The sequence below is a fragment of the Seriola dumerili genome, unplaced genomic scaffold (genome assembly GCF_002260705.1).
Source record: "Seriola dumerili isolate Sdu_G_001 unplaced genomic scaffold, Sdu_1.0 BDQW01000035.1, whole genome shotgun sequence".
Taxonomy (NCBI): Eukaryota; Metazoa; Chordata; class Actinopteri; order Carangiformes; family Carangidae; genus Seriola; species Seriola dumerili.
In genome coordinates this window covers 3,797,793-3,923,146 of record NW_019174290.1, presented here as the reverse complement: position 1 = coordinate 3,923,146, position 125,354 = coordinate 3,797,793, and the positions used below count along the sequence as shown (strand labels likewise).

Genomic DNA, 125,354 nt, shown 5'->3' with positions numbered 1-125,354 from the left:
ATAAAAAAGTCATAGTATAGTAAGGCATAAAAAGTCATAAAAAAGTCATAGTATAGTAAGGCATAAAAAGTCATAGTATAGTAAGGCATAAAAAGTCATAAAAACAACATAGAATAGTATGGCATAAAAAGTCATAAAAAAGTCATAGTATAGTAAGGCATAAAAAGTCATAAAAAAGTCATAGTATAGTAAGGCATAAAATGTCATAAAAACGTCATAGTATAGTATGGCATAAAAAGTCAGAAAAAATACATAGTATTGCAAGGCATAAAAAGTCATAGTATAGTAAGGCATGGAAAGTCATGAAAACGTCATAGTATAGTTAGACATAAAAAGTCATGAAAAAGTCATAGTATAGCAAGGCATAAAAAGTCATAGTATAGTAAGGCATAAAAAGTCATACAAAAGTCATAACATCGAAAGTCATAAAAAGTCATAAAAACGTCATAGTATTGTAAGGCATAAAAAGTCATAAAAAAGTCATAATATCGTAAGTCATAAAAAGTCATAAAAAAGTGATAGTATAGTAAGGCATAAAAAGTCATTAAAACGTCATAGTATAGTAAAGCATAAAAAGTCATAGTAAAGTAAGGCATAAAAAGTCATAAAAATACATAGTATAGTAAGGCATAAAAAGTCATAAAAAAGTCATAGTATAGTAATGTATAAAAAGTCATAGTATAGTAAGGCATAAAAAGTCATAGTATAGTAAGGCATAAAAAGTCATGAAAACGTCATATTATAGTAAGACATAATGAGTCATGAAAAAGTCATAGTATAGTACTAGGCATAAAAAGTCAAAAAAACGACATAGTATAGTAAGTCATAAAACGTCATAGTATAGTAAGGCATAAAAAGTCATGAAAACGTCATATTATAGTAAGACATAATGAGTCATGAAAAAGTCATAGTATAGTACTAGGCATAAAAAGTCAAAACAACGACATAGTATAGTAAGTCATAAAACGTCATAGTATAGTAAGGCATAAAAAGTCAGAAAAAAGTCATAGCATAGTAAGGCATAAAAAGGTATGGCATAGTAAGGCATAAAAAGTCACAAAAAAGTCATACTATAGTAAGGCATAAAAAGTCATGAAAACGTCATATTATAGTAAGACATAATGAGTCATGAAAAAGTCATAGTATAGTACTAGGCATAAAAAGTCAAAACAACGACATAGTATAGTAAGTCATAAAACGTCATAGTATAGTAAGGCATAAAAAGTCAGAAAAAAGTCATAGCATAGTAAGGCATAAAAAGGTATGGCATAGTAAGGCATAAAAAGTCACAAAAAAGTCATACTATAGTAAGGCATAAAAAGTCATGAAAACGTCATATTATAGTAAGACATAATGAGTCATGAAAAAGTCATAGTATAGTACTAGGCATAAAAAGTCAAAACAACGACATAGTATAGTAAGTCATAAAACGTCATAGTATAGTAAGGCATAAAAAGGCATAAAAAAGTCATAGCATAGTAAGGCATAAAAAGTTATGGCATAGTAAGGCATAAAAAGTCACAAAAAAGTCATAGTATAGTAAGGCATAAAAAGTCATGAAAAAGTCATAGTATAGCAAAACATAAAAAATCATAGTATAGTAAGGCAGAAATAGTCATAAAAACGACATAGTATAGTATGGCATAAAAAGTCATAAAAAGTCATAGTATAGTAAGGCATAAAAAGTCATGAAAACGTCATAGTATAGTAAGACACAAAAAGTCATGAAAAAGTCATAGTATAGCAAAACATAAAAAGTCATAGTATAGTAAGGCAGAAATAGTCATAAAAAAGTCCTAGTATAGTAAGGCATAAAAAGTCATAGTATAGTAAGGCATAAAAAGTCATAAAAAATTCATAGTATAGTAAGGCATAAAAAGTCATAAAAACAACATAGTATAGTATGGCATAAAAAGTCATAAAAACTCATAGTATAGTAAGGCATAAAAAGTCATAAAAACGACATAGTATAGTTAGGCATTAAAAGTCATAAATACAACATATTATAGTAAGGTATAAAAAAGTCATGGTATAGTAAGACATAAAAAGTCATAGTATAGCAAGGCATAACAAGTCATTGAATAGCAAGGTATAAAAAAGTCACGTTATAGTAAGATGTGAAAAAGTCATTGTATAGGAAGGTATAAAAAGTCATAGTATAGTAAGGAATAAAAAAGTCATTTTATAAGAAGGTATTAAAAAATTCATGTTATAGTAAGATATAGAATGTCATACTATAGTAAGGCATAAAAAAAGTAATTGTATAGCAAGGTATAAAAAAGTCATGGTATAGTAAGATGTGAAAAAGTCATCGTATAGTAAGGTATTAAAAGGTCATAGCATAGTAAAGCATAAAAATTCATAGTATTATCAGGCATATTAAAAGGCATAAAAAAGTCATACTATAGTAAGGCATAAAACTTACTTTTCTCGTTCATTTGGAGAAAAAACAGCACATAGAAGACTACGTGCTTCTACTTTGAAAGGCAGAAATGGCGTCGTCAGCAGGTGATCACCTGTTTTCCGTAAATGGCCAAGTGATACAAGTAGATTTTCGTTCAGACTGGCAGAAAGAGTGTTTCAAAACTCAGTGTGAAAAAATGAAATTTACAAGCATTGAATTTAGATCCACAAATGTTGACAGTTAACCAAATTACAAAAAACATCTCAACTCAGTTTGCCTCTAATCGTATCTATCACAGAACATAATTTTGTTTCTATTTGCTGAGGTCAACACTACTGAGACTTCTACCATCAACCCAAAACTTGTGTTGGAGCTGGAGCGATGTGGAATTTAAAATACAAATCTTTTAATTTAAACCCCTTTGAACCTTGATGTAGATCTGTAAAGTTGAAAACTATTGTTTATCTACGTGAAATATGTCTGCAATAAAAGCTTTCACAATGTTGCTGCTCTAGTGCATGAAGTATGCTACTTTGTTGTATCCCCTCGACAGCACTAGTATTTGTTTATTGGGTCTCACAGTTACCAACTGATCCCAGCAGTATTTCTTTTATTCAGTGTTTTGTCTATAAAATGTCAGAGAATCCTGAAAATGTATATCACCGTTTCCCTAAGCCCAAATTGACTTTCAAGTCTTGCTCTGTCCAACCAACACAAAGAAATGCAGTTTACTATAATATAAAACAAAGAAAAGCAGGAAATCGTCACATTTGAGAACCTAGACCCAGGAAATTTCTGGCACTTTTGGTTGAAAGATGAATTTTCTGTTGATTGACTTATCGCTTTAGCTCTAACTATTATTACTTTCTAGAGACAATATACTGGTTATTATGTATAATGCACAGATGCCAGTATCAATACTTAATTGGGAGCTATTTTCTCAATGATAGTAGGAAATGAAATTAAGTTGAACTGACCATTTAAACTTTTTAAACTCACATCCATATCTGTATACTGCTGTTGCAGCAACTGTTGTCGAACAGACTACTCATTCTGCCTACAATTCCCACAGTCCACCAGGGCTGCAACTATCAATTATAAGCCCGTGTTGATTCCATAAAATTCCCTAAATAGACAGAAAATCTTCACTGAGAAGCTGAAACAAATGTTTTTGCCATTTTTGCTTTTATAAATCGCCTAACTAATCACTTAATTGACTCTGGACAATCTGAGTTTAATTAGGAACCATTACCTACTGAAAATAGAAAATGAAATCGAAATGAATCGACTCACATCTGAAGTTTTCCAACATCCTTGACTGCGTAGTCAGCTGCATCCATAGAAACTGGTTACACAGTCTACTCATTCAGCCTACAGTTCCCACAATGCACCATGTCTACACTTTTTGAAGTATATAGCAGTGAAAACCAGAAATAAAAGAAGCAGGAAGCTCAGAATTACAGACTCAAACCCAAAATCTTTACATTGACCACACGCTTGAGACCTCACGAACCTGTTAATAACTTGAAATGAATTACTCTTTATAAACAAGTATTTGTGATGATACTGAAAAGTTCATTCTTAACGGTAGCTGACAAAACAATCTCACAACATCTACAATACCATGACAACTGAGCAAACTATCTGCTGAGGAAGATCACATGATACGATCAAAAGCTCCAGAACAGGGCCTTTTGGTGAGATTTTTTTTGTGGAGTACCTGTGATGTTCTGTCATGTACATGTGAGATGTGAGGTGCAGCTCATTTTGTCCAAACATCATTTTGGTCACATAGCATCTTTAATACCACCATTATAATAATTAGGATATCAAAAGTATCGAGTATACATACATCATTTGCATTGCGGTACACAAATCTGAGCTGATTTATGTTTTTATATCTTTCATTCGTTGTTCTCAGGATCAACTTTTATTGTCTCGACATTGTGCTGATACATTGAATCGTCCTGAAGAACTTGACGCTATTTCAGGAAGGAGAACATTTAATTGGACATGTATTGTTAAGTAATATAAAAAGTTTTTTGATATTTCCAAATGTAACTTGAATCCTATAGTCTACTACTTTCCAATACCAATAATCAAGAATCTTGATATAAGCCAAACTAGAGTCCATGTCACCAAAATCAAAGTACTTCAGGTAGGTTTCTTCACCTCCTGTGGTCTTGATATTCTGTAGTTTTTCTTCTCTTTTTTTGCAGTAAAGTTCTTGAAGCTGTGGGAACAGTCTCTTGAAGCCATGCCTGTTTTTGTAACAGTCCCAGTAAATGGATTCTCAGGAGTCTGAAGATGTGTGTGTGTGAGTGCGTGTTTTTTTCATGTGTATGTATGTGTGTGTTGGCTGAGGAAAACGAGGGTCAAAATGGTGAAACACCTCTCTTCCTCTCTCCTCCACCACGTTCACGGTCTCAGTCTGTGCTGCCTGTCAGACGCTGGTGATGGAGGCCAGGCAGTTCGATGACTTCTGGAGTTTCTCAGGCTGTGTGGTGGGGGGCTCTGGGATAGCGCGAAAGCTGAATGGCAGTCCCATACTACTGGTGCCAATGTGGCCTGGGCTCAGCGCTGGATTCTGCCGTCTATTGCTTTCCACAATGCTGGATGTGTTGGATGCAAGGCTTTCACGTGTCCTGCACAACAGAAAGTTGAAAAGAAAGTCAAATGTCTACCATGAATTAAAATAACCAATTAATTTTATATTGTGTACAACACAAGTGGTGCTTGGTAAGAAAGAGGAATACCACAGAAACTATTTTAAAGCATATTTTGACTGAGAAAAGAAGCAAATTTAGTAAATGAAATTAATAAACAGAGCAAATTCCTTCCAGGAAAGAGAGAGGCAGTTCAAACATTTTTCATTTATCTTGAAAATATATACAAATACATAGAAAATAGATAATACAAATAGATTAAAGCAAGTGTCTGAATCTAAGCATAAGCTTTAAACCTGGAATAACAAAATTCTTTGCCACTTGGGGGCAGTGGAAACAGTAGAGTAACATTATCATTAATTTGGAGTCATGTTTCTGACCATTAGGTGAATTTAAGTCCAATATATAATCACCCTCTTTTAGTTCTATTTTTGGCCTCTACCAACTCCTGAGGGAAATATCTGTCAGATATTGTGGGGGCTGATGACAGATGTGACTGAGTTGCATTTTGAATAAACTCAGGATAGGTCAGCCTCTGCTGCTATTAAATCCTACAATGTTATGGAAATGTAATAGTAAATAGATTGAATAGTCTTTTAACTGTCAAGTAACTATTGCCGAGGTGCTTTACAAACTGCTGCACTGTGCACATGTTTCACTAAAGTAGCAGAAATAGCTTGCTAGTTCATTTGTTTGTCCAATAAGCAGTTGTTTGCAGCTGTTAATGTGAAGTTGAAACAATTCATCATGTTCATATGAAGTTTACTGTTTTATGCTTCTTATTATCACTGTATTGTTTAAAGTTGTGACAATAGTCTTTTATTGTTATATAGTTATTATTACACTTAATTTCAAAAGTCATTTTTCCATCGGGATAAAAAATGTCACTAGTGTACTTTACTAAACTACTTCACAGGTCATTCAAGTTAGACCAACCAACAGAATCAATGTAATTAATCATTTGTAAATATGCAGATTTAATGTTTTGCATCATGAATCTGGTGGTTATGAATTTTTTTTATAAGACTTTCATCTTTGTAATGAAAGTCGTCAGAATCTGTGTTTCACATTGTGAGGGTGGCCACACATTAATTTCCATATTAACAGTCGTAGGTGTGTGCTTTACCCAAAACCACAACCCAGGATGGAAACTGGTACAATGGTATGTGAGCGTAAAACTGCTGGACACCTCTGATTGAAAACAACATACTGTATGCCTAGACTTGTGATGGATTTTGCTGTGAGAACTATTATTGGACTGCTGTTAAAGCAGGAAGCTGGGGCTGCTTTAGCAAAAGAAGAGTGGACAGGAAACATGGGAAGAGGTGAGGGGTGACATGTAAAAAAGATCCCTGGGTAGAGTTGAACCATGGACATTGTTATTGCATGAAATGCTTCCTTACCACTTGGCTGCCGGGATGCCTTGACTGACCAATTATGTCATAAAACAGCACAATTGGAACAAGCCATATAAAGATGCTCTTAAGATGAGAACCGTAATGACGTCCAGATGTACAATTCTGCCTATTCAGTGTCCACGTCCGGACTGTGTACCCTAAGACCTCAACATACACATAAAGTTAAGACCTGAATTGTACTGTAACTACATAATCCAGCCTCCTATCCTCTGTTCTGATAGATGGGTCAATCATTTCACTTTGGATACATCACCAGCTACAGTGAATACATTTATACATTTATAAGAATGAGAATAAGAATAAGAGCCTCCAGAGTTACCACCATGACACCTTTCCTTTAGCTCTGGGGTGCAAAAAGAGTTTAAAAATTTTGGAATATATTTGGTCCTACTGTGTTCTACTTATGTATCCAAAACAGTTTTATGTAACACACAGTTCATTTTTGCACGTACCTGGGGGAGTTGAATCCACTGTCCACTGTGACACTGCTGCTGTCCATGCTGTCCAAACGGGCAGAGTGGGCCGACTTCTGACTGCTGCTGTTCTCCGTCTCCTTGGGGCTGAGTAAGGTCAGATTGGTCTCCAGTTTCCGCTGCAGATCATGGTCCTTCTCTCGCTCTAGGAGCCACTGCATGGTTCCCTCCCCACCACCACCGCCGCCTCCACCGTTACCACCCACTTCCCCGTGGTCTTTGTTGTCCTCTGTTGTCGCCAACTCTTTGTGCGAGTCCTCCTCTGCCTCTTCTTCTTCCTCATCATCTGATACATTATAATAGTCAAAGGAGGCGGAGGGGACTGTTGGCTCTAAGCAGCCCTGTAAAACTGCAGGTGACGCTGAGGAAGTGGCTGAATTGGAAGGCTGCTGGGGCTCAGGATTGTCTAGGGCCTCTGTTGATTTGGCATGTGAGGCTTTCCGCAATGTGCCGGACTTGGTGTAGCTGCTGTCCACGTAGCCTGTGGACAAGGCATTGTGTGGAGGTTTGAACAAAGTGTCCTTGCTGAAGATCTCTTTCCTCTTGATCACCATACCGCCTCCTCCCCCTCCGGGATCTACATTGTGTTGGTGTGGCGTCAAACGGGCATTTTGCACCGGCTCTGGCGTCTGGCTTGGTGTCAGTCGCACCGAGCCGTTTTGTCCCTTTGCTGCCGACAAGTCCTCTTTGTACTCCATCGTATGTGGAGAGGTGAGGTGAGGCGTTTGGCGGTCAGCCGGAGAGCCCTTTCGGAGTCCCCCTGATGAGGTTAATGTGTCATATTCTGATTTTGCCTGAGGCGAAGGGGCAGTTAGGATTGTTTCATTTGACGTATTGCACTGGAAGTACTCATCTGTTGAGGGCTTAGGAGAAAGTCCCATTAGCTCATTGTACGTTGGCAAGCTGTCTCTGCTTTTGTTCCTCTCCATCGTACTCCGGATCCTTGACTCGTCCAAACTCCCTTTCCCCAAATCAGGCACATTAAAATCAGAGTGGAACTTAGCAGCAGAGAACATAATCCTTGAGTAGTGGGAGGACTTCTGCGTGGCCCGCAGGGTGCCGTCATCAGTGTAGTAATGACTACGCTCCTCCAGACTGGGTTCAAAGTCTTCTGGCGCACCCAGTGACAGGCCCTTGAGAGAGTTGTCCATGGACCGAGATCGTTCTTTAGCTTGATCGGACCTCTCATGACGCGACTTCCTGTCCTGATTGTGACTGTGACTTCTTTGCACTCTGGACTGGCACGTTCCACGTGACGGCTCTGGGAAGGGCATCTCTGTCCGTCTCTTGGCTAGCTCCCCAGACACGTCCCACTCGGGGGTAACAGGGCAGTACGATTCAGTAATGTTGGGGTTGCTGTGGACCAGGTATGTTGCACCTCCACTTCGCCTGCGCTCCAAGGTGTACATGGCCTCCCGAGGCGAGCGAACTAACGAGTGGCTAAAGAAGCGGTAATCTCTTTCCATGAACACGAGGTCCCAGTTTGAACCCTCAGATGGGTCTCCCCTAGAGGTCCGGGGTTTGCTATGAGAGCGGGACTTACCATGTGGAGCCCTCCGGTGGCCCCTCCCCCTCCTGCTGCGTGCACTGTGCTGGGCTGAAGACCCCGCCTTGTTCTTCTGCGTACGCTCTTCCTCCAGCCTCTTCATCACAGCCGTGTGCCTTGCCACATTCTCCACTGTTAGGTCGGGGTTGATTCGGCGGATGATCTCCATCTCCACCTCGCGGGGAATGGGTGTGGTTGGCACATCCTCGTCACGAAGAGGCCACTCCTCTGGGGGGAACTGGGCTGAGAAGGTGGCCAGCTGCCGCATTTTGTCCTTCTTGAAACTCAGTCTGAAGAGCCTGAGTCCAAACCTTTTGGATTGCTTCTCGCCAGTTCCGTTGCCACCACTTCCTTCTTTCTTTTTGGTCAGAGTGTCAGTTTTATAAGGGAAAGAAGTGATGCTTTTGCTCTTATCGGCTGGATCTTGAGGCGGCGGTTGCTGCTGGACAGGAGGGGAGGTGGGAAGTGGGGGGTAGGGGTATGAAGGTGGTTCTCCTCGGTGCTCCTTGGCTGACGTGCTCGGTGGAGGTTCCCCGCCGTTGTGATCCTTGGGTGGCTTACTTTGATAGGAATCTCCCCTGTGCTCCTTTGGTGACTTACTTTGGAGCGCAGAGGCGTGAAGTCTGGAGGGGTCTTCGCGATAGGAATTGTATGAGTCATTGTGATTCTTGCGAGGAGGCCTCTCTCTCAGGCAGCCAGGTGTAGATGGTGTGACATTGCCAGACTGAGGCGAAGTGCATTGCTGAGGTTGCTGCTGCTGCTGCGGCTGTTGTTGTTGTTGTTGTTGTTGTTGTTGTTGTTGCTGCTGTTGTTGTTGCGGTTGGCGCTCTGGCAGCCGATCATCAAGGTGATACCACTTGTTGTTGGATCTGATGAGGGAGGGAGTGATAAAGTAGGTTTGGGGAGTGACAATGAAGTAGCCCTCTGGAGTTGGGTAGATCTTCCTCTCTCGCACCAGCATGTTCAGAGTATGTCGCAGAACCTCTGAGCTGGGTGTAGGCACGCCTGCAGGGAACAGATTACACTGAGTTGATTCACAGTTTTATGTACTCATTTTTAAGTGATGTGATTTATATTACAATAGTTTAAATACAGGACATTGTGAACATTTTGTTGCCACCTTGGAACAATTTGGTAATGAAAACGAACAGGTCATATTTTAAGAAATGTCTCTGTGTGAGAACTGCTATCAGATAATCATGGTGAGGTCTCCAGAAAAAACACCTCAGTTTAATTGGACCTGATTAATGGTCACATCATGAATGCAAAATTGCCTGCTAATAATCTTCTGATGATCTAATCCATAGTATTTTTCAACCTCAGAAACAATTTCCCATTAATGTACCCATCACATTTCTCACATCACAAACAAACACAAAATCTCCCAAGTGTATGACAGTATCACATACTGTATACATGGTAAATATATCTTCTATTCCAACATGTTAATTGAAGCCAAATTGCCAAACCAGTGGATTATATATGCACCATTCCAACATGGAAATATTCTAGATGTCTCATGCTAAGTTTTATACCTATTTCCCCTAAACCGATTCAGTCATACATATTTAGTACTTAGCATCTTTTTGGAATTTTTGGGATCTCACAAATCAACTTCACAGATAAAACACACTGGTGGTTACATCAGAGTTTATTAACGGCTGTTTATTGGAATCTTCCCTTTTATTTTTTTATCATTAATAATTATAAAATGTCCTTTTAATTTTTTCATAATCCTCTAAAAATGAGGAGAATGATCAAAGGTCTATTTTGTACTTATTTTACAACATCAAAAGGAAAATTATGTTTTATATATAGCATGAGTCACCTGATAGACTTAATATACTGTAAATGACCAAATCAACATTAACTAAACCCCATTCATAACCATTGTCTTGCAAGACCATGTGTTGCCTGACATTACATCACCCCTGTGTAATTTTTTTACACAGAAATGATGCAACTTATAAGTTCAACTCCTTTCCACTCTGGTACTGTATAGAAGAAAAGATACATTTGAAGAATATGCAACCCATTAAAAACTGACAACCTGGCTATGCAGTGGTTAAACCTGTGCTCTTACACCTTGTGTTAGGGAGCTGAAAATGTTCACTGTGCTTTTGTGCATTTTAGGCTATTTCACCAATATTGTTTGAGAATAATACTGAAAATAAATGTTTTACACACTTTGGTAAAGGTAATAGTTACTATTAAAATATTGCATATGTTATGTTAAACTGTTAAAAACAGGACACTGTGAACATTTTGTTGGAGTAGAGGGATGATTTGGAGACAGTAAAAAACAGACCATACTCAAAAGAAAATTACAAAATGATCAGAAAGTTCTGATTTAGGGCTGCAATCAATTAAAAGCCCTCAGCTTCTCAAGAAGAGATAATATAATAAGAAGAAAATAATAACAACATAGATAATTCTACTTGCATAGTGTCATTTATTTAAGTTCAACAATTAATGCTTATCTGGGTATTTTTGTTCAGTTAAAAAGGTTCAGATCATCCACAATACAGAATCATTAATACTTTTTTCAATGTCACATTAATCAACATGTAGATATGTCACCTCAGAAAAATGAGGATGGAACAGGGAGCCAAAGATGTTTACTGTGGTTTAGTACATTTTAAGCTTGTTTCACCAACACTGCTTAAGAGAGGTTGTGGATTTATTATCTGTGTAAGATTGTAATCAATAAATCATTTCCTCTTTAAAATAGTGAAAAATGTCTATCATAATTTCCCAGAACCCAAACTGACGTCTTCAAATCACCTGTTTTATTCAACCAACTGTCTAAGATACAAAGATATTTCATTTACAATATTTCATGAGAAAGAAATGTGTCAGACGCTCATATTTGAGAAGTGGGAGCCAGAACTTTCGCCTGAAAAATGACAAAATGATTTGTCGATCATCAAAATAGTTGCCAGTTCATTTTCTGTCAATCAATTAATTGCTCAATCGACTTATCATTTCATTCCAGTCGAAACATTATGATGCTGTTTGCAAGATTTTAAGCACTGAAATATCTCAATTCTTCATTAATCTCTGAAATGTGTCAGGAACCCAATAAGTGAGATCAATAGATGTTTAAATGCTACATAGAGCTTTACTTTGCTCTCTGAACCTGGCCTCTACAGTACATGTGTTTGGGATATAAAACTTAAAGTGGTTAAATCTTTGGCTTAGTGAATTTAGTAAAAGGGTGATGAACAAACTAAGGTACGACACACAAAAATCAATATTTCTACCTTAGTATTTATGGACGCTGCTGCTTTTCCAACAACATAAGTCCCATAATGTATTCGTGTTCTGCATACTTTAATGCTGTCCCACTTCAGGAACAAGGTGAGAGGATCATACCTGGGAAGCTGGCAGTGAGGTGCTCCACCAGAGCCTCCTGGTTGACAGGCTTTTTGGCAGAGTTCATAGCAGAGATGGCCAGGCACAAGATCTCCCCCAGTGGGATGAACTGTGACTGGCTGATGGGTGACATACTGATCGGAGACACGTCACCTGCAGGAGGAGGAGGAGGAGGAGGAGGAGGAGGAGGAGGCACAAGCACAACTGTTAGATCATGAATGAACAGCAGGCGCAGCGTGTGAAGCTATGATGTAATGGTCAAACAGCAGCAGTTTGCATGCTGCCTGGAACGGCTCCACCCCTCCTCTCTGTGCCTCCTTAGCCTCTCATTCCTCCTGTTTCTCATAGGTTAGCAAAACGAGGCAGCTGCTGCTGCAGCAGCAGCCGTAGCCGTAGCGTGAGATCACCTGAATCTTTGCCACCTCTTTATCCGATTCACATCATCTGACAAACAGAAAAGGAAGCTTGCACAATCCCACAGCAAGTCAAAATGTTTGAAATGTAACAATGTGACAGACTTTAGCGCCACATTCAGAGCTTACATACAGAAATTCTCTGTTGCCTTTGTTGAATTAAGCTGGCTTTGCTGTCAGCAGTAGTGAGTAGTGAGATCATCCTACAACCAGCCGGCCCGGCTTCAAGCCCCTCTGAGAGCAAACATCTGCCCTACTGAAAGGTTGTAAAGCGACACACTGGATCCGCCGCTGCAGCATCTGTGCTGTAGTGACCCTCTCCTCTGACCTAAATCTGGTGATCAATAGAATCACACCACACGATGTAGAAGCTGTAACATCAAACCTGCCATTTTTGATTTCTAATCTGTCAATAACAATAATTTATAATAATCTAATAATGTTTTCTAAAATTCACAGGTAGTCTACAGAATTAATTTTGTGTGATTGATGACAGTTTTAAAGTTTCGTTGTCCGTTACTGCTCACAGCTCTTACCTGTGCTGTCTGTGCAGGGCCCTGCCTCCTCACCGCACTCTGCTGAATGGTCAGTTAAGCAACACGATGACGTTATCTCTGCTTAGTATCACAGCCCCTCAAGCTTTATGTGGCTTTACAAAGCTTTACTCGGTTTCTAGTAAACATGAGAAAAGCTGGATCTGCCAGTGAATCAGTACAAGAGAAAATCACCATCTTCTGCTGTTATAGTATGTTTTGGGTTTTTTTTTTTTTTGGGGGGGGGGGGGGGGGTTATAAAAAAATCCCCAAGGAGTGGGGGAATGAGTTTGCAGTGTTTATGTTTCACATCTTACAATGAACAAGAAAGATAGACAGCAGAAAAATATGCAAGTATTTATAATAAAAGGGACTGAAAGGATGTGATTTTCATATCACGAAGTACTGCTGATACGATATGAAGCCCTTTTGCAATCTCAACAAACACAAAACATGAACCTGTCACAAAATTTGACACTAGGGTGAAGCAATCCCACAACTACTGAACTTTTGGCAATTCAGGAAAATATTATTTATGATTAAAAAAACGTTTAAATGGTAAAAAACTGGCAAATGTACATTTTTTCATTGTTTTTTACCATTGCTTTTATCTGTTTTAACATATGGGTCAGTGCATATGAAAGAAATAGGAAAATGTGTCTGAAAGTAAGAAAGTTACAGAGATTCGGACCCACTGAGATACAGTTAAATGAATTTTGAAACGAGCCAAATGTGCAATAGGCCCTATAATGAGATTAAATACAGTGGGAAAGTAAAGAAAAGGGAAAGTTATCAAGATTTCCTACTTGAATACTCTTTCAACTCTGCCCTTTGCCCCCAAATCAAACGGTGTCTTTGCAAACTCTGCGTAGAGAGGGTGGAGCTTGTCCTGGTGGGAGTGTCTGACTCACCTGGCGCACGATAACTTGGTGGGGACGGAGAGAAATGAGGAGGAGGAGGGGGAGGAAGATGCTGCTTCTGCACACGGATGTCTTTCTCACTACGAGAGAGGTTGTGCTCCAGCGGGCGTTCAGTAAGCTCCGAGCTGGGCCAGGCCCGCCGCAGATTGTTGCTGCGGTTCTTCTTCATCGTGACCCCTTTACCAGGTGGCCTTCACCCCCCGGGGGCTTCTGGGGTAAGGTGGAGTGGAGGCAGGGAGAATGGGGAGGACGGGGAAGGAAGGAGGGAGGTGGGGAAGGGAGGGGGGGAGGGATGTGCAGGGGGAGGTTGACCAACCTCAGGCTCAGTGCCTCCCCCGCATCAGTAAGAACGTCCCGCTAGAGCGATCACACACCAGACATGGCAAGAACCAGTGTGCACCTTCACACACATACACACGTCTCATTTACATCCACAAGCAAGCTACAAACGACTGTGTTCACACTGTGGGTGGTTGTCATCGGCTGCTGGGCTCTCCCAGGCTGATCTGGAGCGGTGGCAGCAGTGGCAGAGGTGCAGGTGATTGCGCGAGGCATCACCCTTTCATCGGCATCAGTCCCAGCCACCATTTGTAGCATCCCCATTTGCATGCGTAGGGAGGCACATTACGTAGCCGCTCTGATGTGGGAGGAGGGAGCAGGAGAGAGGTGGGGGGGGCACGGGTAGAGATGAGGGAAATGGGGCATTGGAAGCAAGGAGGACGGTGAGGAGAGATTTCAGTGGACGTTTTGGGATCCGCTTGTTCCTTTTGAGTAGAAGGTAACAGGGGAAAGAAGGGAGGGGATGGATGGATGGTCAAAGATTCAAAGCTTTAAGAGGCCCAGTCTTCGACAATAGCTCAATTCACCACAGGAGTGCTCGGCCGATCCCCGGAAAACAAAAGAGCCCACTTGAAAAAAAAAAAAAAACAGAAATAAAAGCTCCATTCACCCTAATGGGCAGTGAAACCTCAATAGTATGCCAAGCACCGGAGACGCCACGTTCACCTCCATCTTTATCCGATCAAGCACAAGACCCCATCGTCCTTTCGACAACAGCACACCAGGAGAGGGTGGGGAGAAAAAAATGGAGAGCATAGAAATAAATAAATAAATTCAAGAATAGATATCCACCGTTTCCCGCAATCCAACGGAAGAAGCTCCTGAGCCGATCGCCGTAGCATCCATTCATTAACAGGGGGGATGCAAACTCCAGTGAACGGCAAATCTCTTTCAACGCTAATGCTGCAGCTGCTCCCAGCACCTCCAGGAAGGGTGTGTGAGTATGTGTGTGTGTGTGTGTGTGTGTGTGTGTGTGTGTGTGTGTGTGCGTGTATGTGTGTGTGTGTGTGTGTGTGTGTGTGTGTGTGTGTGTATGTGTGTGTGTGTGTGTGAGTGTGAGAGAGAGGGAGAGAGAGAGAGAGTGTGTATGCGCGCATCCGCCTGCTGCGCGCGATTCTGCGTGAGCATGCATGCGTCTGTGTCTGGGTGATTGAGGCTGAGGGGAGGGGGAGGAGGAGGAGGAGGAGGAGGGGGGTGTGCGTGAGAGAGAGGGAGAGAGAGAGAGAGAGAGAGAGAGAGATAGAGAGAGAGAGAGAGAGAGAGAGATATCGAGGACATACATAAGGCAGAGAGGAGAGCAAATATCAACAGAGCGAAACACACACACACACACACACACACACACACAGACAAATAAAAATGTTTTAAATTTTCCGGCCCTGAGGTGATGTCCAGGGAATGGGAAGAGCTCTGAATCTTTGGCTAAATTTCCATCCTCACCCTCTCTGTATTAGTAGCTCTGCTCTTGAAGGATGAGGGGCCCCTTTAACCACCATCCATCCTCTTTCTGTGTCTCCCCTGACTCTAAGACCAAATCTGAAGACTTGACAGAGCCACTACCGGAAGGAAATCATTTTAAAGGTGTTGATTTGTGCCCGTCTCATCAGTGCTTTCCACCGGTTGATTCACTAACTAAACTGTTGGGACAACAGCTGAACTCCCCGTAGAAAAAAACCCCAAAGCATCACCTTAATCATGTCCAGAGTGGCAGCTCCTGCTTGCTGCAGACTCCTGCTGACTCACATGTGTGGAGTGTGAATGGACGGTTGGAGGGACAGAATAAGGAGCAAAGTGAGAGGGCAGGACGGGGCACGGGTGGAGGGGGGACAGTGTCACAACCAATCTGCTCCAGTTCACTGATACCAAAGAGAAAGAGGAGAGGAAGGGAAAGGAAGGAGGGGTGAGGAGGAGGAGGAGGAGGAGGGGGAGGAGGGAGAGCGACACCACGCCAGCCATTTTATTTCTCAGTAGTGCTGCAACAGCCTTTGTTGCCATGACGACGCAAGCCGATGATCTCATAGCTGTTACCTTTGAGTGCTGGTCCCTTAAAGAGCCAGTTACTCAAGATAGAAAGCAGACAGACACCACATAGACGAGGACTGACTGTCTGTTACATGGACAGAAAATACTCCTGCATCGCTGCTGGAAATATGACATCCATCAACACACAAAACAGCATCATATCCTGAGGGTTTTTTTTAAATACATGTATCTATGTGTAGTGACTACAATGATTTCAATTTTTGTTAGAAAATCCTGGTTACACCAAATGTGAAAATGTGCAATTAGAGCTGGAATGATTAGTGGATTAATTGACAAATCAATCGACAGAAACTTACTCAGCAACTATTTTAATAACTGATTGATCATTTATGTCATTTATGGCAGTGATTTAAATGCCTTTGGGTTTAGGACTCTTGGCCAGATACAAGCAGAAATCTGAAGACATGGCTTTGAGCTATGGGACCTATAATAAGATTTTTTTCACTATCTTCTGACATCTTATAGACAAAAACATTAACCAATTAATTGAAGAAAAATACAGCAATTTAATTTGATAATGAAAATAATTTGTTCATTGCAGCCCTAGAGGAGATTAATATGATCTATTATTGATGCGCACCATCATAGATTTACCAAGCGTCATGGTCTTAGAGTCCATGACCTAGTTAAAAATGAGACTAAGAGTGTTCAGCCGCACAGCTCCGTGAAGCTCTACTTAGCCACAGCTGTGCTCTGAGCTAAACGCTAACATCACCATGCTAACATGCTCACAGTGACAATGCTGATGTTTAGCAGGTATAATGTTTACCATATTACCTGTCTTATTTTAGTGTGTTAGCACGCTAACATTAGAATGTCAGTAGTTTTAGTCCTGGATAAAACTAAAAATGTGACCTGAGGATGGTGCTAGATGGAAAGTCAGAGGATTTCTAGTTAGCAGATTTACTAGGATTCATCTTCTGGGGAGCATGAATAATACTATCCTGCTGTTTATATTAGCAGTTAGCCAGTATGAACGGTCCAACACTGAAGGATTTGTGCCACTTTACAACCTCAACCAACTTCCATTTTTTGCCGGTGGTCTGCCCTCCAGTGGACCATTTTAAAAACGCGCTTCTCTTAGAAATCCACTCTTAAGGCCAAACACTGAACAAAGAGACCAAAGCGTTTTTTTGCCACAGCAGCCGACATAACACATCCTGATCTGACATAAAGATATACGGCAACAAATCTCTGCTGCGTCAAACATTTCCCCCAATTCTCTGTTGGGACCCTCCCTTTCCTTCCAATGGAGGAGTGGGCTATAGCAGGGAATGCAGTGCAATAGTGTTTTTCCTGAACAAATGCTCCACTTTTCCTTCCTTAGGAGCACACACTCCTCCCAGCCCATTGTTTATAGTCTGCTAACGGATACAAAGTCCCTCAGTTAATCAGATTGACTTGTCAGTATTAAAAAACACTTTGTTTCCACACAGTTGAAAAAACACAACTTTTGTATAAATGTATTAATCCAGCTCCTTTTTGGCTCTCAGCCCTAATCAAACATTCTCAGGCAGTTTGGTGGATAATCTGGAGTATGTGAAAATGTAGTTATGTGTGTAGCAGCCTGACATTAAAATGCACTTCAAAACAATATTATTGTCCCTGCTAAGACTTTACAAAACTACGGTAAGGGTTTTATTTTTAAGTGACAACGCTTTTTAATCAATCCCTGTTTCACCGCAGACTCAATAATACCTGAGAGTCTGTGAGTTTTTTTGTACACGGCATGTCCATAAAAAGCCTTTTACAGATGCATTTATTTGTCCAGAACCTTGTTTATAAAATACAATAATCTCCTGTTATTTTGCAAGTGCACAATATTCCAAATACTGAGCACAAACATAGTTAATAAATAGTATTTGTCTGAACTTTGTTTGAACTTGTCTCACAAACTAACATCTTGACTCCACAGCTTAGAAAATGAGTCACACAACAACTTGCAGCTCACACTAGAAAATCAATACTGCACTGGTTTTCATCTGTATAATGTTATTGTTACTGTAGGACATTTTCCATAAAAAGAAAAACTGCAACAGGAATTGAAAAATATGAGGACTTTTTGATCCACCAAAGTGATCTGAGTTACAGGAATGTTTTGCATGTGGGAGTTGTTTCACGTGATCTCAAAGAGGCAAAATGGTTTAAAATGTAACTACTAGTTGAATTCACATGAGCTTACTATTAAACTTAAGACAGATTATGCTGTCCAATAAATGTGTCCAGCACACAGGTGAGTATGAAAAACTGACTGTTACATGCGTTTCAACACAACAAACATTTTCCAGGTTAATATCTATCCTAGATTACGAGCCTAGTTGTGAAAAACTTATCTGATACAAAAAATTCATCAGTCTGTCATTTCCATCTGCACCAGCAGCATATAAGCTCTGTTGGTTTAGGCATTATAGAGCATTATAGAGTCTGGTGAGTTATTAGCTATAAGACAAACATTCCAGTGCTTATCAGTGTTTGCTTCTGTAGTGTCAGTGAAGCTACGTCACCTCTTCTAATGGGCAGACACAGAAAGAAATCAGCTTCAAATAATCAACTATCTTAAGATATACTTTGGACTATAATAGACCTTAAGGTACAGCAGGTATTGAACTTTTCAGCTCAATACAATCAGCGACTAGCAGCTGTAATGTAGAATACTGATAACATACACAGAGCCACGGAAGAGTTTCAATACACCTTCAAATTTACAGTTCAGTGAAAATGATGTTGTACATTTGCAGAAGCTGCACAGGTTGAGTTGACACAAATATAAAGTGGCTAATCTCAAAATTAGCTGAAAGACGCTAAAACGCTCTTTAGAGTTGAGGGAAGCTGCAGAATCTCTGTGCTCTTTGTCACTACAAGCAACACCTTTCACATTACACAAAGTCATCTGACCTGTTGTTAATTTAAAAACACAGATGAGCGCAGCTTTAAATATACTGCATTTACTGCATGACGTAACACTGCTGCTCTTCTCTCTGGAAAGCTCGTGTTGCTTTTCATGAACAGCGTATTAGTTTTTTCCTTCCCTATAAAAACACTTCGGAAAACCCTGGTAAGTTTATTTTTATCCCTTTGATTCCAGGACTAATGCATTAAGTAAACTTTAGCGATATTGGCCATGCTTTCATTTAGATGCAGTGTGTCAGTCAGCTTTACACAATGACTGATTAAGCGAACAAACAAGTACTGAAAATGTAAGACTTCTACATGTCTTCATCATCCCTCCATTCTACTCCCTAACCTTTTGTGTTTTCTCTGCTGCAGTTTGATGCAGCTCGCTGATGGAACAGATGATCCAAACCAAAGCTCTGCTGTGAAACAAACAGAAATAAGATGATCTGTTACATGCTGCACGCCTCTATCTCGTTTGCACGCACACATAGTCGCAGAGAAAGTTGTGAGGGTAGTATGATGGGTGCAATGGTTAGACTTGCTGACAATTTCAAGTCGTCCTAACCTGTACCAGCGCATACAATGAATTACGATCTTGATGAGTATGAGTGTAGGAATGTTGAACTGCAGTAGAGCCGGGCTTCAGTCCTGGCTCTTCTATCTGAATGCATAAGCTCACATGACATGAAGTAGCTGCGGTTATGAAGCGAGATGCTGCCTAAACTCCTTCTTTACTCTAGACTAGATACAACTGGCTTCATGCAACCTGCCAGCAGAACTCACATACTCATGGTATCATATGAAAACCTCAGGGGAAAATGTTTAGCTCACAATTACAGAGAGGAGGGTCATATGAGGTTCAATGCTAATCCTCAGCATTTACCAGCAATTAAAGAGGTGTGGAAATCTGCATGAAACAACCAGCTGAACTCTTAAGAGTCACAAACAGAAAATAAATCTGGATGTATATGAAAACTATTCCAGTGAGCTCTGTGTAGTGAGGTAAACAGATTTAAACTATTATTAGATTAACTAGTATTGATATTCTGAGTTAAGGTATTGGTAGAGGCAAGGTTGGATCTGTGCATTGCTTAGTGACAGAGACTGTTTTTAAATCCCTTGGCTCATGTCCAAGACAAGTCTCTAGTCTTCATAAGCAAACTGCAAAACACTTGCAAGTATCTCAGGTCTTTGAGTGCTAACCATTACAAAACCACAGCTCTCTAACACTTTCTTTACAAAGCTGCGTTGCTAAGGTTTTTTTATGTACCAGAAAACAAGTCCTTAACCAAGCATTTTCCATGCAGGGCCATTATAAATAGACAGGCAGCTATGTAAAGCCTCCCTCATGCCGTTTTATTTATTTTTCATTGTTCCTTTATTGGACTTTACAGTGTTGGGATTAAGACTTTCAATTTTTATTTCAAGTCAGTTGCAAGTCTCAGACAAATCTCAGACAAGTCTGTCAGCAAATCCAAGACCAAAAGTCAAGCCTACAGCTTTAGACATTATACATGGAGAATGCTGGAAAACAAAATGCATATGATGGTGGGTTCAAATTTGACTTTAATTATGTAGTCTACTCCCTGCATATATCATGTTTAGGTGACCTGATCAAGTCCTTTTGACAGACTGAGTGAATAGAAGCCAAGATTTACCCATTTTCATTCAATTTTATACTTATATATAAAGTCTGCTTTACTGATGGGTCAGTCTGTTGTGATGTGTATTTTTTGTTATCCTGCAAGTCAAATTTCCAAACTGAACAGAAAAAAGATCAAAAAAGCTTTGCCTCCAAACATACGAATAATTCTTAAAGGCTCAGTGTCCTGCCTCAACCCAACCACCTGATCTCTACACACAGCCACGTGGAATAAAGATTAAGTGGAATCACGCACTTTTCTGTTTATGGCTCTGTAATGTTTCCAGTTTAGGTTAATAGTGTTGCTGTAAATGTAGCGTCACTGTTTTCAATTTGTACTTAAATGACAAGAGGGACAAACATACTCACCTATGCACTTGATGTCAAAGCCCTGTGGTGGTTTTAGTGTCCGCCTGGTCCATCCGTTCCTGAGGACTTGGAGGTGAACTTCTTTGCCCTGGATCAGCAGCACATGCTCATCTATCCAGCCCAGGAAGAAGACTTCGGAGAGCGCGTGTGTCAGCGCCTTGTTCCAGAAATGCTGCATGTTTACGGCTTTGAAATTGGCGAAGACCTCGTAGCCGCTGTGATGCTGTAACTTCACTGAGAGCACGGCCGGTGATGATGGTGAATGCTCCTCATCTTCTCTGCAAACCTGCGACAGCACCAGAGCCAGAGAGTGAGGAGCTATATGAAGGAACTTCTCCATGCCTACTTCAGCCAAAGTTTATCCACACGTAGGTGAAAGGAAAACCGCTGCTTTTTAAGTGTACGACATTGTTTATACCACGCAGATGTTTGTTTTTTTCAGGTCTATCTAAGACTCGCTAATAACCTCAGGCTAGTTTAAACATGTTTAAGAAAAAGACTTCAAGATGAAAGAAACACTCTGCGTCGGTCCAGAGTCTGCAGCACGACGTTAGAAGTGTTGAACACAGGTGCGACCTGTAAACCCAGGGAAATCAGCAACCTGACACGCCGTCCACGGCAGCCAACTATCTCCAACTGTCAAAGAGTATTAGGCCTATTCCCAGCGAAGAAAGAGGCGAGGACTTGTGCTGCGTTCAGGTGTGACTCGTAAACTCCTACTTTCGACTTAGGAAATCCGCCAAAGTCAGCCTTTTGTTGTCAGAAATTCTGTTCAACAATGTCTTACCAGTAACTCAAGAGAGACATAAGAAGTTAAATAAGTTTGGCAAACAGTTGGCTCAACACTAATACGACAAAAAATAATAGAAACACCTGTATGGTGCAATGCAATATCAATAGATATTCTCTCATATAGAGATGAATATAAAACATGATAAAATACAACAAACGTATTAATATTGTATATATATATATATAGTATAATATACAATTAGAAGTTATATTTTGTGTAAATATATAAAATATAATATATACATATATATATACTCATGCTAGAATCTCCCACACAAGTGCATATAAAATAATGTACATCAGTGCACAAGATAAAACCTCTGGTGCACATCCAGTCATCATCATCTCATCCAATCATCAACGGTTCAAATAAGGACAGGCAAATTCTTTTTATATATAGCACATTTCTTGCACAGTGGCAGTTCAAAGTGCTTTACACGTTGCATAACAGAAATAAAAACAGGGGCACCATCATCACCCTCCAGTATTATATGGAAGGCTGATCATCAGCTGCCTCATCTTGAGCATTTAACAGTTTGATGGCATGAGTGACTAAAGAATTCTGTGCATCTGGTCGTCCAGGCGGGGATCCAGATATACAGATATACTAGAGACTGTCATGAGGGTGCTGGTGGTGCAGCTGTACTGAACTTCTTGTATTAGAGGGTGTTTGTAAGATGTTGCCCACCTCATCCTACATCCAACATGTAGTAAATGGCTTGTTTGTGGAAGCAGGTTTAGGTAAAGTGCTTCAGTGCTGTCAGTGAAGGAATCTGAGGCCCAGTTTTATTTGGCCCTGGGCCTCAGGATCTGGTGGCCCAGTTCTTCTCACCTCCAGGCATGCCAAATCTGGAGTAATCCTGCCTGTTTACACTCAAGACAGTGTACACAAATAGACCCTTTGCAGCATTTGTAGAGGATAAGTCTTTCACAAGATACAGTGTGAACAAAACTAGCAAGACTTTATGTAAATGTTAGCACTTTAACACTAGTAATATATCTGTTGGCATCTGTTGGTAATCTTTACTACTGTTACAGCACAAGAGCCAAAATCAAAATCAGTAACAAAGCTCGGTGAAAAACTGGTTTTTATTCTTCAGGAAAAAACATCACACCAACCACAGTGCAGCTGCTTACAAAACAGTGATATTATAAAAAACCAGACCAGTGTCAAATTGTGCTTTTTTATAAATCACTCCTGGCTGATGGTTACATGTAAAAGTCACTCAGTTTCACACTAGTCGGAAACTGGAAATTATTTTTAAAAAGTGAGAGGCTGTAACTAAAGCAAAGTAAAAAGGCATCCCATTTGCTGTTACATATTTTAAAAACCATAAAAAATACATGTACCACAGCTAAATATGAAATATAAAGCTGAGTTCAAGTATGAATAACTCATCAAAATGTGCCTGAAATAACAGCATCGTGCAGGCTGGCTGGCCTTACTCATGCATGCTATGAAGAAGCCTGTGTCGCCACTTATTTAAGGATATTCACAGGCAACAGTTCATTCAAAGAAATCCATGTTTAGACAGCAGAAATTTAAAATCAGCAAGAATTTAACTCTTAGCCTTCAGCCTTCAATATAACAAAACACGTGATAGCTTACTGGATCATCCTGAATATGCTACACAACATTATCATTTAATTTACCGACTGAGTGCAAGTGATGCATTCGTTTAGGCTCCACACAGCTCACTGGGTACAAGTTCACTCAAAAGTGCAAAAAAAAAAAAAAAAAAGGAAATTAAAAAGTAGAGTAACACACATGATCCCTTAATGACAAACCAAATAGATCTCTCTTAGATTCAAGTTAAACTGCTTATAGACATGTTGGTGCTGGAGGGCAGTAAGCCCATCTATGGTTTCATGATTAAACAGATCAGGTCAAACTTCCTATCAAACTGGCTCCAAGTATTGTTTTCCCTGAAATATATTGTAAACGGTAGAGAGGCATCTACTGGTAAAAAACTGAGTTTGGAATTACAAGGTCAGTTACATTTTTTTATCTGCAGATTTTCATGATTGACAGAATTTAAATGCTATTATTTTATGTTGATGATATAAAATAACTTTTCTAGATTAAATGTCTAAAAAAAGACATGCTGCTGGGATAAAATTTTTAATGCTGTATATCTCAGAACAGTACCCCACACAGAAAGAACCTTATAATCCCAAGCTTGTGAAATGTTTTTGCATCTGCTCTCCCAGAAATACGCTAAGCGGAGGTTTCAAGAGATATTCATTCAGAATGTGTAAACTAAAATAATTTGCAAACAAGACGCTCCCATACACATCCTTAAGCCTTTCTTCTGCAGATGAAGGTCTGCCAGGCTGAAGTCTTCTGATGTGCAGACAACATCAAGGAGAAAAATACATCTCTTTGGTCAGCATAGACATAATGCATGGGATTTGTTTCTTTGCATGAAAATCTGGTGAGTTGGAGATAGACTCAAACTCTACTGCCACCTTGTGGTTCACTCGTGTCATGATATGCTGAAGCTCCAATTTTTCTCCGTATTTGCTGATCATATCGCAGAGTGACTGGATGAACCAGGACCCGGTCATAGTATTCCTCCATGAGTAGTAGCCTGTAGATAGATGAATGAATAAAAAGGTATATCAATGCAAGAAGGAAACAATACATACGCAAAAAGACCTGTGTTAAGAGTGCTAACCTGGGGCTGTGGAGAAGGCATAAAGGAAGTCAGCTTCCACGGGGATCTTGGTGGTGCCATTATCGCCACTGTCTGTTTCAATGCCTGCATCCAGATCAGTGCCTCTGCAAGCCTACGCAATGTGCACACAAACAGAACAAGAATTGGTTACAAATAACATACATTAACAAAGACCAAGGAAAGTTAGTGCAAAGGGGAAACAAACTCTTAAAATACCTGGATGAAGAAGAGTTTGGGCTTTCCCACCAATGACTTGCAGCGATTGCCTCGAAAAAGTGATGTGAGGTCCTTAAGCTGTATTGACCCATCGGTACCAAAGAACACGCCCTCATCTCCATGACTCAGCAGAACACAGATGAATGAGGCCGAGCAGCTGTGATCTTCCTTTGACACTGAAAGAAACAAAAGTATAGCATTCAATATGTTTTTTGATACAAGCTGATATAAAAGACGGTAGATGGAAAAGTCACGGTATTAATGTGTATCTGTAATTTGTATTCATTTGGCATTATACTTACCAGCAGTTAAAACCTGTTTCATCTGCTCGACTGTCTGATCATTGTAAACCTTCGCTTTATAACCCAACTTGGTAAACACTTTCATTGCGTTGGCTGCATCTACGTCCGTACCATTTCGCTGATTCATGCCTGAAAAAAAAAAACAACAACATAAAAACAAAACAAAAAAACCCCCAAAACAATTAGATCGTTCCGTTTACTTGACAAACAGGATGAAAACACATTTACAAAAATATGAAGGAAGCAAAATCTCTTGCTTCCTCTTATCTACTGTAGATTTTAAAAGGTCGTGCACGCCCATAGTACAAGCCTAAACAGGCAGTTGACATCATTTTGGCTAACTAGACCTCTTTATGTGACAGGGTGGGAGTGTATGGACTGTGCTTGACTGACATCGGCCTTATTCTGCTTCGCTTTGTTGCACCTGTAAGAGTGGGACAGACTACACCGTTATCATTGACTGCGCTCCATTCTTGTTAGTACATAACGTCTCGGGACCTCACACATATCCCGTATAAGTGAAAACACCTACACAGGTGTAAATAATAAAATTATTGATGGCTGATTGCTGGCTCACTGTCAGTGACTTTTAGCTATGCTATATGTACATTGTCAAACCTTTCAACACAGAGCTATTTTACCCAGAAGTTTGCTCCTTCCAAGACTCAGTCCATCTCTAATTTTCTTGAAAACGGGGGTAGGGGAATTCTAAGTATGCACGAATCTGCTATTACAAGAATGTTTTCTTGGTTGGAAAGAATTAAATTAAACTTGACAGGCTTAATTGCCTCTTTTTACCCCACTCATATGTTGTACAGTACTTGCGCTTCGAACATCAAGCAGTCATGTGTACTCAGTTAGTCCTGCTAGACAGGTTTGTGAAACACAAGTCTCTCAGAAATACAAGACCATCACAGACTCTGATGCTCTATACACTAAGGGCAGACTAAAGCTGTCACATCTCCTCAAGTTTAGATTGCACAATGTCCCTGTTTCAAATAAAGGGTAGACAAGGACTAGGGTCAACTCAAGGTTTCATTAAGTATCTCCAACTATCACAGATGTCAAGGTTTTCATTTACTCAGAAAATCAAGCTCTGGACAAATACTCCCCTATAGAGAGAGAGAGAGAGAGAGAGACACACACACACATATATGTATAGGGTCAAGACCACCAGAATATCCATGTGATTGGGCTGTTAAATACACGTACAGAATGAACTTTCTTGTACATATATTTCTCCATAGACCACAGAAAATTTTGAAGAGGAACTAGTCAAAACGTGGACATCCATGTGATGACTGCAAGCCCTGCGGGTTCCTGCACTTCCTGATCACCAACAGTACGATGCAGTAGCAGTTATTTAATTGTATTGTTATCAAACGCAAGGATGCATACACAAGAATTTGGTAACAACCGCCTGCTTGTTCTCATTCTCTACAGCCAACTTAGGGAATGCCACTGAGCTATCGTTCATATCTAATTCACTGGCATGCGATGCAGTTAAATGGTATCCACAACAAGTGTAAATTGGGTCCCCTTGCACACCTTTCACCTCATGAAGGTGTGGATGTTTGATTTGATGATACATCTGCTCTGTTGTACACTGAGATGGCGAGTGCAAGAAGCAAAAGAAGCAAAGCATTGCTTTAGTAACAGCTAACTTGTAACAGTTAATCAAAGTTGCCCATTAACCATAAGGCTAACTGGTGACTAACTGCCTTTCTAATTCTATCAAAATCAAGAGAAAGTGAAAAAAATCCAAGTAGAAATCCAAGTAATTATTTTCATTACCCTGTAGTCTCTACAAATTTCGAGTATAAAATATAAAAATTACCTATAATGAGAGCCTAACACTGTCTCTGTCTCTCACAATTGCTAATTTTTTGATTACGTTAAAAAGCCCAAGGGTATTTACTATTTAAATTACAATGACACATAATGAAGAAAAGCAAGTAAATATTCTCCTTTAAGTAGATGTTACCATCAGATGCTTGTTGTTTTCTCTGAACTAATCATTTTTTTATCAGTAATAACAAATTTCAGCAGTAAGTAAAAATAGGTTAAATGTGACCTTGAAATGTCAACAAGCGTTTCACTGAAATGAAACTTTGTGAGGGGGGCTTGAATTTAAAATGATTGGTGACACGTTGTCAATGGTTCGCCTATGTGGTCTTCAAAGCAGTTTAATTTTGACAGTAGTCCTGCCCAAATAAGCACAAAGAAACAAAATAGACACCTGTTCTTTTGTCGAAGTTCTTATTGTTGATGATGATGCACTGGCCGATGCTGGGGAAATTGAGGCTGTATCTGAAGCTGTGGGACTGGGGTTTGGCATCCACGTCCATGGGCGCAAGTGCAGGCCCCTCTGACCTGCAGGACAACAAACCGGCACACGGTCTATAACTCCAATGTGAGATATCAACAAGCAGTAAATAATGCGATACAGAAAAATATCTAAATCAGTTTGAAGTATTTCAGATAACAGCTAGTAATTATTAAATAGCGGGTGAAATAATATGCCGGCGACAGGGCGGTTCCTCATCACTGATCGTGGACAATAGTTAAAGAGCAAAAAGCTAACTAGCTGAATTAACATTCACTCACCTTTGCCCATCCTCTCGCTTCGCGTCTGTGGAGTCTTCTCCATTAACCGACATGTTTTTTTGAGTCAGCTAACCAGACGGTAAAGTAAGTGTGATAGACAACCGCCTTTAGATACCACTTGTGCAGACGTGTTCAGGCAGGGGAGCACAGCTAGCTGTGTAAAGCCAGTAAACAAAGATGCTGATGTCACGCGGAGATGCGCTCGTTTTAAAGACCCACGCCTACCGTGGGAGAGGTTACTGCACAGCACAAACTCCTCTGATAAGGCCTATTAATAGGTTTTTACAAATACTGAGGTCTGATTCTATATTCTATGTATTAAATTAACTGAAAACAAATGTTTCTCTAATCACCCCACCACATTAAAGGTATTAACCGTGCCTGTTTTCTGCCCCCAGATCGTGGTCGGGGGGGCGCAAGGGAGACTTAAATGCTGATCCAGGGCGGAAGTCGTCTGCAACCAGTGGGACTATAACACAACTGCGTTTAGGCAGCATCGGCTAATGAAGAACGAGCTCACAAACGTCTACATCCATTGCATTTAGCACAAGTGGGACAATGAAATTAGGAAATACCCCCTAAACTGGCATTTTTCATTATACAACGTGAAATACTGCAGAAGAGTTATTCATGCACCGACCCTTAACATAGAAACATTCAAATAACGACAAACTGTTAGTAGTGGGATTCACCTGTAAAATACCCACTGGGTTTCAGTATCATTCTTACAGTTTCCCTAAAATCCTAAAATTACCAGAAAAAACGGTCAGCAGCCCCTGCTGTTACTGCATATTCTGTCAAGAGATTTTGAGCCACATAATCTGTTTTACCCCTTTTATCTAATATTTAAAACACTTTTTTCTCTCCTAAATAAACTTTGGATATAATAATAATTTGGTATTTTAGCTCTTTACTTTGTAATATGCCTAGTTTTGCTTAAATTAAAAAAAATAATAAAAAATTAAATTCTATGGAGCCCCTGAAAAACATGGCTCATATTTGTGATTGAACATTGTCAAGTGAGCAGGCAAAATTATTGTTTGAGACACTGATTACCCCAAGGAAATTTTGAATTGATGCAGGAGAAGAAATGCTGAGCACTATGCCATAACTACACAGGTGAAAATCCACATTTCTAATTCGAGATCAGACATACAGTATATTCTTTTTATTTAACATTGTTTTTGTGTCAGTATTATCAAAGACTATGTGTCAGTTTGATAGTAAGGTAAGTTGTATTCAATGTGGTAAAACCTACCCATACACTTATTAGAGCAGGTTTAAATAAAAAGTAAAAGTTTGCTTTATAAATCTTAACTAGCATTAACTGTTTTGTGATACATTGTTGAAAAATTAATGCAACCAAAGATATGCACTTCATCTCCATACACTTTAATATTGTCAACCTCTAACACAATCCTGCTAAAAATCTGAATTAATGGACAGAAAAGGTGAAACGTGTGCTCAGACTGCAAGTCAATACAAATGTATATTTTCACTTATGTACATTTGTTTGCAATTACTGAACATGGTTTCGGAAATGTTTTCAAAACAAACTCACAAAGTGACAAAGTCTTCAGTAGCAGACATTAAAGTTGAGTCTTTATCAGTCAAATCAAGTAGAGAAAATGAAATCACTGATGTACTGTACTAAAGTGCAATAACACCTTCAGTCTTTTTGTGCAGGGAAAACAAAATCGGAGCAAGAAACAATGGAATAGAATGATAAAAGGTAGAAACTTAAGAAAAAAAGTTAAAAATGGATGTAACGATCAGGCTACATAATAAGGACCAATGGTTAAAAATCAATATTATATTGTATTAAAAAAGACAGAACAGAAAGAAATTTTTAGACTGATTCTGTAATTAAAGAGATGTACTGTAGTATCAAGATATCTATTTAAATGATGTATAAAGCAAAAGTTGAAAGTAGGAAGAAATAGTTTAGGTCAAAAACAAATTAATATAATTTAAAATATAAAGCTATCTTAGGTGGAAAACGGTGACATATGGTAACTTGGTACTCTGAGCTCAGACAGTGAAAATGTATCCAGATCTGAGTAAATAAAAATGACAAAGAAAAAATATTAAAAGTGCATCACTGCCTTTTGATTCTCTATCAACATAACCAGTTAATATCACAATTACTATTTAATATATTTACACAGAAATATTTGCAACATTATGTTTTGTGATCTTCATTTTAAGTGTCCTCCTTTAAGTACACTTGAATATAAAATGAAATTTAGATTAGATCAACCATACAGTCCTTCCACTCAAGCGACAAACAATACAGACGAATACAAAGACAGAATTGAGTTTTTTGCAGTTTTAGCATTCTTGCTTCACACTGTCCTCATATTTCATTCAGTGCCACGTGTATATGCACTGAGGCACTCTTATTGCTGTCTGTTAAAAATCTACAGTCAAAACACACAAAGACTAAAATATCCTAGTTCAAGATTAAAGCTATGGTGAATAAGTTTGAAGGAAATCAGGAAGACAAAAACACTTCACTAATCACCAAGCCAGTAGCAATCCAGCTTGGAGCACGGCCCTGCTGCTCTGTATTTAAATCACAACTGTTATAATTGTGAGCCTCAACATCTTCATCTACTTTGGGAGCAGAATTGAAATGGTTGATCCCAGTAATAGCAAGAGCACAAACTTTAGGTATGAAAATACAAGACTGAAATTCATGTAGTGCACATGTCCTAACAGACTTTATCTTAAACATATAGATACGAGTCAATCTAATACACTTTTTCAGACAATATGACCACGCTCTTGCTTTCAATGAGATGGTCAACAACTGATTTGTTAAAAGAAACACAAAATGACAGGGTTTTCATATTTGTCATATTTCATATTTTCATGGGACCAATACAGATTTGTTTGGTACCACTACTTCAGTTTATGTGGAATTCAATATGCTAACGTGAAATAATAAAACCAATGTGCTACATACAGAAAAGCCATTATTCTTCCTCAAAAAGAAAAAAGAAAAAAGAACAGAAAATGGTAATGTTGTTCTTCAAGAGTGAAAAAAAGTAAAAAAAAGACTCCTATATGGGATGAAGTATGCAGACATTTAAGACTCACAATTAGGGATTCTTAAGATAACCAAACCAGACTTTATCAGGCCAAATCACAATAAGAGGAGTGGCATAATCATAAGGAGCTGCTTTCACCTCTCTTCATCACTGCCATGTATGAGTTATCAGGGGGAAAAGAACCTACACACATTTTGAGTCTAGTTGAGTGCAAAAATGAAAAAAAGGCTAATATGTTGATATAGTATACCTCTAGACTTATGTTTCACTCTCAGTGAATAAAGTAGCACCACAATTCACCATAAATTCAAAGGCTAACTCTGTATCTGTAATTATTTAGAGTAATTGTTGAAATAATAAATATAATTGTTTTACATAGCTCACTTTTGTTTCCATCTATGCATTTGAGGTGGTCTCAAACTGGTGTAGTAAATATTTACTGTGTGAACTATTGAAAACTTTGGGTAAGATTCAATTTGTGGTGCTGTTGGGAAAGCTGCAATAAATGCAGTGCAAAATAATAAGCAATGCACAACTAACACATAAATTTCTTGTCAGGTAGTGGCTTGCTCTGTCTAAGCAAACCTTATATATAGTAAGACGTCATGTGGATGAATTAGTGCTTCCACAAAACGACCAGAATCACCTGTTGCTAAATGCAACTCAAAGGCTGTACCACAGGCCCCCGGACTGAAAACAAGCAGCAGACCAAGTGTTCTCTGGAAGTGTTTGAGAGGCAGTGATAGGGGTTTCTGAACACTAACCAGATGCAATGTTACTACAATGCATAATGTCACTGTATCTACATTGAGCGTGGAATCCACATGCCCTCGATCCTGAGCAAATCTCTGCTGGAATAGGGGAGCTGAAGGGGGGTGGGGGGTGGGGTTATGTGATCAGTTGAAGCTACGGATATTGAAGATAGGTTGATATCAGGCTTGATTTCCCCACTTCAGCTGATGGAAGGTAGTTCACCTCTTACCATCTTCTCATTTGTACACCATGGAGGGAAACAAGCTGATTCAGCTGTGATCAGAAGATGTCGGGGCACATGTCCCAGCTGCCTTGATCCTTCGCCTCCCAGTAACCCCCCTTGTAGACATGCAAGGTCTCTCCAGATGCAGGGTCATCTATCTTCTCAAACCACAGTGCTTGGTAGTTGTCTGGATGGGTGCCTGGAGGAAAAGAAAGAAAATCCTTCACTGAGAAGAAGCTTTAGAGAGACCTATGGTGAGGGTTAGGTGAGCCGTGACAATATATCATGCTAAAATTAAGCTGATATGCTCTCAGACGGTTGACTAAGAAATAGAGAAAAATGTATTACATTGTACAGATTGCTTGGTCTTCAGATGCACCTTATACAAACCAAACGCGGGAGGAGAAATATTGATTTTCACTTGATGAAAACACCAATTACTTTCTCTATCATGTGGAGAGAACAAGGCTCACAGCTAATGCACCAATGCCCAGGACCAAAGTATACTGATCAATGACTCACAAAATACTACTCACCAAAATATACTACAGTAAATACTAGAGTATTTCACTGCTAGGTTTATCCTGCAAATTCTACGATTAGCTAAGCTATTCTCCAATAAGCACCAAAGGACCAATAATACACTAATTGACAAAACGATAATAAAAAAGGAGACATGGAGGGATAGAGGGCATGACTGATGTTACTTGCTTTTGACTGGAGCTCCATAAGGACCTTCCTTGCCTTCCACTAAGACAGAGCAAGTTGCAAAGGATGTAAAGAGGAAATGATGGATGAACAAGTTTTTTTTTTTTTTTTTTTTTTTTTTTAAATCTGAATTCTATTAAATTACTAGAAAATTTGAAATAATTGCACTGTATATATTATATCATGACCAGAATACTTGCTTAAATAAGGGAAGAGTGATGGTCCATAAGGGGCTGAAAAAGAAGAACCAAGGATGAATGTCTGGGAGTTAAGAAATAAAAGAATGGGTATCATCTGAAAATGACTGATACAAAGAAGAACAGTGAGTGAAAATGTAAAGGTGCTACTTGCATGCAACAGGTGTATGAGGGGTAGAGTCCTCTGTGTCAGCTGAGCAACAGCAGCACAAAAAAAAATAAATGTAAATCCACAACTCAGCGACCAAAATCCAAACCAATTTCTTGTTTGTGTACATTTTAAAAGTGCTGTTTGTGGCACCTTAAGCACTATAGACTTGTCAAAATAACTGGGGCGGTTCAGTTCACTCATCATTAACAAAACAGACCATAGTTGAGACAATTTCTGACCTTCAACACATGCAAGTGTGACATTAGTAATAATGTTTCTCTCATTTCCCCATGAATGCCTTTGCTTTGCGCTACTAAAGAGAATCTTTTTTTCAACTTCTGTTTACACTGACTAGGCCTCCTCCCATTTGGCAAACAATGTATTTTGCCATATAAGTAATAGGCAGTTCCCTATTTATTTATTTGACTAGGAAAATGCAATACAGAAGCTTATGTAAGCGCAAAACGTACTCAGTGCTGGTCTCATTTGTTTCAGGGTATTATACTAATGTTTCAAAGTACACACAGTACACAAATTTGGTGTTGTAAAATGGGCATTACATCACCTATGACCTCTGTCAACTTATCATATATAGCTCCGACAGTTGAAAATGCTTAGTGAGGAAATTAGTCTTTTGCCAAACAGCATGTGGCAAAAAGCAGGTTGTTTCTCCACAAATATCTAGCACTAGTTTCAGTAACTGTAAAGTCATTAGAATAGAGAAACAAGCCCACCAGCCTCCTGTGGATATGCTAAGGTCATTTCTTACTCACTGCTTTTGTTAAACTGCCACTCAAAGCACCTTTAAAAAGTACACGTTGTTTAACTGTGAAGTGATACTTGCTTTCATCAGAAACCTCACTTGCTTCTGTGCCAGTCTCCTGTGCATCAGCTAAATGGAACAGAAATGGATGAAGGGACAGTAAAATGTGAATGAGCTGTTATCAAGATGATGTAGAAGACATTTAGCACCTTCTTACTACACACAGAAACATGTATGTGTGTTTTGGATTCTAGCATCAATATAAAGTGTAGATCTAAGGTGGGGGAAAAGACTAAGAGAAGAGTACTTGCTTTTCAAGGGTGAGTCATTGATTGAATCCTCAGTGACAGCTTAGGGTTGAGACAGAGACAAGCAGGCAAAGTATACCAAGACAGACAAAGTGGACAAAAGATGAATGGACAGGAAAACATTGGACAGAAACAGAGGACAAATAGAGAAACTCCAAAAACCAAGCCACCTTATTTCTTTCCCTACCTTCCTCAGGTGAGCTGACTGCTTTAACAGCTTCCCTCTCCCTTTCTCGACGGGCCGTGCGCTGTTTTTCTTCCAGCCTCTGTTTCTCCGCGTTAGCCTCGTCCCAACGGCCATCCTCCATTAGCCGCTGGTCGGGGCGTCTTCGGCTGTCTGTCGGTGCCACTCCCTCTTCAGCTTCATTGAGAGTCAAGGCCAGTGAGGAGAAGAAGTACATGTTCTCTGCTCCCTCTCTGGAAAGTCATTACCATAAAAAGATCAGAGGCACACAGCTTTACAGCCCTACCTCCCCAGCTCCATTTGTCTAAAAGCATGTTCAGTTTTCTCAACTCTTACCAATTGCAGGGATGGGCATGGTCGCACGCAGCTGCAGTAGATGAGAGCAGTAACCAGGTGAGGTGATTGATCAACCACCTCACCTGGCATCGCTCTCATCAGCCCATCCCCTCACCGATCTTCTATGAACTGACAACTTACGGTAAAGGGTTTTTTCTCCAGATTTCTTTGGCTTTGAGGGTCTGATAGACAGTCCTCTGTTTGCCTTCAGTGCCATTCTCGCCTTTACTGCTCTGCATGACCCGGGAAAACTCCATCTTCTCATCCCATGTTCCTGACAGCACGTAATGGGCCTTTCCATCCTTATCTGTTACTACTCCTGTTACCTGTGGGAAAAACACAGCTTTCAGTGAAGAATATAATCAAATAAACCTGACAGAAGGTTGTACAGGAGTTCATAGAATTAACAGCTGTATGGTATCGGAGAGCCCAATCCACTCATGAACACCCCCCCCCCCCAAAAAAAACGTATAATTTGCTGGTACACCTAAAACTGGATCTGTATGCATATCTATCTCCCTATAAAGTCTGGTTTTACATACAGTAAGTGCTTTACCATAAAACAACACAAAGAAGAAAAAAAAACACATGTGAACAGCCCAACCTTTCTTGGTACATCTCTAGAGAAGTAACTGTAGGGAGCAAACTTGAGATGGCAGCGATCTCCTGTCCTGTGGTTCACCACATCTATCTCCCCTGACTGGAAGGAGAGAATGGAAAATATTTTGATATTGAAGACTTAAAAGGACAAACCATGTAAAACGATAAGCAAAACAGTCTTTGAGAACATCCGTGTCATTTATTTCTCCTTAAATAATTAGTGGTCATGTCATATGTTTAAGGATGTTAACATAAGTTTAATCAATACTTCATCAGCTTTAGAATTACCTGATCGATCCATAATTTCCCCACAATAATGTTGTGTACTGTTGTAGTAACTTTTTTCCAAGAGTAGTGATTGTTGCTCTTATCAAATATACATTGGATAGAACCTGGTGACAGAGAGGGAACGATGTTACACTCTTAATTTGTCTCCCACATACAGAAGTTATGAGCTTATACATGACAGACTCCATAGAAATTAGACACAGTGTGCACTGACCAACAAAGAGTTCAACACACACACCACTACACCACACACGCACACGCACACGCACACGCACACGCACACGCACACGCACACGCACACGCAGACTCACCCAGGGGCATGATAGAGAGGTATTTTCCTCTAAACTTGCTGGCCAGTGTAATTTCCTGTCTGAGGCTCCAACCCTTTTCAGAGAGAGCATGGTGAGCTGCAGCAGGTGGATGGTGACTCACCTGAGAGAAAGTGAGTAGAGTGACGGGAGAGAACAGGTAGCAAAATAAAGAAATAATCACCGTAATTATGTGATTGTTGGAACCTATTCAAGAAAATAAACATACTTTGTATAAACACACTTCAGGCATGTTTATTTTTCAGAACTGGAATCTGGTCAAACCTGAATACGATCCTGTACATGGAACTAAGCAAAGCATCGAAACAACTATATGCTGCAAAAAGCTGTGTTTTTACAATATACCTGTTCACACAGGGAGCGGTAGCCGCACTCTCTGAGTCGATCAAGCTCAAAAGTTTCTCCCAGCAGAGGATTGAAGGGTTTTCCTGTGCGGTGGACAGTAGTGGAGTAGGAAGAGACTGTGAAAGCAGCAACGTAACACATCTGCTCTAGAGAACTCTGACATTTAGCAGCCTTATCCAGCAGCTCGTAGTACTCCAGGTCTTCTGATAGACGTTGCAGCATCGAGAGGGGCTCATTGAAATTCACCTAGCAGGTGCAAAGCCACACAGAGAAGAAGCTGGATTACTTCTGATTATTCTCAAATAAAAAAAACACTCAGAGGCCAACAAGTGTACAGGTTTCTTACAGGCATTGGTATCTTTGAGAGCTCCTTTCCAATACAATTCTTCATGATGCTCCACAGATTGAGGTAATAGTTGGGTTTGTCAGGGATACGAGTTCGTCTTTGTCTAACTGGCTCAAGCTCCAATGGCTGGGGAGACTCTGGATTGGATGCCAAGGACAGTTCATCAAACTGAAGGAAGGAGACGAAAAACACCCTTAAGGATAAGCTAACTTTGGCATCGTTCACAATACAATACAAATCAGAACTTGCTTGTAAAAAAAAAAAAAAAAACAACAACAAAAAAAACCCAAACTTAACACACATTTACCGACTGATCGTCAATTCCAGTCTCACTGCTGAACCCACTAACATTACTGCCAGATCTCCTGCAGAACAGAGAAACAACACAGCAGAAACTTTAATACAACACAGAACATAATGTGAGAAAATAACAAAAAAAGAGTTGAGATTCTAAAAAAAAAAAAAAAAAAAAAAAAAAAAAAAAAAAAAAAATCACTGACATTTGAAAAAGAAAGACAGTTAATAACCTGTGATACTTGGGGTCAGCGGGGACAGTAATAAACTCTGCTGGGTCTTCCATAGCATCAAAGAACTCATTGTCATCATCTTCGTCACTGGCGTCACATTTTCCCGAAACACCACCTAAAGTGAAGAAAGACAGTGAAAGGATGAATGACTGAAAGGCTCAACTGGCCTCACATATGTGGCATGGTGGAGTGAGTAAGGGTCTGACGACAAAAGTTCAGTTGGGGTTGAGACCCTTACCTTTGTTGCCTAAGGCGGGATTGCTGAATGAAGGGGGGAGAACTGTAGCTCCTCTGAAAGCTCTTTCCAAGTGGTTGTGCTGTTTAGCCAGCTGCTCTAGAGTCTCCTCCAGCCGTATCCTCTGGTCTCTTTCAGTCTGTAAGGCCTTCTGCCAGCGCTTACTGTGGTTCTGGGCCAGGGAGAGGAAGTCTCTACAAGCCTTGGGGAGCATGCAAACACAAAAGCAACATGTCAGTGAGAGAGTCAACAGCTGTATAGCATGTTCCTTCGTGATTTACACTATGGTAACTTACATTTATCATGGCATTAGAGGTGATTCTGAACAGTGTGGCCCTCTCTGTAACTTGTCTGATCTTTTCTCCCATGTCCCCTCCAACACGAATCCCCTCCAGTTCTGACAAAGACCTGTGTGTGTAAAATAAAGGAATAAATTAAAGAACAAATAAACAGACAAACAAAATAAATGACATTCACTCTTCTTTTCCTTGAATAATATTGTTTTTCTCTAAAGGCGTCAAACTGCTCAGATAACTGATACCTCTGGAGGGCAGACCCATGCTTGACAATGAGATCATTACAGGTGGTGAGGTCCTCCACCTTGCTGCTCAGTGTTCGTAGTGTGGACTGGACTTCTGAGTTACGGCAGCTTCCACCCTGTCCTGCAGTGGGGGGCACTGCGGGGCAATCGTCACCTGAGTCATCTAATGGAGTGGACAGGGAAGATAATATGACTAAAACAACGAAATGTCATGAAAAACTGCTTTGCAAATATTTGCGCCTGGCAAAACTGCTTCTTTAAAACCTGTAACAGGGTATTTCCTCCCTCTCACCAGATTCGGCCTGCATATGGACGGCCTTTGCCTTAGCAAGCTCCAGCGCAGTGATCCACCGCTGGCGCTCTACTTCTGAGCTGGCCTTCAGGTGGTAGGTCTGCGCGCCACCATTCGAAATGACAAAATTGCACGAGTCCTCTACAGCGATATTGGCTGTGGCCAAGTTGATGGTGCCTCGGCATGTGTGACCCATCTCTGCCTGGGTCCTGAGGACAAACAGAATAGCTGGTTTGTAAACTAACACATATTGTCAAACAACTTCATTTTCATGAGGCTGCTTAGTTTAGGGGAAAGGAGCGCTTCTTAAATACACAGTGTATTGTTAGCTTAAATGGCATTGAAAAAGCAAAATTAAAAAAACTCTGGTATCAATATTATAGATTGTGTTACTGCTTGAGAAAATTTTGACATATTCATTGTATATCACCCAGCCCTACATCAAACTTTAAATACACATAATCATGGTCATTGACAATCTTATGCTAATGCCCCCCACCACCAGGTACCACCATGGCCCCATGCTGAGTCCAGGAAAATCCAGAATATTCATATAAAGTAAATTAAACTTACCTGTAATATGACAATAGTCCATTGCTAAGAACAAACCAGCGTCTTTGGTAACCTTTTATGTAGTTGGTCCATTTGAAAAGCCAACCCTTGTATGTGTCTCCAGGGGTTGGAGTAGGGGGCTTAGGCTCTGACATCACAACAGCCTGTAGTTTCACTGGGTGAGGTTAGAGCCTGAGGAAGAAGAAAAACCCAAGTCAAGATTGACATTTGTATTTCATATTGGACACACTGCTACTCAGTGTATATTTCATACATGGGATGAGTGAACAACAACTGGTCTGATGGTTGCTACAGACACTTGCATTCAATATGATTAAATGCTTGATGGCTCAGACTTGACAAATGTTTACTAATGATACAGCTATGCATGCAGTCAAATATGAATCTGGAATTAGCAATGAGATGTTTCTATAATGTCACTATAATAGTTTTCAGCTTGGTTTCGATCTTAACGTGGAATCTGCAAACAACAACATAAATGGTGGAGGTGACATGACTCTTAATGCTCTGTTTAGCTAACATTCACTGCGTCTTAACTACAACTCTCAAATTGAGAAAACTCTCTACCGATAACGGTCATCTCAACCTGCCGGTTATACACCACAGTCAAGTAAACACAGCCCGGATATAATGAGATACATCGAGGAACAAGATGTCATTCCAAACATCAAAGCTACTTAAAACAGCGTCCGTCATTAAGCTTGCTGCTAGCTAAACAACAGGAAGCTGTCAAACAAGCTGACACGTCGTAGACGATGCGAACGATCATTTTCAACAGTGAAACACTCTCAGCTTTACTTTGTTTTAACTGACATTATGCATTGAGATGTGATCATATTTTCCTAACACCCACCTTTTCTGTTCAAGTCTTCAGCCATCAACTGAGCATTTCGTGTTGGAAGCACAGTCTATGGTTGGATGAAGCGACGATAGCTCGCTAGTGTTAGCTTTGCTAACTACTTTGCTACAGGTTGTGCAACAAAATAGCGGCCGATCAGCCTCTTAACCGTCGACTTTAGTTCCGCTGACAGGCGGCATACGTAAACTAATAAAACTAATAAACAATAATATAAAAAAAATAAAATAATAGAATAATAATATCTCAATAACAATATCAACCAATATCATTATAAATACACTATCACACTATGAGCCTTACTAGATATTTGACAACATGAACGACGGTGAGAATGTCTTTGGTAGTATTACAACAATCTAATGCAGTTAAAACGTTTTAATAGTTACCTGGGCAATATCTACTCTAATTCTAATTTAAAGAAAATTCGTATATTTTAATAAAATTCAATATTAAATGAATTTGAGGAAAGACAAGAAAGACGCCCTGCAAATAATTACCCACCAGTATCGTGTGCCTTCTGACAAACCATTACAAGGCTGCCCTCTATTGGATAAAAATTGCACCCTATTTTTGGACTGTATCTATATAGTGGAATATCTATAATATAGGGCTGTATTCGATCATCTACTGTTCAAATTTTACAATTATTGTATTGATGTATAACTTTAAGTTAGGATGAAACCATGGAAGAGGAAATTTAAATCTTTTAGATTATCAAAAATGTATTACACCATGTGCAATTCAACAAAACATTTTCAGTGTTTACATTTTTGCATTATTTTATTTACTATCATTAAATTCTGTCTACTTTTACTGCTCATCATAACTCAAATGCATTTTACACTTTTTTTTTGCTCCCCCCGTTCTTTACTTCAACTATTTCTTAGCCCATTCCACAAATGGACAACAGTTGTCAAGAAACTTAACAGATGCATTCAAATTGACCCTGCTCATATAACATGAACAGATCAAAATATTCTTATGACAATAGTTACCTTTTAAATTTACTCTTCACCTTGAAAATTTCAAACACAGAAAAGGAAAAAAAACAAACATTTCTCTTATTTGTATTCATTTTATTCAACAATTCTTACTACAGCAGTGACACTTGTATGTACTGGGGCATGACATTATAGCAGTTACTTTACTTAAAACATCCTGTGTATGAATGTGTACGTTTGTATTAAAGATAATCCACTCTTCTCCATTCACTCATTTAGTGATGGTGTTTGCATTCATACTTTTCCCACTCCCACTAAGCACAATATATGGTGTTTTCTGAGACTTCTGCTTCTCTTGAAGCAAGGCAACAGTCCCCAGAGGAGTATCACTGCTGCTCATCTTCTTCAGCAGTGCCTCTTCCTCCAGCTTTTTCATCCTTCTCTCTGTCTTCATCTTTCCAGATCCTTTCCCATGGAATCGATGAGAAAGCTGCCTGAAAGCTTCTTTTGGAGTGAGTTTCCGCCCAGACTCATCCACATATTCAATCTTAACGTCAGGCTTGTACCCATCCTTCTCCTTGAAGTCTTGAGTGAAGCCTCTGTATTCTTCTCTGCGGCTGTACTTGTCATCAAAGCCCATCTTGTCCTCAATGCAGTAGTTGTCGTTGGGCAGGGCGCCCTTTGGTGCTTTGACACGGGCTACCTTCTGCATTTGAGTGTCCAACAGACCTTTGTTTTTGCACAACAGCAAGGCAGCAGCAAGGCCGGAGTTGACGATGGGCTCTTCATCTAAAATGGTGGCTGAGGCTGTGGAAAAGTCAGGTTGTTTTTGCTCTTCATCCAAGTTGACTGTGCTCCATCCAACGTTCTCATCCATTTCAGAGTCTGAATCTCCAGCATCATCTTTCTCTTCCTCCTGTTCAAAGTCCATAATGTCTTCTTGGTCCTCTCTGTTGCCTGACAGTCCATAAGTTGGAATATCACCCAGAGTTCTGCAAAACTCTGAGGTGGCGTTGAAAACAATGTTGTTCCTCCTATCAGGATCGTTGTCATTCTCACCATTACCAAGCACTTTAATCTGTTCTGCCACTTTCTCCCCAGAATCTTTTAGAAGCTGCTTTTGTTTCAGCTTCCTCTGTTTCTCCAGTTGTTTCTGCAGCTCCTGCTCTGCCTCATCCTCCTCAATTACAGCTGACTCAGGAAGTGTGAAGTCTTCTTCATCACTTATGTCCATTTCAGCCGTCCTGATGTCATCAGACATCTGCGGGGTATCATGTGGCAGACTGCTCTCCTCCTCCTTAACTTCTTCCTCATTGTCATCCAACTGTTTGCGGCCACGACCACGTGTCCTGGAGCCAAAATCTGAGCTGCGAGTGTCATCGAGGAGAAGTTCATCAGCAGCTGTCTGCTTCTCCTTCTTCCTGATCTTCTTCACACGCCGTTTTGTCTTTTTGAAGCCCACCATTTCCTGAGGTGTGTAATACTCTGAGGCGATGGTGAGAGCAGGCATTTCCAAGGACTGGGCCTGATTTCGTAGAGTCTCTCTCATGGCCTGGAGCTCCCGCTCTCGTTCCCCGTCAGCAAAGCCCCCTGTACTCAACCGGAAGCTCTTTTTCTTTTCACCCTCAATTTCCTCATCGTACTTTGAAAGTACAGAGCGGGGCTTAAAGGTAACCATGTCATCCACACTCTCCTCCTCTTCATAGGGCTTGTAATCTGGCTTTTTCTTTTTCAACTCCACATTCTTATCTGCTTTTTCCTTGTCCACCAGCCCCACATTTACCAGCACGTCTTCTTCCTCCTCGAGTACACCTTTATCCTGTAGGGTCAGGATGACAGTCTGACCCTCGGTGAAGGAGTCCACCTTGTGCTGCACTTTGAGTCCCTTTAGATCTTGAGATGAGTAGGCATCACTTCTGCTTTGTGCAAACTCCTCCTCTACCAGACTGCTCACACCAAATTCCTCATCCATCTCCTCCAGAAGTTTGGCTCTTTTCTCTGCCATTTCTTTTTCTTTTGCCATCTTTCTGCTTTTCTCCACCCAAGCAGCTGTATCATCTAACCAGTCTTCCTCAGCTAGGGTCTTTACTTTTCCTAATTTCTGATTCAGGATGCGTTTTTCTTTCATGGCTGCAAGCTTCTCTCTCATATCTTTCTGCTTTTGGATGAGAACAGGATTTATGGTCGCAGCCACCATTGGCTCCTCTTTGGTCCCGAGCTCCTTCTTGTTCTCATTTAACTCGAGAGGCTTCAGACCCAGCTTCGCTCTGAGTTTGTTTGTTTCCTCAATGCTGAGAGACGCATCTCCGCTTGCAGACTGTGGTTCCACTTCTGTATTGCTCTCCTCATATCCAAGATCAATTTTCTCCTTTTTCACTCGTGGCTCGCCGCTGCTCTTTTCACCTTTGCCGCGGCTCTCCCTTCCACTTCTTTCTCTGGACCTTGAGCGCTTTCGTTTCTCTTTATCCCGAGTCCCATCCCGATCCGAAGCATCTCTATCCTTGTGGCGATGTTTCTTATGTTCACGACGGCGCTCTTCTGTGTCCTTGTCGCGACTCTTTTCCTTGTGTTTCTTTGACGACCCCATTATATCCTCTGCTGGTTACAACAGTACAGTCTAAAAAAACTCAGCAACGTTCCAATATAACAGCGTTTGCAGTCTCTGTTTGATGAGATTAATGGGAGTAAAATGTAGTTAGCATACCTTCGCTAACTAGCTCTCGTTAGCTTTGGAGGCTAAATTGCTAACCGACGACACAAGTCACTCAGTGAGGAGCAAAAAATGAAAACTTGCATTCGAACCCCGATATTGATCGAGGAAGAGCGAAACTTTGGAAAAAAGGCTTAGCTATTAGTTTTCTTCAGTTAAGTTTAACCAGTCACTCCACACTAACGCACAGCGGTTCGAAGCTTCCACGAACGAACGGCGATCGTACTTAATACCGATTCCTTCCTGTGGGTGGAACATTAGCTACTAGCTAATGTATACTGCCACCTGCTGTACGGGAGTGTTTATATCAGGCCAAGACCGTATACCTGAGTTGCTGCATAGTGGGATCGATTAGACGTTATCATTTATCAAATGGCTTTTAACCAGACTCGGAGAACATTTGCGAAAGCTTTATTACACTATATGAAGTGCTAGGCAACGGTGTTTCATCCACTTTTCACTCTGAATGGTAACATCAACGTTCTCTGTCTTAAAATGTAAGCGAACTGAGCTAGCGCATAGTTTAATGTGACTAAAAGCCAGTATTTTGTCTACCTGCTGCGTTTGACGATAGCTAACTAATGTTAATGTTGGTTAGACCTGATAATATGCATACCCTAGCTTACTAAAATACCTAATCTAATGCTCAACTTGATGTTTAGCTGAGAGGCTTGTTTGCTTCAACTTTTACCGAGACATTTAAAGTTAGCTCCGTGTTGAGCAGCAATTAGCAAGCTAGATAGCACTAGCCAGCTACCCCGCCAAGCTTGGCAACTTTGGCGACTCGGTAGCATGGGGTTTTGCAATTTCTTTATTTTTCGATCGACACAAATAAAGCCTGATGCTGTGGCGGTCTATCGATAGAGAAAATGGGTAATGGTATACAGGGGGTTAGCTGATGCAGATCGGGTTTATCGCGTGTTGCCATGGCGATTGTGGGACGGAACTAGGTCACAGTTGATGAGCTAGTAAAGTTCACCAAGCAAGAACGTATTAGACGGTTGTTTGAGCCATCTACGCGTTTTCTACCAGTTGTCGCTGCACATTATGCCCGTTAAGCTAACGATAACCAGTGTCTTCCCTCGGGGAGCAGTGACAGAAAGCTCGTGCTAACCCGCTGCGTGGTGGAGGGAATGTCTCATTGTTTTCCCCCGGGAATCTGAGCGGGCCACACATACACAAAACCCAACGGCAGCTAACGTTAACGGACAGGTCGAAAAAATTACTTGGTAACGTTACACGATCGACGTAAATGACTGATTTCTCTCCGGACTGGATGATAATTAGAGAGTTAACGTTAGCTAAACTTAACTGCTGCTGGTAAGAAATGACGCATTTGATGCTTTCATGCAACTGTTAGCTCTAACAGTTAACCCACACTGGGTTCATAAAACATATCTGCGTTGATTACATTAGCCTTAACGTTTGTATTTAGCGTTATATCGTTTTGTAGCGTATGGTAAGCTGGCGTCGTTACTAATAGCTTACTACTGTTAGCCAAATAACCAATTTCGTGTAGTTAGCCTCACTTCGCTGTTGTTAGGTACTAACAATTAGGTTAACATTACAGTGACAGTTATGAACGTTACTTGAAAATGTTGCATATTACTCTGAAATTCTTAACTGGTGTCCATTCTCCTATTTGTTTTACTGACTTGTTGTTCTGTGGTCCTGTATGGTGAGCAGTATGAAACTTATGACCAGTATCATCTTCCAGCAAAATGTAAACAAGCAGTTTCCTGAACTGCAAAATGTAATTTTTGTTGAATATGTCAAATGTAGACTTGTTTGTTGTTCTATGGTTTCAGTGAGGTGACCATTATGCATTTTGTTGTGAATTCCAGCAAGCTGTAAGTGGGTGACATGGCAACTGGTGGCACTCCTTTTGATGACAGTTCAGAAGAGCTGCATAACTGGACTGTAACCAATGGCAGTCTGGAAGATAGACTCAACAACATGGTAAGGGCTGGTCAGGACCTGATAGAAACTATAGACATATGAGGGACAGTTACATTTTCACATAATATTACAATTGAGGGACTCCTCAAAACTTTCTGCTTTTATTATAGTCAATTTTACCAGAATTTTGTAATTCAAACAGTAAAGTACATGTTGCTCCATGAAATGTATCTCACTGTTTTATGATTTATTATGGATTACTGGTGCCATGATATGTCTGTTAACTTGTAAGGACAGATACATAATGTGTATACAGTTGACATTAAACATAGTAATAGACAGTAAAAATATTTTTTTTCTGTTGATCAGGACTGGGGTGTACAGCAGAAGAAAGCCAACAGATCCTCAGAGAAGAACAAGAAGAAGCTGTCAGCTGCGGTTGTGGAGAGCCGCCTGACTAATGATATTTCACCAGAGTCCACCCCTGGGGCGGGTCGCAGGAGAGCACGTACTCCTCATTCCTTTCCTCACATCAAATATACCACCCAGATGTCTGTCCCAGATCAAGCTGAACTAGACAAGTTGCGTCAGAGGATCAATTTCACAGACCTAGATGAGGTAAAAAGCTACCGTATACCATTAGAATTTTTTTGGTTATTGTGGTCAGTATTCTGTTCATTTGAGTCTCAGGAATACAAAGATCGATTTTTTTTTTTAAACATACAGTGACTTGAGTGACTTACTGATAGTAATATGTCAACTTTGTCGTGACCTGTGTGTTGTGTTTTGACAAATAAACAGCAGTGGATAGAGCCACCATTTGCAGCTAATGTGAAAATGATTTTAACCAGCATTTGTACAAGGACGCACATGCATGCCACAAGCAACAGAGTACAGTAATGCTCATTTCTGCCCATTACAGATTCCTATTGCTGTCAAGTATCAAGTTTTACTAGTTTTTTTTTTTTGAGAATCTTAAGAATCTTAAGGACATGAAATAAAAAAATCTTATCACACTGTCAAAAGAAAAAAAAAGCTGTGCTCCTATTTCAGTATTTAAATGCTAACGCACTGCTGTGCTCCTTAACAGCCAATTGAGGAAGTGATAGCAGAATATTTTTTAGTATGGAGTTGTTTGGCTGACCTTGTTCTGTCGCAGCACAGAGGGTGGCATTTTGGACTCAACAAAATGCGGAGGTCTGTTACGAAAAAAGGACACTAACAAAAATCTGAACACATCTTGAGTTTTTAGAAGAAAATCGTCACAATCTTGAGTGGTGATTTGTCTAACTTGTATCTTCTTTTACTTACTTACTCAGAGGAGCATCGGCAGTGACTCCCAGGGGCGTGTCACAGCTGCCAACAACCAGCGCCAGTTAGCAGGAGAGAACAAGAAGCCCTACAACTTTCTACCTCTGCATGTAAACACTAACAAAAGCAAGGAACTGCTCCCTCCCTCCTCCTCTGCCCCAGCCACTCCAGCTATCACCAAGGAAACCAAGAAGCAGAGCCCGGGATTCAGGGACACGTTAACCCCTGTGGTTCCTACCAAGGATACTCTAAGGCTCAGCCATAGTGGCACAGAGAGAGGGCCCTCGGTGCACAGAGAATATGGAAGAGGAGAGCCGAGAATAGACAGCAGCCAGGTAATATTTGGTGTTGTTGAGTTCAATCTTGATGCCTTGAGGTCTTGAGGATTAAGTGGAACAATGTTTTTACAATTCTGTATAGAAGTTGGTGCCAATACATTGAGCAGATATACATGTAGATGCAGTTGTTTTACTGAATAAGTAAAAACTTTGACCTGCTGATGGTGTTAGAGGAAAACTCAGAAGATGGCCAAAGTAATTTCAATTTACCCTCAAGGAGATTTGAATACATTCAAATCATTAGATAGTTGTTAAGAAATTTCAATCTGAGTTACAAATGTCAACCTGATGGCACAAAATTTCATTACAGTCCATCCAGCTGCTGTTGAGATTTTTCAGTTTGAACTAAAGCGGTGGGCTGAAAACCATCACACAGACCAACATTGCCATCCATATACCCTTGTTGCTAACATCGCTAAAAGAAATAATGTTATTCACCTTTTAATAGGTCTATGACCTAATAAATGCAAACTGCTGGAAATTTCCAAATCCATCTACTATTGGAGCATGATTAAGCAGATATTAGCATAAAACTCATAACTTTATATATAGCTAAATCTATCTCTTCTGGGCTCACACCAGTTTCTGAGAAACTAAACCTAGTGCCTATAGAAAACCTTTGAAAATGATGGCTAGTGCAGGGGAACTGGAGATGTGTAGCATTCAGAAAATATACACATTGAGCTGGATTGACTGTTTGAGAGGGATGAGGTGTAGAAAGTAATTTTCTTTGATGAGCAACATTGATGAATTCTTTTTAACATTATGGTTAATTTGCACAAAGACCCAGTAAAATATTAGTGATTATAACTTGTAATGGTTTTATTTATCTATAATGCTTAGAAAGACATTCATTTCACATTTAATTGAAATGAGTCACTTTTCTCATGTACATATGGCATTGTCTATGTATCACTGCACTCAGACTACTATTGTCAAACCAGAACTAGGATGAAAGTGAGGGAGAGCTTGTGCAGCTGAAACTAGGCTGTATTTAGGGCAATTTATAAATATGCCACCCTTGGTGCCCAGTGAGTTTTGTGCCCAACCCCCTTTCTGCCCTCGTTCAGCCGAGGCTGAGCTGTTGCTACAGATGCTCGCTCACCTTTCCTTACGTCTTGCTCTGTCTTCTCTTCATTTACTCTACTGAAACCCACACCCATACACCACCCCCTCTCTTTGTATGGTCTCAGGTGGTGAGCAAACTGATACAGATCCGGGAGTACATCAGTAAGGCCAGCTCCATGCGGGATGACCTGGTGGAGAAGAATGATGTGCCGGCCAATGTGGAGCGTCTTTCTCATCTCATCGACCACCTCAGGGAGCAGGAGAAGTCTTATTTACGGTTCCTGCAGAAAATGCTGGTAAGTGTATCCACTATTTCTCTAGCTTCATGGCTGATATCTTTTATAGGATCTACTTTTCTGCTTTTCCCATGCTATCAGGCAAAGCTATGTACTTTTGGGTAAATGTGCTATGTCATGTGCAGAAGATGTTTCTCAGCTTATTCATAGCTGAAGTGGAACCTGTTTTTTGTTGGTATCCTGGCAGCCTGCCACACATATATTTTTAATGACCTTTTTTCTCTGTGGCCTGAAACACTTCAACAGTGGCGTCATGTTTCCTGTGATGGTAAAATTGGGACCTTGGATGGCACCTTTCTTAACTCTGGGATAGTTTTTTCTGATCATTGTGCATTGAGTTAAGAATTTTTCTGAAATATATAGTAGTTTTGACAAGAAACATACATTTTAATTCATCAGACTTAAACTCACTGGAGGTTTTTAGTCTCTTTATTCCCACAAATTTCAGCAACTGATGAATGTAGGCATTTTTCATCTATGTTTTTTCACTCTTTTTCAATTACTAACTTGTTACTTGTAGTAATGGCAGACAGTTCGTGGTCAAAACATTTTTTGTCATACTTTACTATTTGGCTATCTTAGAGTCAGTGGCTGTTCTCTCTACTATTTCCATAGGCACGGGAAAATGAAGAGGATGATGTGGGGACCCTGGACTCTGCAGTGGGCTCAGGTTCACTGGCAGAGAGTACTTCTCTCAACATTGAGGTTCGCTCTTCAGATGCCTCAAATGCAATGGTGTGTACATTTGTTGTGGACCGTTTACCGCTTTCTATTGATGTGTGTTGCCAGTGTTATTGGTATCGAGTGACTCTGTTGTCTTTAAATTCTTAAATGAGGAAATAAAGCCCAGGCAGTAAATTCCTCCCTTGCCTTTTTCATTGTATATTTTTATTTGCTATGTCATAGCTTGACAATCCGCTTCTACCATTTCTGCTGAGTAGCAATACAGTATTGCTGTTGTTGGTTTTTGTAGACTCTGTTTTTGTAATGGTATGTGGGTGTGAATTTTGTAGGGCTCTAGGCCAGAAGTTGTACATGCTGACCAGAAGGAAGAGTTGGAGAATCTGCGTAAGCAGCATGAGCTGCTGAAGAAGATGCTGGAGCAGCAGGAGCAGCTCAGGGCCCTGCAGGGCCAGCAGGAAGCTCTAATGGCCATGCAGCACAGCGCAGAACAGGCACTTGCTGTGATTGAAGATACTGGTGAGAGACACACAGTCATAGATGTGGTCACAGATTACTTTTCTTGCAGACAGAGATGCATCAGTGAAAGCTCAGCTGGAATATTTTTAATGAACATTTAATTAGCAGAACTGATTATATTGGATTTTTCATTTATGTATCAATATTTTCTGGTAAATATTTACAATGACTAACATAAGTAAATATTTTCCTATGTTTAATTCCGTTGACATTTTTGTTGTCATTAGTTGTCACAGAAACCACAGGCAGTGTTTCAGGCCTGAGCATCACATCGGAACTGAATGATGAGTTAAATGATTTGATCCAGCGGTTCCACAACCAACTGCATGACTCTCAGGTATAGTAGACACTCACTGGGCTCCCATGTTCTCCATAAATGATACCATATATAATAGTTTTATGTCATCTAGAATTATTTCATACACTGAATGGTCTACTGATTTATGTACTGCAGTTTCTAAAATAATTATTAATGACTATTTCAGCATTATAACATTTCAGTGTCAGTTTGTGAAGATATTGACTTTGTACAATTTGATAAAGAGATAATATAATGTAAAAGTAACGCTGGCACAAACAGCCACCATCTGCCTTTTCTTTGACAAGCTGTGTCAACTTTTTAAAAAATCTGTATTTAACCTAACTGTTTAATTTAATAAAGAGGTTACAGTTCAAGTCTTACATTATCCATGTCCTGTAGACCAAAGCAGTGCCAGACAACCGTCGTCAGGCAGAGAGTCTTTCCCTCTCCAGAGAGGTGTGCTGGTCTAGGACTCCCCAGGCTGTTGGCCCACCTCAACACAGGCCGCTCCTCCACTCTGCCTCTGGCCCACACACTGGGCTAGACACTGGAGCAACAGCTGCCAGTGCCAAACTCACCAAGCTCCAAGAACTTCAAGACAAAAAACAAACCATGGACAAGATCCTAAGGGAGCTGCACTCACTCAGAGACCAGACTCTCAATAATAACTCATGTAAGAGTATTTCCAAAACATGGTTAGATAATTCTGTTGCATTTTTACTTACCTGCATGTTGTTCCCTTCAGGTCGTGGCTTGTCAACACAGTGCAGTCTGAGTATGGGAGGATCTTCAGAATGTCCATCTGCTCTCTGCTCTAATGGGGCCTCAGCTTCCACTTCCTTCCATCATTCACTCACACAACACCAGGACAGCTCCAACAAGCTCAGGTACGTACAAAAACACACAACAAGCAGCTGAATAGGAAGGTCAGATATCAGCAGCAGGGTGTTGTAGATTGTGGATGGTGTAATATAGGGTAGTTTAATATAGCCTTGCAGCCACACAGTAGACCTGCCCCCTTTTATAGGGGTGCTTTTCTGTGGGTGACTTTGTACTTTGACCTGTAGTAGTGGGGAGAATTGTGAAAACATTGTTATGGTGTGTCACACAATCCTTTTAATTATTTCCCCAAGTATACATTCATTTAATTCACATATTTGTTGTTCTTTTCTGCTCCCTACAGGAAGCTAAAGGAGGTCCACAAGCGTTTGAATGAGCTGCGGGAATTGGTTCAGTACTATGAGCAGACTTCTGATATGATGGTGGATGCTGTCAATGAGAATGTGAAAGAGGATGATGATGATGAGGAAGAGGAGGATGACGAAGATGAGACGGAGGACGGCTCTATGTTTGAGGCCATGTTTGACTCTGAGCAGGAGAACCGCCAGCCTGTAACTAACATCAGGTGGGTGTCTAAAGAAATTAAATAGTAGTTAAATGAAAATGAAAATGACTTTTTTTTTCAGATTGGACTTCTATCAAAAGGCTAATCATTATAAACAGATTCAACAGCTTGTCTTATATGGCTAAATTACACAGAAACACTCTCAGTAAAAGGGAAGGGAAGAAAAAGGAAAGTTTTGTTGACATTGACAATAATCAGTAGTGTATCCATAACACTACTATTAATACATGACAATACACATTATCTGTTTAGAAACCCGCAGCGCAGTGGCAATTGGACAGACTTGAACAGCCTGACCAACGGGCGCAGTGTCAGGAGTAGCGGCACTAACAACCGGGATGGCAGGCTCAACACAGAGTGTGAGATCAACAACCGGTCAGCAGCCAACCTCCGCAGCCTCAACATCCCCTCAGCCATAGGTACTCTCTTGCAGACACTGACACACACTATGACTGACACAGATATGTTGTCTCATACTTTAAAATGATACATTGGCTTATGACCATTGTTTGTGAAAATGCTTTTCAAACTTAGCAAGATTGAATCTTAATTTGTCATTAACATGAACAGCCACGTCCATGCATCTTGACTCCTGAAATAAAATTCAAATGACAAATGACAAAAATGACTATTAGCTTGGTACTGTCTGTTTCTATCAAGAGTGCTGTGATTTCAGGAGCACACAGTTGGGAGGTCAATGTTAATGCAAAGTTTAAAGGTGGAAAGCAACACATTTTTAAATGATGTAACTTAACAGACAAACAGAATGAATAATGGAGAATAAATAATATTTCTATAAAATTGCTCCTATTTAGAGTGCCAATACAACAGGGACACGCCCTTTAACCAGGTGAAGGATGAGGATGAAGAAGAGGACTGTCTTGATAATGATGCAGGGGCACAGGCTGTGGCTCCAGACAGTGAGGCATCGGGGTCTAGTCGGAGGAGCAGCCTGGCTAATGATGGAGGTTTTTCCCAGAAGGTTCATCGACAGACAGCCAAGCAGAAACTGCGGCAGCTGCAGGAACTGGTGGCCATGGTTCAGGTGTGACAGAAGACTGAATAATATCTAATACACTATACTGTGATTGTAGGTGTTCTTGATTGGCAGGATGAAAGGTTGATAAAGCCCCTATGTGTTGGTCTGAAAATTTACGACTCCTGTTGGTGCTATCAAACATACAATGCATTCAATATTTACTCATTAAAATTGACATGTTGCATCTTGTGCAACATAAAGAATAACACACTTTTTCTGGTATGGAATTACTGAGACAATTCTTTGCTAAACAGCATTTAAGATGTGTGTTTTTGTCTGTATCTAGAGTGACGACACAGATGGTACAACAGCCAATGAGGATGAAGCTTTACACCAACAGCCAAATAATACCAGAGCTACTGCAGTTAGGACACCTGGGGCTGGATCTAAACAGAATCCCAGAGACCTCACTCTCTCCAGCAAGGCCAGGTACAGCATATGAACGATCTCAAAAGCCTCTCTGACAGTAAAACATTATTTTGATTTTATTCTGTTTATTTCTTGTCTTTGTGTTATGACCTTGGTTAATTGCATTGAAACTACTCCTGACACAGGGAGAAGTTGTATGAGGAGAAACTGCTTCAGCAGAAACAGGAGTTGAAGCAGCTCCATGAAGAGCGCCAGAGACTCATTGAAATCCAAGGCAAGATCCAGGACCTCCAGTGGGCTTGCCCTGACCTCCAGGTATTTTACACACACAGTTTTTTTCATGTCTTACACCAATAATATGCCAAGAATCTAAACTAGAATTTCAGATGAAATGGAATCAGTAAGTTAAAGACCACTTTGGAAAACGGTCTCAGACTTTTTAACCCCACTGTAAGAATATGCCCTTATATACTCTGCCTATCTACTTTCTAGTCATCTGTGTCCAGCACGGTGAGTCAGCAGGGTTTGCTGAAAAAGGTCCCAGTTGCAGTTTCCACTCCAGCCACTATCCAAACTTCTTCATCATCTGGACCCAAAACCAACTCAGTTGTACTCAAACCCACTCCTCCAGAAGCAGCTACTTCTTCAGTCACTGACAATGAAGTAAGACCCTCCGCCACCATTAGTCAAATGTCACAATGTGAACTGCATGTTCAGAATAATACAGATTTGTTAACTCACGCCCTCTGTCCTTGTGTTGCCAGCAGCTTTGGACAGAGATGCGTCGCCACCAGATTCTGCGGGAAGAACTGCGCCAACGCAGAAAGCACTTAGAGTCCTTGATGGCTGAACACCAGAGGCGTAGTGGTCTCAGTGACTCTCCCCGCCGGACTGACGACCAAGGTGGCCTTGCTACACCTTCACAACCTATCAGTAGGGATGAAAGGTAGGAGACATATTGCTCCAGGGGCCTGTCTCATGAATGTTAGACGTTGGCTGGATTTTTCATTATTAACAAATTTTAGCAGAAAACTTCATCACTTTATTTAACTGATATAGGAATTTATTCCACAAATGGCTAGATTCTGTTTTTCTGGTGTGTCATTAGGACAATGGCTACCTGGGGATCCACTCCCTGCCACCTTGATGACGATGATGATGATGATGAGGAGGATGAGGATGAATATCACTCGGAGATGGGTGCAGAAGAGGAAGAGGAGCAGGAAGAATGTGCAGAGAGCAGCACTGATGATGACATCTACTCTTCGAGCAGGAACCAGTGCTCTTATAGGAATAATCAAGGAAGGTCAGACAAAGTGGACACAGGAGGAATAGTGTTATTATTCAGTACTGATATTTCTAATGTGCCTTTTTAAATCATGTGCTCACTGTTCTGTGTCTCCAGTAACCTGAAGCCTCCACCAGCCTTCTCAGGTGAGGGTATTGGCCATCTTCATAACAAGACTAAGGTGAAGCAGCAGCAACAGCAGGGGTCTAGAAGTTTGAACCAGTCTGCTAACCAGCACGCAGGTTCTCGACGGCAAGAAAACCTGCGCTGGGCCTCAGAGCTTTCCTTTGCTGAGGGCTCAGGTCACTGGCAGGAACAGGTCAGCCAGCTGCAGAGACAGCTGGACTTCAGCACCAGCATGTGTCAGACACTCCTGCAGGACCAGCAGGTTGGTACACTGAACAAATGCACACGCAGAGACACTGAATGATATTGGTAACTGACACCAGCCTACATTTCTAGACTTAAGTCAGAGTGGATTTTGGATATGTTTCCTTTTATTCTCTCCCTTAAAACAAGAGGAACAATAACTATCATTTCTGTTGTCTCTCACCTCTTTCCACAGACACTGTCATACATGTTGCAAACCATGCTGACAGGTCAGTACGGTGTGTTGCCCAACAACCTGTCATCGCCACAGGTCCACCTGGTCATGCACCAACTCAACCAGTGTTACACCCTGCTGGCTTGGCAGCAAAACAATGTGCAAAGGTGAAAGCAACAGCATACATAATTACGCTACTTAATTTGCAGCAAGTGGTACATCTTTTTTACATTTTCTACATTCTGTCATGCCATTCCTCCAGACTAAAGCAGGTCCTGACCGACCTCCTACAGCAGCAGCAGCAACAACAACAACAACAACAGCAGCAGCAGCAGCAGCAACCGCTATCCTCTTCAACAGCATGTTGGCAGACACAGAAGCAGGGCTCCTCCCAGGAATCCAGCTCTGGTCCCTCAGCCTCTCCTGGTGTCTTCCTCCCCTTCTCTTCTACCCTGCATCCTTCAACCAACAACATGTCAACGGCTGCCATATCCCCATTCCCTCCCAGTATGACATGCATATTTATCAGCTCTTGGGCTTAATTGTGACACAAATCTCTTTTCCATTGCAGCTAAAGATGGTTTTTGGGTCATCTCATTTGTGAAAATCATAGCAATTCCTCTTTGCAGTACACAAATATCAGAATGTTCAACAAATTAAACATAAAGAAATATGGAAAATATTATTTTCTTCCAGTACTTCTTGTACAATGGCTTAACAGTCTCATTGCTATTACTGATATGAGTACTGATTTTCAATTAGGTGAATTTGAAGTAATTAATATATTTTAAAGTGACTCAGTTGTGCCGAAGTGAAAGGCCGGAAGTCTTACTGTCATGATTTAATTGCTTTTTTTTGGCTGTTAACCCAGTAGCTTAAGCTAATTAAGTCTTTTTTCATTCACTCTGCAGGCTTTAACTTGTATCCACTGTTCCCTCCTGCCATGGGTGAGTTCCCTCAGAGTGTGGCAGGTCATGCTGCTCCTGACCACCAGAAGCAGCAATTAGACCCAAACACCTCTATCAAAACAGAGTACATGAGTTTCCCTCCTCCACTGCAGCGCTCTCCCCTTAACACGACAACAGAAAGAGGGTATGTGCATCACTTTTGCCAGAAAAGGCATTTGTGGTTATTTGTGCAACATTGTTGTTTATATATTTATTTTCCACATAACCCTTTTCAGAGCAACCGGCTGGCTTAACACCTCCTATGCAAACAACACCGTCCAGCATCACTTGTCTAAAACACAGCCACAAGAGTCGCCCTCCTCCTCTCCCACGTTTGTTAATCGCCACTCCAGACCTCAAGATTTTGACCAGGCGTCACAGGAAAGCTTCAGCAGCATGCCCGATCCCGTTGACCCCACCACCATAACAAAGACTTTCAAGGCCGGGCGTAAGGCCTCTGCACAAGCCAACCTGGCCTCCCGAAGCAAGACTCCCAATTCTAAGAGTCGTCGCAGGAGGAGCAAAGGGCACAACAAGAACAGTGAAGGTATGAAAATGGAGTTGAATTTCTTCTCATACTTGCTGTAACCTAATTAGCAAAGCCAGGAAAATCCCACTTATGGTTCTCTTTTAATTTTTGTGTGTTCCGCAGGCCATGAGAGTGACAGCGTTAGCAGCAGTGCGGACTTTGTCCAGGAGAGGGCAGCCCCATCTCGTCACAAGGATCAGAACCAGAGTCTGCTGGACAAGCTGACTCAAGAGAAACTAGACAGCAAGATGAAGCTTGGGAATAAAAGAAATGACCTCTCCTCTGGTATGGTTAACACTACCTGTAGTGAAAGTTCCACCCACCCTCACTCCACTTTTGTCTGTGTGTTTAATTTTTCTTTGTTTACATTTAATATCCACATTAGGCTTAATTTACATCAGAATGTTTGTTTTTTTTTCTATAATTTAAACATCTTGTCATTTGATATAATTTTAATTTACTTTTCTTTGCACATTTGTCATGACCACAATTTTAATTATGGGTTAAATTGCTTTGTTGTCACTTTAATTTATCTTACTCACAGCCTATGCTTGGAGAACACCCTTCCTATCTAACAGAATTGCATGCACAGAAGCACCAGGTAAACTCACAATGCAAATCCAAGCATCATTTGGTTCTTATGTCACCTAAACATCGCATGCATGGGCTAATTATGTCTTAACCTAAACCAAAGCTTCTAAGTTTGAGGGCAGACTGTTGTTCTCGCTCATGGATGAGATTATGCAAATGCCTGTTCATTCATCTTGAACCTGTAGATGCAAGCAGTGACTTCTCTCTGTTCGAGGCACTGAGGGAGACCATTTACTCTGAGGTGGCTACCTTGATATCTCAGAATGAGTCCCGACCTCACTTTCTCATCGAGCTCTTCCATGAGCTGCAGCTGCTCAACACAGATTACTTGCGGCAGAGGGCACTTTATTCTCTCCAGGTAAGTGTAGACACATGTAACTACTTACTGCTAGTGTGTAAAAACTGTTGTTTGAATCTAGTATGGATATATACTTTATGCTGGGCTCAGATAACAAGATATTCCATCTGATTTACCCCTTGATCTGCACCTAAAATAGCCAAGTTATTGATGGGGTTCCAGGTCAAAGGAGTTGTTTGGCGCAGAATATCTGGAAGTGTGACAGGTTACAGATAAGATTTTCATCTCCTGTACTATTTCCATAATTACGGGCTGCGTTGACCATATTAAACATTTGGTCACACTTGAGAGACTCTGGACCGAATGTCTGCTTTCTGTGCAGATCAGACCTGCAAGAGACAATGAGAGACAATTAGCAGGAGGAAGAGGGGGATCTTTGAAATGGACACAATTGGTGTTAAGGACAACTGTAGATTAAAGGCTGGTGGCCTCTGTTTTGATATGAGAATCACATCTATGATCTGACACTGGCCTTAGATATGAATGCAGTGTTTCCTTGACAACTTCAGTCAATGGGTACAGTAGGCTCTCCCTGTGTTTCTCTCAGGATATAGTGACCAGGCACCTTGCAGAGAAAAGTGCAGCTGAGGACCAGCTGCCCCGTCTTGGTCCTGTGGTGTGGGCTGCAGGCTCTCAGTCTGAACTGACACCCAGCGAGAGTCTGGCTACCAGTGATGCAGTAAGAGACACATTATTTCTTCCCAGTGTGGTATTTTCCCATCTGTGTGTTCTTTCTCTTATTTTCTGTTGAAGCTTTTGCCTGTTCTGAAGTATCTCTCTCAAACCTCTTTTCCCTTCTCTTTTTTTGCTTTCCTCTTTTACATTTTAATACATTTTGGATTAGTTTCTCAGCCTTGTCTTCTTTCATCCTTTCCTGCCTTGTCTCTTGTCATCCTTCCATGTCTCTCTTTATTCTGTGGTTATAATTTTCCCTCACCCCATCTTCATTGTCTTTGAATTTAACCTGAGAGCAAGGCTTCAGAAGCCCTCTGTGGGGAAAAAAAAAAATGACCCTCATCGCTCCATGTCTCTTTTTCCAGATCAGACATGTGCTCTTTGTTCTGGGCCAAGGTCCCAAGAGTTCTGCTAATTGGAAGCCAGGTCTTTTGTCTGTCTAAATAATGCCTTTGTTCAAGAATGATGGATGAAATGCCTAATTTGCCATGTTAGGAGAATGGAAAGAGAAGCTACCATTGCTGTTGTTTATAATATATGCTAAAATCTCTCTTGCCTCTGTGAATTCTTCAGGCGGGGTGTTAGGCTGCTAATAAGGTGGATCTGTGTTGAATCATCCATTCTCTTACATTTAAGAGAATCAGGGTTGGATTTAAGATGGATGCTGTGTGTGAGACTCAAAACAGAATGCTCATCTTTTTCAGGAGGTGGTGGAGAAGAACTTGAGGCTCACACAGGACACAATGAAGAAGAGAGATGATGCAGAATCTGTGGACAATGACAGCACCATGTCAACCTCATCCAACCTGGAACCATTTGCTAATGATGATCTAGGTATATTTTTGCATGTCTTAAGCATTTGACTTTGGGAAGCAAGGGTTTAAAGCTTGGAAAACTGTACACCTAGCTTGTTCCATATCCCAGTATTCAACTGAATTGCTTTGCTTATTGCCTTTAACTATAGCAAACTGAGGTTACCCCTTCCCAGTTTCTCCTGCAGGGCTTCTCAGGGCTTGTCTTGGTAAACCAACCAGTTTACACCTCAGGATCATCAATACATCATCAGTACTACATGTCCAAATTAAAGAATATTACTTATCAGAAGAAGACTATATTTCCCAGCGGAAACGCAGACCCTCAGATTTGGGGAACTTTAGTATCATAGAGCAGTGAGGCCTGGCATACTATGTTTGATCCTCTAGTGTAAACCTGGTTGCAGATGCATTAATCTCCATTACTGTCTTCTCTTTTCTCCTGCTGCATTGATTTTTGAAATTTTCATATCCAATTTCTGTTTCTCCCTGCTCTCCTTTCTTTGCTGCTCTGATAGGCAACACGGTGATTCATTTAGACAAAGCTCTGGCCAGGATTAGGGAGTATGAGCGCATGAAGCTTAAAGCTGAATTTAACCCCTGCAACGCCAGCACTGCAGGTGCAGGTGGCTCTGAAGTCTCACATGCTGAACACCCTTCTGCTAACCCTGCTGAACCAGTGGAAGGTACCCAGTCACATAACCTCGCCTGATTGCAACATGTGCAAAGAACTGTAGTGACAGAACCATTGCGTTTCACTGTGCTGTTTAGTGTTGCTGAATTTCTGAAGAAAAAAATGTTATTTGTGTGTGAGCAGGAGGTGCAGCCGATGATGTGCGATGTCCTCAGATTGACACGCAGCAGCTGGATCGTCAGATCAAAGCCATCATGACAGAAGTCATTCCCTTCCTTAAGGTAGGCTCACCATCACAAGGAGCTGCAGGAGATTGTAGCTTCATGCCAGCAGAGAATCAACTGCAGATGAAAAAATATGAGTTTGTAGTCAAAGTGCTCGTCAGTAATTCATTGCTAAATGTGTTAAGGCTCAAATTAAATTGAATGTGAAAATTATTGAATTTAGATCATTTTCTGCCTTTTTAAATTTCATATTCAAATTTGTCGTTGAAGATTTAATCTCTATGGATTTCTCATCAATACTGGATGCAATACATAATGTGAACAGTTATTAAAGAGTTTAATGTTTTCTTTAATTAGGAGAACATGGATGAGGTGTGTTCCGTCCAGCTGTTGACATCTGTGCGGCGCATGGTCCTTACACTCACCCAACAAAATGATGAAAGCAAGGAGTTTGTCCGCTTTTTCCACAGACAGCTGGGAGGCATTCTGCAGGTACGACCAGCGCCAGATTCCTCAAACAGTGGCCATATGTGTTTAAGCAGATCAAATAAAGAACAGTCTTTCTGTCTTTTTCCCACTTTGTTTCTTGCACCAGGACTCTCTTAGTAAATTTGTTGGCCGCACTCTGAAGGACTGTGGGGAGGACCTCCTGGTGGAGATCTCAGAAATCCTCTTCAATGAACTGGCCTTCTTTAGGCTCATGCAGGATTTGGACAACAGCAGCAGCATCGCTTTGGCAGCCAAACACAAAAATAAGAAGAGGACTGAGCAACCCAGTAAAGCAAAGCCCAGTGTCAAGGTTTGTTGTTTTTTTCTGCTCCAATTATATTTGTATTTTTGGCAAGATGATAAAATAGTGCTTAATGAATTAACACTGAATTATCAGATTTTTAAATTCTTTTTTTATAATGAATCTAATTTGACTCCTGGTTTCAATTTATTCTTCCAATTAGGAAAATACAGTACCTGGTGGTGATAAATCAGTTTCTCCAGCCTACTCGGATGAAGTCAAGGTCAGTCATTTTAATACTGATAATGAAATTGTCAATACTTACTATATTGCGTTACAATAATCTCACTTTTTTTTCTTCCAGGACCAAGATGAGGCTGAGCAGGAAGGCGATTCTACACTCCAGGATCTTTACCTGCAGACAGAGATGAAGAATAACAGAAGCAGTGAAGCTTCAGAGGTTGAGGAGGAAGATGAGGATGAAGGGGTTGGACAGGGAATGCCTATGTCAATCAGTAAGTGAAGGTTATTTTTAAAGAGCCTCAGTGTCTCACTGAATTCCATATTTTTCTCTTTAAAATAAAACTTTGAGTTTCAGCTCATACCTTTAAGTTGTATCAGGTCCTGGCTTCTTTAGGTCACAGGCCAATTACATCTTCAAATGGACAACCTGTTCATCACTGAAAGTACTGTACTTTGTCACATTGAAAAATTATATGAAAACAGTTACTTTTACTTGAATAGAAAATGTATAATGATGCACAAAGCTTGTGAAAATAATCCACAGGACAACAGAACAGTGTGGCAGGAAAGGAGCAAAAATGTCAGTCCTGCTGAAAGTTTAAAAGGAAAATATGAGTTTATCCACATGTAATGCCTTTTTTGCCTGGGTGTGTTTGTATATGCTGTACATTCATCACTCACATTTTTTGCGCAGGTCTGTCCAAAGCAGAGACTCAGGCCCTGACGAACTACGGCAGTGGGGAGGATGAGAATGAGGAGGAGGAAATGGAGGAGTTCGAAGCTGGACCTGTTGACGTCCAAACCTCCTTGCAGGCCTCTGCTGATGGACAGGTGGAGCAGGAGGTCAGAGTCACAGTTAGTCAAAGAGTTTTCCCACAAATATTGATTTTCCTGCCTTTATTCCCTTTCTCTTTTTATATTTGGAAAGACTCTTTGAGCTGCATCCTGTGTATGAAAAGTGCTATGCAAATAAAGTTTATAAAGTTTTATTTTTATTTATTTTAATCATCATCATTATCTTACAAAAATAGCTGTTGTCTTAGTCTCACTTGTGTAATTTTCTCATCTTCAAGGGGACAACAGCCAGTGAAACCCAGGAGACAAAAACTGAACAGAGTTCAGAGAATGATGAGGGTGAGGCCTTCTTGATATTTTCAGTTGTAAAAGTAGTTAAATTTGAGAGTGGGTCTTATGTGATAGAAATCTTGTATTTTCAGACCCATTATTAGTCTGTTATCTTTTATCTAAAATCTCTGTCTTGCAGAAACCAACAAGCCAGTTGGGACTATGAATTCCAAGGCAGATGAACACAACATAGCGGCATGCCAGAGTCCTGAGGAGGAGAGTAAAGTTGAGGCAGCTGCTGCTTCAGAAGAAAACACTGCAGTCTCTCATGATCAGGATGTGCCCAAGGAGCCAACCACGACTAGCAGCCCTGACACTGACTCACCCGTTATGATCAATGTAGATGTAAGTCCAAGTGTGAAGATGCTAGGTTAATTGAACATTGTCAAGATATTGGTTTTCATCCTATCATTACATTTCACCACAATTGTTTTACTGCAATGTGAAATGAATGTCTAACCTTGTATTGTTGCTGTTCTATATTGATCTGATTGATGCAGGAGATGGGGTCAGGTAACACTAGTCAGAAGTCTGATGAGGAAGACTTTGTCAAGGTGGATGACTTGCCATTGCAGCTTACAGTCATGTGTGAGGTGTGTAATGACTAAACAATGAAAAATTAATGTGTACCAGTAAAAACTTAAGAAAAAGTAATTAAAGGAAAAATACCTGTGAAAGACATTTCTTTAATATAATGGATTTACTATGTGTGTTGTAATGTTAGGAGGAGCTTCAGAAGAGAATAGTGGAGGAGCAGCAGAATAACAACCTGTCAGTAGAGATCCTCAATGGGAACACTGAATCGCTGACTGGGCTGGTGGGAAATGCACAGGCACTGAAGGAACCAGGTATGGATTACAGTCCGTGTCAGTTAGGATTACAGGTTTGTTTGTGTTGTTGCCAAACACCCTACAAAAGCCAAGCCACTGTCTCTTGTTACCATGTGTACATCTATACAAGTCAGAGCAGCTGTTGTGCACATCCATAAACTAATACTCTCTTCCTTTTTGGAATAAATGATGTTTTCTTTTGTCTTTTTCAGACACTGCTGGTGCCCAGAATGTGTAAAGAGTTGTACCAATGTCTCATAATCTACTGTTTTTAGCAACACTATGCTTTCAACCTCAATCTGTTCTGGATGTATGATTGTTGATTCTTAATCTGCTAGTTTAAACGGAGCAACAGCTCATAATATTGGTCACAAATTAGCACACACACACACACACACACACACACACACTACACACACACACACACACACACACACACACACACACACACACACACACACACACACACACGATAAAACTAAACCTATACACTTAACCAACACTGCAATTCATTTTACTCGTGAAAGTTTAATGTGATTTATTGGTAATCTGGGGTGGGGTTATCTCTATGCTGCTGATTTCTGACAGTTAAGCCTCTGTTTGAATCTTTAGTACTGAAACTCGTGTTCAGATCTGCCTTAGTCTCTTCCTTGGTTCTGGGATCAGTTTGACATGAGTTGTGATTTTTTTTTTTTTTTTTTTTTTAAACGTCTTATTTGTCTTGGCTCTGCCTTACTGTTGTACAGCTCATCTTTTCTGCACTTGATTCCTAATTATAAAGAGATTACAGTAGGATAAAAGTTCAGCTGTAGCTTGGCTGACTTCAGCTAATTGTTTCTCCATCTTGAACACTTTTTCCTTTGTATCAGAGCTCAAAGCTCAGACTTAACTTTTATCCCTTCAGATGCATCTTTATATGCTGTTTTGTTCTGTTAATGGTTAGTCTCCATTGATTTTCATGTAATTAAAATGTTGACTACAGTAATAAGTTTTAATTAATAAAATGCTGGAACTTTCAAAAATGAAGGTGTGGGCTTCTTCAGATGTCTTGTAGCTACTTTCCAGTGTGTAGTACGTAAATATTGATGTCAGTGTTGCTATCGGTAACTGTAAGGCTGGATTAAACAACAAGGCAAATTAGGCACCTGCCCTAGGGGCACCAAAAGCCCCAGGTTTACTGTGTGTACAATGTTAAGTTTTCCAGTCTTTTAGAGGGACTGTTTGTCTAAATCTAGTTTGAAAACCATAATTATTTTAAGTAATAATGTGCTTACATGGTGCATATATCCATAAATAAAGTAATGTTTAATCATATAACCATAAACTATTTGATACTCAGAAGACCTTGGGCCAGGTGGTCACATTTCAACTCAGGAGGCCTGGATGGTTTGTCAGTCTGTTGGATCGAGACAGGTTCCATTAAGCCATGATTAACACAACTGCACAATAACTGAGAAATCTCCTACCAATTAATTTAAATTATAAACTGATTCATGTAATTCACATCGATGAAATTACAAATAGAACTGCTGTATTTGTGAATCCTTTTTAATAAAAAACAAAAAAAAAAAACGATAGTGGTCAGCATTGAGGTACATTTATCAGTAATGTGTTAAATGGTCAGTGGTCATGGTGAGACAGAACCTGTAACTGAACTGTTTGAAAGCCTGATTTGGGTAGAAAATAAACTTGAAGCATGGTAGTCTAACATGGTGACTATTGGCTGCATTTGAGAACTTTAAGAAACAATGTAGTAAGATTTTGCATCAATTTAATTATACACCAGTGCATTCATCTCAGGGGTCCCTAGGCCCATATTGAGATCCATGTATAATTACAGGAAAAATAAAAAGGGAAAAACATTTACAAGGTAGATTCACTTTTGTACAAATTTCCCTCATAACAGAAAAGGTAGGATTTAGTATTTTCATCAACGCTTCAAAGTTTTCCTGAACTGTGTGAAAAAGAGAAGACAAATGTCAAATTGACATCAGGAAGACAAACTTTGGTTCAGGGGATTAGTGGCTGTGCAAACACAGGAACAATTTAATGTTTTGTCCCAAGATCAGCTGAGGTTATCTTACTGCTTCTGTATGCAGCTAAGCACTTACAAAACTGATCAGAGTTCAGTGCTTAGAGAATCACCAGGGCATGCAGGGGTTAGGACAGTCACGGATGTATGACTCCAGTTTGCCTTCTGACACTTGCATCAGTGTTGTGTATGTGGTCAACTGAAAAAGGCACAGGAAGAAAAGAGACAAATGTTATTTACACTGAAATAATCAAAGTAGTTTTGAAAATAGAAGTACTCATGAAAAGGCTCACCTTGTTTAACACTGGTTTGGTTGAGAGCACATCGTACATGGTCTTTAGAGAGATGTTCTAAACAAAGAGACAGAGCAAAGGTGTCTTTGATAGAACAGGAATGTAACTTGTCAGACTTGTACTTCAGACCTAAACCCATGACTGGAATAACTTAACTACATCTGCAAATATTTATGGCCTCTAATCAGAGACAGAAAATTGTTGAGTTCCGTACAGGAAGTGGGTGTCATCAGGACTCACGTTCTGTGTGGTCTGGTTCATACACTTCATGCCAGGAGTTCTGCGATCGTCCAGGAACAAAGGCTCCTCCCAGTGGTCGTAGTTCGTCTCCAGGACGTACCACCGGCCCAGCTTCAGGTCAATCCTGAAATACAATAATTAAATAAATAAAAACTTCAATATGTGACATGCAGCTACACCACACGACTGATTTGTGAAGTAGAGTCATATCAGGTGACCTGAAACCACAACGGTCATCAGTTCCTAGTTGAGCAAACAGTGTTTCACAAGACAAACACAAGGCAAGCTGCATCACTGACTTTTGAGCCACTATTTCCACTGTTACATTTTATTGTAGTTAAGCAGATTATATTGTAGGCCTGTAGCTGGACTGATTACACAGAAGTCAGTCTTGATAGTGATTTAGCACAGCGAATTTAACACAAAGCAAGAATATTCTCTAAAGTCCAGTATAAACTCCAGTACTTACTCCAACATATCGATACTGAGCAGCCTAGACCGGGTGATGATGCAGCCCTGGCCTGTCTGGTTTCCCCCCAGGATGAAGTAGGCTGGAGCGAGCAACTTCGTCTGAGCCAGGCGGGTTTTGGCCTCCTCGTAGCTGATGGTAATGAGAGAAGACGACACATTTCTTGGACTGCGACATTGTCATGTGACGTTGAGAGACAGCATTCAGGTGTTATGCACCACTCGTCTGGAACAACAACCAGGAAACCTGAAGTCTGCTCCAGCTCTTATTTCTTTTAAATCATAGCTTAAAGCTTTGCTGTTGCCTTTTATTAGATTTGTGACTATTTATTCACATCTTGTTCTGCACTGTAGTTTTATTCTCATGTGATATTTTACCTTATTTTTCATTTGATCTTCCACTTTATTTAACCCTTTTTTTTTTAATCCCATTTATTTGTCTTTTCATATTGCATTGTGATTATTTTCTGTCTCATCTTATTACCCCTTTAAGCATTTGAAATGCCTTGTGTTTGAAATGAACTTAACATTTTAAATCACATTACTGCCACCAAACATCAATATGTGTCACTGTCCTCAACAAAAATGTGCATCACATCATCACTGTGCTTGTGTTATGCTGATAACACACGGACCTGCTCGTAGAAACATTGCTCTACAGTGCCACTAGTGGTCAAAACTCCAGTGGCACATCTAAATATTGAAGCGAAAAAATACCTGTGAGCATTTTCTAGCACAGAGCGAGTGAGAAAGCTCATCCACATCCCATCTCTCTTCCCCAGGATCCACTCCAGGATTCCTGCATGTGGACAGATTGAGAAGATCACGAATTATTCATGAAACTCACTGTAGACCTCCTCTCTAATGTCTGTAAACAGAGCTGAGAAAAACAGCTTCACTCACCAATGTATCCTCCATCGAGGCTGAAGCGCTCATTCATGGTCAGAGTGAAAATGTGCTAAAAAGGAAAACAAGAAGTTTAATATTCCTTACATTTAGAACTCTGGAAGAAGTATACACGACCCATCAACTGTCATGTGATGTTGACTAATGTTTTGTGCTGATTGAATCTTCTGTAATGATACTAAATGACTTACAGGCTTAATGCCAGTCAGCATGCCAACATATCCAGCAAAGTTTGTAGACTTGAAGACAGTCTGGTTATTTCTCTTGAAGTCCAGGTTGACCACCAGAGGTTTGAGCTTCTCACTAATGATCCATGACTTGTTTTTCACATCCCAGCTGTGAAGAGGGACAGCTTAATCTCATGAGATGTTATTTTTACCACACATCTGAGTCAAGATGACCAAGCTTGAAAATGTGTGATATTCTTACCCCAAAAATAATCCAAAATCCAGGTTTCTGCCATGAAAGAGGTTACCTGGAAAAGTGTAAAGCCAAAAAGTGTTTCAGTACATATGTAACATCATTTTAAGTTAATTAATCAACATGATTCTGGATGATGACTCACCTTTATTGTCTTCTGCAACAATGGATGTGCACACAGTGAACACCTCATAGAAGATGTTGAACAAGACAACTTCACCTAAATTACACAAGTGAAAAAAAAACTATTAAATTATAAATATATAGATACAGTTGCTAAATGAAGAGTTGATAACATTTGTGTTTTCTTACCCAGAGGAATCCCTGAAACAGTGGCAATTCCTTTGATTTCCTCACTGAAAGGATTTGGAAGTGTGTCCACCATCAAAGGCTGCAGAAAATTAGAAACCATAGTGCAATCATAAAAGCTTTCATGGGGATAAAAAAAATATAATACAAATTCAAAGAAAAGGTCAGAGGAAAAATGACACTCACCAGTGTAATGTCAACCAGCTCTATCAGCCTTCCACTGGGCACAAAAGCATAAGCCAAGTCTTTGATGGCCTGAATCATGTTGACCAGCTTGAACGAAAAACATCATGAATAAAAAACAGGTGAGATTTTTGTGAGACTTGGAACGTTTTATTTAATTTTGAATTACTTCACTTACATCTGTTTTTTTGTCAGTGATCAGAGCTGTCCATCTCTTGCTGGGCGGTAAGTCCAGGTCCACTGTGTACCAACTGACAGCTCCTCTGAACCTGAATAGAAATGAAAAGCTGTACAACTACTGCAGCATATTGATGCAGATGAACAACGTCCTATTCACAACATGACTGATTAGACTTGATTTTCATTTATCTGTTTTGAATAAACTTGAAATTTCATGCATCTGGAGTTAAAAATGCAGCAGCTGAGGCCAAGCAGGCTAATTCTACCCGATTAGTAAACCACTGATCTGGTGCAGAAACAATTAGGTGACTAATTTGCTAGTTAAATTAACTGCCAACAATTTTGATACTTGAAGTCTTTGATTATGCAAAAGTCCCACAAAGTTTCTAGCTCCAGTGTCACAGACGTGAGGATCTCATAACTTTTTTCTGGTTTATATCAATGTAAGGTTTTGGACTAATGGCCAAACTAAACATACACTCTGAAGATGTCACCATTTATACATTTCAGTGTAAATAATTAACTAACTTAGATGTTTGTCTTTGTTTTTGGAATGATTCTGTGACGTTTTGGTCAGTAAACTGCTTTATAATCTAGAATTGAGAAGGTAACACCTGTAAGGTAAACAAGTACCAATACCGGTGTGCCCGACCACATTCAAAGGGTATGGTGCTTTTAAGTGTTGATTGAGATATCAGCATAAGTTAAATACAGTGAAAAACCAGTGTAAAAAAAAAAAAAAAGTATCTTTTTATAAAGAAAATAAATGCATATAAAAAAAGCAAAACAGGATATTTACACATTACAGAGAGGCACTCTGAGAATATTTTCATTGACAACATGTGTCTCTCACAGAGTGCAAGTCATGCCTGAAGTATGGCATACCTCTGTTTTGTTTTTTTTGTTTTTTGTTTTTAATATCCTTGCTCATTTCAGATGACAAAATGAAAACAAAAACCACATGTGCCCACCCACTCTGATTATATGAAAAGCCCAGAAAGTAATGCAGCATAAAATCCATGCAGCAGAGGCTGAGATATCCTGATTTTCATTTTGTAGTATGGGTCAAGTGGCTTTTATTTCCTTTAAGATTCTGCCTGCTTAGTAATTACCTGATACTTTGACTCCAGTAACATTTAGAATACAGAGTACACTGAGGTACTGTTACTTAAAAGGTCTGAGTCAGAGCAATGCTTCCTCCTCTGCTTACCAAACACAGCAGGTACAAACTGTACCTGGAGCATTTCGGTGACGAACGAGGGGCAATTGAAGGCAGCAGAGCTCAGCAGTGAAGCACGGCGGTTACAAAACATATTAGTAATTGAACACAACAGGGAGTTCTGCAACAGACTAATGTTACTTACGTAGGACCGTTTGGTGGATACATTTCTGTCCGACAGTCTTCTGTATACTGTAGATAAATGGAAAATAAAAGCAGGAAATTACAGTGTTTAAGGTTAATGTGTGACTTCAGAGTGAAAACATCAACAGTGTGTAGTAGCAGCTGGACAACACACTCATCTTAATGTGTGAAACAGCACAATGACAGAGCACAAACGTCGCTTACCGGTGGTATGAACTGTGTCGATGTGACAGAGAATAAAGCCGCTAAAACGAGAAAAACACAGTGACCCATTTTCCTGGAAGGTTTCACCCAAACTGCTGTCTGTCCAGCGTCGTTTTGTTACATGAAGTTTACCCCCGTGACAGGGAGCTAACTTCTGTACGAAGGTGAAGGGAAACCGGAAGTTGTCAAAAGGAAACAGAACATCTTCTGACCAATATAAAAGAAACAAATCACATGCATTTACGATGAAATGTACAAATGAACAATCTAGTTTCTTTTGTTTGTCATTAAAGCGACAGTCGCGGTCAAAATAGTTAATAAAGTCATTCAAAACACCCCTCGAAAATGGTCGTTTCCATACGGAAATGAAAACAAATAACGTGACCACTCACATGGTTGATTGCATTTATTTCCTCATGTGACATCTGCCGTACCCATTTTAACAATATTTTTGTTTTGCTTCACTGAGTCTCTTTACATCTTGTTTAATAATATCGTATCACGCAATGGTGGGAAGTTTAATTCATTAATTTCATTAATTCTGTCGCTGAACGGGGGCAAATCCCAACAGTCAGGTCTCGTGGGAAGTCTTCCCAGGCGGGAGTCGTTAGAGCAGCATATTGATACCTATGGTTTTGAAATGAGATATTGAACAATCACATATGAGTGTAGTGTTCAATTGTCCACATACCTTTAACTTAGCAGTGCAGTGAGGGATGATGAGAAGTGTAAAATACACTTTCAGTTTTCCCACATTCTGATTCATGTAAATTATGTATCTTTATTTATTTTTAAAAGTGACATTTTTCTTCATTAACCCATGCTAAACACATTGCACATATACTGTCAAACTGATTAGACACAGTATAAATAATAATACATTCTGACCTTTCATAAAGATTAGTCAAAGGTCAGTACTGGTAGTTGTATATCTTACAAGAATAACCTACTCAGTTCTAGATTATAGAGCAATCTATTGACCAACACATGATAGAATCATTCCAAAAACAAGAAGGGCCAAAATTCTTACAAACACTAGATCCAAAGCAAAGTGAAATGATGAAAAGGCCAATGGGTTACCTGAAGTGAATAAATGTCACCAACTGGCTGCAGAAAACAAACCAGCAAAACTGATTTAACCATGAAACATTTATTAAAAATATAAAAAGAAACAAAAAGGTACATTTAATCTTAGAACAAAAGGTCAAATCATGACAGCAATGTACAAAGTGGATCTTCATTTGCAGTACCTGTCTGCTTTCATTTTGCTTCTCCTGTAAAAAAAAAAAAAAAAAAAAAAAGACATCTTATATCCCCAGTATGCAATCAATCTATTACTTTATTATCAACTCAATGTCTATGCCCAAAATCAAATAACTCTGAATAAAAAAAATAAAAAAAAATTGTGACATAATTCTTTTTAGACAAATACATTTCACTGTATCAGTACAAAGTAAATCACTGATAATTTTTGGTTTTAAGAATTTGAACAGTCAGTGAAAATCCAGCTTTCTTTAGTGCTTCTGTTGACACACTCAACCAACATGAACTACATGCCTATGAACTTTCACAAGTTCAAATAATGTTTCTAATGATGCCGCAACATCAACACATTTCAGACAATAGATACAAAGATACTAGATCATACAAATCACTCTAGTATATCAGCAGAAGCAAATAAAAAAAAAAAGTCAAATATTACAATAGCAGAAACATCATTTACAATTTATAATTTATATACTCCACGCATTGGACTCTTTTTCAAAAGTAACTCTTCACAAGTATTTAAGTATTTAGATAAACTCTCTATTGTGTGGTTCTTTCCCCTATGAACACACAGAGAGAATCCAGTGAACTGGAGGACAAAACACATCCACATCCAGAGGAGGTGAAAAGTGCAACTGTTTACTTTCACATTTTATGTGGGGTTTACAATTTGGATTTTGAACATGCATTAATTACTCTTAAATCTTTTAATCTTTTCTGTTTTTGTATTATATTCTGTGTGAATATACCTATCTTTGCTTTAATTTAAATTTAACACAAATTGAAGTGTCTTTTTAAAGTGAAAACATTCAACTGGCAGTTTGAGAGAAAAGAACATTTCAGGGAGAGCGATTATGTAACAAAACTACATCAAGTGTTTGACAGTAAAAATATAATATATAAATTATTTTCATACCTGTCAAGCAAAGCTTCATGAAACTTCCCATCCGTTCTAGCTCTCTTTAACGAGTTGGGGTCGTCCTCATTAACCCTGAGCCGCCGATCCTGAAAACTCTGAAACTTCTTCCTGTAATTCACACGGTAACGTTAATAAGACAAATACAAAAGATTGAGCAAAGGTAAACGACTCACCACCACAACCACACACACAAAATTACGGATATTTTCACAGCATGTCTTTTTTTTTTTTTTTTTTTGAGAACTGACACCTGGTTTCTAAGCAGCTAAATGTTAGAAGAAAAAAATCCAGATAATGAGCTCAAGTATTAACTAAAGCAGAGTGTTCGAATGTTGACAGTGGCAGCCAAAGAGCAATAGGCTGGGTGGCTAAGCCTACTAGCTGCCACAAATCAACATGTGCACTACTATCATTTAAATATTAGCTAAGACAGGAGGTTTTTCTGGGGATAACAGTGGAATCAGCAAATGAAGGTGATGTGAGGACAATCACCCCCCTCCATTAATATTTCCCCTTATTAATGAACAGCTTTAAAATGATCTGTTATTTCAATGTAAACTATCTTAAAACTTAAATACCTTGCACAACAGTGCCATAAACCACCGAGGCGTCTTGTCTGAAACCTCTTTGATATTTAGTTTTTCTTTGCTCTCTGTGTTTTATGATTCGCAAGCTGCATCCATCCTGAAAGACATTTCAGATGCTAAACACTACATCAAGACACGCGCTCAAGGGCAGCCATTATCAACATGTCAACATGACGAGTCCATTTCCGCAGCATTCATCTAAAACAAATAATAGAGTGGAAACACCAAGCCAAAGCATGCCAAGCAAAAAACTGCTGCAGACATATTGCCTGGAACTTAATAGGCCTTAGATGGGCCGTATATAAAACACTCAGCAGCATCGGAAGCTAAAATGTGGTGTCTGCTTTCTCATCCCGCTCTAACATCAGACCATAAAATGTGTCTTTAAGGCGTGGGATTGATGAGGTAGTACCTTAAAGGCGTGATCTCACATCCAGGGATGTTATTATGGTAGGGTAAGGGTGCAGACTGACACAATGTGAGGACAATAGGAAGGAAATCACAGAGTCAGAGGGAAGTTCTTTAGGCTTTGGTTCTGAGGATTCTGCAAGGTATACTGCTTAGACTGTAAAATGTCAAACTGTTGTGAAACACAAATACGATTACTGGCACCGTGACTTTGTTCTAATCAGCAACGACAGCTTAATGAAAATTTGCACTTAAAAAGTTGCTTCCAAAGTCTGAAGTGACACAGAAGCCGAGCAAAATTATTTCCAGTTCATATGAGAACAGTATTATGCAGGAACACACACTATTTTGCTTCTTAGCTCAGAAAAATCTATTGCAAATCTAAATTAAAAACACAAACAACATGAGAAAACAAAATCCAAATAGTTAGATGGATTTTTAGGAGGAAATAATGTCAACCTTTTCATCAGAGTAAACAATTTACAGAAAACAAGATATACAGAGTTGTGATCAGCAGTTGATGAAAAAGTATTCAGATCATTTACTTAGGGGGAAAGCAGAAATTTTACAAAATACAAATACTCAAAACATTGAAAGCATACTTGTGTAAAAGTGCATACGTATCCGCAAAATGTGTCTTAAGTATCAAACGTAATTGTAATTATTAAGAAGCAGAATGGGGTGTGAGAAAGATATTTTTTTCCTCGTTTTATTTAAATAATTTGCAGTGAAATTATTCAAGGTGAGTGGAAAGTGGAGATAGGTCTGAAAAATTTACCTAATGTTATGTAGGAAAAATATTCTGGGTTTTTTTTCGGCTTTCCTGTCCTTTTTAAAATCTTACCTCATATTCATCTTGTGACAGCTTGTGGGAGCCCTGACCCACAGGTTGGAAACCACAGCCGTTTCTAATATTTCATCCACCTCAATATGGAGGTTTAGCAAAGATAATACTTATTACAGAACTGGTGCACTCCGGTCAATCTGTGCATTTAACCAATACATTAGTGCCCTAATTTGCAAGTACTTGGATGAAATAAATTCACCTTGACCCGACTCTGGATAAGTGGCAGAAAATGGATGGATGGACTTCTAATCTTAACTTGCTCATTAAATGCAAAAAGCTCAACTGAACCTAGCAGGGAATAAAGAAAATTATATGCTGAGATATTCCAACATGGGTTTCCCTCATTAGTCTTTGATTGGGCTGTTGTGCTTTGTAAAAATGCTAAAGTGATGCACAGTGGAGGTTACGTACACATAATTGATCTCACAGGACTTCACGTTGCCCCTGTCTTCATCCGCAATGTCATCTTTATGCTTGACCTCTTGTTCCGCACTCGATCTGATCTGTTCATCATTCAGGAGAGAGAAAAAAAAACAAAACAAGAGAGAGAAGTTGTGGATTAAATATCATTACCTTGAACCCCCCATGAAGTGAGGTCACAAACATTTTCCCCTTCCATCTCAAGAGTCCAGGTCCTCACAGAGATCGCATGCTTAAAATGAAAGGATTAAAATGCAACCTTGTGGAAGAACACAATTTACACATCACCTTCACCATCTCGCCATCCCCTGCTGTCTTGCTCTTGGCCACGATGTCCCCACTGTCACTGTAGGAGATGAAACAGCTATTTGCTGCCATGAGAGCCATTTTGCCCTGAGGCAGAACAGAGAGAAAACAGAGGAGAAGGCAGTAGATTAGATAGAATTGCAGTGGGATTGGTTGTTGTGACAGGCATGAAAGGCTGCCTGGTATTTGATGTAAAAGAGTCTCAAGGTTGTGCTGGGCAGGTTGTTTATAGGTTCAACAAAGCATCAAAGTGAGCTATGTGCTCCAGTGACAAGGTAGATGCATTCTGCATAATGAATTAATTGTTCATCACAACAGCTAAGTGTTAGCTCTCATGGGCTGAACTCCAATCAGCCATTAGGCGAGACGTGAAAGGCAGGGGACAGTGGTAAAAGTGTATTTATTTCACTAATTACTGTTCATACGGAATAAAACATATACTTGAATAAGCATCGCACTTATGTACATTAATAGACAATATACTGATTATTGAGAAAATAACTGGCAGATTAATGCTAATCAAAATATTTGTTAGTTGCGGCCCTAGGTACTGGTGCACTTTCCTAAAACCCAAATTAACTTTCAGAGATGTGTTTTATCAAACCGAAACCCCAAAATACTGTTTATTATCATATATGACAAACAAAAGCATTAAATAGTGACATACACAAAGCAGAACAAGTGACATTTTGGCTTGAAAAAATGGCTAAAACGATTAATCTGTTATCAAATGTTATCAAGGTGATCATTTTCTGTCATACATTACACAACGGCTTATCTTAATCAAATGACCATCTTTGTTAATACAATACTAATTTGTATATTGAGAGGTACTGACAACTAATGTCAAAATTTGTCAACATACTTGGGCATTAATGTTCATTCTGATTCAGTTTTTAGAAAGTTTGTCTAATGAAACTTGACACAATAAAACATCATTTAATGACTAAAAAAATCTGTTCTGGTTTCAAAACAAATTTAATCAACATATCTGTTAAAACCAACAAAGCCACACAGTGAAGGGCTCAAGTGGGAACACAATGCCAGAGGGTCGATATACTGTGCACAATTACAAACAAAACTGTAAAATAGCCGTTATTTTTGTTGCTTTAAACAAGACGCCTTCAGCAGTTTGCGTGGTTAACATCCCACGCCATCTCTAGTGAGGTCCAATAAAGATGTCATAGTCTGATTTGGAGCTGCAATGCTTGTTTTGGTAGAAGCTGTATAATAGTAGGAAAATAATTACATGGGACTGGAAAAGGGACAGGATTTGCGGCAACACAAGTCACAGGACTGCAATGTGATAGTAAAAATTTGACTCCTGTGTTAGCCATAGAAAATTAGGAGGAGAAGCATTTGAAGATTTACTCACATCCTGGAAGACTGGTTCCCATTGTTCCCTGGAGCCGATGGCATCAGAGCGCCCCATTACCAAACCCTCAGAGTTGATACCCAGGTACTTGCCATATCCAGACTTCAAGGCTATTCTGCAGCAGCAAAAATGACAAAATGAAATTCTTCCCCGACACTGACTTTGAAATGCTTAAAAAAAAAAAGGAGACAACATAAGGAAGGGCCAATCTACTGTTCAAACATTGTTAGCTTTTCCAGGAGAATGTTTTTCTTTGACAAGAAAGGTGAAACTAGCCCATAAGAAATTGCTCTACAACCAGCAGCAGCTCTTCAAGGAGGGGTTGCACATGGAAGCGTAAACTACTTTTGTACATCTAGACAATATAAACAGATCCTTCATTTAAAACACACAAGGGGGGTAATAAATCTGTGGGGGAAAGCTTATCTGTGCATGCAAACACAATGTACAGTTTGCCTTGTACTCACCGTGTGTCTGAGACCTTGATGGCAGTAAACTGCTCTGGAGGGTCTGGCCCTTCATCGTCTGAAACAAAACAATGTTTACCTTTTTGATTGTTTTATCCCACATTGTTGATTTCAGACACCACATTGTTGTATTTAGATTTTTTTATGCTGGTTTGATGCACAAACTCTTCATTAATTTGATCTTATTCTTTATTTGAAGTTTGTAAGTTTAATATTGACTATATATTGGATTTTTTGCTTGATGCTTTATCAAGCTGTGTACACAGGGCACCCATGCAAAAGAGAGTGAATTCAATCACCCTGTATAAATAATGGCTGAATGAATTAATACCTCGGTTCCTTTCTACCTTAAAAACCAAAAAAAATGTTAAAGCGAGCCAAGAGTCGTGTTAAAATAGTCTATGATTTAAGATCTTTGACCTGTAGCAAAATTCTAAAAAAAACTGATCTTCTGGTTTTGACAGAAAAAGCTTTTGCCACACAAAAATAAATAATGTAGCATTTCATTAATTACTGTGTAACAATCATGTAGTATTATTAAAATGTGCATAATTTCTTTTCACACCAAAGTTATCATTAACACTCATTTTTATGTTTTACTTATGTATTCTTGTAATTAATAATGCAAACCCTTCGGCTAAGTAGCGCTGTGCAGATCTGGGTCCAGTTCGCCAGCACAGAGATATTTGGAATATGATACAGAGGGAACTGTTGTGTTGCATTTAAATGCATTATTTAAAACCTAGGTAACCTGGGCTCCTCATAATTTAATAGAAGTGTGACTTGCCTGTGATTAGGCCACTGCCTGACCTTTACCATAAATCAGAAGCTTTGTGCAATTTGTAGTGTGTCATACAGGCATCTGGTCAAGGAAGAGCAGAGTCTGTGAGACATTAACGAGGGAAGAATTTAGAAAGCAGAGGTAAAATATGACATAAGCTGCTTTTTCAAAAGGCTGATTATCTTTGGAATATGTCAGACTGTGACCTCCTGAGTTGTCTAAAAGAACATCAGCATGTTCCCGTCGACCTGCAGGTGAATGTGAATATTTTTGGAGCTTGCTAAAAAGGCTGCATCATCCACAGTGTGCCATCGGTGCAGAAAATCCAGTGAAGAGAGGAAAAGCTCTAATCTCTCTTTTTATACTGCTAGCTTGCGTCTTCTTTCATCTCCTAGAAATGAGCTCATGTGCATGCAGAGGATGAGGACCCACTGAGGGAATTGCGATGTTTAAATCTCCCAACCATTTTCACTGGTTCTCACAAAACATGGGTTGAATTAATTGTTAGTAGTGTCTCTTTCCGGGCAGACTGTTGCAATGCACCGCTCCCTCAGAAGTGCCCGGAGGCAGAAGTGAGTGTAAACTCTTGAGTTAGCTCTGTCCTTCCCCTCAACTCAACCCTTGTTCAGCCTTTTCAGTCTGGTATCTGGATTTACTACTTAAATACTTACTGCTTTGTGGACTGAAGGCAAAACCCCCTTCATCCCCAAACGCCTGGAGCCTACAGTAAACGTAAACCTCAAAATTGAGTTTTAAGTTCTCCAGGTTTGAACGACTGTGGGATAAATCAACAGCTGCAGAGTTGTCATATTCATTTAAAATGCACAAAAAATGACATACAACACACACACACACTTATGTGAAGTATCAATATATTCGTAAAAGATTTTTTCCAATATTCATATATATGGAAATTGTATGTTCAATACCGTGAATTTAGTATGTAATGTATTATTTCAGACAGATGTCTTCAAACTGGGGCTGCAACTAATGATTATTTTCATTATTAATTAATCTGCCAAGTATTTTCTTGATTAATTGCTTTTGTCTATAATATGTCAAGAAATACTAAAAAAAAAAAATTCACCTTTTTATTACCAACAGCCCAAGGCGATGTATTCAAATAGCTGGTTTTATTCGATCTCACAAGTTAAACAAAGACTCTAAACAGTAACTTTGTTAGTTTTTAATTAGGATGTGTTTGGAATCATTAATTGGGTTATTCGATTCCACTGGAATGTGATTGCACAATAACATTGAGTTATTGCCCAGGGAAAATCATGGGGTCTGATGATAATTCAATGTTCTACCACATTACACCACATTCCCTGGAAAATTCTACAGAAATGTGCAATTTTTGCCTTCAATCTGAGTCAAGGCCAAACACATACTCAAAAGTTCAATAAATGCACACGGAATTACAAATGAAGAGGTATGAAGCTGTTAAGTACTGTGAATCAGTAAGAGAACTGTCACTCATGCACAACTGTGAATGGGTGTCCAGGAGTTATTTTAATGCAATCTGAAACTTGAACTTGAGAATTATCAGAACACCAAAACCAGCAACCTAAAGAAGTAGACTTTTTTGACATCATACAGCTAGCAGTTGTAGAAATTGCCAAACAACAAAAAATGATGTATAGTAAGTATCAAAAGAAAATGTAACCTGCAAAATCACAGTTCTTATAGTAGCTGATATTATTAAAGCACAACAAGTTAAGTCAGGTATCCCCCCCTCAATACAGATATTTTCTACTGTGTTGACAAAAAGTGGATGTACTGAGTAAAAGCCATGTAGGCTGAATGAAGGAGCTGACTCCTCTGAAAAATAACTGTCAGATTCTGAAGTCACCTCAGCGTGTCTGCTTACCTTTGTGTGGTGCACCGAGTGTGAAGAGTCCAGTATCCAGGGCATGGATGTATGAGTTGTTCTGCATCTCTATGGCAACTGTTCCGGAAATTTCCCCAAAGCTGCTGATGGACCACCACCCACCTGGTGAGCAGAAAGATTTGTGTCAAAAAGGTGTAATAACACATGGCATCTGTGTTCGCTTCAAAGCACACAGCAACATTAAGGTGCGATCTCTGCTCAGCGGACAATTTCTGGAGTAAACTGTTCCATATAAAACTATGCGTTCAGCATTTAGAGTTTACAAAAATCTTCATGTTTACCTCATAGGCACTGCATTTTAAGGTAGCAGATTATTTGTAGTTGGTGCGTCTAAACTTAAGTGACAAACATTATGAGCAAAAATTCAAATATAAAATTAGTATTTGTCACAGGAATTAATGTTACAAGAAGTTTCTGTAATCAATTTGTATCATGCTTTTTTTTTTGCAAGGTGCAATCTATGATCCAAACAAAACAAAGTGGTTGCCCTGAAGCCAAAAATCAGAACAAAGTAGTGGAATCTGCTATCACTCTCAATTTCCATACAAAAGTATCCCTAGACACAACAACTATTTTTAATTTATTAATGTTTATGGTGAAAGACTTATTTGCATCAGTTATGTTGATGCAAATAAAACCAGGAGTATATCAGGCATATACAGTACACAGCATAAATGAGTACACCCCCCCTGAACGTAAAGAAATATGTTTTCCCTAAATGATCAACATTCCAATTCATAAGAAGGTAACCAAAACGAAATGTATTAAACATGTATATAATAACAACATAGAAAGATATGTCATCAATATCTAAGAAATAAGGAAATTTGGCAGCTTGGCTTAAATCTAGGATTGCAAAGATGAGTACACCCTTGTATTATTTTAGTACTTAGTATGTCATACCTTACTTTTTAGAACTGCACTGACCCTTCTTGGCATCGAGTGTACAAGTTCACAACATATTGTCCTGTCTATCCTGCTCCACTCCTGGAGGATGACCTCCTTGAGGGGGAGTGCTGCTCCACTTGTCTCTTCAAAATTCCCCACAGGTGCTCAATAGGGTTGAGGTCTGGTGACATACTTGGCTACTGCAGCACTTTCACCTTGTTCTTCCTGAAGAATGCAGCAGCAACCTTGGAAGAATGTTAAGGGTCATGTCATGTTGAAAAAGTGCCCGTCGACCCAGAGTGTGGAGGGAGGGTAGCATCTTCTCTTTCAGGATTTTGCAGTAAATCTATGTATTCATCATGCCATCAATGAAGTACAACTCCCCAACAACTTCAGCACTCATACATCCCCATATAAGAACTTTACCACTGCCATGGAGACAATTCTCTCCAATGTGATGCCATTGTTGTCAGCATTAAGTCTGAGAGCAATTCAATGGGTTAGGTACCACTTTAATTGTCAACCGATTACACCTGTGTGAATGGGCTCACCAGGTGAGTCTGGTGCCCTTAACGAGCACCAAAAAACATCTCATTAAGTTTTATTATGTAACTTTCAGGTGGGTGTACTCATTTTTGCAACATGAACTTTTACCATTTTGACAAGAAGATCATATTTTTCTGTTTAAGTATTGACATATATCATTGGTAATGGATTTAGGAGAGTTCCCAGAATATTGCATCATATAGGAACCCCAAATGTCTTATTTGTAAAGAGGAAGCACTGAATTTGTTATGTATAAGAGAGGGTGTACTCATTTGTGCTGTATATTGTGCCTGTAAATCAGTTTAAGAATATGAAATGCTGGCTCTCTAGCAATGATTAAAACTTTTCTATTAGATATGTAAAAATAATTTACAATTTTGTATGTCGCAAGCAGAAATTCACAGCTTAATGATGATGTAAAATATCTGTGGGCTTTACAATTTAGAAATACAGTAGATACACTTACCAACTATATCAGGTTTATCTTCTTCATCTGTCGCTTTTCTCTTCTTATCTTTGTGCTTCTTCTTTTTCCTGTAATAAGTAAATAAATCAAAAAGACTCATGTTAACAGAAAAATTTAACATGTAATTTCATGGCTAAATGTTTAATTACACGGGTAGAACTTGTAAAACATAAACAAGCATTCAGACTCGAGCTGGCAAGTTAATTTCTAAAACGTGAATTCGTTTTCCTTGAATTGCAAATACAAGGTTCTTAAGAATCAATAACAAATCATTGATTTACCATTTAGTTTTCAATATGAATGAAAGTTCTAGGACATGAGCTACAGATCCTTCAATAAACATCAACTCTGATGACCTAGTCTGATGATTGCATTTACTTTTATTTATGTGTAAACTTGCAGTGCAGAAATGCTTCAAAACAGGGAACATGGTTGCTGGTCCAAAACTGAACGATCGTTCATGTGTTAGCTATTAGCATTAGCAGCCAAGAAAGGTGCTAATGTGTTGGCCAGGCTCAAACAACCAACTAAGGTGGACGGTTCTGCGACAATCCTTTAACCACCACTGTGTTAATATTTAGTTAAAAGTTAAGAAGGACAAACTACTAAATTAAAAGTATAAAAAGTGAGTAGTAACGTAGCTTTCATTGTAACGTCCTCGTTTGAGTCTTTGCTTGTGTAGCTGAAGTTAGCACAGGTTGCAGAGATCCACTTAGTTAGCCGTTTATCACACTGCAGGCGGTAGCGATGAGAGCTGCTAAGTCAGGAAAAAAGCTTACCCTTTATTAAGACCTTTCAGAACCAGTTTGGTTGATTTAACGTGTGAATATTCAGCCATTTCTTCACCCAACCTAGTGGTTAGCACAGCAAGTAAACACCAAAGACTCACTGAGTGCAAGTACGGCGGTTGCAGAGGGACATTCCGGGTCTCGCCACACTCAAACTAAATATTCAGTGTGCGCATCCAACCGAAACAAAATGAACTACAGAGACAGTAGAGGATCTTTGCTAACTACCTGCAGATTATTTCATGTCCAGGCAACTTAGTGGAACAGACAGTGGTGGAAGCGCTACTCAAATATTTAAACAAGTAACAATACAGCAATAATCTATACTCAAACAAGTAAAAGTGCTGCTTTTAAACTTCTACTTAAGTAAAAAAAAATATTAATAGCAAAATGTAAAAATTACTCGTTTTGCAGATAATCGTCCAATGTGATTCATGTGGCATATGAACATACATACTTATACTGATGATGCATCAATGTAAATGCAACTGTTGTAGCTTAAATAAACTGTAGTAGCTTCTCATGAAGGCAGTTATTTTTAGGCTGGCTATTTTATACACAGTGAGCTAGTTTACTCCAAACCAAGGTGCTGAGACAATCCAAACGGTCACCAGATAAATTTGAGAAGTCCTTGATTGATGAATGGGAGAGGAAAGAAGAAAAAGAAACAAAGTACTGATATTACCCTATTCATGTTTAGGACTTTTCTCTAATCTTTGCTTATTGGTGACACTTGGGTCACTTCAACAATTACTGAAATGAAAGAAGATACGTTTAAAGGGGAAATGTTTTATTGGTGGAATTGCTGACAGCTTCATCTGAAACACAGTAAGGACACACAATCAGACACTGATTCTCTTTGTAATGGCTAACAAGTCAAAAAGGCTGAAAACCAATGTTTTAGTGTTAAGAAATTTATCGTATTTTATGAACACATCATATGGTTTAATATCAATTTTAAATCTGAAAAGTGTTTAGTCAAAGTTCTCAAATGAATTAGTGATGACAAGCATAGGCTAAAATGAAAATACTTAAGTGAAGTACCTCAAAATTATATTTAAGTAGAGTATTTAAATATACTGTAATATAAGAAAATGTAAATCTCGTTCCATGAGTGGGTACAGAAAATTACACTGAGTTACCTAAAACAGAAATACCTGCACACCGTAAAACAATACAACAGTCAATATAACACTGTAAGATAGCAATAGGCCTACCATAGCCAATTTTTGAAACTATTTCAATTGCTGTTAACACTGTGCAATAGAGGTGCTGAAACCATTTTATGGTAAATATTAAAACTGTAGTTTGTGGTGACATTAAATTCTAATGTTTTTCCAATATGTTGTCCACCTCATTAAGGGGAGCACATGCAATGATGTTTTAACACCACAATATTGGTTGGCCTTATCCAGCACTGGTTGGGCTTAAATAGTAACACATGAATCCACATGCTTAAAAAACAATATTTGTCACTGGCCCATGTGAATTACACAACCTTTATTTACGTGACTACTGATCTCCTGCTAAAATAATTCACATCATAGATTCTCACGGCACACCATAATGTGTTAAATAAATTGCCTGGGTTTAAACTGAGGCTATATAAACCTGTGACCAGAGGAGAGTGAAACCAGTGAAAGTGGGTAGGAAGTATCCAGGTAGACCTTGATCAGATAGTCATACCCATACAGTACATTTCTTCCCCAAGTCTTCATATTCTGTCATAATCTGCACCTTTAAGTGATTTTTGAATTTCCATACTACACAGTCAAGTTAACTACTAGCATAATCACTGCTGTCATTCAACGTCATCAGATTTAATCATAGCAGATCATAAATCATACGAGTCATTTCCTTCTATGTATCAGGATCCAAGTCAGGGTCTGAAGTCGTGGCATTTGTCTCTTCTTGCCACACACACACACACACACACACACACACACACACACACACACACACACACACTAAAACAAACCCCTGAGACCCTTCCCTCAAATGCAAAAAAATAGTCACACCAATCAACTGGTAAGGTAGGCAGGAGGGGGGGTGACCTCAAGAACGGTGTCCTCATATAACTGTTTATGCTAATGTTGCCTCATTAAACAGGAATGGCCCAATCAGGAACCCGTGACAGGAGGTAATAAATCATTTGTGGACACTGTCGAGAAGTAAAATAAATTAGACAGTGCCTTGTGTTATCTGCCGACTGCAGTAAAACTCAGCTGGTAAGAACTCTATCATCTAACAGAAAAAAAGAGTCCAGACTAATGAAAAAACTGACGAAGACTGCCCAAAACCAGGCAGACTCATCATAACAACTCCACTACAGAACATGTCTTAACAGATGCAGTAAAGTGAGAGTCCTGGTGTTGCTGTGCTTTAAGAAAAAAAAAGTTTTGAGTGTGGAAGATCAGTCTGGTCAGAAAAGTCCTGGAAGCTTTCAGGAAGTTAGCCAGTGGGATTTTGAGAAGTCATGAATCAACATTTTCCCCCTCAACTGTATTTGTACTCTTGTCATTTGCCAAATTCAGTGATGCTTTGACAGCAATCCCTGTTGTTGATAGGATTAAACAGTCATAACGTGTAGAGAGAGAGCTGAGTGGCTAAGCCCCTAAGTTCTTAAAAAGAGCTGAAGGAAGACAGTGTCAAGCAAAATGGTAACACACACAGTACATGAGACATCAGACCCTCAGTACAGCAAAAAGGACATATTATAGCAGCAACCCACTTCAGGCTATTAATATAAATAGATACGATTTTCTAATGTAGAACGCCTTACAGGGAGTTTTGTAACTGATGGTGTACTAAACTGTTAATAAATTATTTACTGATGATTATACCAGTTTTGAGATGCCAAGCATTTTTTCAGCATTAGGGATCCTGTGTATCTATATTCTGTAATTACATCTCTATATAGGAGCTTTAATTGTAAGTGGCAGAGTCTTTTACTCCCTCGCTGGATTCAAATTGCCTACCCATGGAAGAGAGATTCACAGGAAATGATGCATGCATGATATCCAGCATTACTGTTATAAAATTTTATCTCATTGACATCAGCCTCACTGTTCCCGGTTCATTCTGTTACAACCACATGAGATGTATAATGGTTCTGCTAATGCAAATCGATCGTATCCTACTGCTGCGAGTTTACATTGAAGAATTCGACAGGTGTGGTTTTAATGGTGAAGCAGTAGCAGGAAATGCGATGTATTGATCTTAAGGATTACATAACTCTAAAGCGAGCCAAACAACAGCCAGTGTAGCTGAACATAACAAAAACAGACAATGATAATGATAAAGATAAAATTTTGTGTAGCAATGGTACAAATGGAGAAGAGTCCTTGAGTTAGTGCTGCCTAAGTAATATCAGTTATACAGTAGTATCTAGTGTTTGCTAATATTAGCCACCATAGCTAGCCTGATCATACCAGGTTGATGACTGTTATCTCTCAAAATACACAGTTTTTCTTTCATATGTCAGTAATGGAGAATTGTACAATTATCCCTCAGGTCTGTAGTAATGTTTTAAAGTTGTTCATGAATGGATTTTGGTCTAGATGCTTTTCCAGAAGGGCCATTGAAAGGGTCCACCAGGTGAGTTAAAGAGCTTGCTAAAAATACAATGCAGGTGTCATGCTAGAGAACAATAAGATATTAAAGGCTTATTAATGCTATACTAAGCATCGCTTAATTATTTAGTAATTATCAATAAAAATGTTTTATAAAGGGTGACACCAACAAAATGACATCCAATTGCACTAAATGCATCAAGCCATCAATATGACAAAATTCTAGCAAAATATTTTGACAAGAAATGAAAAGCAATAATACAAGCAATTACTTGTACCTCCTGTCATGTATTTATCACTCTCAGCACAAAGAAAAGCTTGGTGGAGCGACTGAAAATCCTCCTCACAACATGTGGCATGATACAAGTTACAGTACGACGCCCCGTGCAGTCTAAATGGTAGATCTGTCATCTGGTGAAGGATGAGTTAATTCAGGAACTCTCCTATGTCCTTTGTGTCTTTCATGTCCTTGTTAAAGTGCCTTTTGTCTAACAAGTCTGCCTGCTCCATTAGCTGCCTTTCAACTGTGAAAAACACATTTATCATCCTTTTATATACTGTACAAAACCCACAACAGAGCTGACAGGAAATTAACTCTTTCTTGTTGAGGTGAAATCCTCTTCTTGTGTTTTTTTGTCCCCAAATCAGCACAAAAAATAAAAAAAGATGAAAGAAATGATAAAAGAAATTGAAGTTTTATCTTTTATTTGTTTTTAATTTGTCTGTCTGTCTGTTGGTCTGGCCATGCACACTTAGGTCCAGAGTAAAATATCTTGACAAATATTGGACGGACTGCTATGAAGCATTCATGACATTCATGGTCAGATGCATCCCAAGTAATTTGGGGAATCTTTTTATGTAGCATCACCGTGAAGACATTATAGATTTTGACTGAGGAATCCTAATTATTGCCCCTCTGATACTGGAGTACGCAGGGGTATACTAAATAACAAACTCATTTATTTACAAGAAAATTATCAAAATAAGCACAAAAAGTAGATGGGATGAATCTGTAAGGTCAGCCGTGTAGGTAGTGGGTGAGTGGAAATGTGCTGCATGGATGTTGTGAAAAGGGAAACACCTATAGAAGCTGCAGAGGTGTGTGTGTGTGTGTGTGTGTGTGTGTGTGTGTGTGTGTGTGTGTGTGGTGAGGAGATCTGCCCCATCTGACTGCTGCTGCTCTGCTTATATGCATAGGACACACTGGGCCCATGCTGCTGATTGAGGCCTTCAATTAGTCTGCAGCCCTGAAGACAAGTGCAGCCTCAGCAGGAAACCAAGCAGAAGGGCCGTCACACACTGTTTCTGAATTACCACAAACACATCTTTGACACTTCTGTGCTGCAATTTTCCTATTACTGTTCAGCCAATATACTGTGTACATGCTAGTACCATTTATTTTAAATAAATAAAAAATAAATGATTATCATCTGATACTGCTGTTTTTTTACAAGGACTCTTGTAATCTCTTGTCTTTTCATCTCGTCTTTCAGATCTAGGTGTCAAGTTTCTATTGCACTGAAGAATTGGCACAAAAATTGGTGTATGCATTCATGCTTACCAGATGATGTCTCCATAAGACTTTGGTAGCTCCCAGACTTTTCCTTTAGTGCAATGATGCATTTGGTACACACATTCATCTTCCCCACAGTTTCAGCTGCAATAACTTTGGTGTTCCCTCAACTGTGCTTCAGATGCAAAATTTTATTTTTCCCAATACTTTTGTTCACTTTGTACTTTGTGTTTAGTGCCAATTAACAAATGCTAGCATGCTAACATGCTAAACTAACTTTGGCGACTTTATGGCAAATATTTTGTGACATTCTTAGCATGTTAGCATACTGATGTTAGCATATGGCCTAAATACAGTCTTACACAGCCAATGTTTGCAATACATGTGTGTAAGGTAACTTCATATATACACACAAAAAGACACAAGGGTAGCTTTAATTGGCATCAAAACCAAGGTACAAAATTATTATATACAGGGTATACTTGTAGCCAACTACATGTTTTTATGTTGTACAAGCTAATGAAGTGTCTGATTTCAACACTCTTCTCACACCTCTTCTAATTACTTCTCTCATAGACTTGATTGTCGTGCCCGTGTCTCTTTCAGCTGGTTTTCTATTTTTGTCCTTCTCTAAAAAACTTTTAGTTATGAAGTCACTTCTGTCACCCCACTCTTCACCTCGCCCCTGTAACCCCCACCCCCTGACCCCCTCCTGTCCTACATCTGTCAGATACAATTCTCCTCCAGGGATTTAGGTGATAGAAGGTTAAGTTGCTGACAGTGTGGAGCAGGTGTTTTCATAAGTGCCAGCGTGCTGTTACATTGCACTATGGCCGCACTCTCGCTTTGTCAATGTCACCGCTCTGTCACGATGTGTTTCCTTGGCTTTCATGGTGTGTGTTTGTACAGGCTGCTGGGGTTTATGATGTGGACGACATCTGAGAGAGGGAGACTGATGAAGATGGATCAAGTAGGCTCCATGCCCTGGGGCTTCCTAGTTAAAAATGATGTAATGATGTAATTTCCTGAGAGTGACACTGGGGAGGAGACTGAAATGTTGGACAGGTGGAGAATTTAAATGTATAGCCTATTTAAGCCATTTATGTCTCTGTAATGTCTGGTTATTTTCACTCTATTTTTCTCTAAATTGATGACAAGATGTGAAATAAATCGCAGTACATAAAGGTCAATGTGAGAATTTAATGAATGACAGTTATTAAATCTTATTTATCATCCCTTAGTGGCAGTTTTTTATTAATATCATGACGGTTTCGCAATGAATTCAGGCTACACTTGACTAAAATGACTTTGTCACACAGTAATTATGTGATGGAATATTACATCTTGGCTTGTGATTGAACACAGAGTGAGAATGAAGGCTCTTTGCAAGAGAAAGTGCCTAACATGCATATTTACTCTTGTATTATTAAATGAAGGAAGCAAAAACATTTATTAACAAAAGACACACAATTAAAAAGATTAACTTAAGAAGTGCAAGGAGAGCTATTTATCCTCGGATGAATAGAGTGCCTGCCTTAATACCTTTCATGGTGGACTGGACTGCAGTATTACTTGACTTCATGGAGCTCTGGGTCTGGAAATTGACTACAGTCTACAGTCATTTAGAGGTCTTATGGCAATTTAGCTGCAGGTTATGGAAGAGAGGAGTTCAGAGAATGGATAAACACCTGTGACATTTCCTTTCAGCACTATGTTCAAGGTAACAGTTTCCACTCTACCCTTTTCTCTCCTCTCTTACTGGATTTTTAATGGTTCCTCTTAGTGCTGGATCTCTCTGGATGTGTACTGGATGTTAGATGACTAACATACTGCAGTTTGCTTTTGGCATATGGCTTAATTTAAAATGTAGATGTTGACTTCCTGGTATGAATAAGTCACAGTTGACTGATATCGCACAACAAAATGTGCTGTGAATCCACTCATATTTCCTGGCCATAAATAGACTAAATATCATGCTGAATAATAAATAAAGCAGCGTGTGATCAGAGGGTGTTATAACGAGAAACATGTACTGTAGTCCGGTCTCTGTGTGGTTGAAATTGTACAAAAAAACATAAACCATCATGCTATCAATAACCTCTTTCAAACATATGTTACTCATCAAGGTTATAGAGGAAATAAAAGATTTTGAAAACTTTTACAGCCTTTTACAGCCTGTTGCCCTTGAGGGCCGTGCTCAGTGCCAGGTTTTATAAAAAGTATACTGGCTTCTGTCTAATTATAAACTCTCTGAAACCAGTCATTATGTGAGCCACTGAAACTAAACTTTTTTTCTGTAAAAACTCTCTTTACAGCTAGATTGCAGGACTGTTGCAAGCATGTATTTTTCCAAGTTTAAAATGATCTCTCTCTCTCTCTCTCTTGCTCTCTCATGTCCCATTGACAACGGCTGTGGTATTTGCTCTGAGTGGTTAGCGTCTGTGGCTCTGCTCTGTTGGCTTACGCAGTCTTGTTCTTGCCTCAGAGCATCCCAAATCCCTGCTTCACCCCTTCTGTCACTCCCCCGCTCTCTCCTGTCTTCCCTCTCTCTGCACGCCATCTAAACAGTCTTTTCAACCCCATCTTCACAGACCTTCAGATTGCCTTCCATCAGTTGTGAATGTTAAAAGAGACTAATTTATTATCCAGCCCGGGTCCCTCTGCAGCAGGGCCGAGGAAGGCAGTTCGGGCTGCATGAATGAGTCATCGAGTCTCGTAGTTCTGCACATCTTCACAAGGTGGCAGTATTCACACACGGCTCTCTGCGTCAAGCACAAGCCACCCAAAGCCCAGCATGATATGCTCCCCACTGATCACAATTTGCCAATGTGAATTTTAGGCAGCATCCTATAATGAATCAAGATTAGATATTTTTGAATCATGCATATATGTATGATTCAGATGAATAGAGTAGACATGCAGTAAGATTTTATTTTGCCTCGAGAATGTGGTTCTTTTCTGCTAAAAGTCAACAAGAAGTGAGTCTAATAAAAAAGAAAATCTAAAATCTCGTTTATTCATTTTTAGACAGTATAAAGGAAAATTTTCTTTATCAACATGTTCCAAGAGTCACTTGCTGCTGTTTTAAGTAACGATTCTGACAGCATAGCACATGAGAGTGAGTTTCGCTGTGTGGTAGCACAAATAAACGGCCTTATTTTCACACTCCATGGGTGGTATATTCACACCCCCTAATTATTCCACTGACCTTAATAAACTAATTTTACCTTTCTCTCTTTTGAATTAAATTTAGCTGAGGGTTTTGTAGCACTTAAGCATAACATAAAATGCTGTTTCACATCAAACGCTTCAACACCAGTATCTAACCTCTCTGATGGTCTCCTCAGTCATTTGCCACTTTACTCGCTGTGGCTGTGCAGCATCAAGTCAAAAAGCCTCTCAGAATGTGAGGGGAGTGGCTGAATAATTCACAGTCTTGTGTATTTTTAAACTCATCCTTACATTTATAATGCAGCGAAATTTGAATCATATGACACCGACACGCTGTTAATCTTTTAGTGTCTGCACATCTCTGTAGGCTTTTATCGGCGAATCACCGCCAGTTAGAAAATACATGGGATGCACTCATACACGGACACACAAACACACACACACGCACACATACATCTGTACAAAGTGAGATTTGTAAGCCTGTTTTCATTTCCTTCTAAAGCTCCACAAGCACAGATGGCCTCTTGTTTTCCCCTCGTCTTTCTAACAGAAAGGAGTTACTCAATTTAACATCACCTGCTGCAAACTGGCAAGAATCCATCAGCGGCTTTGAATCTGCTTCAAAAATGACCAGTGCAGAGAAAAGATATTGTTCATCATCAGTCATCCTATATAATTATTTGGAAGATTGAAAGATAACCGTGTCTCTTCAATTAAAGACACCTCTGATTATTATGCAGTGTACTGTATACAGGAGGAGATGGAATGAGGTGGGACATGAATCACCAGCTGGATCTGAACCAGGTTTGAACCCACAGTCTCACAAGCATATGGTAATCATGCAATAATGAACTGTTGTCTGCTGCGCTCTCTGCAAGGTATTCTCCCTAACATATTGCAATGGGTCTGTTCATACTGTGGTGGAAACGGCCCTCTACAACACGTACACACACACACACACACACACACACACCTTCTCTACAATCTACATTCTCTGCGTAGTAAATGATTATTTTCACAATTCACAGTGAATCACTCAAACACACACACACACAGAACAAACACAGAAAAGCTCAGGGTGCAGTTGCTGGCGCACATCTCTCTATGAAAGTGTCACTGTTATTAAATAAATGCATCAATGACAGTGAATATGGAACTTTTCACTTCTTATAGCACATTCTGCCTTTTGTTTATACATCTGCAATATGTGTTAGACAGAATAAACCAGAATGGGAATGTAGTTCAGGTTTATATGTGCACAAACGTGAAGTTTTACTGGGCTGAATGTTTTTGGTAAAATGTAATGCATTTTTTTCATAAACACACTGACAAAACTTATTTTGAACAATTCTATATTTTTGCAGATATGGAACATTTTCTTTCCCTTACAGTATCCTTTTATGGCAACTAAAGCACAATTAAGGTATTTTATGACTATCAACAAAGTAGGATTACTTTCTGAACAACATTCCCAGGTGCAGACGAAAAGTGGGCTCATATATCAAAATCAAAAGTAAATCAAGGCCGGTATTCTTCATAAGTTCATATTAGTCAGATCTCATGCAGCTGTGTGAACAACTGGTTTCCTCTCAGGCGGTATTTATGGTTATGTATAGGCAAGTGAAACCGTTTGGTTGAGGTTAGGTTAAGATTGTGGTTAGACTTAAATATTAAAACTTACTTGAGGTACAAGACAGGAGGTAAACCCAAACACTTTGTACGGCCATCCATCACTCCTTCAGACCATAAGTGTTCCCTGCAGTATCTGGATATCACACTATTTACAGCGCTGGTGCTAAATATTACTGGTCTTAGCAAATCAGTTGCATATTAATGGAATTTATGAAATTTAAGTATGAGAGGGAGTCGAGCTGCTGTAAAAGGGAAATAAAGAGCCTGTAGTGCCGCTTAAGTCTGGTGTTCTGGGTTCTTTGGGCTAAAATGGCAAAACAGGCACATTTGGCTGTTGGTTGCATCTAGTGTTGTTTTTAATGCATGGTATAAGTAAATTGAACTGTTTTTTTTTTATAGAAATAAACTTTCCAAGCCCTGCCTGGCCTTGCAGACTGGGCCTCCAAACATGAATGATGCCTGGTGAACGCACTGGTTAAATCAAGGCTACCGCATGTTTGTTAAAGAGCAGTGAAGTATTGATGGGAGCGTACGATGTCATGTTCTTCCTCGCAGTCAGTTAGAAAATAATAAGCTCTACTGACACAGTTCAAGTGGAAAATCAATGCAGAATTCCTTGCAGATTTTTTGAACTTATTAACCAACATTTTGCATGCCAACAGATGAAGGATTCTCTATGATAATGAATCAAATCGTTGTGAAAATACAATATTACTATTTGTGCTAATTAGAACTAGTTTGGCACACTTGAATAGTAAAAATAATATTTAGAGAACCAGGGAGTGTACTTCTCCAACCACATATTTCACAAACACTTCAAAAGATAAAATGAATTCAAGTGCGCTACATGTTTTGCTATATGCTACATTATTTTTAAATACAGAGCTGACTTACTGATACTGTATTGGCAACCAGTCTTTTTCTTCTTGCCCCATCTTAATCCCATAGAAATTGTGTTAGGATTATTCACAAAAGGCGCTTTTTAGACACAGATTTGCATGTTTGGATTAGTAAAGCCTTGTAATGGAGGCTTGCAGAAAGCCACCCTCTTGTTCTGACACACACACACACACACACACACTAAACCGACGCATGGCTGCTTTTGCTTTTAACTACCAGACATTACTCATCTGTTTGTGTGCCAGCTCAGATAATTTCTTGCGAGGAGAAATTTGTTCTGTTGCTTATAAATGTGGGAAGCAGAGGGAAGAGTCTCCCTTTTTTAATTATCAACCTCAGTAGCCAATCTCCTTACCTCTACAGTGTTGTCTGAACAACAGCTACTAGATCAAATACACTCATTTGCATTTGAGGCGTTGAGAAAATTGAGTGAGCGAAGCATTGCTTGTACCCCGTAGTGACATCCAGCCAGATTTTAATACATCTGAAACACAATTTACATGAATATATGGGGGGAAATACAAATTATAATGATAATTTCAATTTAAGTGCTAAAATCAGCTCCTCAAGATCTTGTACTGGCTGTTTTCATGAAACACTTGCTAGAGGAAAGGCAGGTGTCCTCAGGGATTCTGTGGTACATTCAAGCACATTAAGTTCATCCTCTGGAAGGTGCAGCCAGGAGCTTGTGAAAGTCACAGATCTCAGTAACACCAAATGAACAGTTACAAGACTTTGCCACTGCTTCTTTCTCTTTAATTTCATCATCATGGTGATGTGCTAATATGAATATCAGTTAAAGGACACATTGTACCTACAGCAGATGTCACCAGGAGTTAATGACGTGTGAGAATGTGAGCCATTCTTTTGTTGATTGCAGCTAGTGCGACTGTGTCTTTGACATAAATAAATATCCTGTCTAAACAAATCTATATCTCATGTTATATGTGAGTTTTGCTTCACATATTATCAAACTGAGACGATACTGAAAAGAAAACCACCATATGCTTAGTAGAGCTTGTTAGACATAAACTTTTCACTTTTCACTTCCTGGTCTGTCCATATGTCATACGTAGTTAAAACTACGAAGGCTGATAACTGATGCAATTGCGGGTAATATAGACAGGAGATGATGAACACTCTGTTGCAGGACAGACCAATCACCGAGAAGAGACAGATTCAATTCAACTTTTAACTTTGATTTAAAGCTGCATTTATTTTTTTGGCCAAATGGGAACAGAATGATATATTATCACCTTGTTAATGGTACCCTGTGGAGCTTTTAACCTAGTAGTAGTAGCAGTTTTCATATGACAAGGACTCACATGTAATGTAATACACAGTCCCAGACAGACAATGGTCTCACAATATTCAACTAACTGACAAATGTATGTCCAATATCCAATTTTAGCTGCTCTGTTTTGGCCTCCATCAGCTCCAGAGAAAAGATATCCGGCTTTTTTTGTTTCTAAATGCTCCACTATGTTCACACTGTTGCTAACTTTGTCCGTCAGCTGTTTGATGCTGGGCAGGGAGCGTACAGTGGGTTTATCAAAGGTCAGATATACAGTGGTGAGACTGAACCAAAACTGGAAAACTTATTGGTCATAGAGCCAAAACAATGAGCTGAAAGAAGCTGAAACACTACACATACCCAAGGGGCGTCTATGGTTTTGTCACTATATGAGCGATACTTTTCACATCACAATCAACTGATTGTTAATATGAAAACACTGATAAGAGGAAATTTAAATTGCATGAGGCATGTAATTCCCTCAGCTTGCTTGAACACTGATATCTGGTGTGTGCTGATCAGGGGACAAAACTCTCTCTGGAGATTGGATGTGTATCGCTGCTGTGGTGCAGTGGGAGCTGTATCCTGACATGTGGATGCAGGTCAGGACGCCTCTGGTGTGTGTTGCCCTTAATGCTCTAGGGGTTTGTCACTCCTTTCATATTGCACATATTGATTTAATCCATTGTCAATATAAAATATTGACAGTGCTGCTTTAAAGACTAGTGTGATATGGATCAGGTACTTGTAGTTTTTACACTAATCAACACCTAACACAATACATTATAGCTACCTCTGGAGTGAAAACGCTGCAGAACAGAAACGACCCTGCCATGGTGTTCTGAGCTCAGAGAGCCTTGCAAATCCAAATGTAGTCTGGAGGTGCATTTCCTATCATAGTTCACAGCATCTCCATGGGCACCAGACACAGTGCATTTGTATTCATCATGGTGCAACAATGTAATGGTTGTGGGAATTTCATGAAGGCTGAATTGTATTTAACTGCAGAAAATGTGAATAATGTGACTCGCTATTATGTTTACCAGAAGAGAGATAAATGACCAGCATCTTTAAAATACGATCATGACCCATATTCAACATGAAATGTTAATGAATGCTTTAACAAATATTATAAATACACAGTGATATATGGGAACTTATTTATGGACACTCACATACCCACACACACACAAACACACACACACACGCACACACACAAGTTGAACCCCCTGTCCCATTCATCAGATATCTTCACTTCATTCTGGTTTCCACCCCTGGCAGCAGCACCCTGCGTTATTGTAGGCAAATCAATGTAAGCCTCTGAGCTTTCAAACATACACAGTCATGAATATTCTCATCAGGTCCGGACCAGTGGCCGGTCAGGACCTTGCTCAGAGAACACCCAGGGGGGCCAACGGAGGAGCCAATCAAGTCCTAGCATGAGGGTCACTGGTGATTATGATGCAGGGCATATTTTTCATTAGCATCCGCTGAGGCGAGACAGCATGACACGGACCACAGGTTGGTTACTCATTCTTTACAGTTTCACACACTTTACAACTTCGAGTCTGCTGCATTTAAAAGGAAAGATTTCACTATGTGGAGTGTCGCAAAGCTTACATTAAAATGAAACAGGTCACGTAGGAAAACTGAGATGTTTTTGCAGCATAAGAGATTTTGAAACATTTTTTTTTTTACTCTATCAGACCTAAAGTGCAATGAGGATTCAAAACTGAAATCCATAATTAGTTTATTTTTCTTATTTTAAAAGTATAAGAAGGGAATTTAGCTGCAAGGCATGGACTCTAACTTAAAGAATTAATTCAAATTGTAACAAATAAGCTTCAGGCTACATCCAGCAGCTGATTAGCTTAACTTGGCATAAAGACTGGAAACAAAGACGAAATGGCCGGCCTGATTCTCAGCCACAAATTTGTAATTTTTACTCTCTTTTTTGTACAAATGAAACAATCTATAACATGTAAATTAGTGCTGGTATAGGTAGATTTGTTACTTTTGGACAGAGCCAGGCAAACTTTTCCCCTCCTATTTCCAGTTTTGATGCTAAGGTAAGCTAACCAGCTGCTGGCTGTAGCTTTATATTTAGCATATAGACATGAGAGTGGTATTGATCATCTCGTGTGTAGGCAAGAAAGCTGTTCCGTTAAATATGGAGCTAGAGCTGGGAGGTTATTAACCTAGCTTAGCATAAAGGCTGAGTTATGTGGTGTAAATATCTTTTGACATTACATTTTTTTTTTTACTTACAGTGGCTTCAGAAAGTATTCAGGCCTCTTCACTTTTTGCACATTTTATTGTGTTGCAGTTTTAATGAAATAGATACTCAATAACCAATAATGGCAAAGTGAAAATATGTTTTTAGAAATGTTTTCAAATGTATTAAAAATTGAAAACAGGAATCTCTCACTGCAGAAGTATTCAAAGGCTTAAATGTTTATTTTATCACACCAGAAAATCTTTTTCCTCATGCTCTCAGTCCCTTAAATGTCATTTTGGCAAACTCCAAGAGAACTGTCATAAGCCTTTTACTCCAACTTGTTTCCGTCTAGTCACTCTACCATAAAGGCCTGATTGATCGAGTCCTGCTGAGATGATCGTCCTTCCAGCAGGTTCTCTCATGTCTGCAGAGGACTACAATGACCGTTGAGTTCATGATTACCTCCCTGACTAAGGTCCTTCTTGCCCGGTTACTCAGTTTGGCTCGACAGCCAACTCTAGGAAGAGTCCTGCTGGTTTCAAATGTATTCAATTTCATAGAAATGGTTTTATGCCCTTGCTATGTTCTATGCCTCACATGTTTATCACAGGAGTCTACCGAGAGTTGAGTGTAGATTTATGGGCAAATTAATCCATTCAAAATTAGATACACAACAAACAATAAAATGTGCAAAAAGTGACGGGGTCTGAATACTTTCTGAAGCCACTGCATATCTATCCACTGATTACTTCTTTATTGTGTCTCCGTTGGTTGCCTGGCAACCCCACTGTGATAACACAACTCTAGGAAGTCACTGCGCCTGAAGAGAAATAGTTATGGCACATAACTCTCTAAAAAAATGTTGTTATTTTTGCACAACTGTTTGTGGACAGATTAAACAAATGACATACACTGTGTTAATCAGCAAGCTTTGAGGTGCTGGCAGTTTTGGACAGAGCCAGGGTAGCTGTTTCCCTGCTTCCAGTCTTCATGATAAGCTGAGCATCTCCTTGCTCTAGCTCCAGAATTTACACGTGGAACGAAAGCAAATCAGGCAGATGAGGCTAAATAGGTAGAGTGGGATGTCCACTAAATGCATGGATTGGGGTTCGATTCCCAGCTCCTCCTGTTCACATGTCAAGTTTCCTTGAGCAAGACACAAAACCCCATATTACTCTTGATGATAAACCAGTGCCTTGCAAGCTTGCTGTCATTGTTGTGAATGAATGGATGCATGAGAGGCAAAAAAATTGTACTTAATGCAGTCCATTGACCAAGTGAATTTCCTGAATGCTAAACCGTGTCTTTAAGAACATCTAAGTCATAGCCCAGTCAGTCAGGCTGCACACTATCTGACTCACCTCAGTCACTTACTGATTTTTAAACCCCATCTTGGGATCAAATGTCTCAGAGAGCAGAGAAAGATTTCCTCAATCTCTCTAAATGTATTTTAGCAAATCCATTTATTGTTTATCTCCACCCCTCTCGCCCATTAGCAAGAACAAAATGACTCGTTTATTATCTGTGAATGAATTAACCAGGCTCCAGATGTCCTCTGCCTGCTTGTGTCTTCTGTGTCTCCCTGGATCTGTCTTGTCTTGTCTCCCTCCCGTCTCTCTTGAACCCTCTCAGTATGCTGATGGTGCTGCTGTGATTGGCAAGGCATTAGAGAGACACAGATGAGAGATGAGAGAGGGAGGAAAGAAGAGGAGGGAACGGTGACTGTGAGAGTAAGTAGAGAGGACAGAGATAAACTATAAATGTGTTTGTAGTAAAGCACTAGAGAGAAATGGGTTAAGACAGAGGGGGCTGAGTGGCACAGAGTCAAAGAGGAGGAAGAGAAGAAAAGAAAGTTTTACGCAAGTAACTGAAAGAGTGCATGTGCACTCATGTGTGCATGAAATATTTCCCCTGCCCTCTCCATCTCTTGGTATTATCCCTCAAAGAGCCAGTTAAACCCGAGCCAGTGTTTTATCAACACAAAGCAGTGCTGTACCTTCCGTTTGAAGCTGTGATGAACATGCAGGTGCAAAGCCAAACAGCCCCAAGTCAGGTCAAAGACAAAAGTCACTGTTCCCCCTCTTTTCTCAACAGGTAGCTCTTAATTCAAACCAGTGTTTCTGCAATTTTATAAAATGCAGCTGAGCCACTGAGGTCTCATCTAATTCAAAATAATAATGCATGAATTTGCACTGGGATTATTCAGTTTCATTTCTTCGCTATTACTTTACACTAAAAGTAGTGTAACAAGGATACCAGTCGGCTCGAGTTTTTGTATTTGGATTAAAAGATGCGTTGATGCATTTTTGGCCACTGGGAGGCAGGAAAACATTGAAACAAGCTGACAGACACGTTGCTCTATCCATGCTCTGCTGCTTGTCTGTGTTTGGATTTTGGTAGTCAAGTAAAGTAGTCCACACGTCCTTCTCTCCAACCACGTCGTCCTGTTCCTCCAGGAGGATCCCAAGGTGTTCCAGTGCCTGATGGGAAATGTAATCCCTCCAGTGTGTTCTGAGCTTGCCCTGAGGTCTCCTCCCAGATGAACATGCCTTTAGGAAAACCTCTAAAGGCCGGTGTCCAGGAGGCATCCTTATCAGATGCCCAAGCCACCTCAGCTGGTTCCTTTCCATACGAAGGAGAAGTGGTTAGATGTCATGACCCTAACCTTTTGCTGTAACGACCCCAGGGCACCTTTTTCTTTTAAAAATGAATGTTTTACAAATGTGCATTGAATAGATTATTCTACTTTTTACTCTCTAAGCTTATCTTACTTTCCCTGATGGTCTGTTTGTTCTATTTTACTATTTCTAGTCACTTCTTTTACCTGACTGCGTGTTTTTGTTTTGTAAAGCTCTTTGTAACCTTGCTTTAAAAATTGCTACAGAATGCAAATCAAGTTTGTTGTAATTTTTTTGATATTATTTATCAGAGCTGCCGTTGCCGAACCATTGAGGAAATGTGTGGACCGTAAAAAAACCCCAAAACAATAAGCTAATAGAGGCTAAACAAGCTCCATGGATTTGGCTGGCAATTCTCTGGGTTTGTTGCACTGTGCAACCCCTGTCACATTAAACTTAGTCATTTGATAAAAATTTAAAGACTCTATATGTAATATTCAGAAAACCGGCTCCTCTTCTTCTTCCGAGTTGGCCTTTCCCACTTGCCGTTGTGTGGTGTACTGTAGCTTGCAAAACAGAAAACAAGCAGAGGTTTGTGCATTCGATTAGCTGCAGGCAAGTGGCTGAGGGGTGGGTGGAGATAGAGGCGGGGTTCATACGCATATTCATAGATCTGTGAACAAATGAGGTACAGGTGTTACCTCCAGTTACCTCCAAACTATTTTAAGACCATGAGGGGATTTTTTTTTGGGGGGAGGCTGCCAAGAAAGGAACTTTAAAAGCGGAAGGTAGAGTAACAAAACCCCTTCAGCAAAGAGCCGCTGAAAAGAAGAAGACTGTCAGAACATCTCTCCAAAGATTTGTGCAAGACTGATATCATCCCTGCCTGGGAGGATCGAATCTGCCATCAAAAATAAAGCCGGACATACAAAATATTAAAAATAGAAAAATGGGATCTCACTAATTAACAGTGTACTGACTTTTGTCGCAGTTGATTCTTAAATATTGACCTGAATTAGTCACATTAGTACCATTTCTGTTTTTCTAATTAATTGGCTTCATTCTTCTTGGGCTTAAAACAAATATAATTGTATTAAATTGACAAGACATGTAATTACCTATTATTTCAGTGATACTGACCAGAGGTGTACTCAGTTTTGTTGTACACGCTTTCTGTCCTTAAGTAAAACACAGAGTTTGTGCCAAATTACTTCCTCCCACACAGAGACATATAAACACATATTTTAACACACTCCACAGTCAAAGAGAGAAAACTATGTGTTGCAGGTACAGCCATTAGGGAACAACACTAACTGAACAAGCACTTCATTTTGAGTGTTCCCAGGAGAGTGAATAAGCCTCTGGTACTGTTGAGAGATGCAACATAATTGATGATTGCTAGCAGTTTGCTATGGTGCTTGGTAATGCGACTGTACCTGTATCAAAATGCTATGACAGTCGACTCCCTGCAGAGAAAGGCCACTCTGTATTTCTGTCAACAAAACAAAATTCTGCTTTGCTACTTTCTTCCCTGCTGGCTGAAAATAACAAGGAGAATATTCTCTTGTTTTTTCTTTTCTGCTCTAGACAGAAAGGAAAATGACAATGGGGGAATACTGAGCTGGCTAACAGACTATGACAGTGTTGCTTTAGTAAGGTGTGAGTGACATTAGAGAGAAGGCGAGTGTGTAGGTGGAAAATTCAATCATGCAGTGAATCTGGTATGCAGAACAATCCTACAGGCACAGAGTGAATAATTCTAACTCTTTGATGGGGCCAAATCATCTCAGGACTTTTGCTCTTCTGGGTGTGAAGAGATACTAAAGAGGGCCAGAGCTGTAGGAGAAAGATGAGGAATCATCTCTGAGTGTGGGAGAGGGAAGAGCGTGAAGGTGACGGAGGCAAGCACTGCCTGTAGTGGGTTATATATGTGGGTATGTGTCAATATCTGCCTTTGTATTTTTCCATAACATGATATTAATACAGGCTAACAAGCCCCGTGCATTGAGGGAATCAGCCAGCCTGTCAGAAATAACCTTTAAAATAACTGGACATGTAAAAAAAAAAAAAAACATCAATCATGGTTCATTATTTGATCTCTCAGTCCATCTACTTGTGCTTTGTAGATGGACTGAACGATTAAATGATAATAATTCAGTCCATCCACAGGAAATGATTGATAAAAGACTAAGGTGAAAAGAAATGCTAAAACATAATATTCAGAGTTCATTTTCATACAGAGTGGATGAGTGTTTCTCCCCATTTAAATGTTATCTGCTTGGTCCATTTATAATATTTTACATTTCTCTAACATCTTTCTGCGGGAAGAAAAAAGAACCTTTGCCCTCTAGGGTTGTTGCCTTCAGGGAGAAAGTTGCAGGTGGTAACATGAAAAGCTAGATTACCAACTGAGCAATGTCAGCAACTGCCCCAGGGCCCCAGACCTCCAGGGGTCCCCCAAAAATGCCAGATTCAATGTGTGCGAGAGAATGTTTTTCCAACAGTCCAACTGTGTTAAAAATTGGCACCATCAAGTACAGTACTGACTAAGATGGTTTCTGCATTAATTACCTAATTACCATTGATTATTTAGTTAGTGTTGTGCTCACATACAGAAAACCTGGAGGTGGGTCACATAATGAATATATTTGTGTATTCTACTGTAAATTCTTCACTTGACATGGTATAAACACTGCGCAGAGAGCAGGGCTGTTTTTTTCAGTCAACCAGACAATAATACAGTTTATGCACACTTTTTTGAAAGAAAAAATGAAGGTGAAAAGGAAAGTTATTATCCAGACTGTCCATTGTAAACCTCCATCACAGTTTGACCTACAGTACTGAACTGATGTTTCTGGTTTGCGCACTTAATTTCATGCAAAAATATTGGCTGTTTTCAAGCCTTGTAAAGTATTTTTTCTGCCATTTTTTTTTTTTGCATTTGTTTGTCAGAGCTAAAGGAGAGATGGCTAGAGATGAGGGACGACATGCAACACAGGTACATGATCAGATTCGAACCAGGAAGTTGCAAATACATTGTCATTGTCTTGTTAGCTTAACCTTTAGGCCACCCTGTCACTAAGTATTAATGACTCAGTTTGAGAAAACAAACAAACAATGTGATCAATTGTGGCTTATTGAATGGGACAGCAGCATAATATATTCACCATACACACACGACTGTTAGCCATTTCTCAAATAAAAAAAAAAAGGACCTGACGGAACAAGCACCTCGCTGCCGCTCATAAATTAAAGTCAAACACGTCTAAGTGTAGAGAGATGATTGCATTTACAATATGATCAAAACAAATGGACCAAAACAATATGTAATGACTCCCAATGTGGAGAGTAAGATTGATAGAAGAGGTTAGAGCAGGGGAAGTGGCTAATCTACACACAGCAGTTATTCTCTTAATTAAAATAAGTGTTCATAAAAAAGGGCAAGATCATTGGCTTGATGTTATGCAGAAGAGTGTTAATTAATGGCGTCCTGGGTGCATGGAGCAGGGAGCACTTGCCACCCTGATTTATCACCAGAATCTGTTTCCACCCTGACACATGATATATCACATATTTAATAGTACAGCTTCCTGTTATAGTTTCCAAGCAATGCAGTTTCTCTTCTAAGCAGGATTTGACTTGAACAAAGAACCAATTAACTCCCATTCAGTGTTTGTACTATACTTAAGTATTTAGTCTAAGACTAATGAGAGAAACATGTTGCTATATTGTAAAACGTTGCTGTATTGTAACTATTGCCTCAGACTGGATTCAGGGCTGTAAGCAGGATTTCAGATATACTCAGGTCTTGCATCCATGTCCACACTATCTCAAATATTTTTTCATAGTATTTGGATTTTACATATTTTGTTGATTCAATTAACTATTCACTTACATATTCTGTAAATGTTATTTCCCAACATGAGCATGGTCTAAATGATGTTTCAAAGCTTTCTTCAGACTGCCTGGAATAAAATTCTGATAGTGAAATACTTCCTTTATAGTGAAGATATCAAACGTCAAAGCATTCTGCGTGTGAGCTGAAATGTGTCTGTAACATTGAGCATCAGGGCAGTGCAACAAGCTGTAAACACAACACTAACAATGATCAGTTGTGGGTGAATGTGCTGGAATATAGTAGCTTAATAACACTGAAAAACATGGGGCAACATTAGTATTAATTTAAAATTGTGTTTCACTCTCTTTTAGCTCTTGAAGGGAATATCTGGCCTTTAAGACACTAAGTGCTCCAGTATATTCATTTATTAACTAGTTACTGGCTTTATCTGTTAACTGTTGATGCCAGGCAGGAAGCGTAAAGTGGATATTGCCTAATTTTCAGTGGATTTGTAACTACCAGTGACTCCTTTCACTCATTCACTTGATTCAATTGTTGATATGAAAAAAATGAATTGTTGCAGCTCTCACACAATGTCAAACATACTGGAATCAGCCTGTGAAATACGCGTCATGTGTATGTTTTTGACTGTGGACTGTAAACTATTTTTGCAAAAACCTAACAAAACTCCCTGAAAAAAAAAAAAAAATGACCTTAGTGCCCTCAGTGGTAACTACAGCCCGGCCTGGCTGTGCCATCTGTGCCACCTGAGCACTGAAATAACTAAATTTAAAACAAAGCCCTCTACTCCTTATTGCAGACATATTTTGCATGTTTATTTGCGAGCTTTATTGGTCTATAATTGTAATTTATTAGCATATACATGTATAAAACACCACCCACATATCATTTTAATGGCTCTGTATATTCCAACAGTTCACCCACACACACGTGTGAGCCGTGTTTGTAAAGTCTGATGGATGACAAGATTGTTCACAGCTCCTCGTCTTTGTTTGAGTGTGTAGGTTGTGTGACAGGACCCCCGGTGGATTATAAGGATGACGAGTTTAGGTGTCGCGTCACAGACCTGTCTTGCCTCCCAGCAGATCACTATCACAGACTGCCGCAGTGAAAAGTGTCACCTCGGATGTCTAATAGGACGTTACTCATTTCCACAGTTGTTGATTTTGTGAATGAAACCACTGGAATATATCAAAGTGACAAACTCAAACAAAGATAATAACAAATGCAAAGCATCTTGCAGAGGACAGCAAGCAACACTGTTCAGTGTGTGTGACGGGTTGTATTAAGGAAAGTTGTATTAAGGAAAATTACAATGCATTGTGATAAGGACCATATACCGTATATACACAGCTTCATATCAAAATAACAAAACCACAAATAAGAGTTGTCTGTAATGGGCATCCAGAATAATATTGCCGCTCCCACAGATGTGCATCCAAGTGGTTTTCCTTATCTATTTTCTCATTCACACCTTATTTACCATCCCACCGGTCTCATTTGCATTGTAATGATTAGACCTTATGCATGCAAAATAGCTTTTTAAAAAAGGTTTAATAGCCCTAAATATATTCATGAGATTCCCGGGAGAGTCATACGGACCTGTCAGAGTGGGAGCCCACTGCTTGCACAAAGATGACTGCAAGAATCCTCTGCTCTTCTTTCACTATGTAAAACTACACAACACAATGTTAAGCCACATGCTCCAGTGGTGGTATATGTGGAGTTGAGATTTAAACTGTTTTAATATGGACATCCACATGTCTGATACATTAAGACAAAGACAACATCTAATCTGTGAGTTGGGCTTGTGGATTTATTCAAATGGCTCGGCCAAAAATATAGTCCTCAGTCTTTATGACTCACTGGAAACTCAAGATCTTACATTTCAGTGAAGCGTAAAAGTGATCTGACCAAAGTGTATATGGAAATCTTTGAAAGTAAAGAAACTACATTGTATTTTATTCATGAGATAAAATGTAAAAAATTTCTGATGAGGTTTTTGATTGAAAAAAAAAAAAAAAAGGTTACAAACATAAAAAAAAAAAAAAAAAAAAAATCTAAGAACTGTGTGACAATAACCAGCTGTGGTAATGATAGACAAATCGTTGTCTGAAATATAGATGAGAGAGATAAGGTTTTACATTCTTGAGCAGCTGTTCTGCATTTTTTAATCCATTCTTTGTCAACTTGTCTCTTCACTACCATTAAACAGAGAGAGAGATGAGCTGGAACTGGGGGCTGCTCATGGTGAAATAAAGCTTTGATAATGTCACTCTCTTCCATTTCTCAGGCTGTAAAACTTTCAGAGCGGGGTAACAGGGTACTAACTAGATACCAAGGTCAGACAACAGAGACGACTGACAAGGCTTGTGCACCCTCATCACATTTTCGTGATCTCATTTACATGAAGCAAAATGCTTTGTCCAATCTAAAAATGTCCCACAGATTTCCTTCTTTTTGTAATATAAGTGACTTTTCCAACTGAGATACATCATCCATGTTCAGGGCTGTAGCTAGCACTGAGGATACAGAGGCATATTTACTTGGACTTATTTTTGGAAATTTGGGGGTTTTAGCAAGGTTGAGTGGGTGTGTTATTGTTGACTCCAACCCATCAGGTTGAAACATTTATATATCCTTCTACTTGTAATTGTAAATATTACAATATATTTCCCATATTCATGCCTTGTATAATCTTGTAATATGATTTCAAACAACCCTAACGTGGAACCATACCATTTCTTAAACTTGACGTTAGTTGAACATCTCAATTGACTAAATAGAGAGTAGTGAGTGATTTTGGACATAGCCACAGTTTAACCAACTAATGTTAGCTAGTTTCTAACTTTTGTGTTAAGTTACACTTTAGCTAACTACTGTTAGCTTCCAATGTTGGTTGGGCATTTCTTTATCAATATAAAATGTCACATATTATCAAATTTTAACAAACACTGGTGCATGGTGATGAGCAGTGAGACAATGGAGGAATAGTTGTTGTAGAGATGTTTTGACATCAATATATACTTTATTATTTCATTTTAATACTCTTTTGTGTAGCTGTGGTGGTTTAGTTAGTCTTTTACCTTTCTGATATTAGCTTCTTTAATAAACACCCTCTTTGTTTTCACTCAGGAATTCAGGAATTTTATCTGGTTGGGTAGTTGAACAGTATTAAAATACATGTGCTCAAGGCCAAGTTATTGTATTAGCAGTGGTGGAAAGTAATTAAGTACATTTACTCTAAGTACTGTACTCAAGTATAATTTTGAGGTACTTCAGTATTTCCATTTTATACTAGGCTACTTTATACTTGCACTGCACTACATTTCAGAGGGAAAATTGTTCTTTCCCCACTACAGTTTTTGACAGCTCAGTTAAACAAGCAAGACACCCATGTGAAATAAAAAGTGGCAGCCCTACAAAGAATTCATTATTTCTCCACTAGAAATGTATGTACTCCAACACTTTGACCTCACTCATGATCTCAGTATATCTAATGTCTAATGTTGGATATGCATGTGTCTTAAAGATGTCAAATGATTAACCGCTGTTCCACCAGCTGGTTATGATTTTTGCGAACAGCTTCAAGTGATTCCCAAGTCCCTCGAAAGTCAGAAACACAAAAAAAACAACTGGGAAAACTTTAGCATGGTGTTCAGCTTACGCTAAGCTGCAAGTTAAGTACAGTATAAGAGACCTGCTTCAAAAACAGGCCTGAAGAGGTACGAATTAAGGAGAGGGGCAGAAGAAGGAAGCGGTGGTATTTAATTCACCCAACAGTTCTTAATTGGATTTTGCTTTGATGTCCAATACCAGTCACCAAGGGATGGAAAAAATGTGGAGCTTTTCTTAAGGGAGATTTATTTTATAGGCAGTTAAATGTTCCATATTTCCCTGTTAACTGGAGACTGGAATTGCAATTACTTCCAGAGACAATATGAAAACTTTGTCCTAAGAATGTCTTTGCCTTTTTAACCTTGCACTATATTTGAACACATTTTCCCTTTTTTTTTTTTTTTTCAAGGCACTGTATGTGGCTACCTAAATTATTTTCAAGTGGGTTGGAAAAGCAAGCGATGTTGCAGAAAGAAATAATAGTCTGTCAAATGTAAGCATCTCACTAGAGATACAGAACACTGTGTCAGCTCTAGAGAAAACACTTCATTTGACTAAAATTCTCAAATTCTACACACCTCACATACCTCTAAAGCCCCTATACAAACAACTGGCATGACAGGAAAAACCCTGAGACGTGTGCAAGACATTCCTGAAACTAGTTCAGTCACCATTCAGTATCCATTTTGTGCAATTTGACTAATGACATCAACCTTGCACAGGTGTGTTGCAATGTTGCATCATAGGAGGATGAAAATAGCTAAATAACTGCTTTCCATGAAGTAGAGCTTCAAATTTGTTGTTTAGAAAGTATGTTTCTATACAGCTCAACTACAACAACTAATACGTTTTGTTGGAAACATAATCACTAGCTGGATTATATTCAGATGCAACATACTTTTGAGTGAATGACGTGCTACATTTATCAACAGCAGTGGAGTCACCACAAGGTGGTTGGGATGGATGAACTGCCACAGCAGAGACCAGGGTTTGCTTCCAGACTCCTCCCTGTGGTCAGACTTAGGCAACAAAAGTGGTTCGGTTCAGTTTCTGGACAGATCATGGTTTTGACTAAATGTAAATAAATGTTCTGTCTGAAGTCGGAACTTTATCAGTATTAAACCAGGCCACAAACTTTCCCTACCATTAACCAAGTTCTGTGAGTGTCTAAACATAACTATTAAAAAGTTTAATGATGCTGCAGTCACCACAATGTGAATACTGTTCTGCAAGATGGGATAAGTTGGTGGAAAACAAACATTTTACTGACACGTTCAGCATCAGTATTTGCTTGCCCAGTATATTAACAAACAACATATCCTCATTATCTTAATAGAAAATATAATCTGGTGACAATTACATTTTGTAACTAGTAATACAGTATAGAAGTTTAGGAGACAGGGTTCAGTGCTTATTTTCCATTGTTCCTGAATACACTCATGTATAAGAGCAACAGATTCAGTTTACAAGAATTTCTCTTAGGGCATTTATAGTTTTTTTTAATTTTTTTATTAGTCTTGTCTTTCTTCTGATGTTGGAAGAAATTAATTGTGCCTTGTGGCTCTGTATTTGTGAATCTGCACAAATTACATAATGGAGCATGATGGCGGTGCACATGTGTGGAGTATAATGTTTGGTTTTCATTGCTGGGCATAAGTATAGGTGGATTTAGGAGAACCACTGTACATGTGTCCCAAAGTGCGTCCGTGTTTTGAACCAACATTCAGTTTTGAGTGCAAGTGAACTGACAGCAAGGGGCACTATAGGTTGAGAAAAGGTTAGTCAAACGAGTGCTTTCTCTTCCCTTTAAATCCATTGCTCTCTGCGTTGGCACACTTCTTTGTAATGGAAAAAACAGTCGAGATCCTGCCACAGACATTTCTCCGGAGTGAAATCTGATGTGCTTGTATGGGAAATACAGAACTGCCAAGAGGGAATATGTGTTGTTCCAAATTAAATCAGCTTTTGGGGAGATATCACATTTGGTTTCTCTGTTGTTCTGGTCCAAAGAGAATCATTGGCTAATATAGGAGACATTTCACTGATACGAGGAAATGAGCCAAACAGAACTGGTGGCAAACTGAACTGTGGGGACAGTGCGGCTACTGAAAACTGCCATCCACCAGCCAGACCCTGATATCTTTAAACGACACAGCCACAACTGTTATTCCATGTGCCAAGTACTGCCACAAACGTTCAGCTGCTGCATAAATAGATAGAAAAATGAAAAAAAAAAACTGTATTTTATTTGGACCTACATCAGGGGTTTACATAAAAATATTAAACTATGTACAAAACAGCAACCATAAAAACAGGCTAGTGGGCCAACATCGCTGATATCACGGATCAGTACTGTGCTCTTTGCACCTTTGCCCTGGTCTGAGCAGGTGGTGACATAAGTTCAAATATTGATAATACTTAAAATCAAAAGTGCTGCTTATTTTTGACTAACCTACTTTCCTCTGACTGTGAAGAACAGACTGAGACACTAAAAACTATAATTTCCACATTAAAATGTCTAAAAACAACTAGACCTATGTTTTATATTTTTGAGTTGTGTACTTAGATTAACCCAAATGTTTCCAGCAGTTTTCAAACCTAGTGAAATGTGTGATTTTAATCATGGTGTCAATCATATCCCCTAGCGTTGACGTTGTGGTTGCCTGCCAGAAGCTCAAAATTGACTTTTTATCCAGTTTAAAGCCACATTTTTAAGTCACTTTTTTACACTACATTTCCAACTATATATTTTAACCAGATGAAGGATTTGGTCATTATAATCATTATAATTTAAGTTATCAGAGAAAAAAGCCAAGCAAATGTTAGGCAGCTCAGCTCTCAGCCTTGCCCTGACGTCCTGTGCCTACTGAACAGCGTCAGTGAACCGCTTATTTTTGATGTGAAACTGCTGTAATCGTTGTTTTTAATTGTTTATAATTAAAAATGACATGGAAATCTCACTTTATACAATATGCGACCTTTAATCCCCTGGTCTGTTGGTAACGGAGAGGATGACACATCTCTGTGGATAATTCGGACGACTGACACTAAAGGACTCCAAACCGGGAGAAGCTTACGGAAATGGCGGTGAAGACAACAACTCGCATGATCCCACTACTTTAATGACACCACCAAACCCCATCTTTTGTTATTGTTTTGATTGAGATACCCATAGGGGCAGAAGTTACATACTGTGTTTTTAAATACCAAACACACACAGACACAGTGTGTCATCTTTTGCAAAAAGGGGCAGGAACTAAATTTATCATCCTTACCAAAGCTATACCCCGAGTTCTTAACAGGAGATTCATGAGACTACAGTTGTAAAGATGCTCTCTCCCAGTAAAGGGTCCCTTTACCAGAATTTCACTCGTATTTCATTCATATCTCTTTAACTGAAGAAAAGTTTGCCCAATCCAGGCACTGATCTCTAAAATGCTTGCAGGTCTATCAAATGCTGCCTTCACTGAGGAGGAAGTAAGGAGTACTGAAAGCTTAAAAAGAGGCTAAGCTGTCAGGATAGATAGGATTCTGGATGACTATATTGAGTGCAGAGCTTACAACTCTCTGCCTGTCTGTCTCATTTTTAATAAAGTCGGCAGTTTAAAAAAAAGAAGAAAAAGTAATGTTTACTTACAGTACATGCTTTTAATTTAATCATACAGCCTTTGGAATGAATAATGCCAAAATAAAATATTTATTTATTTTTATATCACTGTTTTTTAAATTATATGATAGGTTGCTTGGTTTGTGTCGATTTTTTAAATCATGATTTTGAGATAAACACAAACCTATTTGTAACACTCCTACAAGAGACTGATAGGTGGTGAATAAATATTATAGTGTGTAAAGGACCAGTAGGTTCGGCTGCTGCAGCAGATTGAAATGCCTAAATGAGACTCAAAGCCGTAAGGTGTGATTTAGAAGTATGCCGGCTTCTTAGTACAAAGAAAATAATAGGTTAAACACATAAAACACAATATTGATACCACTTACAATAACAGTAATAACACCAGTTGTGTTGAACCACAGTTGATATCACATTAGCAATTGATCTAAATTCAAGTTCACTGTACCTTATTGCAAAGTGTCTATCTTGGGTTCACCCTTTAACCTGAATGTACAGTAAATAACATTCGATTCACAGTTTCTTTCTGATCAGATTCAATTCAAAACATAGTTTACAGTACGCAATCACAGCTCTGCTTACAACCACCACCCTGCTGGAAAATATCCTACCACTCAGTCATTAGTTCCATGAGATGAAGAGGTGAGTTTAATTCAGTCCAAAGTCCAGAAGACAAAAAACTTAAGGTGAGTTCAAGTCCACAGTTCAAGGGGGAATGTGTGTGTATACGGGGGGGCTATATATATATATGTAAGGGGGAATGAGAATGATGAGGCTGATTGTGAGGGTGTTTGTAGCAGTCGGCCTACCACGCCACCTAGTGCAGTGGAAACAGGATGCGTTCAATGACCACCGCAGTCTCTTGCGATACTGTTTCTCTCTCCCTCCCTCTAGATCCTGGTGGGAAGGCTCGCCATCAGCAACAAGGGTCCAAATCCAGGAACAACCAGAAGCGCAAACTAACAAAAAAAACCTGACCTGTCAACAGACAGTGTCAAAGAAGTATCATTAGTTTTACTTTAACTACTCTTTGCCTATCAGTAGTAAGTTTCTTCCTTTTTCAAATCACACAAAACATTAATAACATTAATATGGACCTTTAAATACAAAATAACACATTGTGTAGGCTTTATACCTTACTTTCTAGTTCTTTGAACTTTATACATTCACTTGCAACATATAGGCTGTGTAAAAGTTCAGTAACCAAAATATTCATTGACACGTGCAAAAAGAATTTTACTTTCATCCACTTTATAACCAAAACGTAAACCAAAAAACTCCTTTTCCCTCTTTTTTCCCCACAAAATATCTTCTCACCACTTACAGTAAACAGTAAATGCATAAATATGGTTCAAATTAAATAAAATAAAATCTCTCATTTAGAAGAAAAAATAACTGTCTCACCGATCTCTCTTATCGGGCTGGGCGCATTCACATGAAACGGCGGCGCTCAGTTAACTCACAGGTTCACAGTCGTTGGGATGGCACAGACGAAGTGTGTGCGGGAAGGTCACAGACATCCAAGGGCCCACCACTGTCGGAGCTAATGGCTATTAGCTGAGGCTACTAGCGCTAAAGCTAGCGACTATGCTAATTCACTTTTTTTCAAAGATACTCCACAAGCACTTTGTGAAACTCACAGCATACAACGTACAACATATATTATCCAGGTTAACTGGTATTTCCTGAAGTTTCATCAACTTTTTCAGTCTTTTCACCGACCGTTAGCAGTGCTCCGACACGATGTCTCTTCGCACACACCGGAAAAAAAGGAAATTAAACACACTCTCGCTCTCACAACACGTGAGCAGGGGGGTGGGAATAGATACGGTCAGATCATCTCTGATTGGTCCAAGATAACTTGTCAATCTTTTGTGATGTGTTCACTGGATATGGAATATCACATTATTTAAACAACGCTAAATGTTATTTTGAGTGAAATAACAATATTGCAATACTCTTATAGTTAGGTTTTTTTTCTTTCTGTAAGTCACTATCATGTGGGTTACATATTACTATACCTCTTACCTTGATCTTCATTCACTTTCGTTTTGAGAAAACAAGACACGTCACTTTCATTTCTACAGCCCAAAAACACAAACCCCAAAACTGTTTCAAAGAGCTTCACCATCTGCACAGTCTATCTTTAGAAAAGGACAAACTCCTTAAAAACAACTTTATTGTCAGGATGAGGTGACTTTTATGATACAACCCATCTCAGTGAGAAGAAACCATCTGCTAACTTGGAATATAAAGAAATGTTCAGATCCAAGAGACCAAAGGTGAGAACGTCAGTTGTCTAATTATACAGTGAGAGTGTTTCAGCAGTAAATGTATACACGCTAACCTTATTCTGAATTTTCCTTTGTAGACATATTCAAACTATATTAATAACTATATTCAAAATATACAGAAATTAGTAGAAATATGTTAGGGTTTCACATAACATTACAACCTTAAATTGATTTATTTCTAACTGGAAACTGTGGGCTATGTGTATGCAAATCATTCACACTTCCTGCACACAATACTAATACTAATGCTTCAACTACTACTTCTAATGATAACAACAACAACAACAACAACAACAATAACAACATAATCTCTAGTATGCTACATTACAAGACACTGAAATCAATTCTTTCATTTGGTTCCTAATGTGTCTTCTTTGGATTCCCATTTACCTCTAAAAAGTGGTTGCTAGTCTTCCTGGGTTAAACAACAACACAAAAACAAATGAAACAAACAATAAATAAAATGACATTGTATCAATAAAACAAACAAACAAACAAAACAAGCCAAAACTCATGAATAAGCAAAATTACTCTACAGATGAAACAATAAAGATAAGTAACCTTAAGGCAAAACAAAGTTTGAAGAAGAAGAAGAAAATAAAAACATAGGTTCAAAAACAGAACAACAGTTACAACAACATGAGATTCATGAAATTCTGTTCCATAAAAACCAGCTCACATCACTCAGTTTGACGGGGGCATCCCTAGATGACCAGTCCTCACTTGTGTTTTATACCCATGACAAAAACCTGTATGTACTAGTTTTTCACAAAAAAGAAGTGTGGCGTATTATTCCAAAAGGCATTTTGCATAATACAGCACTCCAAAGTACAGTGACACTTTGCTGTTTTACAGTCTGAGCTGTGACGTGATCAACTACACTTTGGAAGAAAGTAAGCCTGACATTTTGTGAAGTAAGCTTCCTGATAGAGTGCTCACTGAGCTGCCTGCCATGGGATTTAAGAAGTTTTAAACTAATACCCTGTCATATATTTCCCACATCCCACCAAGTTCATGTAGGATATACTTATATAACACTCTACTTTAACACTCCTTTTCCCAAGAATGACTTTTGTTTCTTTAAAGTTTGTCCCAAGCCTGATTTTTGTCAGTCATCTTTACCTTGTCCTTGTTCTGTGTGCTTTAGAAGGACTTGAGACCTCCTCTGTAAGTGGCAGAGGTTTTGACTGCTCCTTAGAAACATTTATTTGTCAATGAACGGATTAATGGTGAAAGTCTAAAGACAAAAAAAAAAAATACAACAAAACCAAACAGAGTGGAAACCAGGGGAGAGTGAGACTGGCTAACTGCCACCAGTTTATATAGTACAGCCAGTCCAGGTGAGCCGACTCCTCCTGACGACCAAACTCCACCCATCACGCTCCTGCAGGGAGAGGCCTGCTCAGGGAGGGTCATCACAATGTGCATTATGCTGCAGAAATATGAAAATCCACCTAATGGTTTGAAATCACACCTGTGTGAAAAAACTTACAGATTCAGGTGGGTGACAAACTAATGGCCTGAAGACAATCAACATGCTATGATGCTAAAAATTCTTGATTTCAGAGCTAAGTAAAAGGTCTCAATATGTCTTATCCCCGCTATGGGAAATTCTGTAGTGACATGTAATACAGTGTTCTCCACCATCATCATCAAATTGATGAGTGAATATCTTATGGAAGAATGATGTACATTCCTCCATTAGACTTCCAGAGACTTGGAAATTTATGCCAGGGAGCACTGAAGCTTGTCTGGTGGCCCATTATGACAGCGACTACAGCTGCCGTTTGCAGTCAGGGCCCGAGGCTCTGCAACGATCTGCCTGAGGAAATCAGGTTGACAGAGTCAATGACTTCTTTCAAATCTCTTCTTAAAACCCACTCTTATCTGAGAGCATATCCTGATTTTACTTGAGTTTTTGTTTTATTTGAACTTCTTTTTTTCTCTTTTCTTTTAAAGCTTTTCTTCTTTTTATCTCACATTGAATTTGTTTTTAACATCTGATGATGTTATGATTTATGAGTTTAAAATGTAATTTCCTGAGTTATATGGAGCACTTTGTAAGGTGAGTTTTGAAAAACTCTCTATTCTTATTCTTATTCTTATTACAGAAAAACGTCCCTAACCTCCTCCTATGTAACAGCAGTATTATGAAGGAAAAATATACAAAAATGAATTACAGATGAAGATCTGAATGGATTCTGTATTTGCAGATACTCAATATTTGAGGACATGGGGAAATGATAAAAATAATGCTGCTTAAATGAAAAGAACATACCACATTCTTCATTTCAGACTTGTAAAACTTAATAAAGATATTTGTTGAAGCTATCACAAAACAAGAAAAGCTACTACAAGAACAGGCAGAGAAAACTAACTGAATGAGCCACAAATTACTACACTATCGAAACAACTCTCTTAAATGAGGCAGAACTGACTGGAGTGAATGTAGCGTGGCGTCTCCAAGACTCAGCAACAAGGATCTGGAACAATAATAGTGACTTAAAAGGTGAGGCACATGATGGGGTTGATGAGTCAAGGCAAAGTCCCTGCCAAAGGGGTTCCAGCTTAGGAACACCCAAGGGAACTCCAGAATCAGCACCCTGCGCAGCGATACTGTCAGATAATAAGGTGGCAGCGGCTTCCGCTTTGGGCCCCCTGTGACCCTCTGGGCTCCTGGTACTTTGCCAGGTACAGTACTTCTGTTCAATAACCCATTCAAACCAACAGCTTACTATAACACTTTTTTTTAATATTATTTTTCACTTAACAGGGCACCTGTGTGTAGATTAGAAATCTATTCTCAGCTGTTTAACCTGTAATAGGGGAGAAATAAGAATGTAATGTATTTAAATACCATAAGTTCAAATTCAAAGTGAGGTTCATTCCTGCTCATTAGAAAAAAAAGAAGCTAATATATTTTGCAATTATCAGTCTTTTGTTGAAATCCTTCTCTGATGTTCAATGGAGAGCTCAGTGAACTAAGCTCAGTAATGAAACGCAGCTGATAGCACTGTCATGTGAATGGAATAAATAATTTGACTTTTGAACGTCTGCATCACTTTAGGAAATAAATTAATGCCACAAATAAACAAGTTTTTCAGACTTAATGTGCCAAACACCCAATTATCACAAACTCTCCTTATCATACTTCTCATCATCGAATCATCCAGTGACAGTGAGTGACTTGAAATAATCTGTTATTATTGCCACCCTTTTGGAGCATTTTGCTGAATGTAGCAAAATTCACAGTGAATCATTTATTACACTTTGTTAACAGTCACTGTGTTTCTTTTGTTTCCTGAAGCCACTGTCTCCCCAATTTTCCAAACATGTTACATTACATTGTTCGCATTTTCTATATAAACAAGTTTCCTTCCAATGACATGTTCAGCCTCCAACTTCCTACCAAAGGCTGTAAACAGCGGCTCTGCCATGATTCTCCACTCTGAAGCCTGGTGTTTGATTCCAGTAAAAGGCCGCGCTGCCTCCTACTCTTTTCTTTTAAGCAGAGAAAATATGGCCTTCGCTGTTTGTTTCAGCACTCTCCTAACCACTTTACACTGCCTGCAGCCAATTTTCAGGAATAAATAGTAATAAAAGTGAAACGCCCTAGAGTAGTACCAGAAGAAACTCGAGTGGCTTGATGGAGTTTCCACAACATGGCTGATTGAATTTTGTGCCCTCATATTATTTCAGTGAAGACACAATGAGACATGATTAAAAAAAAAAGTTCACAGGTGTTTTGTAGGTTGGGATCACTAATCAATCTACTCATTAGCTGTGTGATAAATTTAATAATTCTTTGTTATGACAGCAGTGCCTTAATTTTGTCCTCGAATTGGCTTCTCTGCCTTAACTGTGGAGGATCCACAGCTAAAGTTTTGCTTGATTAAATTCAATGGAAGTTGAAATCATTCAGTTGTCTTATGTTGTTTATATCTTATTTGCATCATATTGAATAAACTCACCTAATTCCTAACTCCACTTGATGTGTGATACATATGCTGTTTGTTCTTTTTCAAATTTTCTTCAAAGGGCTGCAGAAGTAAGTTCCACCCATGCAGCCGGCTTTGCTCCTGACAATGCTGACATCTGATGGATTGCTACAGTGAGGATGAATATATTGCCATGATCATTCATCTTGCCAAATGTGACATATCAGCACAACAGGGCATAACTCAAGGTATATCAGCTGCTGTTGACGAAAGCGTTGACATTACCCAAGGGCAAACAGACTAACATCGGCTTTTAAGAGCTTAAAGATCCACCAATTAAGACAAGATGGCTAAAGGTTTGGTGTCTGTGTCTGACAGGAGGGGTGACATTTAAAGGTTGTTGCGAACACCTCTTAATTTCACTCACTTTTAGGTCTGTATCCTAAATGGGCAACATAACATAGACAAAGTGTAAAATAAAAATAAAAGTCATAATCATGAAACTGGATTATTTGAGCCCCAATTACTTTTATCAATTAAGTAAGCAACTTTATTTATATAGCACATTTCGAAACCAGGGTTACAAGGTACAGTATAGTTAGAAAACAGGAGATAACAATTTAAAAATAAAATAAAATAAATGAATAAAAACAATAAAAGAGGGCAATCAGACATTAAGCATGTATACTAACAGCCGAACAACGCCGTCCTCTCAAAACTGTCGACTGAATTAGCATTTTTTATAACTAAGGGAAGGTGGTTTCAGAGGCTGGGGGCCACAACTGCAAATGGTTTTAAGTCTAGATCTTAGGACAGCCAGAAAGCATTGGTCAGTATGATCTCACCGTGAGGACAGTTTCTTCACTTTGTAATCAAGGAAAAGACTGTACTTATTTCTATGTGCCACACAAACGATAACAAAACTTCTAAACTTCTTCGAAAACAAATCTTGTTTTGCTGTGGCATGTCTGTTTTTATCTGTTCCATCGCGTCATATATTTATCTAAATATGGTTGGACTTGTAGCTCAGTGGCAGAATCGCAGCCTGTGAGTTTAATCAGTGTCACCATGGTAACAATTACCTCATCTTTATCTGTGTGTGAATGCTGCCATTCTCCACTTTCTGGGAGTCGGAAACATGTCTTTCAAACACACTGGTAGCTGAATGTGATTCATATCATGCTCTTTATAGCAGCAGATAGTTCCTTGTATCAGCTTCCAGCATGTAAACACAATTTTGTTGCAATTCTTTTCTTATCAAGGATAACTTCTTTGGCAATCAGTGTAATTCGAGTTATATCCAGAGTTCTCACAGAGCTTTGTGTGTATGTGTGTGTGTGTGTGTGTGTGTGTGTGTGTGTGTGTGTTTGTTTGCTGTGGATTGATAACATTAGACTACTGGGAGTAAATCTGCAGTGGTGCACAGCTCACTCCTTGTGTGTACGTCTGCGGAGCTCAGATTAAACTTGAATTATTGGTATAGGGACTGCCTGCTGTTTCCTCCTCCTCAATCATAGGGGTTCATCTCTTGGGTGTTATTGCTGTTTTTCTCTGTAGAGAAGTAACTGCAGAAGTCCAGCGTGTCTCTCAGGACACCTAAGAAACATGTCAGTTACTTCTTATTCATTTTATCATAGTTTGACCCACAGTGGCTGTGTCCATATCACAGTAATCTGAGCAATCACAGGACTGAATAAGAGAATGTGACACTATTGGGACAAGATGAGCACAGCTGCCGTGCACTGTCATCTGTCATTTTCACTCAACAAATGCAAGAATACAAACTTCTGAAATGAGAAAAACAGTGGTTTAATTGTCCAGATTTTAAAAAGATCTTTAAATTGTAATTATGACACATTCTTTCAACATAATATAATGTAATGTTTTTTTTTTTTTTTTAGATTCCTTACAAGAAGATGTTAATCTGCCATCCAGTGATGTTGATATAAAGTGTTTTTCCTCAACTGGGCATGATTATAAAAATTATCATCCCGTTTATGCCGTGACAGCAGTGTCACTGTGGTATATAATTATAGACATGCTCTTCAGATTGAGTGATATATTTTCTCAGCCTGCCTTTGTTTCAAGAGTTGTTGGGCATATGGAGTGTTTCTTGAGTTTATACTCTGCCACACTTTTGTGTAAATTTATGTTACCTAGTAAATTTTGCTTTTTTATCTTCGGTAGACTATACCTTATTTTATACATGACATATTATTCATGTTTGCTGGTTTGTATTTTTGGGAGACAGGAAAGATGCATCCGTGACCTCAACATCACTTTCAGTCGACACAGAGGCAGCTGTACTGCAATGGGGTGCAGCTTACTTAAACTTGAGTAACAATTGATTTTCTTGGTCACTCGAAGGTAGCAAAACAAACTATAATCACAACACTGACATATTATTGCTTTATGAAGTTGTTATGGCAAACTTACTAGTAAACAACTTCCTATTTACACATTTGCAGGCGAGTTTTTGGCCATGTGATCAGTGCAAGTCCAATATTGACTCTCTTTTTTGTTCTATTTTTCTCTCCACCGACTCCTGAGGGAAATTTCAGGGTCTTTAGCTGCTAAATGCTCCATTATGCTCACCGGCTAGTTGCTAACTTTGTCTGTCTGCTGTTCTGTGCTGGGAAAGCAGTGTAGAGTGGGTTTATCAGAGATGGAAAAAAAAACAAAAAAAAACGCTCTGTAAAGTCATGTAATCATGAAGTCATAGATCAGTTGTTGATATAAAATACAGATTATAACTTCTTTAACGTTTTTCCGTTGATCAAAGCAATATGCTGGTTTAAGAGTTGTTATATCTGTAAATCACTGAAAAAAGAGACGTGTGCAGTGACTCAGAGGTCTGGGACCAGGCTAACATACTGGTACATTGCTGCGTGATCACATTGGCTATATTTTGAGGCATCACTGTGACAACTCCAAACCTTTACTGAAAATATCTGAATATCATGGAGTTAGTCTGTCATGGAGCTTTTACTCTGCTCACTCGGGCATTACACTGTAGCATCAGTGGCCATAATTTAAAACCCTTGCCTGGCTGACAAGCGTGGTCTATTTTATCCCACAATCAAAACAAGCCTGAAGTTCCTCTCTCTGCTGCGCTTTCCTTATTCTAAGTGTGGTCTCAGTAGAGGCAGCATGTATATTAAATGAAATCTGACCTTGCCTGGCTGCCATGTCTTCCTCTTTCTAAGCCCAAGCTCCGTAGCACATGGCCACAAACTGTGAGCCATGAGTGACAGAATAAACTGACAGATTAAACTCTTTGTAGTTTACCAGTCATACCCTGAATGATACATGAATGACACATGTATTAGTAGCCAAGTGGTTTCTACACAGCTAAAAATAAATGTTTTGCCATTACTATGAATGAGGAGCATGTCTTTGCCCTGCAGTTACCTGTAGGGCTTTCATGGACATCACCACATGCCTTCATGTACCGCTGAAGCATTGATGCTTTTCAAGTAGCATCTCTATTGTCTCCAACAACAGAGGCTTTGACTGATACTGTGTAAGACATGTTAGTTTCATTAAACACACACCCTCTTGTGAATATTTGATAAGTATTGAGTGAGTGCAGAGGTGATCCGCCCTTAGCTGTTGAGACGTTCCCAGAGGACCGAGACCAGGATGCGAACAGCAGACAGTCCGTGTCTGACTTGTCTGACTTGATCAACTCAGGCACGCATGTGGCTGGATAATAATCGGAATGGATAACACTGTGTTTCATCTTCGACTGAAGCGGAAGCAGGGGGATCTAATATTAGGGTTGGGGTCAGTTTTTGTTGAAACTGTTTTTGAGAGGTTTATGGTCATTTTGGAGACTGCAGTTTGTGGTGCTGCTGAACTGTATTGTGTCATACTAACTAGTGTCTTTTATTTTGCCAGCTCTATTTACATCAGTGGGGGTGGGCAAATACAAAGAGCCTGGGTCATATTTATGAAGTTACTTATGAGCCCCCGCTGAAGGAAAGTATTCCTCTCTGTATCCTCATAATGTAAGAAAAAAGACAGAAACTTTATTATCAGCTTGTGTGCAGCCATTTTCTATTGTATGTGCATGTGCATATGACAGTACAGCGCTGACATTTATTTTGATAAGGGTGACACATAGCCTATTTATGTGAAATGAATTCATGTATTATGTTTAATAGAATTATATTTTCATTTACTCAGCTCTGCCTACTGTAAAGTCCTGTGAGATGATAACTGCCACAGAAAATCAGCATATTGTCACTTGGTCCAATATTTCATTGTTGAAGACATGAATTATTCATAACAACTCACTGGGTTTTAAATAGAGACATGAATTGTCTTTTTACTGACAGATAAACATAGACAGATCCTTTTCTCAAACCACACACACACAGTGTAATATAACTCATTTATCTCTTAATTTGTGAGCAAGTTTCCTCCAAATTACATATTTATAGATTCACAGGGCAGACTAGGCACCTCTGAGAGAATTCTGTATTGATTTTTAAATACATTAATTTTCTTCCAAATGAGTGAAACGTGAATTCTCTGTTGAAGGACAAGGGGGGGTTTGAATTCTAATACCGGCCTCTTCATATTTGCATGAAGGATCTTTGTTGGGCCTGGAGGCATTTACCTCTCTTTACAACCACACTGTGCAAGAGCCATTAAGAGGTGGAAATCTGAGTGGAGTAATTTATCTGTGGCCTGCTCAGGCATTTTACTTCTGACACCCAGAATGGCAGCCAGAGACCGAATCCTGACAAGATATTCGACTCATAGTTTAATCCTGTGTTAATTATAATACATTTTTTTTTGAGTATGACTCTGTGTGATTTCCCTTATTGTCACATTCATTGAGCCAGTTTGTGACACCATGAAAAGACCAAAACCAACGATCTGTGATTTCTTTAAACAACTAGGTTCTGCAGTTTTTTTTGGCTATGTCTGAAATCGCACCCCTGTGATCTCATTCGCTACTCCCTCTGTAATAGACACTCATTAGTTTACTCAGTAGTGAGCATTAAATTGAGATTTTGCGTCATCACTGAAAGGTGTTGAGTCTCACAACAGTTATTTTCACACCAGGGCATTGCATTGTGGGATTGTTAGCAGAAAGTCTTGTACAAGACATGGGCACCACTTTTCATAGTGGATAAATGTGTGCATTTAAAGAAAATGGCAGACAGTAGTACTTGTTCAGCAGCTTAGCTTAGAGTGTTGGTGTTACGACCCCAGTAATGGTGTCTGGTGTTGCTGCTTTTTCTCTGCCAAGGTGTTGCTCCTCCTCCAGTGGAGAAGATGAGCTGCACGCAGCTGTTTGATGATTAGCGGGAGGTGTCATATTGGAGGGAGAGAGTTGAGTCGAAGCCAGTGGGCCAGAGTACGGCAGTGTGATAGCTGTGTGTGTGTGTGTGTGTGATACTCCTTGTGTTGAAATCAATGTTTTTAGTCACCCCTTTTTGCAAAGTTTCGGTTTGTGTTTAATAATAAAAGTAGTTGTTTGACTCACACTTTTGTATCTTTCTTTCCTCCTGGAACACTTTTTTTCATTTGTTACTTCTCCTCATCCCCTGGCACGCAACAGGGAACGTAACAGTTAGCGTGTTAACATTATTAGCACTGCACACAATGTACAGCTGAGGCTGATGGGAAAGAAGCGGACCAATTAAAAGTTTGACCTGATGATGGCGCTAAATGAAAATTTAAGGGATCACCAAAGCTGTTACAGTTCATCCTGTTTGTGGGAAGCATGGTTGTCTGTAGTTGTATAGAAACAATTAGTTGGCGACACATGTTGGTTCTAGAGTAAAAGTAAATTTCATCCAGCAGTTGCTGAGATATTTGAGTTTGGACCAAAGTGGTGAATCTTCCAGTGGATGACACTGCCATCCATGGAGCCATGCTACTAACAAAGTCCAGAATATCACCATGTTTATCAGTGAAGCACATTTCTTTCACTCCTCAACATTATGTCACAAAACTCTTGACAAGTAAATTCTGTCTTTTGTGCAGCTAATTCATCAGTCCTATTTAAACTTTGATGAGACATTAATTGAACATAACATTCAAACAGCGGCGAACTCCTACCTGCTCCAGTAAATCACAGAAACCAATTGTCATTCTGGGGGAAAATTGTGGCTTAGACTTTTTTCGCTGAAGTTGGAGCATAAGAAATCAGCAGAGTTTCTGCTGCTTCACTTGTGGTGGTGTATTCCCATCTGTGGAGGGAGGTGCAACATCAGCACTAAGCCACCTTACTGCACACTCACAGATGATTTAACAGCCAGCTCTTAAGCGCAGCCACGGATTAATAGAGCCTGACACAAAGCCTTTTCACTGGCTTTATCTGTTTCTCCTAAGCTTGGGGGAATTGAGCACTGGTCCTTTTCCCAGCGTGACACCAGTATCATTTGCACTGTTTCACAGTACTTTGTTTTCAAACTTGGGGGTTTATGCTGTGTTGTGTTGGCAAGTGTTGCCTCTGACTATTGGCAATGTTTCTCTTCAGAGACTCAGATCAAAGAAGTATTGGGTCGTCTGCCCAAAGATTAGCCTAAATCAAGACCCAGTTCTATGCAGAGCCTCTGTGGGTCATCTAAATTTGCAGAAGGCAGTCAGATGCAAGTGTTGGTGGTGATGCTGCATTGGATTATGGGGGGGGGGTTATCTAGGCTGACCTCATAATCCACTTGTCTATAGATACACTTCCTGTTTTTGTTGTAGCTGCCCCAAATGACAACTTTTTCTCTCTTTGCTGTTGAAGTTATAAAAATTGGGCACAGCTCAGAATTCAAAAATATAAACAGTAAACTGGAAAAAAAGGGGATTTTGGGAGCTATTGGAGGCTTCAACAAAATCAGGGAGTGTACTTTTTTTTTCTTTTAAAGCTATGTGCTCTTGAGGCTCTTTGATTTCCATCAGCGTGTTAGTGAGGAAGACATCTGAAAGCTTACCTTCGTTCTTTCCTTCATACATAAAAAAAAAACATAGTAAAATATCTTCATTTTGCTCTCACAGCGTTTTTGTGTTTTTTACACTGTCAACTTAAAAATGCCCCCAAGTTAAAACCGACACAGGAATTGTACTTGAGAATAAGACAGTGTAATAATGGATTTAAGTTAAGCAGGGTTTTCTTCTCTAAACACTGTTGGTCTCAACCTGTAGGCGACCTTTCGAAGTACAAAGTCAGTCAAAAAACCCAGATCCATATTGAAGTTTTCACAAGAAAGCCAGCCAGCGATAGATCTGCACCGCTCAGAATGTGAATTAAGCCACAGCAGAGGCACTAGTGGAAAAGACTTGCTGAGATTAAGTGGAGATTCTTCTGAGATGAAATGGAGGATTGTGCTTCTGCTAATTGTCTCCCTCAGGGAAAGAGTCAGCTTTTATTTTTTCCCGTTGTAAATTGTAGAATTCTTGTGACTTTTTCTCTGTGTGTGTTTACATCTGGAAGTGAGTGATTTCCTAATGATATCTCGCTAATAACAAACATCTAGATTTTGCTGCTCAAACTGTAGTTTGCTGGGACTCGCAGGGGTCGCTCGCACCACTCAAAGTGAGTCTAGACGAATCGCATGAAGTGCTTGATCTCATTGAATTTTTAATGACATGCACTTTCCAAATAAATCCATATAGATATTAATCATACCACTGCCAATATTTACAAACATTCCCCCTAAGCCATGACCTTGTGTCCTGTTTAACATCAGTTCTCTGCCATCTGGTGACGCCATAATCTTTATTGCGTGAGACTGCTGGTCAGAAAATAGCTGGTTTAATTGTTTGGATTAAGCTAGCCTTGTGCAGAGCTGTTGGAGACAATGCAACACTAATCATTTTTTTTTTTGTGGTTTCGCAGGGCAGCATGTTGAAACTGACAACAAATCCTCCCTTTTTAATAATCCACATTCTGAGCCCTGTTTAGATCAAAGGAAGAAACGGCAGTCATGCTTTATGTAGACTCTTGTCACACTGTAAAACCGCCGCTCTTTTTCTCCGGCTTGCCTTTTCCTATGATGTTCCAGTGTTTTGTCTAAAACTCTCTGTGGACTGTTACGTCTTATATTCACCAGGAAAGTACTGCCGGTGCACAACTGGCAGCGGAAGAATGTTTTGACCTCAACAGAATTCGCCGCCGAACCGGTGTTGTTGAAGACTATAGTGTGGATCATAAATGCCTGCAGCTAAAGGAGGAAGCCTGGGGGATCATCGACAAGCTGTCACCAAAAGACAATGGAACAAAAAGGATTTCGCACCAATTACTTAGAGCACCTGCTACAACAGTGAACAGGATATACAGTATAGTGCAGGATCTTTGGGAATCAGTTATGAAATCTACAGACAGTGGCTCTAGTTTTAAAACAAAGCAAGAAGAGAAGGGAGCGGCGTTTGCTCCTTCAGCCAAACCAAACGGCTGCTTATGTGAAGTTTCTTTATTTTGAAAGGTCCCATATTGTGAGATTTCCATGTCTTTTCTGATTATAAAGCAGGACTAGGTGATATACTAATTCAACAAATTTAATGGGCCAAAAATGAAACCATCACATGTTTTGCGTCAAGCACGAAGGCTCCGCTAGCTGTTGGGCTACCTATAGATGGCGATATTTCCTGAGTAGCTGAGAGACACAGAGGAAATGACACCAAGTTGAAGTTATATTCAAGATATAAAATTATTATATTATTATATTATTATTATATTATAAATGATTTGGGGCTTTTGGGAAAACATCTGGAGCTGGAGCCCCATAAGCCGCCCCCTTTACTCCATCTGTGGTCCACAGAGAAATGCACACAGCCTGTATTCAGGAACTGAGCTTTAAAACGAGCTGTCAGGACTTCTGTAACTTTGTGATGTCACAACAAAGCAGTCAACCCCCCTCAGCCCTGCCCCATGCACAACCCACCCAGACCCACATTTTGTATATTTCTATTCGAGCAGAAAACATTCTGTGTAAAGTGTAAAATATGGGACCTTAAATATTGGTGCAGTGATATTTTGTAACTCAATTTTTCAATCCACAATGAGCCCTTTCCTTTCATTTCATTAAATAGTCCTTTGTAACCATAGACAGCATAATTTACAACTACATTAAGTAATAACAGTCAATCTCACGCAGTATATTTTGGCGTGGACGTGGACCGGAGCGGCGGAGCTCTTACTGTATTGTAAGCACCTGCTGCTGACCACATGAACACACACACACACACACATACACACACACACACACACCACACACACGCACACACACACACACACACACACACACACACACACACACACACACACACACACACACACACACACACACACACACACACACACACACACATACACACACACACACAACAATGTGAGAGAGATGAGAGAGGGGCTGTGTGTGAGTGTGTGACAGAGAAAGAAAGCGAGAGAACATCAATCTTGCCCAACATGATTTGCTGACTGGATGAAAGCACTCCATCTGTCTTATGCTGTTTACTGAGGGAGAATTGGTTGAATTTAGCACAGTTGTTCCACAAACAGAGAGAAAAAACCATTCGGAGACGTCCTTGTCCACACCTGTGGTGCAACCTGATATTGCAACTGTAGGAAATCAAGAAAAAAACAAAACGTAAATATTAAATTTTATACATTATTATCTCCTGCAGTGCAGTCTGTGGGTGTTTGGATGGTGGCACATTTTCTATTGTTTTGGTCCTTCCACTACAGAACATTGGGGGGGGGGGTTCGCAAAGCACTTTTATACAGTCTTCGATTTGAAGTCCCTCACATTAAAACTGAAAGTCGACACTGTCAACGTCATAGTCCTTGATTCCTTTCAGATCCCAGTACAGAGCCAACACAACACACGCGTCAGTCCAAATACTTACGGATTAAACTGTACAACTGATGACGACCTTTTGTATTCGAATCACACAACAACCCACTCTAATGAGAAACCCTTAAGTGAATCTATTTAACTCAAGATGAGAAGTTTAAAGTCTGAAACCTGATGCGTCACTTTGTGAATAAGGTCGCAGTATCCAAGTCTCGCTGAACTCACTGGAGTATGCTGTGTCAGCAGTCTTAGCCAATTTGACAAGACATAGGTTGTGCCCTGCCAAGGCCTTAATCTGTGCCCACTCTTTGTGCTCGGCTGTGTGTGCCAGCCCATGACAGCTAAACAGTTTGCTCAGAAGTACTTTCACCCTTGGAGCATTAATGGTGCTCTCTCAGATTTTCTCTTCGCTGAGAGAGAAAAGCGCTTAATATGAAGATGTTGAAGCTGGGAGCCCCGCTGGTTCAGTGGTCTGCACCACATACTGTAAATGTGCTGTCCTAAGTTGGACTGCAACCAACAATCCTTTTCATTATTGTTTTATTAATTGTTTAGTCTAGTCCTAGCGCCAAAGATAGAGTCTTTACATAGAGTCTTTCACCAAGAGGCCAAAACCAAAGATATTCAAAGGAATAGTTTGAGAGGATTGATACCACTCCCCTGTCTCTACGAAGAGGACATAGCATGTTACTGGTGGGCAGATTTGGGACAGAGCCAGTCTAACTGCTAGAGCCTGTTTCCAGTCTTTATGCTGTGCCAAGCTAACCAGCTGCCTCATTAACATACATACACATAACCCTTGTCAAGAAAGTGAATAAGCGTATGTTCCCAAATGGTGAACTGTAATGATAGTGATAAGGGGAGAAGAAAATTGTCACTGTTGAGCAGCTGGATTTTTGGCTTTTTTGATTGATACAGTAAACGACTTAAACAATTAATCATTCAATTCATCAAAATCTTGGTTAATCAATGTTCTATAAATCTACTTATTGCTTAATTGCCTAATGTTTCAGCAGAATTCCTCAGCTTGAATCCTGGCCAAGGAACTTTATTACACTTTTCCTTTTTTTTTCAATCACTGAATCTGTTTC

At 39.5% G+C, this 125,354-nt stretch overlaps 7 protein-coding genes across 13 annotated transcripts; 1 reads left to right on the top strand and 6 right to left on the bottom strand.

Annotated features, from left to right (window-relative positions):
- Positions 1-4,195: 4,195 nt before the first annotated feature.
- LOC111216620 (storkhead-box protein 2-like) lies at positions 4,196-21,466 on the bottom strand. 2 transcript variants are annotated; one of them, XM_022738206.1, is made up of 4 exons: positions 21,037-21,466; positions 11,883-12,035; positions 6,941-9,512; positions 4,196-5,049 (listed from the first exon to the last, which is right to left on the bottom strand). In XM_022738206.1, the coding sequence occupies exons 1-4, from the start codon at positions 21,374-21,376 to the stop codon at positions 4,848-4,850; spliced, it is 3,267 nt and encodes a 1,088-aa protein (XP_022593927.1). In that variant the 5' UTR covers positions 21,377-21,466; the 3' UTR covers positions 4,196-4,847. The 2 variants fall into 2 exon arrangements, with proteins under 2 accessions (XP_022593927.1, XP_022593928.1); XM_022738207.1 differs by lacking the exon at positions 21,037-21,466 and adding an exon at positions 13,740-13,917.
- A 1,439-nt stretch (positions 21,467-22,905) lies between these two features.
- LOC111216621 (caspase-3-like) lies at positions 22,906-27,991 on the bottom strand. Its single transcript, XM_022738208.1, has 6 exons — positions 27,632-27,991; positions 27,264-27,397; positions 25,025-25,153; positions 24,723-24,898; positions 24,507-24,618; positions 22,906-24,419 (listed from the first exon to the last, which is right to left on the bottom strand). The coding sequence occupies exons 1-6, from the start codon at positions 27,682-27,684 to the stop codon at positions 24,190-24,192; spliced, it is 834 nt and encodes a 277-aa protein (XP_022593929.1). The 5' UTR covers positions 27,685-27,991; the 3' UTR covers positions 22,906-24,189.
- A 1,016-nt stretch (positions 27,992-29,007) lies between these two features.
- Positions 29,008-39,339, bottom strand: LOC111216619 (oxysterol-binding protein 1-like). 6 transcript variants are annotated; one of them, XM_022738199.1, is made up of 21 exons: positions 39,237-39,339; positions 38,384-38,554; positions 37,811-38,019; positions 37,519-37,681; positions 37,274-37,385; positions 36,981-37,179; positions 36,743-36,857; positions 36,517-36,580; positions 36,216-36,383; positions 35,870-36,115; positions 35,507-35,627; positions 35,196-35,299; positions 34,912-35,007; positions 34,449-34,633; positions 33,975-34,204; positions 33,791-33,829; positions 33,561-33,608; positions 32,720-32,758; positions 32,569-32,601; positions 32,372-32,410; positions 29,008-31,859 (listed from the first exon to the last, which is right to left on the bottom strand). In XM_022738199.1, the coding sequence occupies exons 2-21, from the start codon at positions 38,515-38,517 to the stop codon at positions 31,717-31,719; spliced, it is 2,487 nt and encodes an 828-aa protein (XP_022593920.1). In that variant the 5' UTR covers positions 38,518-38,554; positions 39,237-39,339; the 3' UTR covers positions 29,008-31,716. The 6 variants fall into 6 exon arrangements, with proteins under 6 accessions (XP_022593920.1, XP_022593923.1, XP_022593922.1 ...); XM_022738202.1 differs by having other exon boundaries at positions 36,523-36,580; XM_022738201.1 differs by lacking the exon at positions 39,237-39,339 and adding an exon at positions 38,951-39,076.
- A 958-nt stretch (positions 39,340-40,297) lies between these two features.
- Positions 40,298-43,106, bottom strand: sart1 (SART1, U4/U6.U5 tri-snRNP-associated protein 1). Its single transcript, XM_022738345.1, has one exon. It carries the CDS (start codon positions 42,768-42,770, stop codon positions 40,455-40,457), a length of 2,316 nt encoding a protein of 771 aa, XP_022594066.1. The 5' UTR covers positions 42,771-43,106; the 3' UTR covers positions 40,298-40,454.
- A 230-nt stretch (positions 43,107-43,336) lies between these two features.
- On the top strand, positions 43,337-62,650 carry pcm1 (pericentriolar material 1). The gene is made up of 41 exons (XM_022738344.1): positions 43,337-43,362; positions 44,738-44,852; positions 45,162-45,410; positions 46,112-46,438; positions 47,635-47,805; positions 48,421-48,540; positions 48,819-49,005; positions 49,233-49,342; positions 49,706-49,812; positions 49,873-49,979; positions 50,052-50,193; positions 50,490-50,711; positions 50,964-51,130; positions 51,527-51,756; positions 52,037-52,179; positions 52,305-52,434; positions 52,612-52,782; positions 52,884-53,065; positions 53,228-53,425; positions 53,525-53,795; positions 53,973-54,118; positions 54,214-54,458; positions 54,863-55,043; positions 55,135-55,445; positions 55,551-55,712; positions 55,972-56,028; positions 56,204-56,376; positions 56,924-57,055; positions 57,756-57,885; positions 58,382-58,549; positions 58,681-58,778; positions 59,079-59,213; positions 59,317-59,520; positions 59,675-59,734; positions 59,816-59,966; positions 60,389-60,537; positions 60,768-60,828; positions 60,959-61,164; positions 61,320-61,412; positions 61,544-61,667; positions 61,862-62,650. The coding sequence occupies exons 2-41, from the start codon at positions 44,757-44,759 to the stop codon at positions 61,885-61,887; spliced, it is 6,342 nt and encodes a 2,113-aa protein (XP_022594065.1). The 5' UTR covers positions 43,337-43,362; positions 44,738-44,756; the 3' UTR covers positions 61,888-62,650.
- Positions 62,651-63,403: 753 nt separating this feature from the next.
- asah1 (N-acylsphingosine amidohydrolase 1) lies at positions 63,404-68,397 on the bottom strand. Its single transcript, XM_022738343.1, has 14 exons — positions 68,248-68,397; positions 68,045-68,091; positions 66,679-66,769; positions 66,504-66,590; positions 66,321-66,399; positions 66,154-66,228; positions 66,018-66,063; positions 65,780-65,924; positions 65,586-65,640; positions 65,400-65,481; positions 64,684-64,815; positions 64,215-64,338; positions 63,975-64,031; positions 63,404-63,880 (listed from the first exon to the last, which is right to left on the bottom strand). Exons 1-14 carry the CDS (start codon positions 68,314-68,316, stop codon positions 63,791-63,793), a joined length of 1,179 nt encoding a protein of 392 aa, XP_022594064.1. The 5' UTR covers positions 68,317-68,397; the 3' UTR covers positions 63,404-63,790.
- An 895-nt stretch (positions 68,398-69,292) lies between these two features.
- Positions 69,293-80,314, bottom strand: frg1 (FSHD region gene 1). Its single transcript, XM_022738292.1, has 9 exons — positions 80,194-80,314; positions 79,415-79,482; positions 77,494-77,616; positions 74,843-74,900; positions 74,376-74,490; positions 72,983-73,087; positions 72,686-72,777; positions 70,430-70,540; positions 69,293-69,521 (listed from the first exon to the last, which is right to left on the bottom strand). The coding sequence occupies exons 1-9, from the start codon at positions 80,250-80,252 to the stop codon at positions 69,485-69,487; spliced, it is 768 nt and encodes a 255-aa protein (XP_022594013.1). The 5' UTR covers positions 80,253-80,314; the 3' UTR covers positions 69,293-69,484.
- Between the last annotated feature and the right edge of the window lie 45,040 nt (positions 80,315-125,354).

What these genes read in the sequence shown, in the direction of transcription:
- LOC111216620 (XM_022738206.1), bottom strand. Translation starts at nt 21,376, where the DNA reads ATGGAGAAGTTCCTTCATATAGCTCCTCACTCTCTGGCTCTGGTGCTG. An exon ending in CTTTGACATCAAGTGCATAG is followed by an intron (nt 12,036 to 21,036) that starts GTGAGTATGTTT and finishes CTCCTCCTGCAG; the next exon opens with GTGACGTGTCTCCGATCAGT. An exon ending in AGTGGATTCAACTCCCCCAG is followed by an intron (nt 5,050 to 6,940) that starts GTACGTGCAAAA and finishes TCTGTTGTGCAG; the next exon opens with GACACGTGAAAGCCTTGCAT.
- LOC111216621 (XM_022738208.1), bottom strand. Translation starts at nt 27,684, where the DNA reads ATGTCGGTTAATGGAGAAGACTCCACAGACGCGAAGCGAGAGGATGGG. An exon ending in AAGCGAGAGGATGGGCAAAG is followed by an intron (nt 27,398 to 27,631) that starts GTGAGTGAATGT and finishes GTTGTCCTGCAG; the next exon opens with GTCAGAGGGGCCTGCACTTG. An exon ending in TGCCTTCTCCACAGCCCCAG is followed by an intron (nt 24,420 to 24,506) that starts GTTAGCACTCTT and finishes ATCTATCTACAG; the next exon opens with GCTACTACTCATGGAGGAAT.
- LOC111216619 (XM_022738199.1), bottom strand. Translation starts at nt 38,517, where the DNA reads ATGTCAGAGCCTAAGCCCCCTACTCCAACCCCTGGAGACACATACAAG. An exon ending in AGTCAGCTCACCTGAGGAAG is followed by an intron (nt 33,830 to 33,974) that starts GTAGGGAAAGAA and finishes CTCAACCCTAAG; the next exon opens with CTGTCACTGAGGATTCAATC. An exon ending in ATCACTCTTCCCTTATTTAA is followed by an intron (nt 32,411 to 32,568) that starts GCAAGTATTCTG and finishes GCTCTGTCTTAG; the next exon opens with TGGAAGGCAAGGAAGGTCCT.
- sart1 (XM_022738345.1), bottom strand. Translation starts at nt 42,770, where the DNA reads ATGGGGTCGTCAAAGAAACACAAGGAAAAGAGTCGCGACAAGGACACA.
- pcm1 (XM_022738344.1), top strand. Translation starts at nt 44,757, where the DNA reads ATGGCAACTGGTGGCACTCCTTTTGATGACAGTTCAGAAGAGCTGCAT. An exon ending in TGCTGTGATTGAAGATACTG is followed by an intron (nt 49,006 to 49,232) that starts GTGAGAGACACA and finishes TGTTGTCATTAG; the next exon opens with TTGTCACAGAAACCACAGGC. An exon ending in CAACATCCCCTCAGCCATAG is followed by an intron (nt 51,131 to 51,526) that starts GTACTCTCTTGC and finishes GCTCCTATTTAG; the next exon opens with AGTGCCAATACAACAGGGAC.
- asah1 (XM_022738343.1), bottom strand. Translation starts at nt 68,316, where the DNA reads ATGGGTCACTGTGTTTTTCTCGTTTTAGCGGCTTTATTCTCTGTCACA. An exon ending in TATCCACCAAACGGTCCTAC is followed by an intron (nt 66,770 to 68,044) that starts GTAAGTAACATT and finishes ATTTCTATTCAG; the next exon opens with GTTCAGAGGAGCTGTCAGTT. An exon ending in GATTTTGGATTATTTTTGGG is followed by an intron (nt 65,925 to 66,017) that starts GTAAGAATATCA and finishes CCCTCTTCACAG; the next exon opens with CTGGGATGTGAAAAACAAGT.
- frg1 (XM_022738292.1), bottom strand. Translation starts at nt 80,252, where the DNA reads ATGGCTGAATATTCACACGTTAAATCAACCAAACTGGTTCTGAAAGGT. An exon ending in ATCAAGGTCTCAGACACACG is followed by an intron (nt 74,491 to 74,842) that starts GTGAGTACAAGG and finishes TTGCTGCTGCAG; the next exon opens with AATAGCCTTGAAGTCTGGAT. An exon ending in GGGATGGCGAGATGGTGAAG is followed by an intron (nt 72,778 to 72,982) that starts GTGATGTGTAAA and finishes AATGATGAACAG; the next exon opens with ATCAGATCGAGTGCGGAACA.